At 44.7% G+C, this 122721-nt stretch overlaps 3 protein-coding genes and 1 long non-coding RNA gene across 4 annotated transcripts in view; 1 reads left to right on the top strand and 3 right to left on the bottom strand.

Annotated features, from left to right (window-relative positions):
• The window catches only part of LOC311195311 (hydrocephalus-inducing protein homolog), a gene marked incomplete at both ends in the record, with an annotated part of 67519 nt that extends 67317 nt beyond the window's left edge, over positions 1 to 202 (top strand). The window contains one exon of the mRNA XM_084268690.1: positions 171 to 202. Within this exon, the coding sequence (XP_084124816.1) occupies positions 171 to 202 (32 nt within the window). The remainder of the gene's footprint in view (positions 1 to 170) is intronic.
• A 10767-nt stretch (positions 203 to 10969) lies between these two features.
• On the bottom strand, positions 10970 to 52840 carry LOC311195310 (DNA mismatch repair protein Msh3-like; the record flags this gene model as incomplete). The annotated part of the gene is made up of 12 exons (XM_084268689.1): positions 10970 to 11241; positions 14295 to 14469; positions 16622 to 16751; positions 16955 to 17141; positions 36242 to 36399; positions 39705 to 39819; positions 43321 to 43428; positions 45095 to 45211; positions 46463 to 46527; positions 49849 to 50017; positions 52052 to 52239; positions 52823 to 52840. The coding sequence occupies 12 exons, from the start codon at positions 52838 to 52840 to the stop codon at positions 11133 to 11135; spliced, it is 1539 nt and encodes a 512-aa protein (XP_084124815.1). The 3' UTR covers positions 10970 to 11132.
• Positions 52841 to 61903: 9063 nt separating this feature from the next.
• Positions 61904 to 66217, bottom strand: LOC311195309 (ephrin-A4-like; the record flags this gene model as incomplete). Its single annotated transcript, XM_084268688.1, has 5 exons — positions 61904 to 61992; positions 62077 to 62136; positions 62329 to 62397; positions 62778 to 63070; positions 65994 to 66217. 5 exons carry the CDS (start codon positions 66215 to 66217, stop codon positions 61904 to 61906), a joined length of 735 nt encoding a protein of 244 aa, XP_084124814.1.
• A 332-nt stretch (positions 66218 to 66549) lies between these two features.
• On the bottom strand, positions 66550 to 68018 carry LOC311195461. Its single transcript, XR_014617505.1, has 4 exons — positions 67972 to 68018; positions 67688 to 67759; positions 67424 to 67545; positions 66550 to 66643 (listed from the first exon to the last, which is right to left on the bottom strand). It is a non-coding gene; the product is annotated as an uncharacterized lncRNA (long non-coding RNA).
• Positions 68019 to 122721: the final 54703 nt, after the last annotated feature.

Below are 122721 nucleotides of genomic sequence, written 5' to 3'. Positions count from 1 at the left end.
AGACTTAACTACGGGGGCTCTATTCTTACAATAAAATAACTATCCTAAAGAGTATTTAGTAAACGAAAAGACTGAGAAAAAGAACAGGTGCTGTGGAGTGCCCGTGGGGGCTGGTGTTTGCCCCAGCTGCTGGTCCAGGCCCGGCTTCGATGGCTCCGGGGTCTCCCTAGTCTTGCCGGTGGTGTGGCCTCTTGGGGTCTGAAGCGTCGTCTGAGGACCCACTCGCTCTCCTCTTCGGGGGCCGCCGTGGTGAAGAGGTGGAACTCCTGCCGGGTGATGACTCCCTGCCCTGGGCAGCCATGGAGGAAGCTGCCACCTCCTGTCCCAACTCCTCCAAGGACTCCTCCTCTGCGCTGGTGTTGGAAGACGGAGTCACCACCAGCGAGGGGGCAGGAGTGGGCTGTGAGGAGGTGGTAGGAGTCTCCTGCAGTGAAGGAACAGGACTTCCCTCTGGTGATGATGTAGGAGTCCCCCCAGGGATGAGGGCAGGCACAGGGCTGGTGGCAGGGCTGTACTCCTGATCTTCAGCAGCCTCGTAGAATGGGAAGCCCATGTGCAGGAGCATCTGCTCCCTGCAGCTCTCTGCAGCGACCTCAATGAGTTCATTGACAAAGTTGGCTGTCCGGTCGTGCAGAAAGGGCTGCAGGGTACGGACCATGGACACCTCGTCCAGTCCTTGGCTGCACAGAACGAAGATGACGGTGTTCTTCAGAAGATCTGCGTCCCACCACTCAGCCCCAGATGGCAGATGCTGGTTCAGCCAGGGGAGCAGGGGCTCCAGTGTCTCCTCAGACTGGCGGAAATAGTCTGCCCAGTCCTCAGGTGTAAAGCCAGCCACATCTCTGCTGGGTGCCGGCTCCTCAATCTCCTGCTCTTCTTGGTCATCATGGTCCTCCAGTGGATCTGATGGTGGTGGCAGATCCAACTCCAAGAAATCGTCCTCAGACCGCAGGGAGAAGCGGACGGTGTTGACCTGCTGCCGGCACAGGGCGCACGATGATTTGTGTTTTGCCCACCGCAGGACGCAGCCCAGGCAGAACTTGTGGCCACAGGGTGTCACGTAAGCCATGTCACCTGGAGCACCCTGGCAGATGGGGCAGCTCCACTGTTCCTCCTCTGTTGCCATGTTGACTTGTTGCAGCGGGCTGGGGAGACCTGCACCGCAGAAGGGAGAGGGGCCACAGTCACTGGCTGTCCCGGGAAGGGGAGAGGAGGAAGCAGGTCCCTGGCCCCTGGCTCCAGAAGGACACCCTCCCAGCTCCCCAAGCCCCACAGCCCACCCCATGGCCACCCCATAGCCACGATTCCTCACACGGCTCACCTCCAATGCCAAAAGCACACCACACAGTGTCCAGCTGCCTCAGCCAGGCAGGGCTGGGGAAACACACCGCACGGCTCTTGAACGGGCACCAAAGCTGCCAATGGCAGACACCAAAACACCCAGAGAAGCCTGGCTCGAGCCTCCACACCTCGCAGGCACGCTCAGTGGGAGTCCAGGCACGAGCCAGACTGAGCCAGGCTCTGCCGGTGCCCCAAGAGAACCACCCAGCGACGTGACGTCACATCCCACTGCTTGCTGGCATCACAGTGGGCCTCCTGCTCCTGGCGATCTTGCACAGGGTGGCACTGGCCCCTGTGCGGATTGAAAATGTCATTTCCACGCTCCTGGAACTTGGAATATGGCAACACGTTTGATCAGAAGCACAAATAGTCCAGGGCTGACCTAGCTGAGGCCAGACAGATGAGAAGAAGCCATCAGCAATCTTTGCTGCCTAAGAAGCCGCGTTGGGGGGAAACTCAAACAGAAGGCAGACTGTGCACTGGAAAAAGTCTTGGGTTTGGCATTTTTCCCTGCCTGAAGCTGATGCTCATACTGGGTTGGAAGGGACCTTTAAAGGTCCTCTAGTCCACCCGCCCTGCAGGAAGCAGGGACATCTTGCCTAGATCAGGTTGCTCAGAGACCTTGAGTATCTCCTGGGACTGAGCCTTCACTACCTCCCTGGGCAACCTGATCCAGTGATGTAACACCCTCATTCTAAAGAACATTTTCCTAATTTCCAACTTGTATCTACCTTGTCCTGGTAGTGCCCACCACACTCCCTCCTAAAGAACAATCGTCTGCGTGGGGCTCAGCTCTCAGCTGGGGCAAAACCAAGACAGCACCTCTTAGTGATTTCTGGCCTGCTGCTGGCTTTCATGAGCACCACTGAGAAGCTGTACAAGCCTCTAAGGAGACAGGACCATGCAAGATAGTTAAGCTCTCCTGTACCTATCAGCCAAGACAATTCCTGCTCTGCTAAATGCATGGTAGGAGGCTGGAGGCGTGAAGGAAGGAGATGTTGCATGTTTCCTCTTCAAGCACAGCTCTGAGGGAACACAGTTTAGCGTTCACACTGAGATTGTCTCCTCGGGGTTTTAGCAGCCTCAGGAATTTGCATTACACATCGCTGCCACAGGCACTTTCTCCTCTCCTCCAAGACCGTGGCTGTGTCCAAGCCTAGAGAAGAGCCCACCTGCTCAGTGCTTAATAGAAAGCTCTTGTAGGAGCAGCACCCCCCATTCACTAACACATGACATGGGTCTGCTCAGTCGCCTTCAGAGTTCCTCTGCTCCTTTCTCACAGCAACAGTGGGCCGATTCCCTCCTCAGTGCAGGGCAGTTACACTGGTATGTTAGCAGACAGTTTCACTGTGAGGTCTGTTAGGAAAGTGAGGAAGTGAGTGGGGTTTAAAAAAAAAAAAAAGAAAATGTACTTTCAGTAAGTGCTTGACAAAGCAGCTATCTGTGGTGCCAAAAGACAATGGACAGGAAATGGAAGGGAAATTTTTAAAATTATTAGTAGTGATCACAGAGATCTGTCAAACAAGCTAAGGGAAACTGATGTGCAGCACTGGGCCACTCACTATCAACGTGCCTCGAGGCTTAGTGGATATAAAACTGAAACACCAAGTGAAGTCGAGACTTGAAAAATCTAATTTCAGATATTCACAGAATCCTAGAAGAGTTCTGGTTGGAAGGACTCCAAAGCCTATCTAGTCCCAACCTCCTGTCACAGGCAGGGAGATCCTCCACTAGCCCAGGTTGCCCCAAAGCCCCATCCAACCTGGTCTTGAATACTGCCTGGGAGGAGACATCCATCCACAGCTTCTCTGGGCAGCCTGCGCCAGGGCCTCCCCTCACAGGGAGTTATTTCTGCCTCATATCTAATATAAATGCTCCCTCCTTCAGCTTAAGGCCGTTCTCCATTGTCCTCTCTACTACAGTCCCTCATAACCAGTCCCTCTCCAGCTTTCCTGTAGCCCATTCAGGTACTGGAAGGCTACAATTCCCTTGCTTTATCACCATGGTGTTGAAATGAAGTATTAAAGGATTACCATATAAAGGTGGAGGAGGAGTCAAAATGCCTCTCCCTATCATTCTCTTTCCTACATTCCAAAAATGCAGAAGGAAGAAATTATTAAATGTGTAAATTGAAAACAAAGCTATGCAGACAATGCTAGCTGGGATTTTGTAAAACACAGGGGAAATAAAACAATTCCTAACCTAGAATCTAAATCGACCCTCACTAGAGTGTCTGGGAACATTTTTAAAGGGCCCTGAAGATAAAGCTTTTAGAACTGAGGATGTGCTGAGAAACTGCAGGTAGCACTAAACCCACTCACCCTGGCAAGATGCAAGGAGATGTGTGGTCCAGCATTTCCCAGTCTGTAGGAAGAGATCCTTGCAGGCAAGCATCTTGTTTACTGTGTGCCTGGTCTCATCAAGCCTGCATCTGATTATGAGGCATGTGGACAGGTCTTCACAGAAATTGGGGTAGAGAGGAGAGACTGCAGGACACGCTGGCCTGAAGAACAGCACAATGAAGGAATGTATGGAAGCATTCTTACATTACAGCATTGGGAATATAAAATCCAGAGCAATGTCGTAGCCTCTGCTGAAATGCCTGGTTATCAGAGGGAGGAGGAATTAGCTGTAAGGTGCTGCTGTACAGAGGAAAGTTTAAATTCAGGGACAAGGGGCTATTTTATTTTTGTTGAACACCCTCTGTCTTCATCAGGAGGAAGGAAAATTATTGGCAATGATGGATGAGATCGTTGTAGCACATACCAGCTGAGAAACAACCGGTGAACATGAAGAACATACTGCAAAGCCTGTTAGAACTGTTACATGGAGTAAGACTGTGATTAAAGGAAATTGGGCAGCAATGGTGGTGAGGATGTTAGTATGCAAAGGTGCCTTGGAGAGACCCAAAGAGGAATTAAAACAGTCCTGTTTAGGATCATAGACTCACAGAATCATTTTGGCTGGAAAAGATCTTTGAGGTCAAGAATGAAAACTCCGTGGGAGTGGATAAAATGTGAGCATACCTGCTGCCTGTGTGCCACACATCACTTGGGAAACAGGTGGAGATTTTTTCCCAGCTGTTGGGTATAGATGGGAAGGAAAACTACAGCTGCTCATCCTGATGGCTTGTGGGACATAACACAGGCTCAAGCTGAACTTACCATTGGCCACAGGCTTGAACTTAATTGCTCCTGAAAACAGAGTGTCAAAGGCTTACACAGTTTTAGATTGCAAATTAATTAAAGGATTAGCAGGGCTTTATTTTTCTATGTGGAAGCTATTAAAAATATGAATTTGCATAGATGATCAGCTGGTTTAATATAGCTAATTATTGCATTAATGCAGTCTTTGCTTAAGTAAAGTACTGCAAATAGAGCGCAGTATACGGAGATGCCTTCAGTGAGCCAAAATTAAATGACATTAACTCAAAGTATGCACAAGACATAACTAAGGAGAACATAAACACCACAGATACCAACCAGCTGGGAAGAGGGGAAGTCTCCCTGGACACTATGCTTCTTGCAATGTGACAATCTTAATAGCTGGGAGCATTCCAGCTATTCCAGCTGGAAAAGCCAGCTCAACGTACCTTGGTGTTGTGTACTTGGCTTTCTTAAAACTTAGTTACTTTGGAGTTTTGAAAAAAAATCCCAAATTACAAGCCTTATCACTCCCTGGAGATATGCTTTTTGAATAGGCTGACTTAAACTCTGACAAAAACGCTGTTTCAAGGTCTTCTCCTTAAACATCCCCCCCACTTCCCTCTTTGCTTGCTCTCACTGAAGCACTTGTTTTTCCAGTGATTGCAATAGAGAAGTTTGAGGCACACAGGGGGGGCTGACAAGCTGCCTGTTAGCACATCCAAGTAGAGATCTAAGGAACGATCTTTAGCCTTTTCACTGCTAAATAAATATTTGCCCTGTGTGGTGTTGTCCCCTGTGGTGGATCAACTAGAGAACAGACCTTTTCCCTTCTCCTTTCCTCTACAGCAGTGGGAACCTCAGCTGACTAAACAACCCAGTCCTCCGAGGGCACAAGCCTGGTCCTCCTGTCCCGCTGGATCCCGCAGGGAAGGGACATTGGCATTCCCCCACCCACAGCCCCCCTACTCCCAAGTGATGTTGTCCAGCCAGAGGACCAGGGCCCTGGGGGAGGTTGAGCGTCCTACTCAGCCATGTAAAGGCAAACGCCAGTCCCCCACCCTGACAGACCTACCAGCAAAAGGAGGTCCCGTATGGCAAATTCAGTGGTACCTGCCTCTAGCCGTGAGCATCACGGTGCTGTCATTTCCCCTTCCCCAAACTGAGAACTAAAAACATGTGCTCACACAATACACGAGTCACTCTGAAATGCTCTAAGGTGACAGTCAATTTCTAATGCTTTACGCAGAGGGGAATATGCAAAGAGAAATATTTCAGTATGTAGGCAGAAGGAAAAGCTCAGCACTTGACTGAAACTTTTTATTTTTTTGTTACATAAGAGTGAGATAATTATATCTAGTAATCTTCCTGGTATTCAGGACACCGAGTTTTAAGTCACCCTGGATATTTGGATTATTGTAAGTAAAAAGCAATGTTGATTTCTACTTCTTCATTGCAGATTGTTTATTTAAATTTTGCTGTGTTTTCCAATCCCTTCTTTCCCAGGAATCACCGATTGCCACAAACAAAGACCCAAACATTAAAAATACATTTAAATCAGAAGTATTTTTCAGTTTTGTTACTAGGGGCATCTACCAGTATTTTAAATAAAAATTACCTCATTTTATAATACCCCCCAAAATATTGTTACTTAGAAGGAAACATCTGGAAGGAAGGCAGTCAAAATTTTAAAAATTCCTTGCAAGTTCAAAAAATATATTTGAAAACTCTGCCTTTTAATGAACATTATATAAATATATATTTAAAAGACAGGCAAAGCCCTGTATTTCAGGGCTGAACTTTATTCTGTGATGAACCTGTGCAGGGCTGAGGATGGAATAAAAACGCCTTCTCCATCATGAGTGATGAGAACACCTCTGTGTGTGACCCACAGAGAGGAGAGGGGCCATCAAACTTATCTCCCTGCCCTCCCTTGATGGCTTAGTTCATCCTCCACAAGCTGCGATGTCAATGACATGAATCCTATGACCAGGCACCACCTCCATCTCCCTGTGACTACTTTGGGCAAGATGCTCTTGATCACACCTCTGAAGGAAAGATACTGCTTGTAGTCTGAGTGCTGGCCATCCACAGCAACAGCACAAGAGCTCACTGCAGCACTCAGCCTTGGGCAAGCTCTCTTCACCTTATGTCTTCTACCTATAGCCAAAGCATCAAACCAGTGCCTGCTCACTCCGTTTCCTATTGCTGTTCTTAGAACAGTGAATTATTCCTAGATTTCTGTATTTGTCTTTATCTTGCTCACCCTTTATTTCCCCTGAATAGTATCTTAGGCCTTGCCATCCTTTTCTTTACAGCTCATTTATGACTTAATCCAGTTTAGTCTCGGACAAATAGATTATTTCACAATTAATAGCATGACCTGCAAGGACTCACATCTTACAAAACAAGATGTTTCAGAAATTCTTCTTTTTTTTTAATTAAGAGAACATCCTTTGCTTCCTACTTGTCTTTACGGCTAGGCAAGGAGAAAAATCTATAATGTAATTAAGGAAGTCATCAAGCTTGTGCATCAGTAGCTGAGGAAGAAACTAATATACGGTTCAAGGGAAGGATTTCCACACCAAGTGTGCTTAGCCATGTACAGTGACAAATGAAGCATTGTCAAAGTGAGCAGAGTTCTATAATTTTGGTAAGAGAATTTTTAGTACAGGACTGTACCAAGCTGGGTAAATCCAGAGCTTCTCCTAAGCAGAGCTACAAAACAAGGACCGTCAACAGCACTGGACTGATGTGGTTCTAAGACCCAAATAAGTGGTCTCACAGCTGAATCTTATGCTTACCTACCAGCTGGACTGGTAGGTCCCCCAGAACTGAATTGGGATTTAACAAACATTTGATTTGGGTTCAAGTGTCAAGGATTTTGCAGGGAGGTGTGAGGGAGGCTTTGAAAACAGATGGGAAAATGATGCTGTGATGGTAAATTTCCGCTTGCTGTGGCCTTTGCGTTTAGGAACAATTAAAAGGTGATGAGAAGCATCCAGTCCATTCATGGGCTGTAAAACTGGAGAGGGGGAAGAGGCAGAGGGCTCAGACTTACATTTCAGATTGCTGTCCAAGACTGGCAGTGCTGGTGCTAAGATTTTGAAGGAGACTGCAGTGGCCACCTGGGGTGAGAGTGGGGAGGAGGCCCTCCAACAGCCATTCTAGCAGTGTGATCCAGATTCTGGAGCAGCGTCCTACTTCTCTCAGTGCAATGCAATCTACCAAACTCTTATCTCCCTATGAAACATGCACTTATGTCAGACCTGCAAGAAATTCAAATAACTGAGTTAAATTCTCACTGAATTTTACATATAGTAGAAATATTTGGATGCTTTGCTTTCCCACAGATTTGAATAAATAATACTTTCATTGCAGTGAACAGACTTAACTGCAATACCTGACTCAGATGACATTTCAGTGATCTTTAAATTCATTTATACGGGTTGTAAACTTATGTGGTAGGTAAATTAATGTAATTTCTATAAATGCTTCTGGAAAACTTTGTGATACATGGGAAAATCCTCTTGAGAGTTACTTCAGTGAAAGGCACTGTATGCCAGTAAGAAAGGTAATTGCTACTGGTAATGTGTTTTACTTTGGGTATTCTATAATTACGTTCTTACATAACCAAACACAAAAAGGCAGTGACAAGTGTACCCAGCCCTCTCTCGCCTTCTCTTCCATCAAAACCATCTACCAGTTTTTGTTGCTAACCTGTGGCACTGCGGTTTCTAAAGGCAATAACATTCCAGACAAGATGCACAAAGGCATTAAAATTTATATTTCAAGAGCAGGGGAGAGGAAACAGTGGGAAAGCCTAAGGGAGTGATAAATACTTCAGGAAACCAGGTAAAAGCCATCAAGTGCTAAAGTCTTTCAGGGAGACCATACCTTTATGTATAGTACAAATCTGTATTTTTCACATCAGTATTACATCTTACTATCGTCAGTAACATGCTGGCACAGGCAGGAGGAGCCAACACTGTGCAGGTTCCCAAAAATATTCATATTTTGACAAAGATATTTAGACATTCTTTTCTTGAAGGCGACCTCCAGAAGAGCACGAATTCCCACTACAACCAAGCATGTTCTGTGTATGGATCACTCTTCTTTAGTCTTGCAGCTGTCAGCATGAAAGATCCAAACTTGCTGACTCAGCACTGGGACAAAAGGTTTATTTCTCTGGTTTAAAAACTGGGCACATGTTTAGGATTGTACCACCTACCAAAAACCGTACTTCAAACTGTCTTTATGATGAAACTTACTGCGCTGGAATTGAAAAGAAAAGAAGAAAGGAGAAAAAAAGGAAAACACAAAAGAGGCTTCTCATCTTTCCATCTCTTAGAACTCCTGCTATGACAGACACGCAAGTCCCAGCTTACAACAGCAAAAAAACATGGAAAAAAACCCCAAACCTCCTACAAAATTAATGCCTTTGCAGGTTTTCCAGCAAGCCTTTGTTTCTTTATATCCCTCTAGTGTTCTGTGCTAACAAAGGCCAAGGAATGTCTGTCTGGCTGCCTGTCTAGACTACACCTAATCTCATGCTCTGCAAATGTACCCAAGTGAGGTCTGAACTCGTCACATCCCAGAGTCATCACACTCACGTGGCACTCACCCTGCTAATGAGGGTGGCTGCTCCACGTCATCAGAAGAAGCTCTAGATGAAGTGGCACTGTACTGTGTGATTCATTACAGATGTATCCTAAAATCAGCAGCAAACACATGTAACAATAGTACGCCATCTCTTCATAGTGCATCCTCAAATGGTTGTAACTTTTTACCTATCTGCTAGGAATCAGCAGAGAATAAAACAGTGGCTTTAATAATTAGCCTGCACATCTAGAAATAAACCTTACTGGGATAGCAAGATAAACTCTGTTCTTGAACTGAGCAGGGCTAAATTCAGAAGTTATTTCTAATACGATCGCAGGCATTAAGAGAAAAGCCTGCTGTAATTGCTTTGCTCTTGATAGTATGAAGGGGCCAGTCCATTTCTCCATCCTTAATTGTATTTCTCAGTTCTTTTCAGACTTCATACAGGTGTAGTGGGTATTTTTTTCCTTGTCAGAGGCACAGTTTGAATGCTCCCCTGAGGGTAAAGAGAGTCTCACTAAAGGCACATTTAGCACATATGGGAATTCAGTAATGGCTTATTTATTCTCTTTGAAGACTGTGGTCACAAGTCCTGAGTTCCAATGCACCACAGCTGTGTGCATTAATAATGGAGTATTACACTCGTGCTTCACAACATGTGGCAAAGCTAAAAACACTTGGGCAGCAACACCTTAAAAAACTGCTTCCTTCTTCAGCTCTTCTGATTTACATCAATACACCACACACAGCAGAAGCAGATGCTTGTATTAAATAGATGCTGCTATTTGAAGCAGACAAACTATATATTTTTTTTAATTATGCTTTGTCATCTGAACTATCAGGAAAAAATATTTGGTGCAGGTTAGCAATTGTTTTTCACAGGTAAAAAAAATTACAAGCTTTTCTGCATGAAGTTCTCTATATTGGAAAGGCTAATTCAATCCCATGTGATATCACTACTTCATCTTCATCTGACATGCATTATTCAGAAAAAAAAATATAAACTGAAAAAAATTAGAAAGGTTCAGCTGTCTCCAAGATTACAAAACCTCATTTCATCAAGACTATAAAAAAGACTAAAATAAAGACTATATTTTATTTAATTTCTTTCCACTTTTTTTTTTTTTTTAAAACACAACAAAGTATTTACCAAGTTTTAAGTGTCTGGACATCACTGTCCACTTTCATAGCAAGTGGTTATGTTTATAAAGGAAAATCAATTGGATATCACACTCAAAATTTAAAAAACATCATTTCTGTTTTTAAACATGTTTCCCAGCTTTACTCTGCATTTGACAGAGCACAGGGGATGTCAGTTGCATAGTCTGAATTGCCTTTTTCATCTCATCTTATGGTACTCCAACATTATTTAGGGTATGTCAGTCTTCAGACCATGCCAATATCAGAAGCTGAAGCTGAAAAAGAAGCAGGTATGCATAAGAATGAAGAGGAAAACCAGTCAATGTGTGTTTTGTGCTGCTGCTTTGAGAACTACTAGTTGCACCATCTCTCCTATCCAGCCACACACTGTTCGTAATTCATGGTGCATGTTAGAGGGTGATCTACAAAACCAGTGATTTTTAAATGCATTAATACTAGAACAAACAAACCAGAAAAGTCTCTTTATGGCAGTCATTTACCAGTTGCACAGCAGTATAGCATAGTCAAGACTCAGCTACATTTTTGCAACACAGAGGGATTTTTATAGAAATTGAAATGTGATAAATTTAAAAGACATTTTATTTAAAAATATTTGCCAAATTATTTATCAACGTAATTTTTCTCTTGTTTTCTAAACATATTAGAAACCAAATCCAATGCCACTAGACATTTTGCATTAAAGGAAAAGGGTGAAAACACTTCAGGGAGGAAATGTGGAGTGAGAAAGATACAATCAGGAAGTGGGTGTGGAGCATCATATCACAATGCATCATCTCTTATCTCTCAAAAGGCAGAAAAGTCAGCTTAATGCACCTATAATCTGTTTGTCTTCAGATCTGTATTTTGCATCCCCAATATTTTCAATCTTTAAGCATGATTTGAAGACTAAAAACTGTCCTTTCTTTCATCTTCAGGTTCACACATACTTTTCCATTTCTGTAGTTCCTGAGAATCATTTATCTGCCATACTTCAGCAAAGCACTTTAGCCTTTTTCTGGAAAAAAGGGGGGTGGGGGGCAAACAAATGTCAGTCAGAATGTGGAAGTATTTTTAAATTAAACACATCAAACCTTGAAAGCCCTATAGTCTTATGCAAAATTTTATACACAGTCAAAACCAGCAGTTTGCACAGTTTAAAATGTTATGTGATCTTTAAACAATTAGTTAACATTTCCAAACATATTTATTCCAGCTCTGTCAGTCAACAATTTAATTTTATAGCTAACTTCAGAGCACTAGAAACACTGATGAGATGAAATAGAACACTGAGCAAGAGCAAAGGCAACAAACAGCATTGTAGTTTGCACTGTTTAATTTTCAGCATTCAATTCCAACAAATGTGCATTAGTAGAACCATAAAGAGATATTTTCAATATAAATGAGTAGACACATCCTTCTGTGTTCTTTTTTTAATACTTTTTGATTTAAAAAGAGCTGACACAAATAACAACAGGATGTTTAAAATAGGTTAATACATTCCTGATGACAAAGATGTCAAGACTGGATGGAATTACACAGTGGATTTTCTTAAATAAAATGAATGTGTTTTAAAAACTAAGACAAGACAGCTAGCCTGTGGGTATTGTTACACCACAAGTATACTGCTACGAAGAGATCTGAGTTTTATTCCCAAGTTCATGATAATTTTTATTTCCTACCACTGATATGTCATACCAAATTCTGAATTTGTTAATGCCTCTTTTGAGGAGAAGGTATAGGAAAATACTCTGGCATTTAGATGACATCATGGTAATAAGGGAAAATAAACAGGAATATACAAAAGCAAGTATTTCTATAATGACCTACACGGGAGAACTGGAAAAATTAATACAATCATTTATACTCTTTGAAGTCATTGGACATAATAGTTGTTTGTTGGGATTTTTTTTTACTTTGTCATTGACTTGAGCTCCAGGTTTATACAGCTGCATGAAGTTCCCTACAAAGTGTGTGCAAAAGGTCTCCAGGGAAGGAATAACCTGCTACAGGTCAAATCTGATGAATTACCAACTGATGTGCCTTGGATGTCCCTTGTCCCTCACCCCCTGTGTAGCTCACTGTCCTTAAAGGGAGAAGAGAAAGCGTCAAACATCACATGGTGTAAGCTAGTCTCAGAGGCAGCAGGTTACCCACATCTGATGGACTGACCCCAGCCCCCATCCTCTTGTGTTGCTGGGGGAAGAGGGAGAGAAATGGGGGGTGGAGTTGAGCCTGGGAAGATGGGAGGGGTGGGGTTTTAAGATTTGGTTTGATTTCTCATTACCCTGCCCTGTTTCAGTTGGGTAATAAATAGGTGCATTTTATTCCATGTGAGTCTGTTGTGCCCTTGGTGCTGATTGTGGAATGGTCTCTCCCTGTCCTCATCTCACTTCTGAGACTCTCATTATATCTCCTCTCCCCTGCCTAGCTGAGAAGGGGAGTGACAGAGCGACTTTGGTGGGTGTCTGGCCTCCAGCCAGGGCCAAACCACCACAAGTACAGAAGCAAATTCTATACCAAAATCTAAAATAGAGACAATCGCTTACCTACCTATTCAAAAGCTGAACAACTGGGCACAATTAAGTCCCTTAATTAAAACTGGCTGGTCAGCCCTCATGCTACCCCTCCATGGGCACTGTAAATCAATCTTCTAATGACATCACTGGATAGTAGTTTTACTGCCCACAGGTTGGAGACACACTAGAACTCTGTGCCCTGTCCAAGTAATATGCTAGCATGATTTTCACAGAACAAAGTAATACAAGCTAAATGTACATATAGTATTATTTTGCATCTTAATTTTATTACACAGTAACACTACCCTTCCAGCTCATACTCTCACCTTTCTGGAAAACATTTTTTTTCCTTGATTTTAGAACCCCACATAACAACAGAGTCAAGTCACTGCTAGTAATTTGTTGTTTTACTTTTGTCAATTATGGGCTATTATTTCCAATTAACAGAAGCCACCACATTATTTTTCCCACAAACTGTCATGTATCATCAAAAGAATTATTTTGCTTTTTGAAAAAGGGATAAAAACTGGTGTTAAGCACTAAGCACTGTTCAGTTTCAAAAGAACTGCTTGCACCTACAAATAATTAGTACTCAAAATTTTCTCATACAAAATTATTCTGTCAGGATTAGTTACAACCACCAGGCAACAAGGATGTTAATTTATTATATTCCTGAAGGTTTACTGATAGGACTGCCACTGAAAACAACAATAACAAAAAATTCAGTGGAAATTAAAATGAATGCTCGCACATACTTATATCTAAACTATATATATAATGTTACAGGTTTTATAGAGGTGATACTATTTGACACACATAAGAATTTTCATAACTAGTCTCTATATAAAGTGCATAAGCTCCTAAATGAAAAGTGGTTAGCAGAAAGATATTAAAACGCCCAAACTTTCAGTAAATTTTTGTGTGTTGTGTCGGGGAGTGGGAGGAGGAGGTAAACAAAATAAATTATAAATTATTAATACTTTAATTAAATCATAAATACTTAATTTTTTAAGTTAAACTGAAGAATATTCATCTATATTGTATTATGCAAATACAAGTTCCACGGAGAATAATATCCTTTCCAAATTAAATATATTAATATTTTCACTATCGCTGGTAGAACAGAAGAGATACTAGATGTGAGTTATATTCTAAATATTAAATATATGTTTAAATATTTTCTCTGAAAACAGAGAAAATACATACATGAAAGCATACATTACGTATTTAGCATAAGAAAAAGACCCCCCACAGTTTATTCCTAATGTTAGCTCAACATGCATTTAGTTTTTTCTAATCCTGTTTCAGAGAGCAGCAATTAACCTCTGACATAGTATCTACCTTTTAAATCTAAAGCTTTGATTGAAAGAGATAGCACGATTTCCCTAAGATTTTTTTTTTTTGAGGTTTGTTTCACTGTCTTCCCTGAAAAGTAGAGGAGGGTAGCTGAAGTAGTTCTTACTGTACATTTTTTAATGCATACTGTGTGAAATGTTCTTAAATTCATAGCTGAATATTCATTGAGGAGAGGGGAAATCACAATTGTTCTGACCTTTTCATATTCACTATCCTCTCCAACTCCTTTGATTTGTGAGCTGCCTTCTTCAAGATTTCTTCAGGAAGATCTGCCAGTTTGGCAACATTTAGCCCATAACTCCTTGCAGAGACTCCTTTAGTGATTTGATAAAGGAAAGTGATAAATTCAGGATTCTCTTCGTGTTCAAATCCTAAAAAATAAAACCAAAATGAGAAACTATTATGTTAATAAAACACAGCAGACCAAAGACTGAAATGACAAAGACTGTGGTCTCATTGCCATTCATGCTTCAGGTATGATTTATTCTGTTTTACCTACCCATTGTGAGAATGAAAAAACTCTTAAATAGATGTTTACCTGGTGTCTTTTTTAGCAGACTTATCTCTGTGTGTCAAAAACTGTACGTCAAACTGATTAATTATGTTGCAACTGGGACACTCCATCTCATGACTGCTAAGCAATGACAGTGTCAGTAACCTATCAGTCAAGAAGTCCATAACCACACCACATTAAAAAGCTTCCTGCCTACCAGGAGGCTGAAAGCCATAAAAAATGCTTAGAAAAAAATACAAGTTGGGATGGTGGATCCTCTGCTAGGGGGTTTTCTACAGGATGAAAAGGTACAAATGTAAAAGACATCATTATAGGTCCTATGACTCCTTCCTTTTCCTCCTAAGACATCCTTGTTGCAACTCTGCACAAGCCAGGCCTTGTGTAAAGACGAGAAACTCTACAACATCATTCACTACCATTCACTTTTCTGTTTTAAGATTGCAAGATTTTGGAACAATGGACATTTCCATAACTGATAATGACTCAAGGTGAATTGAGTTATCTAAGTCAAAGATTGGGAAAAAACATGCCATAAAACTCACCTTAAATGAAACAATTAAAATGTTAAGACAACAGAAGCTAAAGTTATAGAGTAAGAAACACAGATGCATTTTTGCTCACAGGCTATTGTGTCTCTGTAGCAAAACTGTAAAGACTACATATAACCTGAAGGTTCAGGTAAAATAACATTTAAGGTAGAAATGCTGAAGCAGGACATAAACGTGAAATAAGACAAAGTGAAACATAAATGATAGGGCTTTGTGGACACAGCTGTTAAGGACTAGTAAGTACTGAATGTTGGTAACATCTCAGTTGTATCATGGGATCAAAGATCAACACTCCAGTTAATGAACTTTGTGAGCAAAGGACATGCTGATGCTCATATCAATTCTTAAATATTCCTAAGAAGAATTCAGGCAAAGCAGGAAAACCAGAATACAAGCAGAATTGTCAAGCACCTGATTAAACCTGATACATCAAGAAAAAGAAAAAAAAGCAAAGGTATGGAGGGAATTCCTACATCACAAATCTGTTCTAAGTTTGGATGCCATGTGAGTAAGACACATGTAGTGGATAAACCCTGTGTGAATTTTCGAAAGGTATTTGACAAGAGCCCTGCATCAAGTGCTCCTCTGAAAACTAAGCAGCCATAATCTAAAAGGAATGCCTTTGCATTTGTATATAATTGGTTAAAAGATAGGAAACTTACAGTAACAGTCAGTTCTCACCATGAAGGGTGATCATCACTGCAGTTAGAGAGGCTCAAGGTACTTGTCAAACAAGGAAAAGGGCTAAGCAGAGAGCTGACAAACTTTACTGAAAATATTAATTCAGAGCAACAGTGACAAGCATAAATGCTGCAACTCTTCTGCCTGGCAAGAGCAGAACTGGATGCAATTATGATCAGCAATCTACAAAATTAGGCATGGCACAGACAGGAAGAACAAAGATTATTCCTCTGCCTCTTCCAATTCAAAGAACTGGGACCACCAGGTGAAGCTACATGTTGTTTCAAAAGAGTTTCAAAACAAACAAGAGGAAGTTGTTCTTCACACAATGCAGTGAAAACTGCTTACACAATAGGATGAAGATGCCAAAAGTACACATGCACACACAGAGAAACTAGACAACCTTGTTGAAAATAATAAAAATCAGAAAACCATCTAGCTCTTGAAGCCCCCAAAAGAGCAAATGTTTGCAGACAGTGAGATCTTCTAGAGAAAGAGTTAACACACATTTGATCCCTAATCCCTCCTCCCTAATCCTTTGTATTCATCTACTGTGAGTTACCAAGCTGTGTGACTCTTTTATCTGACCCAGGTTACTGATTCTTGTATTAAATGTGAAAGAGAAATGGTTGTACAGTTTTCAAGCCCTCCAAAATTTCTGTATAGGCTGATATTCTAGTGAATTTGAACATGTAACTTTCATGTTGAGGTTTAAATTACACTTCTACAGTTTCTGCCTACACCTGTTGTGTGAAAACCTCAGATGGATTTATACTGTACCTTTTTGTTCAGCACTTTCCTCCTCATTCACCAAGAAAGCCATGTGGTAATTACCAGCTTTGTCTGGATACATCTTCTCTAGCTCACAAACCGAAGGATAGTGAGTGACAAACAGTGTCAGTGACTCCACCTACAACAATGAGGTAAGGCATGTAAGAAGGTTTGGCTTAAAACAGTTATAAAACACAACACTGGTATCCTCTATCCATGCCCCTTTGCTCTGAGTCTAGACATGCTACATTTCTACAAGGAAACAGGCATCATGTCCAGTTCAGCCTAACATGGTACAGGCTGAAAAAGCATTCACAACCACATGTCAGATCAAACACTTACAACTCTAATGAAATGTTCCAGTGTAGCATAAGCAATAGCAATTCCATCATGTGTGCTAGTTCCTCTTCCCAATTCATCCAAAATTACTAGTGATCTTGAAGTTGCTTTTCTTATTATCTCAGCAGTATCTGTCAGTTCTTCCATAAAAGTACTTCGACCTTTGTAAATGTTGTCTGCTGCACCCATTCTGCATTGAGATTCAAAACAGATCAATTTATTAACTTCAAATAAATGCCAGATAATGTTGGGAAAAAAAAAAAAACAAACCTTCTTATAATGAAACCATTTTATTATAAATGTCATGTTGCTGATCCAAGCAGAGCAGTAAAACTAAGGCAGAACATTCACCTTCCAGAACAAGCTACTGCTTAGGAAGAAAAGCTGCAAGAGTACATGCTGCAGATGTGAGGTTACTCTAAAAGAGTGAAAGATCTATCCATGTACCATTAATAAAATATTCATGTACCATTAATAAAGGCTTGCCTGCATTCTCCAAGACTATACTGACCCTATGGGCCTCTGGGGAATGTCAGACTGTAGGAACAGCAGAGAATTTTTCTGGGCCATCAGTAATCTAAGTCCCAAGGTAAATCTGTAGACAGGAATCTCAGCATAACATGTCAACTATAGGAATTAGAGGAAAAAGATGAGGTAGACAAGGGGGTATTTCTTATCATGCAATTCTTCTACCTTCACAAACAGTAGCAGGCAGCCTGTTCTCCTAAAAAGGACCCTGGGAATTCATACCATTCAGCTCACTAGAACGGTAACAGCAAATGTAGCAGTGAAAACAAATTTTACTTCTTTGGTTTAGTGTGACCATGTAATTTGCATGTTTTATAAATGCCTACAAGACCTGAAAGTGTCAGATATTAGAATCTCCATGTAGTGATAAAGTGGACACTCAAGGTGACCGGGTATTTAAGCATCCAAACAGATACAGAAGCTAGTTTCTTCAGGCTGTAACAATATAACAATGATTTCCCCTACTTACACAGGTACACAATCTTACTATCATGTTTAAACATGTTTAAGAGAAACATTTCTCTCCTCATCCTTTTCCACAAATGTCCCTGAACTTAATGGTCTCCAAGCAGGTGAGCTTCTCTTACGCTCTGTACACATCCACATGCAAACTCAGACACACAAATTCCTTCACGTTTCATACAGGTCTTTTAGCACCATTTCAAGTCAGATTCTATCTCAAATCATGAAACAGTTTTCACCTCAGAAACCGACTGGTAATCCACCCTGTTCTTCTCTTCTGCAGCTTTCCTAACCTATTCAATTAATACGCTTTCTAACTGGCAGAAAGAATTTCCTTTTCCCACATATGCTTTTCAATTACATTAACCACATTACAATACCACTTCTGAGATAGGTTATCATTAGCAATCCACGGAGTACAGCTGCAATAACGGATTTGTTCGCTCTCATCAGCCAACAGTATAGTTACATACAAACCTCATTGATTTAAGGAAAGCTGACTCTTGGGCTTAACATATCACATTTTCAAATATAACAGCTGGCCACAACAGTATTTAAAGCCAATCAAAACCTTTAAAGAGAATCCCAAGACAGCCTTTTTTTCTCAATCTTTTGCTGCATCTCTCTAATGTAATCGCTTCTGTTGCCTACAGAAGCACTAACAAGATACTCATAATTTTATGGGGATCTCTGATTGCCAAGAGTAACTGGCTACAAATAGGCTGGACACATTAAAATTATGATTTCTGTAGGTCCTCTGGTTCCTGCCCTGGAAATTTTGTATGGTGTCATGTGTAACTCCATGACATGTGAATCTTGTGACGAACTGATCTTGGTTGGAGATGGGCAGGGCATTACCATACAACAAGCAAACAGCACTTCACTGAGTATGCACTTAAGATTGCACGAGTAGTAGGTATACTCCAACATTACTATGCTTATCACTATTAACTACAAATAAATTTACCAGAACAGCAAATACTTTTCATGTCCAAACAGTCTCTGGCTCCATAATGGGCAACTTCAACTTCATTTACAACCCTAGCATTATTACAATGTAATTTTTATTTGGCTTTTCATTACAGAGAGAACATCTAACAGGCTGTCTTTTCTGAACTTAGCATGATTACACTCAGAGTTCTCATTTCTATTTTTCTCTTGGATTGCATCAGATCCATAGAGCCCTCAAAATCATTTAGCCATTTTGCATCTTATCTGCATTCAGGAAAATAATTTTCAGAACTTCCTCACTAAATGCTCAAGATACAAACAGAAATTAGTATTATCGTTCTCTTGTTCTTAACAACAGCTGCAAAAGAAGATTTCTTTTCAGCATCTTGAAACATTCAAATCCAACTCAGGCTCATCTACAGATTTAAAAAAAAAAACAAAACAGTATGTTTCTCAATGATATAAAACCTCTGAAATATCTTCCTTTGAAAACGGATAAAATTGTTCTTTCTGCCTGTGCCCTTGACACTAGAAGGAAGAATCACACTTGTTTTTCAAATGTATCTCGTCAATAATTTTATCCAAAAAAAGTAAGAATAAATATTTTAATGTGGACGTCTGCATTTATCAAACTAACAGTTAATATGCAGCAAGGCATTGCTCCAACTGTGTGTTATTCCTGATCTAATGAAGTTTTTGATACAAAACACCTATTGCTTAAACATTTCTTCAGGTTTAAAACAGCCACTATAAATCCCACTACAGTGGGATTCAGTCGCTTTCAATTTACATTTAAATGTAGCTTGCCTCTTAAATGTTTTTATACGTCAAAACATTAAACTTTCTCCTGATGTTCAATAGAATGAAGATGATTTACCACTGTTAGCAGCTAATTTACAGTTAATACCTGGGTGCTATCCCAATGAACTTTTAGGGTAAAAATGCAAAGAGAAATGTTATAGATACTGAGCCTTAAAGCTGTCACCCCTTAAATCATCTTGTTTGTCTGCCTTTTTTCATTTGTTTTACATAGGGTCCTAAATGAAGTCTCCAAGCCTCACTTTTGCTGGCACCCTGCCTCCAATGGGGTCAGATATTTTTCTGACTTTTATATGTACACAAAAATAACTATTTGATTACATTTTAATACTGCGTTCACCCTAACAATATGTCTGGTGACAATACAGTGGGATATGAGAAGAGGTATGAGTCATCCCTGAGTGATGCAGTCATGTTATGCACTGCATAATATTTATTTTCTTCCTTCTCTTAACTGAACACCCCCCCTCCACCCAAAAGAAAAACCAACAAACCAACAAAACACAAACATGTACAGGAAAATGAAGTTTACAAGAGAGTAAGGCAATCACAACAGCAAACCATCAGAGCAGGAACAATACCACCCAGCCCCACCACCTCTGCTCTATTTGTCAGCACACCAGCTGCTGGAAGCAGTGACAGTTAATACGAAAACTTCAATTTCTGCTATGGAATTTCTACTGTCTACGTTCAGAAAAATTACTGCATTCTGCCCATGACAAGTGTGCAGATATCCAATGTGGAGAGTGCCTCTTTAGTGCTGGCAAGAGATTCATCACTCCTCAGCAAATGCAATTTGGCTAGAAACCACTTTTTATAATGTCTCTTTGACAGCCAACCAAATTTCATAAAATTAAAAGCTCTTCTTCTTACAATGTTCAACACATCTATTATGTAACAGGAAAAAAAAAAGGGAGGAAGCATTATCTCTTTTCATTGCTAGGTTTCAAGTGGTAAAGATTCTTGTCTATAAACTCAGAGAAAACAACAGGGAAGCAATGTTTCCAAAAATTAATTTTGGTGGGATAAGTTAGATGATATGCAGCAGCACCAGCCAGCTTTATACAAACCAGCTAGTACAACATGCTTAACCTGCATGTGACCCCTTAGAGAGAAAGACACAGATTTCCACATCCTACACTTGCAGCATTCAAAGGGTGCTTTTTCTAATCTGCTCTCCTGAGTCAGTGCCTGCACATAGTACTGACCTTCTCCAATGCCAGTGTTCATCATTCTAGGAAGTTATCCAGTGATATTTTGTTCAAGGAGGCTCTGGAGATGTAAGGAATCTTTTTAATGATACAAGCTATGATGTCACTAGAATGAAATAGTAACTTTGTACCTTTTTTCCTTGCAGCTGAAGAATTTTTATGCAGTTAGTATCCATTTAGACCTGCACTCAACAGGCAGGAACTAATATCCCTGAACTGCGTGGCCCTGAAAGTCACCTCCAAGTCTGGTGCTCTTAAGCTTTTGATCAGCTAGAAACATCTGAGGGCTTTGAGAGTCACCCCTAAAGAGCTGTTTAGAAGGAGAAAATGTAAATTGAGGCCATGGAGGCCTTCCTGTAGCTCCTTCTCACAGCATCCTGCTCTTAAAAAACCAAAGTGTCCTGGAGACAGGGAAGACTTGCAGGCTTGATGACTACCAGTGGCACAAACCAACAGAATAACACAAAACCTTATTTTGGAGCAGAGCAGAGAAGGCTCCCAGAGAACTGCAGCTGCCCTGTGCAGCAGTCCAGGGGTGAACGTGATGACTTGTAGCTTCAAACTGAGACTGCCCCAGGGTGAGAGAAGGAGGGGGCTGGGGGGGGGATGTGAGGGGGTGGGGTGGGAGGAATTCCCTAGCAGAAAAATTAATCTGAAATCCAGACACTTCCAGTTAAGTTTTTTTTCCATGCTGCCTTTCAGAAGAAGTTATCTAACATGCTATTGGTGGGGTTGATTATAAAATTAAGAGCACTGCATGGACCTCAGGTATCATATTATTCGTTTCTGTTGGGACAAATCCCTCACAGTGCTTGTGAAAACGACCACACAGCCCAAGAGCTCCCAATGGTAACAAAAAGCAACTACATAGCACTGAATAAATCCCAGAAAACAAGACTGCAAACCCGTTCCTAAAGCCTTATTTACATACCATTGACAAAATCCTGATACTATTTATTAACTATAAAATACTTAAAGCTGAAAAATAAACTTAAATGAGATGTAGAAATATGCATTTGACTTCAAAAGTTTATCTAAAATACTTACTGGAGAAAAGAAACCTAGTGCCTATTGCAGAAGAATAAACCTGATTGGTATAGAATCTCTACACAGTGCCTCTGTCATTTTCAGGTGAAAGTATTCTGGTTTCCAGCTATGGTTTACCTTCCCTGGGATCAGAACTGAAGCCAGGCTTCATCTCAGGATGCACTCAAAGTTAAATTATTTATTCAACCAGAACAATTAACATTAAAATTACTCTTTTCTCTGAGAATATCTTAAATGTAAAGTGTAGAATAGCACTCTCTCAACACCAAGAGAGAAACTCCTGTGATTCAAGAACATTGAGAAAAACAAATAAAATAAATCCTTAAGACGAATTTACAAAAAAACCCCTTCAAAATATAATTTCAAAGTTGACTGTATTTGAACAGGAATTATTAAAATAAGTAGCTTGCAGAAGAAAGGACAACCTTGTGTAGCTCCAGGCCTGGAGGTTGGTGGCCCTGCCTGTGGCAGGGGGGTTGGAGCTCTATGATCCTTGGGGTCCCTTCCAACCCAGACCAGTCTATGATTCTAGGATTAGATGGGGTCTTGCCTTAGAGGTTATCCTATTCCTTCTCTAGTTCTCTACAACATTAACACCCTACAGTTACTACTTTTCATTTTTTTTTGAAGATCTCATGAACACTGCTTGTATCCTTTCATCTTTTGCAGAAGACACTCTAACCAGCTGAAGTGTCTGCAGAAAACAAATGCCTGTGAAAGTGGGAGCACTATCTGAAGATGATGTTCATGAGAACAGAAACACTTGTTACTGGTCCTGACATGAACAGAGGAACACAACAGTAAGATAAATCCTCTGCCACTGAACCAGGTTATTGACTTTCTGCTAGGCACCTAGCAAACAACACTTACTGAGACTTCACTGGTTAGAAATTAAAAGTAAGTTTGCAAACAGGTCTGCCAAGAAAATGAAAACAGGCATCCGAATCAGAGGATTGGCAGGCTGACTACTCTGTGTCCTCTCCTACTGTGGTACCAAGAATCCCAAACACCTTTAACCAGAACAATTGTTCAGTTTTGCCCACAAAAGAAATTTGAAACCCTGAGTATTTTAGAAAGACTCCAACTGCTAACCAGAACTTAACAGTGTTTAGTATAAAAGTAGCCCAACTTGGATATCCTAACTTCTGGCTACTTGCCACATACAATGAAAATTTATCAAGTAATTCTTTAGAAGACAGCATCTGCAAATTTCTAACTGTTCACTGGCAAGAAACTAATGCTTCACACTCCCCCACAGGGTACTGGTAAATCATTCACTTCATTTCCATGAACCTCTTACTGATTCAAACTAAAACCTGACAATTAAGAACAGTAATTTACAGAGCTGTGATTACAGAATTTAAAATTATAAAAAAACCTCCTTATCCTAATCATTGTTATCAGGAGTTTTTATTTTTGTATTATTCATGGACAACTTCTAAGAAGCAAATGTGTGCAAAGTTGCGTGGATGGCAATGTAGGAAATCAGAAGATGTTACCTTATTTAGAACAGTTGTTGAAAAGCCTGACAGAACACATTATACATTTAATGTGAAATACATTTTTATTTTGTAAGTTATTATAGACACATGGTATTCTCAGTCTCTGACAAATTAGTGAAAGCCTAAGATCACTAGGGATACACACTTTGTACTATCCTGGAAAGAAAAGTAAGTCCAAAGTCATTTTAATACTCAGTTTCATAGCATTTTGTAACCTTTTCCTTTGTCCCCCATATCACTAGCTAATTGGAATAGTCAACACAAGTAATCACTTAAATCCTCATTACCTTATAGACCTGGCCAACAGAGGCATGCTGCACAGGCAAGCACCCCAGAATGTTAAAAGAGATGTATCTAACAGGACTGGCTTTCAAGATGTGAACTGCATTGCTTTACTTGCTGAAAACCGGAGGACAGAAAAACATCCCTGGATTGCATTTAATAATTTGAAAGCTGAATTCACCTCAACAGACTGAATGGGACTCAGGTGGGACTGAGTTCAAAAGACACAATGCTGCTCTAGTCAGTACAGTCATTGAATGAGAAGAAGTTACTAATATCCTCTCATTTCTAATGCTTTACAAGGCAATAGAAATTCAGTTGTTCTTAGAATCACAGCATCAGACTGGTTTGGGTTGGAAGGGACCTCAAAACACATTTATTTCTAATCCCCTGCTATGTGTAAGGACACCCTCCAGTAACCCAGGGTGCCCAAAGCCCCATCCAGCCTGGCCTTGAACCCTGCCAGGGATCCAGGGGCAGCCACAGCTTCTCTGGGCAGCCTGCGCCAGGCTCAGGCTCACAGGGAAGGATTTCTTACTTCTATCTAATCTAAATCTACTCTGTTTTAGTTTAAAACCATTACCCTTTGTGCTATCACTACTTGCCCTTGTAAGCTTCCTTCCAAAAGCTTACGTTACATTAATTAGTGAAGAACACCCAAGAAAGTTATTCTCCAAAATTCAGCAATGATACCCTCAATAATAAGAGAACTCCTTAAAAATACCTGTCACCTAAGGAACATAAATTACACACAGTTAATCTGGCAGATTTCTGCTTAATTCTAAATCTTTCCATTGTATTTTTAAAACTGGACTTGCTTGAGTGAGTTCACTTTGTCCATCCCACATTACACACAACCTTACAGGAGCTGGCTCTCAAGGCACAAGAGTCAAGCCCTCAGAGGAACAGGGAGTCTGGTAGCAGGAGGAGGATGCAATAGCTTAAATTCCACGCTCAAACATGCCAAACACATCAATGGACTGCTTTCCACAGGTCCATCAGCTTTTACATTTACTCAAACACAGAACTAAGCATTTCTTTTTCTTGCCCTGAGTGAGAAAGGTATGACTTGTTCCTGTACAGAGGCACCAAACTGAGGTTTCCCTACTGCAGTGTCTCCTGAGGGACAGATCTGCCAGCACTGACAGAGAGCACAGCAGAAGGCCAGTGCAAGGTGGAGAAGTTTATGAAAGCTGCATTAAGCAACTGAAGCTCCAAACAAGTTTACCCCAATTTTCCTACAGGAAACCATTAACACTGTATAAATGTTGTTGATGGTCACAAGGGAAAGAACAGATTAAGAGTACAATCATTTTGCTGAAGGTTAAATTACAAGCAGAGATATCCAAATTAGGGTGTTCACTTGTGAGCTGACAATATTAGCCCAAAGAAGCTGAAAAAATGGAGACAAAGAAAAACTCATCCCTAAAATATGCACAGGTTTACACTTGCTACTCTTGGATTCCAGGGAGGGAACTCGAGGTAATTAAGTTAATGTGCATATGTAGCTGAAGGATTGAGGCCAAGGGGGGATTAAAAGGCAGAAACTATAGTAACAGACTAGGGACAACAGCTGAAGTATTCAGTGCAAGTGAACTTTTCCCCTTTAAACCTGTGGACGCTATGGAAAATCCAATTCGAATTGTGACTAGGTTAAATCATATCAGGGGAGAGTTTTAGAAAGATAAATACCACTGTTCAGTGTCAGAGTTTCAACTTGACTGTTAAGAGAGCTGGTCAGCTTCACAGTCAAATTTTTGTTTGTCCCCCCTCCCCCTTGCCCACACAATACTATCACAGGGAAAGCCTTTCAATCCCTATCAGTAATACTGCAATAAGCAACAGAAGTTGTTTTATAAATCTCACTTTATGTTTAAATAACTGTCTTTTATTAACTTAAATGGATTTTCAAGCCTGATTTAAAATGCTGCCAACAAAACAGGTGTTTTTATTAATAATTTTATCAAATGAAAGTTACATAAGCCAAAGACTGTTTTGTTAAATATTATTACATGTATATGAAATATAATCCTAACATTGGAGATTTATGTTACTATGAAATGACCAGACATGAAGCTAAATTATCTACAAATATATGTACAGCACAGCTTAATGTATTTCTACTGAGCTACTTAACACTGTCAGAAATACAGTTCAGATGTACTGTGATATGTCCAACACACATTTTTAGAAAAAAACACAGCAAATAATGTTCAACTTATTTGAACACTCACTACAACTTTTACATATTATTGTCTTTTTCAAAAAGAACATCTCCATGTGACAGAAAACAGGTTCAATGAATATTATTACACCACCTTTTTTTCCCCTTGAAAGGTGGGCATAATCTACCCCAGAGGCATCGTTACAACACTGTAAATATAAATGAAAGGCCTAAGTAATTTTTGTTATCCTGGCAATAAACACAAACACAATTAAGCAAGAAACAAACAAAATAAATTACTCTGCCACAAAGCAGTAACATTTCTGGAAGTTACTTCTGGGTTCTTGACAACTAACAAGTTCTGTTTGTCTGACTGTCATTGTTGCTTTCCAGAGCAATAGGAACAATGCTTGTTTAGCATATAATTACACGTATGCAACTGCATTGTAATAACAGTTCCCTGCTTCCTGCACAATAGATAAATTAGTGTGTATGACAAAACCAGTAAGCACTGCTATACATATACAGATACACACATATGTAATAAACATGAAAAGGTACCTTTACTTTTTAATTTTCTAGCCTTTAAGAATCTAACTACACAGGCAAATTGAGAGAATCTAGTTTTTGCATGACTTTAAATTTAAATGTTTATTTTCAGGCATAAAAAAAACTAAAAATAAACTAAAAAAAAAAAAAAGCCAACACAACCACCACCACAGTTCTAGAGAAAACCCGGCAAGACACAGACAAGTTACTCTGCTGAGATAAACCCCTCCACAGTTTCTATTCAGCACTCAGTCTCACGGTGATTTCTGCATTACATAGGATGCCCAACACTGCTGTCACCTCAAGACTTGAATTTCATAGCCTAGATTTTTATGGTAAAGGTATGAAGAAACTGACTAGCTGAATTTCAATGCCAAGTTTTGTGATTTAACTGATATTTCTAGGACAGACAGGAAGACTAATCTTCGTAATCCCACCCTATAAGCCTCAAGTAAATCAATAAAGCAATATATGGAAGCAAGGAATTTTTTAGTTTAGAAACTAGTCTTTTGAGTTAAGAACAATAAAGACTGCATGTGATATGCCAGACACTATAAGCTATTCTGGCAAATTACTGAGGAGTTTACCAGAAAGGACAAGAATTTATTATGCTAAATATGTGAATGCTCAAAACCTGTCTCAGTCCAGCCCAATGATTCTGACTGATTCTGGAGGCTGTGGGCAGCACAACAATTCTGAGAAAGACGCAGAAACCTGTAAATGGTAGTGATGTAGTGATTTCAGGAAAAGGCTTTTCCATAGATTTAAAAAAAAAAGTCATGATTATGTAATCTCTAGTGCATAATAGAATATACTATAGGATATGTTGGTTAAGATTTCTTACAAAACAGAATTAATGCAGACCCCCTCAAGGGGTGAAAAACAGTACCATCATACTCCATCCAGAGAATAAAAGACTAACAAGAAGATAGGAAAGGCACATGTAAGACATAAAAGCCCCCCAAATCTCCTGTGGTCTGCTAACCATTTTAAAATGTCATCAGTGTGCTGCTCCCTCAGCAATCAAGATGAAACACACAGAGCAGCTTTGGGTGGATGATGTCCATTTCTTTATCGTGTTTAGTGAAATCACTCTGTAGGAAGAGATTTCTAATGAAGAACACTTCTAACCCACTTTCAAGCAAGCGTGTTCCTGGACAATCTCTATCCAAATACAGCTCATCTGTGAACCAAGCAATGCATAAAAATCTAACAAGCTGCATCCTGGTTACAAACTGTTCTTTTTGCCTACTGCTGTCCGAATAGCACCATCTCTGCAGTGGAGCTCTGAAAAAATGGAGCTTGTTACTTATTATTTTAAATACAAAAATCTTCCCTCTGCTCCTGTGCACCTCCCTCCAACTGACCAACTGGTAAAACTGGAATGAAATTAAGGGCAACATTATTTGTGTAGTTCGAAAAAGCTGGGAAGAATTTTTGCCACCAGCAGCTACATCAATGGAACATTCATTTCCATTAATATTTACAAGCACTACTTTGTTTTTATTCTTAAGTGATTTACCTCAGATTTCAATTTATTGTGAAAGGCACCTGGGAAACATCTTCCACTCAATTTCCACTCAAACAGAAACGTTCTCTTTTTCCTGCTTCACATACCACTCCATCCTGTGCTTTCTGATTTTTTCAAGATTTCTTATAAAAGGTAATCTTAAGCCTTGAAACATTTTAACCTGTGTAAAAGTAAATCATCCCCATTTAAATATCTGTAAAATTATTGAGACAGTGACAGTCCAGTGAAGCAAAGAAAAAAACAAATGCAAACATCTAAAACTGACTGCCCAAATGTTTGCTGGTTTTATGCACAGTATTTGCTTTGCATCACAGTTTTTAATTGTAATTAGATCTGTAATGATGCCATAAATATGTACATTTTATAGATTTTTTTAAAAGCTTGTCTAGAGTGAAAATAGTGAGGTTTGTCTAATAGTTTCTTTCAGCTCCACACACTCATGACAAAACTGTAGAATGAGTTTGTCAAGTTGTCAGAATTAAATAGCTGTTAAAGTACTTAGGGAGGTAACATACAAAATTTATCTATTGTGAGACCCAACCTTTTTGAAAGTCCAAAACTTAGAGAACAGACAGAATAAAACACAGAGAAGAAAGCATTATGGCATGTTTGATGGACAGCCTTTTAAGAAATGTGGATTTATAAGGGCTGAATTTTCCTGGGTTTTTTAGCTTACTTTGAAGAAATCCTTCATATCTACACCATCTTCTCAGCTTTAACAGCATTTCTTTCCAGAGTATCATCTCATCTTCTAGACAAGGTAAGGATTAAGGGCTTCAAAACAAATTCAGTTGTTTCTAAAGGTCCTTTGTATCATATGTAAGAAATTACTACAACTAGTCACAGTTCTGTCTTGTAATATACAACTATAGGTGGAATAAACATACTTCTCCTACATGGGAGAACAATGTGTCAGTCAGAAGCTGATCCCAGTTTGTTTTCTCACCTTGGCAGAGAATAGCCACACTCTGCTGTGCACAGTAGAAGACCTGACAGAAAGAATACATTATCTACACTCCCCTGAGTCTTATGCATCTCATGTTTGTGTGCTTCAGCTGATGATCATGCCACTGACAATACGTGAGATTTTTCTGGCACAAGGAAAACAACCCTCTCATCCCCAAAAGCTGGGCACACCAATGGGAAAAGATTTCTCTTCACACACCTTGCAGAAGCAGAGATACCTGCAGTCCTTGGAGGGATTATGTGAACAAGCCAACAGCTCCACACATTCTGCATTTGTGCTTGAGCCTACAGAGGTGCAGCCAGAAGCTTTCCCTTACTCTCTGGCCAGTAAATTCTCATTGTGCCACCAACTACCAAGGCTGAGAAATAAAATGGGTGAAGAGTCCATGACGGCTGTAGCACCTCATAGAAGAAATGTCACTTCAGGATGACATAAGTGCTCTTTCTTCCATCTTCATGAATCCCATTGCACGTGACTGACAAAGGTCTTTCTGCTCACAGGATGATGGAAATAAGTCACATCAGCAAGCATTGAGATGTTGCTTTTTTAGATCTAACATCAGCTCTCACTACCCATGCAAGCATGCAGTGTTCACAGGTAAAGTGTAATGGCCCACATGTCAGCTTTGTGCATTTCAGGACCAGTTAAAGGTGCTACCAGAGCAGTAGCAGAGCAAGCAATGACAAGCAGTAAGGGAAGTACAGCCACCAGCTGGCAGAACAGCACGATGCATTGAGGAACTTGGTGATGAAATGTCTTGGCCTCTAAAGCAGCTTCCTACTAACAAAGAGAGACTTAATCTCATCAGCGTCACCATGTGAAGCCAGGCATACATACAAATAATGCCATTTCTTCTTTACTCTGGAACACACAATGGAAGCTGACTGACTGACTTGTGAAGAGGACTGAAAACATGCACGGTCACTTTGTTCAAAGAGCTGAGAACACAAAAAGAGCTTTGTTTCCTTACACCTATTCTCTTTCATAGATGAGAAAGAAGGTGGGAACTACTAGGATGCCTCTAAAACAGAGTGCCACTCTGCCACAAGAAGGCTCAACTGGAATAAAAAATCCAGGCTGGAGTGATGTGCTGGTCTGTGACTGACTGGCTGTGTCTTGCTCAATGACACTGCAATGGCAAACCAAGCAATGCAGCCACCTGGGATGTCTTTTCAAGGGTAAAGCCTGCCTGTTCAGAGATGATTTCTTAGACTCGAAAAAGATCAATGAGGTGAGAGAGGCCCCTGAACTCTGTCACCACATCTAACAGCTGTGAGGACATAGCTGATGCTTACCATGGGTTGGGCCTGAAATGCAGTTTTCAATAGCAGGAGTTGATCTTCAGTTGGCAAATCTCAATAGCACTGTTGTTCCTTGTAGCAATCAAAACTCCTTCCCTTTACCAACCCCCTGATCAACTCAGAACCACCACTCCTGGCCGAGGTATGTGGCTGGAACTGGATCTTGGATGCTGGACTTGAAATAAACGACCCAACTAAGGCCAGCAGCCAGGAGGATGAATTTGCCTCATTATTTCAGTATTAAATGAGGCTGGCAGTTCTCAACCAATATAGAAAAACATCCTTTCCTTTCCTCTGCCTCCCCTCTCTCCTTATGAAAGCAAAGACCACAAATGTGTCCTGTGTGTGAAGGACAATGAGGTAGGTCTCTGAGCAGAGGTTTGAAGACTGCCTTCAAAGTCACCTTTCAGAAGCTCAGCCTGAACCTGATGCTTTCCCTTGGTTTCCATATCTGCAAACACAAGTAGGCTGTGTGCAAGCCAGGGACACACACAAGTACCTCAGCAGGAAACAGCTTCTGCTGCATCGATCAGAAGCATCAAGTTACTGTATGATGGCAACAGCTCAAAGTCAGAGGGCCTAATTTATATGGCTCTGCAACTTTGTTATGCCAAACAGACGTGTTAAAGATCAGCTGCCTGAAGATCTTTGCACTCCAGTTTTAGTTGAATGAGCAACTATTACACATGTTCAAAATCATTATACAAAGACAGACAGACAAGCCAGTGACACAGCTATGTCACTTAAGCCCAAGAACGGATTCAGGATTCCACTGTGGCCTTGTCTATAAGAAAGACCCTGTATACAGACACTCAATACAAGCCAGAAGAACAAAACCATTCCTCCCCAGCTGAGGTGAACAACTACCATCTGTTTTCACAGCATTTTCAGATACACAGGGGAATTTGAGCTGAGTATCTCCTAGCTATAGATTTAGCAATAAGGAGTGCCCTCCATGTTAAAAATACATTTAAATCATCTGTTACAAGGATAAAATGTAGGACAAAGTTCTGTAAACCTTCATACAGATCACGCAATGCACAGAGCCTCTACCAAGACAACTGCCTGGAAGTGCAGGCAACTGCATGTCTTACATGAAGCAAAAGCATTAAACTGCTGCTTACCCAGGCAACCCACCACTATCACTCACTAACCTGTACTGCCAACCTCCACCACCTCTCTCTCTTCTTAATACACCTCCATAGACAACTCAAACTCTATATTTCTTTGCTATCATGAAGATTAAAGACATGCTGAGAATCAGTAGACAGCAGGATAACTTTCAGAAGAGACAAAGTGCACAAAAGGATAATCTACATGGATCTTACTGATGCTTCTATTTATTCCTGCAACGTTTAAGCATGTGGCACGTAACCTGCAAGAGGCAATTTCCAAACTGAAGCACAACGCAATGTATTAGCTCAGTCAACTGAAGCTGCACCTTCAACAGTAAGCCCAATTTGACTGATGGTGTTAAATGTCCTTGGAAGATGCATGTCACCAAAGTGTGACTGTGCATCTGATCACTGAATATAAGTGAAACTGCTTTTAATTCAGCACACAGGGAGAGCCAGGCAGGTAGGCGCTCTAGGAAGGAAATTCTTCTTTGTCCCTTCACCATCATCTAGAGTTGGTAGGAGTTGGCCTCTTTCACAGTATTCTTTCTAATGGCAGCTTGTGATTTAATAAATTGAGTCAGAATCTTGAATACAAGGCACTCAGTAATTTGAATTATTAATTACCTTGTTTATTTGAACACATTTTACCTTGAAGTTGTTCTAGCATTCTTATTCTCGATTTTGAAAATTGACCCTCATGAAAAGCTACTGGTGACTTACAGGTACTTTTCTAGCTCTAAGAAACTGCATTAGTAATTAAGTGAGACCTCTTTTAAAGGTCAGATTTCTTCAGCAGCTAAACATCATCTCTTCTGACCACATGATTAGGTCAACAGAATTTCTCTCATTAGTTCCTCCATATGTACATCTCCACACTTGCTTTGTCTTTCTACACAAACACAAACATGTTAATTTCCATGTTTGAATAACTGTAGTAGAAGAACAAATTGAATGTTCAAATTTGAAGCAGAAATTCAACCCATTTACTGAACGGAGAAACTTGATTAGGAATTTTCAAACATCAGAGAACTAAGTACTCAAATCACACTGAAAGTCAATATAAATTGAGCACTGATCTTTCCAAAACTACGCTAAACACAGCTTTAAATACAGCAATATGAAGAATATTTCAGTGTTTTTTTTAGTCTGATGTTATGAAGCTCGGACCACCAAACAGTAATGCAAACTTTTTGCTTACTAACAACCACTATCACCCTCTTCTCAGGTTTAGGAACAAAATCCTATCAATGGAAACACTTAAGGCTATTTTTAAGCATAAAACATGGTGAGATTTGGGAGAGTCCATCAGAGCACTCAAGATACTTACGTGAATAACACGAGCTGAATACTTTTCACCCCCACCCCTCCAAATTTTCAATTCACAGACTTGTAACAGCATGTCATCTGGGCTTAGGGACATTTTGCAGTAGAAGATTTTCTCCTATTATACCTCTTTAGGATGGAATGCTCAACACTACTGTGAAATGTTCAGAGTAGCCTTAGCACTCTACTGTGTGTATACACCCAGTAATGAAGATTAATCACTTTTATTTTCACCGTACCTGTAACCAATATAATTCCTTTTGCATCTTTAAAAATGTTTAATATAATGCTGTATTTAAAGCCAGTTTAGAGAAGCTATCATACATAAATACTAGGCAGATCCAAAGGAATAACCATAGTAGCAACCTCTCCATTTCCATGGAAACCCTACTTACAACACATGATCAAATCTTACATGAATGTTAATCTCTTAAATCTATATAAATTCACACTTCAAAGATGCAGTCTACAAACAAAAGAGTCTGCAATATAAAGCACCAGTATCTCAAAAAATTTAGCAAGCAGCAGAACTGTTGGTGCTCCTTATGCACAGAACTCCTCAGAGTCAGCCTGTAAAGCATCCCTCACAGCAGGGGTGCTAGAAAACAACACACCATGGCAGTGATGAAAATAACTTGGAAACTGACATCTTCCCATGCAATGTTTTTTAAAGATTAAAAAGATACCAAAATCATCAACAACAACAAAAAAAAATCTCATTCTCCAGAAAGACATGTATGTGGTCTGGTGTGGCAGTGCAAAAAGGAGGTCAGCATAGATGTGCCCTTCTGACAACAAAACACAGAAGAAGAAAACAACTAAAAAAGCCAAACCAAAACTGGGGGCAAGTCAAGAGAAAAATCTAATAATTTCAAGCTCATTCCCTACTAGAGCAGAGTTCTTGGCAAAAGCAGAGAACTTTTTCTAAGGCTTTATACATGTCTGTTCAGTGAGAGCACTAAAGAAACAATGTAAGACATTTTGCATGGTAGCTGAATTTATTTGTTTTCTCTTCCAACCAGGCATTAAAAACTACTCATCAATTACTTCCTAGGGCTAAGAAATACTATGAGTGTAACACCACGTTAACCTAGACTTACATACTTTAAGGCCTTCCCAGAACACTGAAAAAAACCCCCAAAAAACCCTACCCCAAACTCTCAAACTAACCAAAACAGAGGTACCAACTTTCTGGACAGTCTCTGTACACGTTTTCCCTCTGAGTTGCAGAATCTGCTAAGTTTCTCCTTTTCTCATGGCAGAGAGCAAAGTTCACGATTTGGAGAAGATGTGGACAAAGCAGGAAGTAGGCATGCCCAGACTGGGGACAAAAGACCACTCTGTGGCTACTGACAATCCAACACAGCAGAAGAGAAAAGAGCACTGACAACTGACCTACAATCATCAGCATGGATGATGATCACTTGGATATGTACAGCAAGGAAGGGCTATACTCCATAGGCTGAAGCAAAATGATCCAAGTATTTTAAGCATTTTTACTGAAAGAAAAGCTACAACTGGGTCAAGATCCTGTAAGAACACCACAGTTAATGCCTGTCCCACCAGTACAATCAATTCCCTCAAAATACACTATACAGAAGAGAGAAGTTTAAAGAGATGCAGACAAGCAGATCCACTTACAGTCTTTTACAAACTGAAGTGACCACCCTGGATTTCTGAAGGAATGCATTACATAAGCTCAGCTTCTTTTCTATTTTTTTATCCTTCCTGTTAACCATTTAACTAATGCATGACTCTTCCTATCTCAATGTATGTTCAATTTCTTCTTGATTAATATTGAGCCAATTAGCTTACTCTTAATTGCCAGCACAATGACAAGATTTTAAGTAATTCTTTACTATATTCATCTGGTGTTTGACACATTTCACATTAAATGAAGAATGGCATATCTAGCTGAGCTTCCAAAGCTAATTTAGACAAGGGAAAAAAATAAATCAATCAATCCCCTGTGTTAGAATTTGTCTGGGCTCCAAATTAATGGTCTGAAACCTCAGTCAGTAAGTAACATGCTCTGTGTCTGCTTGGCTTGAAACCTGAAAGAATAAATTCTATCTTCAACCACACTACATTATCAGAACAGATCTGAACAATATCAATAATGTAGAGAAAAGCCAAGTAGAATCAGAGAAATGCAGTGCAGAACAGGTGGAACTCAGATACATACATTTCAAGGTACTGTAGAGGATAAGAACCAATTTATTCTCTTTCTAGAAGGTACAAAATGAAATGGCATGCCCAGTGACTCTGTCACATTTCTTAATTTTTCTGCAAAAATAAGCAATTACAGCCAAATAAAAATAGAGAAAAGGGGAGATTAAGCTTAAGAGTAACAGACCTTTGCAAGTATGGTTAGAAATTGTCAGTGTGAACACAAGATAAGTACTCTGTTCACTTACAAAGGAAAACAAAAATAATGTTCAAATTGTTAATAATGTTGTAATTTTTTTCTGTAAAGTAATTCAGATCTTGTGTGTCCTATATTCCCTTGAGAAAAGCTCATCCAATCAACCAGTCAATTACTTTCAACGCAGGACAGGGAAAAAGGTAACCATTTTGAATTTTCAGCTCCAATTAATTTTATAAAGATAATAGAAATTGTTTTCTAATTTATTCACCTGCTTAGCACCAAAGTGCATCAAAGCACAACTGCATTCATTTTTGTCATGACACAGTGAGGCCTAAGAACATATCATCATTATATGATGAAGCAATCCCAAATGACCAGTATTTAGATTCCTTGTAAAATTAAGAAATGCACTCTGCCATCACAGAACTAGAATTTCAGAAAAAATAATCCTACTACAGATATATAATTGTTGTGAAAATTAAAACCACAAATAAGTTTCCATCTCCAGTACCACCAGTAACACAGAACTTCTGCTGATTACAAAAACAGACTAAAAAAAGGGGGGGAAAACCAGCTGGATGATCCTTGGCAAACATTAGACAGTAAAATAGGGAAGTTTTGACTTCAAAAATTACTCAGCACTGTCCTGAAAATGAGACATGTTAAGTGAAATGAACTGCCATTATTAATTTTTTTAAAATACCTGAAGTGTGTTCAAGACTGATAGTACAGAAAGGACAAAACCCCAAAATTCTCAGTGTCAAATACTGTATGTACAACTGTGCTGCCCTGCAGAAACCGATCTGATTTTTAGAGGTGACAGTATTCATTTTAGGGGAAACATCATTTGGCTATCACCTGGCAGAATAAATTTGGCTGAGGTGTCCATTCAGACACATGATGTTCAATACCTGCATCTTAATCAAGAGAGACACATTAACATTTTTATCCTTTAGAGATTCAAAGACTCCAAAACAAGTACCATAGCTTAGCAGGAAATCAGAACCAAAACCCAACAACCAATGCACGTATTTAAAATGAAAAAGGGAAACATCAAATATAAATTCTAAAGCTCTAAGTGAAACATTAAATTATACTTGGATGTGCACACACATGCCCCACCACAGTAACATTTTCATAAACATACAGCAAAGTTTGAAAGATTACCTGGTAAAAATACCATCCACAATACCAATCGTCGACTCCTCTGCGGGAACATAAGAACCAATCTGTGCCATGACTGTGATCAATGCAACTTGCTTTATATATGAACTCTTTCCTCCCATGTTGGGTCCAGTTATTATCATGACCCTTTCACCATCTCCCTGGAAACATAAAACATTGGTGAAACATATTGTCCTGCACATGGTGCTGTTCTAAGAAAGGCTGCTGAGTGTACGTGCCTACAGGGATAAAGGACAAGCCCTCAGGACACAGTCTGTAGTTGAAAAAGCTTCCTTCACAGCATTCAGTTTTCAAGAGTTTATGATGCCACGTATCAAAAATCTTCCTAAGTCCTCTCCAGGCTCATAAGAGAGGAGCATCACTATCATCTTTCATTATTCTTGAGCAAAACAAAGTGAGGAGAACCTTCTTGGTCCATCAAGGAACCAAGAGAATCCATGAAGCATCTGTACAATTTCATTTGAAGGGGGAACTTCACCAGCTTTCAGCACAGCCAGTGCTGTCCTAATTTGGATTCTGCTCCAGTTAAGGAGTTCTCATTGCCAAATGGGGGGGAAATCTGTCAGCCAAAGATCAGACCTAGACCCCTTCATAACTGCTTGCCTTGGTACAACACACACACATTCAAACAGAAGGGCTACAAGAAGAAATCAAGACATTTTTGAGTTTGGCAATACTTGACTGCAACACAGATATTGTGAGCAGATTGTATCCAATCTCTGATTGACTGGTGCATCCAACCACTGAAATCTTACAGAAAAATGAATCAGATGCAAGAGCTTGTCTCAGCTGTAAAAGTCCCTACAGTACTGCTGTAGGTCTATGGCTCCAGAGTAAAACTGTCATCTTCTGGTGGAAGACAGTTGCTAATACAAAATTAAAACTCATCAATGAGTCTATAAAGCCTTATCACAGCCTGCATCAAAACTAGGAAATTAGATTATGCAAGGATGTTGAATAACTAGAGTTTTTACTTTCTACTACATACATACAATGAAATCCAACAACTGATGAACTAACCAAAAGTCAGCATATTTCACTGCTCCACAGGCGGGGCATGTCAGACAGGACAAGCATAATGAACATTAGACACACTACTTAGGGAAGTTGGAACTGACCAGGCACTGTGATGACAACAACATATCTCTGAGGAATAAACATGATTATCTTTACAGGGATTTCATTTTGTTAAGAGGGAGGCAAATAAGATTTATATGTCACATGTCATAATCCACATCATAGAAAAGATGGATGGAATCAGTCTTAGGTCAATGCAGAAAACTGTTTAGCTTTTGCTGGAAAAAAAAAAAAACCCTGTCCATAAGGAAGTCACAATAAAGTCAAAACCCAAAAAATGTCATTATCAGGAATAAAGAATGGAAGTAATAACATGCATATGACTACATGAGAACAAAACTCACAACATTCTAGTCTCTGAGGTGTAGTTTCAATGCAGCAACTGAAACTTCATCAGGACCACCATTTGGCTCAACACAACAGAATTACAGATACTTAAATCCAGGATGAGTTAATCTGTTAGAACCCACAAACTTCTTCCATGTGTTTGGTATCCCTCTGGGGTCCCTCCAGCCATGTTCTGACACTGGTGGCTGGCTTGCAAAGCCAGCTTTCAGAAAGAACATATGCTGTAACATCAGACCAGAGAGCCCATCTGCCCTTATAATTGCACAGAACCATAAGCTAACATCTTAGTGGAATTTATGGATGAAGTTAGAATTTCCATGAATATTTGGATGAGAGAGGGAGAACTGAAAAATAAGATGTTTATTTCAGGGCACTGCAAGAAAGCTTTTCCTAAAGTTAGTTATTTGACAACATTTCAGCTGAAAACATGACAGCAATTGCATTTTACTGTTGATTCAAATACATCAGCTTAAAACCAGACACGTTTTAATAAACTGGGTTCCCACCTACCTCTCTCAAAAAAGACAGAACTCTAACAGTAGAGGCAAAAACGATTCCACCACGATCAGCTGATTTTGTAATATTCAGTATTTAGAAAGCCAACATAAGAATGGGGCTAACAGGGGAAAGTGCATGATGATTACTGAATGAAATGATGAGTTTTCTGTAAATGCCATCTGTCGTTTGTTTGGAGTTGACAAATAATTTTGAAAACATTCCCTGATGTATTGCACAATATCTGTATCATTGTTCAGTATATAACATGGTTTAAAAATATCTCCAGAGAAATACATACACATTTGAATGGTATTTATCACAGCCCATGCTCCACACTGACATACCTTTTATATATCAACTGTATGAAAAAGCAGTTACGTGTACACAGTTCAGTGCATTTTTTGTATTAAGAACAAAAACACAGTATTTAAAAAAAGGTTCAGAAAGGTAAATATTTAATAAAAAACGCCAAAAGGGCATGCCACTTAAAAAAACAAATTTAGGTTTTGATAAAAAAAAAAGGAGGAAACAAAATAAAAGATGTTTATCAGAAACAGATTAAGTGAAGTAAAATATGACAATATTTCCTACCTGTGGTAATTGTGTATTTATAGCAATTTTAGGTAATGTAGGTCATGCAATTTAGGTAATGTTGCATAGAAAATGTCAGGAAATAACCTACCCACTTTCTTTGACGACTTGGCAACAATAACAAGCAAGAGTCTTACTACTTCTCAACATCACTCTCTATTGCAGAAAACAACAGCCAGAAGGAGACTTAGGGGCAACACACTGCCTGCAAGCTAAGCATGGGGGATCTTTAGCATATGTTAATATGAAAGGCTTCTTCCAACCAGTGTGCAATCTACAAAGAATGGACTTGCCACTACACAGTCAAGAGTCAGAGCTCCAAATCTGCTCTGTCAGATTAAAAAAGGCTGCATGAAATCAATACCTCCAGAAAGAAAGGAAAACACATAGTAAAGTAATACCACCAAAAATGATCTGAGCTATCTTAGAACTGTCTTGGAAAGTGAGCCTGTAAGACATGGAAACATTTGTTGTGCATTTGAACATTAAAAAGTTCCACTAATCTCACATAAAGTTATGACAAAATGTAGACTTCTTCTGATAACACTGGTAAAACCCCTGGAATTATTAATTTGTTTTTCAAAAAGAGCCACTTTAAACTTTTATTTTCCTAGTTTTGAGATCATCTGTTTTAGCTTAGGAAGGGATTGGTTGGACTTGATGATCTTCAAAGGTCTTTTGCAACCCTGTGATCCTGTGATCTTTCTTAATGCCGTGAAAAGCGAACAATGTTGTAAAGAGAGTGTCTGGCTGCTAGATAGCAGAAAAAGGACACAACAGATGTGATCACATCTAGCCATATCTCTCTGAAATGTAACCAAGCAGAAAGCTGTATGATTAAATTATTTATTTTAACTTCGTGGCCAGGATGCAGATGCCAAATTCCCCCCCTTGGATGATGCTGAAGCTCAAACCATTTCTCAGTACTTACTGAAAGGTTAGTGGTATTTGGAACATACTGATCCTGTTCTCCCAGTAGCACATCAATCACAGGGTGCCTCCCATTTTTTATAATTATTTCTCGACGATTATCTTGCACAGTTGGTCTGCAGAAAGGAAGAGACATTAATTTCAACATTCATTGTAACTGATTACTTAGAAGTACTGCAGCTAAAGCCTGAAGAAGGGTAGGAAAAAAATAGAAATGACAAAAATTAATTAATGCTGTCAAATATTTCTAAGGACTTCCCTGGTTTCATTCAGTGATAAAAAAGTATTAGCAGATTGGGTAACAAAATTTTAGAATTCTTCATTTTTCCACTCCCTAGGGAATGTTTTTGTTTGTTTAGTTGTATTCTAAAGGAATACTAGGAACTACAAAATGAACAAGCAGTAGCAAAAATACGCAAACTGGAGGGGACTGCTTTCTTCCCACCACTACAGTGGCTTCTGCAAGTGCCACCTTTTGCAGACACATTTCATACTCTCAGAATGATCTTGCTGAACTAGTCCAACCTGCTACTGCATTAAACCCTAACTAGTGTGGGGAGTGGAAAAATAATTGTCCAACTTTGTATATTATGACTGATAACACATTAAATGATATAAATCAAAGAGTACAGTATGACAGAGCTGTAACTCTCCTATAAACATTAGCAGCTCTCATAATGTGACAGCAACTCCCAAACATATGAGTCATCAAACCATAACAGTCTATAGAAAGAGCTTACTATTTAAGTTGACATACTGAAATGACAGTACCTTTTCAGAGATTAGTATGCAAACCAGATCAATACTACTTACTTTCTTCTCTCATCTCCAAACCATGTAAAAAGTTTTGCCTTTAATGCTTCCACCTTAGCTACAAATTTATCTATGTGTCTAGTCATACATGTGTAATTCCACGTTATACATCTTCACATCAACAAAGTTCTACCTCCAAGAGCTGTGTGCTCTTCACAGAGAGAAAAATGCAAAAGAAGCATGTTCCACTAAATTATGACTGTGATTTCCTTTTGTTCTCTTGCAACTTAAATTTACTTTTTCATTGCAAACTGAAGTGCAGCATTCAATGGAGAGGTAAATGTGGTGTCATGTCTCAGCAACATTTTGTTACACAAGAAGTATAATCACTCTGAAATAAGAGCAGTAATTTAGGAAAGTGACGACAGCTGAGTAAAAGAGTAATACTGGAATAAAGACACATATTTTTTTTACTGGAAATTAACTAACACTTTGGATGGACTTTAGAGGGGAGGGAAGAAAAGACGCGAGGAGCGTGATTTTTCCTGAGTGGAAGAATGATGATGCAATTTGAAAAGAACATGGAGATAAAATAAATGACATATTAGGAGCACAATGCACTGGAGAAAGAGGTGCAAGTTAAGAATGGTGTGGGTTGGTTTCTTTTTAGCACGAAGATATTTCCAGCAGTTGAATAGCTGAGATTAAACCAATATGGACAGAGTCTTAGGCCTTTGGGATAAAGAAAGGAAATGTCACCCTCCATCTGATGAACTGGTAAGCTGTTTGGAGCTGTAATATGATAGTCCTAAAAGGGAGAACATCCCTAGAAGCACTTCCTTCTGGATTTCTCCACTTTGCATTCAGAAGAGAGGCATAACAGCTGAATGATCCATTTGCCATTTTATAATTCTGCCCTCTACTTTGGGCATAATTGTCTTTATCCTAACTGCTCAAGCCTCCATACACGTAACTGTGAAATATGATGTGAGTTTCAGATGCCATGAGCCTTGCTGACTCTGCCTATTCTGGTTTCACACAATGGGGCTTGCAGAGGCAGGCCCTCAGCCACAGTCATTTAAAAGTTCTTCCCTGTCCCAGTTAGACAATCACATGTCATGCAGTAAGAGAGAACTGGGGGACGGGGGTGGAAATTGCTCTGGAATGTATAACGTCCTTTATTCATGCATCTTTTCAATGGTGCTCCTTAAACAAACTCACTGCTTGCAGAATGGATACTCAAACTTCAGATGATGATCTCTGGGCTACCTACACCAGTTAGGCATCTAACTTTGTGTCCTGGGAGCCCAATGCCTTACATTGTCCATGTCAGGGTTGAGTCTCCCAAAGCAGGGTTCCAGAGACAGGTTGAAACTCCAAGATATGCTTACTACTCTCCAACAACCATGTGGAGCACCAGTGCTCCCAACCTCACAACTTGTTTACCTGCCTCAGGTAGGATGATATGAAACAATCCTCAATCAAAAAAACATTCTCCCGAAATACTCGAGTTGGTTAATATGGATGTCCCGTCTTTCCTTCAGTAGTCCTCCAAAATTAATTATTGACACCTTCCCTGCAGCTGAAGTTTCACTGAGAAGTCTCCTTCCTGCCAGTTTATAAGCTCTAAGCCACTCTTTAAAATTCAGTGAATTATTTAAACACTGCACAGTGAATTAATAAAATTTCAGTTTGTTTTCTCATCTCAGTATACAGAATAAACGAGCAATTACTTTTAAAGAGATTTTGATTAGCAGCAGGCATGATCAAGAATCCAGAAGTGATCAATACTGTCTTTAATGCTGTATAAATGCAGAAGGATATCTAAGTGGATTTCCCTTTATCCACACACATTTAATACATGATTTGCTGTTATTTCCACGGGTCACAAATGTTACCAATTCATATGGTTATACATAAGCAATTGCCCAATTACTTGCAATGTAGCCCCACAATGACATTTAAAAACCACACAGCACTTTTCAAAAAAAGAGTATGTGGACTGTATGGAAGAAGGAATGGCTGAGGACTGGAAACAGATAGCCCTCACAAGGGTGTTCACAGTAAGCCTCAGAAACAGTAAATGCCAATCTCTAGGACAGCACTCAGCAAGCTGAAGCAGTGGTTCAGCGAGCGTCGAGTCTCTCTGGGGACACAGACCTCGTGATATAGAAGAAAACACACCAATAAGACTGACTATCTCTGTGTAGGTGCAAGGGATGTGGGTTTGCGAGGGGGAGGAAGACCCAAGTTGCAGATTGTACACACTCAGGAGCCAGCTCTGGACCAATCTCTGAGGCAGAAAGCCTTAAGGGTTCATGCTTCCTCATGGCAGAATGCAGCAGGCTGTGGTGCCTGGTGTGCACGTGTGGGTCTTGCACAGAGGGAAGGGCACAGCTCATCAGATTTAACACACATTCCTAGGTAAGGCACCATCCCTGCTCTGGAAGCTGGCTCTAATTACCTATTATTTACCTGAAATACATCTTTGAAACATACCTCATACACCTTAAAATCTTAGGTATTATACACTATAAAGTCAGACTTTGATGAGGAGAAAAGAAATAGGAGGAAAAAAATTTCCATGCAAAGTCCAACATATATTTATGTTTGTGAGATATCATCTACCAACCACACACAGTTTGAAAACCAGACAAACATGAGATGTCAAATTTAAACCGCAATGTTTACAGACTTGAATTAAGCCCAGAAGTGCCGCTTTGCAAAATCAGATTAAGTCGAAACTACTGCAAACAATTTCAATAATGCATTTTATCACGGTACACATATTAAAATCAAATTTATTTAAAAAGCTCTCTCATAATTCCCTATAAAATCTTACATAAAAATTAAACATTTATTACCTGCAGTAGTCTCCTTGTTTAGCCACCTGAGCCAATGAGAACAGACAGTCGATAGTTGCTAGGTGACCAAGTGCTTTAGACATGGGGTGATAATGTTCACTGAAATGGCTACACCAAAACAGGGGAAAATAACAGGAGGAAGAAAAGAGGAAAAAAAAAAATCATTTCATACAGATAGGAATGTACTGTCAAAATACACCTCGTGCATGCTTCTCACAGAGCTCTCTACAGTCTCTAAATTACTCTGAATTCAAATCTCCCAGCAGTGTATTAACTTACAGTGTGAGGACACAATCTTGCTCACAGCAGACTTCGTGCTTCCCTTGTAACAGGGCATTATTTTTAAGCACAAAAAGGTGGCAAAATGAAACTCATTTAATAGCATATAAAGGGTCCACAGTTGATCCCTGCTGCCTAAATAAGGTCTCTGAAAATGCCACTGTTTATCACAGTGGCAGCTGAATCGCAACTGCCAATTCACTTCAGCTGTAAGTTACAGTCAAATAACCCCCCCCTCCAAACAATAAAAAAAAACCCTCAAACCCCGAAGTGCCTGAATACAGGATTTGTCTACAATATCAATAAAATATGGTAAGTACAATAGAAAATTCAAGAATTCACCTTCCATTTATGGTACCGATGCCCCTAGTACAACAATAACATTACCAGGAGAAAGCAGAGTTCATTCTTTTAGTACTGTAGAATTTATTTCTCTCCACTCCTAGCCTCAAAGATACAATTGGGGAATATAAAGCAAGTAAGGGAGCAAAAATGAATAAATAAATAAATGGAGGGCTGGGGAAGATCACTCTCTACACATCTTTCCTTGCTGTACGCTGCTATCATATGACACTATTGAAATCATCAAAGTGAACATGAAAAGCAGCAGATCTAAGTAAAGAAAGGTCTACTAAAACTTATATGGCTAATATAGTAACAAAAAAAATAATGTAACTATTTTTATGGTATTGCAAAGGCAATACATCTGGAAGAGTGAATTGGAATTTCAGTTTCTAATAAAGTTTACAGAACCTCTGGGTTCCTACCAAGAGGCAAAACTTGGCATCAGTTACATCCAGTGAGGCAATTTCAGAAGGAAGTTTTTGTGGTATGGAAAAAAGCACAAGTGAGTTAATTATTATTGCAAGAATTGAGGGATAATTTCAGTGTGCTAGTAATTCCTGGAAGTAAAGCAGTGATTTATAACCTGACACCTGAAAATTAAAGGTGTTCAGAAGTTTGAGAAATATATTTTAAACTTAACATACACAGGTCTATGGGGCCAGATGGGATCCATCCCAGGGTGCTGAAGGAGCTAGCAGAAGTGCTCACCAGGCCGCTTTCCATACAGGGGTAGGGAGAATCACACTCACACAAGCAACTGCCCAAACACCCTGAACATTCCTAACTGAAAAACTGTAACACTGCAATTGTTGTATAATAAATTCTATTCTCATCTCAGTTACACTGTACTAGATTCCGTTTCACTCAATTTTCAAATTTTGAGAGCCACTGTATATATTTAATAGTGTGCTGTCATCAGAATTTTAAAATCTAGAGACATCACTGCTGCCTTCAGGACTTAGTGTGTAAAGGTCTCGCTTTCAAATGCTTTATGTTGAAGAACAGTATTTTACCATGGGCAGCATAGCTGAGTTATCAACTGCGTTTTTTCCTTTGGTTGTTTTTTTTTTGTTAAGATAAAACTCTTTCTTCTTCTGTTCTTACAGCAATAAATAAAATAATAAAAAATGAGTCTATTTTGTCAACTCACTCTAAAAAGTTTAGCCATTCAGCGTTGCAGTCAAGGACTAGCTGCTCCCGGAGCTGATTCAGATGTTTGTCATTTTCTATAACAAACGGCGAGTGGAAACGGCTGACAGCTTTTGTGCTGGAAAACAGAGAGAAGCCAAATAGGAAATCAAGGTTACTAAGCAATCAGTTACACCATCTACATGCAAAATTGGACTAGTTTTCTAACTCACTCTGAGCCTTGAAAATGCACGGTAAAAAAGCCAGTTCTTTTATTGTGGTACCAAACTCTATTGATACCAGTGATCTTCACTGTGAATAAAGTGATTGGCTACTGTACTGCTGCCCATTCTGAAGGCTGCATTTTTCACAATGTATTATGTATCACTGAAGCTTATATATCTCACAAAATTCTCTTCAGCAACAGGCTTCACAAAGATGATTTTTCTTTGACTGGCTGCATATACAACAACCTCCAACAAAAAAATTTCTACTTTAAAGCTGAAACTTCACAATAAACCTGGAATAAACTTAGTAAATACAGACTGTATTGCATGGATACTAGTTTCCATTTAAGGCACTTGCTCTTTATTTATGTATTTCCATTAAGGACTCATGTTGGCATTCCCAGGCATTCTTTTACAATATCCAGAATAGCTGTATTTTTCCTTCATCGCCTTAATTCTGTCTACTCTGTGCACTTCAATATCGAATTCTTGCATAAGTGAATAGAACATCGCTTCAGAGTTCACCTTTATTATGCCTACTTCTGATGAGACATGGCTCTGTGTACACATCATAACATAAGGTATTCTACCTGTTTAAATAATAAATGATCTTCCAGTTCACCTCTGTTTCATGTACTGGAAAAAGTATCTAAACTATCTAAAATCATGCTTACACAACACTAAGTAACAAAGCAAGCAAAGCTTGTTTGTATGAACAAATAAAATTAAAACATTTTTAATACACTAAGTCTTAGATACTGAGATATTTTGCACAGCTACTTTTACCTTTCTGAATAAAGTAAGAACAACTAAAATTTTATGAAAAATGTATATCTACAATCTACAGGCACAACTGAATCAAAACCGTAATTTTCATGCCAATACATCTGCTTTGAAACATTAAGTACTATTTAAAAATAAACACTTTTAAAAGTTCCGGTTTTTCAGCTTGGTCTTGTTTGGTTTTAAGCAAAACTTACTATGGCAATAAATCAATGTAACCATTTTCATTGGTTGCTTTTAGTTTAAAGAAACCCCAAACCACAAACACACATGGAGCTGTGACAATGTGTATCTAATTAACTGTAAAACCAAAATGGCCCGTACTATATTTTTTTCCTTATATATTAAAATACAGCAAACTTTAAAGACATTTTACATACCTACTAACCATAACCCAGTCAGATGGAACGGATGATTTATTGGAATTCTTGACTTGTATCATAAACTAAACAAACAGAAATATAATATTACACATCATGGGAAGTTAAGAAGACTACAGAAGCATAACCATAATGAAATCAAGAAATCTGCAAGCATCAGACGAAACCCATACTCATCCTGAAGAGACTGAGCAGACCAGAAGCTAATGTTCTTTCTTCCCTAAAAATGAGGGTAATCACGTACATTTGCTGCCAATAGAGCAACTTCTACCCTGAGCTGTTCTTTTGCTCTGCCATGTTCCTGCCTCATCTTTGCCCTTTTGCTCCTCCATCTACTAAAATGTTCTGCTCACCTCCCTCTTACCAAGCCAAACCCAGACTAAAGCTAGTTAAGACTTACCTGATCCTGACTGGGCCTCGCAGAGAATTCAGCATTTACACAGACTCTACACTATACACAAGCTGTACTCAGGCTGTTTCACAGAATCACATAATGATCAGGGTTGGAAGGGGCCTTTGAAGATCATCTAGTCCAACCCCCCTGCCAGAGCAGGGTCACCTTGAGCAGGTTGCACAGGACACAGTCCAGGCAGGTTTTGAATGTCTCCAGAGATGGAGACTCCACAACCTCTCTAGGCAGCCCTGGCCCTGAGCTCTGCCACCCCCACAGTAAAGAAGTTCCTCCTCATGTTTAGCTGGAACTTCCTATATTTCACTTTGTACCCATTGCCTCTGTCCTGTTGCAGGGCATCACTGTCAAAAGACTGACCCTGTTCTCCTGACACCCAGCCTACAAGTATTTAAAAGGACTGGTAAGATCCTCCCTCAGTCTCACCTAGGCTAAAGAGTCCCAAGTCCCTCAGCCTTACGAGTAAGATGTGCTTTCCTGCCCAGGGATCAGTGATTCCTATTGAGCCATATTTACCTACAGTATTTCACAGACAAGAGCTCAAAACCTCAAATGCTAGCACTGCATGTACAGTACCTTCCTTCACGTTTGGATCAATTGGAGTTCAGAAATGGAAAGAACAGAGGAAACCAGCAGTAATGGCAAGAAGCTTAGTCCAGTGAAATTTACATTACGTCTTTCCTGCAGTATTTTATACAATTCATGTCAGTTATTTTTATAACACCAGCCTGAGGTTCTAGACGTCAAAGAATAAAAAACACAGATGGAAAATTAATTTCCAGCAGAGATTAGATTAGCCCAGTATCTGATCACCTTTACAGAAATGCCCAAGACTCATCTGACAAAGCTCTTACATTACAGTTAGTATGATTTAGATAAAACCTTCCACACCTCACCAGAATACCCAGCAATCACCTTAGACTACAAACAAGAAGAATAACCCTAACATGAGCACACTCCAGAATGGACAGACTACACTAGTTCTTAATTTACCTAAAACACCTTGAAAATAATCGGTACCTCTGAAACCCTGAAGTTGCATAATACACAAGACAAAGATTTGAAAATGAATCAACTGCTGCTGCTACTAGTAGTGTTGCTGATGTGCTAGTATTGCATTTTTTTCTTGAATTTTAGCTCAAAACAATTAAGCAAGCTGTGTTCATGAAGAGTAGTCAGAAAACAAGACCATATTTGTGTCTATGCTAGACGACTAACTGAACTCAGAACAGTTACACAGCCAGTTCAATTGCCTGGTGTGTTTGTGTGGCTAGCAAGAAATAAGTAGAGAGGTTGCAATCTTCTTCAAAACAACAAAAACATTTCCTTTTTTACCCTTTAATTCTTAGGCCTATTATATAAATATGTGCAGTATTAAATAAACTGGGCCTGAAGCACTGCTTATCAGGAAGCAAACTTTTCCCAAATGTAGCAATTTCTCTCTAAATCCTGCCTGAAAAGAATAGCAATGCTATCACTATCTGGACAGCTTTCTGTCCTGTTTAGTGATGCTATTAGTTACATCAGAGGTCTGGAAATGAAAGATAAGATAGATATGGATGTAACCTCATATTTTTGAAAAGGTGTATGTCAAGTGGATCTTCACAAATTTAAGTTAATAAACTGTGGGCTGACTGCATTCATAAGAGTGTGTTTGGAGGGCACACATGCAGGAGCAAAGAATCTGAGTGCCTCCCTGACAGAACGTCTGTTCTCTGAATGTGTTCAGAGTGGGAAGATAAAGAGAACAGATTTCCTGGCAGCTTCTTTTTCTTCCAGAACCAGCAAACCATAAACCTACTTCTGACCAGTCCTGTTGCAAAGAAGTGCTTGAACACAACATCTATCAGAGTGCTAGAGTGCTACAACAGCACAAGTTCTGAGGAAGGCTGAGCTTAACTCAGACTCGTGTCTATGCTTTGCTCCTCCCCTTCAATTCCCTTTCCTCACTGACCCTCTTCTCTAACCCTTCCTCTTTTGTGTCTTTTGATGTCTGCAATACACTCATACCAGATGTAATTAAATGACAGATAGCTTTAACTTGTGCAGCTCCATTAATGAATTTCCCAAGATAGAGCTCTTTGCCTGCAATGGTTTCTGAGCTGTCTGCTGCTACAAGGGGCCCCTCTAAAACAGGCATAGTTAACTGGTGGTTTCTGAAACTCTCCAGTTCAGACCTGGCTACTTTCTTGATACTCTCCTCTTTCATCAACTCTTCCCTCTTTCACACACATGTCATCATCCAACTCTTAAGCCAGTATTTCAGAGAAATCCTTCAAATCCTGGCTCTTTCCTTCCTCATGCAATACCGAAATGCACTCTTCCACATTTCCTCTTGGACTTAGCATCTTAGCTGACATCCTCCCCGACTCTCCTGCCACATGTTTGTTCTTCTGAACCTCAGTAGCAAAAGAAATATCCACCCAAGGTCTTTATCAAGTGATACTCTAACTCATCCCTTCTCCCATCCCCTCTCAGCATTGTCTATTTGCTCCCTGCTGCATCTCTTGGGTCTTTCTCAGCGTCCCAGGTCCTCAGTGCGACGGTGATCTGCTTCCAGCTTCATACCACACTGTCCTCACTGATTCATCTCTTTTACTCTCAACCCTCATTCAGTTGCCAAGCTAATTTCTTTTCCCAACTTTCTGTGGAGTTTTCCCCAGGTCTCCCACTCTCAGTTCCAGCGCAATGCTGAACAGTGGTATCTCACTGATACTTTCAATTCAATACACAAAAAAGCAAAGCATTACTGAAACAAATTTGACTGCAGTAATGTGGTTTTATTATTTAAATCACCAAAGAAATTGACTTAAATAAAGTGACACTGTCAAAAACCTGTTTTTTGAAGTTGTGCAAATATAGGCAAATGACCTGATCAAGTACCATACTAAATGAAGAGAGTTCTAGTTAAGCCTAGCTTTTAAGCTATTTTCTAGACAAGCAAGGGAACAGCCATCCATAATAGACACCATATTACCTCTTGACCAGAAACTGTAACATACTCGGCAGAAGGATTCTTGATCTGTTTACGAATGTCTACCAGATGCAACTGGATTTTAGAAAGCACATCCGAGATCTCCTCTTTTTTCTTTCTGATGACAGGGAAGTCTGTAAGGTCCCTGAACAATTGGGTTTTATCTCCAGTCCTATCCATAAGAAGCAAAAGATATAGTAATGGTAAAACCAAAAGACACACTCCCCAATTCTACTGGCTGTGTCCATATTTTTATTTGTTATTCTCACTTAATACTAGCTTCATTCCTCTCTCAGTAAGTTTTTTCTGTTATTTGTTCATAGTACAGCACATTTACCAAAAGCTGCTATGCACAGTATATAAACACAAAGGCATTTAAACACTGATAGTCCTTTCCCCATTGTATTAAAAAACCCATCTATTGCTATTGCTTTCTACTCGTCTACATTATATTTGCCCTTCTATGCCAAACCCTGCTGACTTGGATTTCTGTCATCTCTCAGTGTGCATCCTGCGGCTTTATGCTTGTTTTCCCTTAGTCAAGTAAAGCAAGAAAAGGAATCACAAGACAGATCATTCCCTTCTGGCTCAATCCAGAATTTCAGAATACAACTGTTGTCCCAACATGGAGGATCCCAAGTACAGACAACCCCTTTTACCATGATCAAAAGTGAAGCTCTAGATAATTTCTGCATAACAGGAACACAGATTTTTTTGCATATTTAGAATTTGTCCAAATTTGGACAGATTTTAATGAGGATTACAAAGAAAAAAAACATCCTATAAAGTTCTCATCAAAGCAGAATATCACCAGGAGTTTTTCAGAGTACCTTGCTTCTTTTCTAAAGAAATGATTAACCAGAGCAGTTTTTAATACATGCAAAAAATCTGCTCTTTTCTAGTCTTAATGTCAGAAAATGACAAAATAGTTTTGGCTGCAATATCTCAGCTCAGGATTGAAACCTGAAATAACATCATTCAAATATTTAAAACTGGAAGCCGAACAAACTATTAAAAATATTGTTGTCATCAAAAGTAACAAAAATTTAAGTTGTCCTAATAACTATCAGGCAAACAACAAAAAGTAGTACAAACAGGCCTAAATGAACTGAAGTATACATTTGTACTTTAGAGCAAATACAAAACTGTACCATTTAATTAGATAATTACCTTGAAATCTAATATTTGGAGAACAAATAGTTAGCAAACTGAAAGTACTAAAACACAAAAATAATAGAAAGTCTCATTTTCTACTTATATCAATACCCCTTTTGCTTGAGAATGAAACTACAGATGGAGCCAGTGACCATACAGGTAACGCAAAGCTGGACTTTGATTTTGCATTACACAGGATTATTATATAAGTGACAGTAAAGATGCCATTTGTAAATACAGTACTAATTTTTAGAAATGATTTTGTGCTAATTAGACTTGTTTCCATGGGAATGGAAAGGATAAAATGATCGGTAGTAGCCAGCAGCTGATTGTGAAGACTGTCACTATGTGATGTACACCAAAAATTCAAAAACTGACAGTTTAAAAACCCCAACATAAAACCCAACATCTCAAACTCCCCTTAACCCTTAATCTCAAACTCCTCCCTGGAGCAAAGGGCCACTTTTGAAAACTATTACAGGATTTACCTGCACTATACAACTAACACAATGCAATATACACATGCACGTGCAAGCATGCATGTAGCTGTCAACTGCATATTCTCTGTTGTTAGTGAGCATATAAATGTATTTTTAAGAAGGATGGTGGGACATGCAAAGCTTTGAAAAATTTTCACAAACAATAGTAGAAGCCACATTCCTGACTGCAAAGCAGCCACTTTGCTAAAGGTCAAGTCTCACTTCAAAAGGAATAGCTTAAAAACAAAGTATTTCATACATTGTTAAACAATTTAACATGAGCAAAACACATTTTGCTATAAATTCATTCCCCCAAAGAGCCAAGAAACTAAAAAACTCTTCAACCTGAGGCAGATATCCACTAGGCAAAATATTTGCTTGCCTGGTTTAGGGGAAGGGTATGAGCTGTAGAAAAGCACAATCTCTGCTTAACTATAAGCAACCTGTACATATATAAAATCAAAAATATAAACCTAGGGTATATTAAAATAAGATGTGTAATTCACATAACTGAATACATGTAGTCAGCAAGCCCACAAGGCACAGAAGACTAATCTATTTTCTCTACTTACTTGGCTGCTTCTTCATTAAGGATCTTTAAATAATGTTTTACTGGGGAGAGAAGTTCTGGGATTTCCAAAAGCACATTTTGTAATAGTGGAGTTTTCACTTGAGAATGTATGACTGGAACAAGAGCTTGAATTTCCAAATCCAGACGGGACAGGGTGCTGAGTATCAAGAAAAACTCTTGGGTTGAGCACTGAGAAAGAAGGCAATATGTAAACCATTACAGTGTATTTTCATTTAATCCTACATAGTTGGGGTTTTTTTGCATTCAGAAAATGACATAAAATACAGTTTAAATGAATTAACTGTAACACAGTTGCATAATCATCACATTCAAAAGGTTAATAAAGCATACTAATTGTTTTAACCATTGTTGTCAACAAACAGTTGAGAGCTGATGTACATTACACTTTTTGCTGGATGGTGGTCTGTAGCACATATGCAGTACACAAATAGCTGAAAAATGGACTAATTATGTCCAAGAATCAAAAACGCAGGCTGAGAAACTTTATGAGTACCACAACTTCTCCATATGGATTTCTGCATCTATGTGCTGTTATCTGAATCCCCAGGCTGCTGTTTTGGCAAGAGGGGGTTTGGAAAGACAAGGTCAGGCACTAAGAGGCAGAGTCTTGGAATAAGAACACAGAAAATAAAAGAAAAAAAAACCCACAGAAAGAGAAAACCAGCAGTCATTGCTTAAAGTGCTTGTAGCTATTGCCAGTTTCAGCCTCTGTCAGGTCACTCCTAGGTCTATGTAATAAGAACACACTAACCTGGACTTTGCCTTTCATCCTCTCCTCAATTGGTAGAAAGAGATTGTTCTACCTATGTCAGACAGTTAGCCAGGTACCACAGAAGAGGAATCTTCCAGATTTCAGCCAATACCACACAGCACTTTCAGAGCTTGCTTCATGATATCCACAGAGCAGGAGCATATTGGTTCCCTGTCCTGGTTTTGGTCAGGATGGAGTTCATTTCATTTGTAACAGCAGATGAATGCTGTGTTTGAGAGTAAGATGGGAGTAGTGCTGATAACACCCTGATGTTTCTAGTTGCTGTCAGACAGTCAAGGACTTTCTCAGCTCTTCATGAGAAAGGAGGGGCGAAGCCAGGACAGGTGACCCAACTGGCCAAAGAGAGTATTCCACGCCAGTTACGTCCTGCCCAGGATATCGGGGGCTGACGGGAGGAAGAACGGGGGCGGCTCCGGGATGCGCGGTTCTTGGGGGACGGTCGGGTTCTGGGACGGCTCTGGGTGGCACGGCCTGAGCTGTGGGTTCGGTGAGACACTGCATTGTGTATCAACAGCTTCATATATTTTTGCTCTTTTATTACATTGTTACATTGTATCTTTCTGTTATCTTAGTAAACTATCCTTATCCCAACCCACGGGCCTCTTAATTTCTTGATCTTGGGGTTATTTGCCCCTTCCTCTTCCTTTTCCCTTCCCTTACTTCTCACCCCCCCCCCTCCCCTTCCCTTTCACCTGCTCTTTTCCTTTAAGGAGCAGGCAGCTGCGTGGATCTTGGCCCTCAGCTGGGTGAAACCACGACACAGGTCTATTAATTGGAAAAATTCACTCTGGGATTCGCTTGTGTTCTTTGTTTTGATGGGTAAACACCCAGTTCCACTGCCTTTTTTTGTGCTCCCATGAAACACAGGCACTGCTTTCACAAGACCTATCAAAAATAAGGTATTGTTTTCATGCAGGTTTTTCAATAGTCCTCTTTAGAATAAAGATAAATGGGTAGATTAGGCAGATTGAAGAAGATGACAAAAGACCAAGGCATCAGTCTGGTGCAGTATATATGCTACAGCTTGATATGGACTGATTCTGAAGTGGTGTTCATCACAAAGCTCTTCAAGTCTGCTCAAGTTGTGGATGCTTAATCAATCCTTTTGATTAAGCCTACAAATAGCTCCCAACTTACATTTTGCCTTATTTTCCAAAGCACTTGATATTTCCCTATTGCTCTGATGTCACGGAGTGGAACAGCAGTCTCTGGTTGCTCTGTTGACGTAAAAGGAGGGATCAACAACACTTGAGAAAGTGTCTTGGAAGTCAAAATCCTGAACATTACAAATTCTTCTTTAGAGCGCCAGACCTTACCTCTTCAGTTAGGACTCCTCTAGGACTGTTTGAGCCCTGTTTCTCTCTTCCTTAGTTCTCCAAGGAAATTTCCTGCCCAACCAGAAAACCTAATCTTAATATTCCCAGGATTGACAGGGGTGGAAGAGAAATGTAGGGGGGGGGGGGGGGGCAACCTGCAGAGGTGGCTTCTGCAAGAAGCTGCTAGAAGCTTCCCCTAGGCCCAAGAGTGTCAACACCAGCTGGGCTCAAGGACAGACCCACCACTGAACAAGGGAGAGCTTTCCCTGCAGTCCATGGTGGACCATGGTGAGACAGGCTGCCCCCCCCTGCAGCCCGTGGAAGATGATGGGGAGTAAAGATTCCACCTCAAGCCTGTGGAGGACCCTATGCGGAGACATATGAAGGAGGCTGTGACCCCATGAGAAGCCCGTGCTGGAGCAAGATCCTGGCAGGACCTGCAGCCCACGGAGAGAGGCGACCACACTGGACCAGGTTTTCTGGCAGGACTTGTGACCCTGTTGGGGTCTGACCCTGGAGCAGTCTGGTGCTGAAGGTCTGTACCCCATGACAACCATGCTGAAGCAATTTGTGAAGAACTGTAGCCCATGGGAAGGGCTCACATTAAAGAAGTTCATGGAGGACTGTCTCCTGCGAGAGGGATCCCTTGCTAGAGCCAGGGAAGACCGTGAGGAGTCCTCCCCTTGAGGAGGAAGGAGCAACTGAGACAAGGTGTGATGAACTGACTGAACCCCCATTCCTCGCCTCCATGCCACTCAGGGGGAGGAGAGAAAAGAAATGAGGAATAAAGTTGAGCCCGGCAAGAAGGGAGGCATGGGAGGAGGTGTTTGGAATTATTTCTCCTTATCCTACTCTGTTTTCATTGGATAATAATTTTTTCCTAGTTGTCTCTGTTTTGCCTGTGACTGTAACTGCCCAACGATCTCTCCCTGTCCCTATGGTGACCCACAAGCCTTTCGTCATCTGTTCTCTCTCCTGTCCAGCTAAGGAGAGGGAGTGATAGAGCAGCTTTGGTGGGTACCTGGTCTTCAGCCAGCATCAGGCCACCACAGACAGACAGAAGGATGTCAGTGACCCCCCTTATAAGAGATTTGTCTGCTGACCTGCTTAGAGCAGCACACTGTGCCTGCATAGAGCTGGTCCCACTGACATGTTAACAGCTACAAAGGTTGATGGGGTTGAGATGAAGGAAGAAAGGAATACATGTTTTCTGGGATGTATCTCTACAGTGGGGTCGTGGTTTAAAGAATACTACGGTAAACAGAAGCCAAACACTAACCCTCTTATTTCTCATCTCTGTAACATGAGAAGCTGGCTCCATGCAGCAGAAGTGTTCACTTGTGAGAAGCAGGCAACAGGGCTGAGAGCCCTCAGCTGTATTTGTGCATCCCAGGCAGGGAGCCAGGGCACTCACACCGAGTCAAGGTGGCAACTAACAGATCTACTGCTCTAGGCTGGAAAGACCTAGTCCTCTTCTGCAGAAACCTCACTTGCAGCTGCTATGGCAACAGGATAAGAAAGGCTGTGGAAGGGGACATATTTTTTTCCACCTGTACCGAGTCACCTGCTCCGCCACGACAAGAAAGTGAGATTGTTTCATCCTGAAGCGGGTGGGTTGTTTCTGTAGTTCGAAACAAAGCATCACAAAGCAGTTGGTGCCTATTCCAGCTGGAATCCCAGTACTCGATTTGAAATAGGGTCTGCTCACCACACCCACCGCTGCAGCACAGCCACAGCACAGAGGAACAGCGCTGCAGAAGATGATAACCGGTAATCAAGAAGCATTGCAGGCAGGCAGAGCACAGTCCACACTATTACAGTTACAGGGCTCACAGGCTTTGCGTTAGAAAGCCTGACACTTCCTAATTAACTCCTACAAACAATCAGGCTTCATCTTGTGCTCAAGCTAAATGGCAGTTATTAAGGAGGCATCGTGCATCCTGACATCAGTGTGTACTTTTGGCGAGGCCAGTGAGAGAAATCTCCAGTTCGGTGGCCTACAGCATCCTGGGCTTCCCTTGCAGCCTTCATCTCCAAGTTCTGGCCAGCTTCTGAAGAGTGATGAGCTCAGCATCCCTGGAGTGTTGGCGCCCTGGGTGCATGCTGATATAATCACAGACACTGGGTTCCACCCTCAGCTGACTCCATCAGCTGTCACAGGAGGAAGCATGGCTGTGCCATACTATACAGGGAAGGCCTGACTATCGCTGCCTAGCAGAAAATGACGCTCCTGAGAAGATCAACACTGTTATTTTGGGAGGAGCTTTTGCTAATTACTGTAGCAGCCCAAAGAACTCAGCCATCCTCACTGAGCAAAGCACGCTCCAGAAAGCATACTGCCCCAAGGAACCAGCTCCCACAAAAGCCAAGACGAAGAGCAAGACATACAGTCACTTCGCTTTCACTGCTAAAAGTCCTATTTCTTTACCCCTCTGAGATGCCGTGGCAATTAACATGGGTAACACTTTCTAGGAAGCTACAGAAATGGAAGGCACTGTAGAAGTTCAAAGCAATATTACTATATGGCTCAGAAAATAGTGCAGTATGCTGACAGAAATTACGCAGTGTAGTGCTTAATAAACTTACAGCCAGCATCATAAAAATTCTGCCAGTCATGAACTCCTTTCACACTTGCAGACTTGTGTTGCCAAAAATTATCACCCCCCCTTGCAGATCTTACAGTACTCTACCTTCACACTCTGTAAAATGGCACCTCAGTGACATTTGGAGCCATTTTATTTATTATCTACAGTAATGAAAAATACAAATAATTGACCTTAGAATTCTTGAACTTAGTCCTGAATTAACACATTAGAAAAGCAGTAAGACATTATGCACACTCAGGTGAACGTGCTGACATCCAAGTGAGTAAGCCATCCATCAGTGGACTTCCCTGGCTCTAATATGTTAGAGGCAGCCTTTATTCCCCTGTACAGTTCTCTCCCTTGCTGCCTGACATCTCGCTTACACGCTGTCTTCTTGCAGAACCTGCTCTGGCAGGGGGGTTGGACACAATGATCTCTCGAGGTCCCTTCTAATCCCTACAATTCTGTGATGATCATCTGGACAATCCATCCTTACATCCCTTGTCTGGAGTGCAAAGCGACCAACACATGCCCAGGAGCTTTAAAAATAATACAGAACAGCACTAAAGCATTAGTGGACATTTGTTCCCTTGTAGCGTGGTATCAGCTCTTCCTGTTTAACAAGTAACAAGTGATGGATTTGTGCACACAACTGACTGTGGAGAATAAACATGCCACCATAACTGCCAATGGCCAGTAACGTCCAGTGGACCATTCTGAGTGGGTTGTGATTTACTTCTTGTTAGGCATAAACGATCTGTCATTGATTATCTGACCGAAACCAACATCTTGTCCACTCTGCTGTCAGCACTTTCCAAAACGAGAGCAACAGGGTCAGAAAATGATTTGTAAATAACAGAGCGAAAGCTGTTTATGTCAACAGGTCGATGGACAAATGCATAGAGACAACAGGGCCTATTGACAGATGAGTCCTAAAGAGAAGTGATTAGAATTCGTTACATGAGAGTTCCTAGTTTACTGGCTTTAACTATCTGAGACACCAGATCTCAGAAGACATTCCTCAGTAGTGTGAGCAGCACAATGTGTTTGAAGTATTGGAATGCCCATGAGCTACTGGTTTGAATCCAGGCATCAGCAAAACCTGTTGTCCCTGTACGGATGACAGGCCACATGTCAGGATGTTTACTGAACACAGAGAAGACTTGGAAAGCAGCCTCCCCTGCCAGGATGAGAACAATCTCATCTTAGCTTTTAATTTCAGGAAAAGAATTAGTCAGCAGTATGCTTAGCCAAACATCATCGTCTCAAGTCCAAACCTACCCGGATGCAATCCTGTGCAACCTGCTCTAGGAGAGCCTGCTTTGGCAGAGGGGTTAGACCAGATGATCTGCAGAGATCCCTTCCAACGCCTACCATTATGTGATGCTGTGTGTTGCCAAGCTGTGGACAAGGGTTTTTCATCCTGTGCACACCACAGATCTCTGTTCCCGTGCAATCCTTTGCCTTGCCACACCAATCTGAAAGATTGGTGCAGGCCACAAAAGCGACAGGTTCTGTCTTTCCAATTCCTTTCCCAGGCAATACCACCACTGAGAAGATCAACAGAGAGAGTGTTAGTTTTTAGTTCCCGATTCAATTGGAATACGGAGCCATAAGGCAAATTCAGCTAAGCTGTGAAATACAGGCCATGGTCAAAACAAGGGGAATAGGGGTGGGGGAGCCCCTGGTACTGCCTGACACCAAGATTGGGTTCTCTAGTCTCTACAGGTAATTTCTAATCCAAAGGCTGTTGAAACTGTGTGGCTTTCAGAGAGACCACAGTGTGTCTTCAGAGTGTGATCACAGTGTGGCTTCAGAGAGGTCACTGTGTGGCTTTCAGAGAGATCACAGCAGGGCATGGCAAGAGAGTGCTTGGCATATCCACGGGTGGGACACCCAGATTGAAAAGAGAGCTGTTGTCTGCACTGTCTTATTCAAACACCATGGGTAGATGGTGCTGACCCTACCTGAAACTAGCCAGAAGTTGAGTGACAGAGTATGAATGGTCAAACAGCATCAGTGGGGAGTACAATTCATTAGAGAGCACTAATGATGCAATTAGAGAGACACAGTAGCTATCATGATACAGACATAAAGCTTTACCTGAATCCTACTGAAGGACTTAAGCATCATCCTGATGGGATTCTTCTCTTTGTGTGTGTTATAACAGAGCACTCAAGCCTTGGAACTGACTCAGAGAAAAATCATCATATGAAATCCACAAAGTCTAAGACCAGCCTCGTTCTTTCTTGCACTAAACATCCTTGCTTAAGGATCCTTTAAAAACACACACACAGGCACAAAGAGCTGAAAAAGTAATTTGGCAAAGGAAAGGATGAAAAGTGCTTTTTCTACACAATAATGTCTCAAGAACAAGACAGATTGATCATAATATGGGAAACATCAAAATTCTTTTGATCTATGTACAGTGCTCTTAGTCTGTGTTATGTCTTCTAAAGATGTACTGACCAAATGCCACAAGGCCTTCTCAGAAACACAGCATAGACCTAACAAATACATAAATAATCCAACATTTCTTTGACATTTATGGACTTCCCAGGGGCTCATGGAATAGGAAAGACAGGCCTCTGGAATTTTAAGCAGTGTTGCCTCGCATCCTTGAAAGTCAAAAGATGGAAGAACTTTCCGTACCCATAGTCTGAGATGTGAAAAGAATACAAGAAGCTGAAGGTGGGAAGAGAGGAAGTAGTTACTGAGCACATTCTGAAGCCAGAGATCATACAGGTACCAATCTCTCATCCAGAGAGCCCATCAGATAAACCTCATCTGCCAGAGCGGACAGGGAGTGGTGTTCCACACAAGAAAACAGAAATTAGGGTTGGACACAGTTCAAGATGCCTTCTCATGTCCCAGTGCCTTTGCTGGGGTTTCTCCCTTGTCCACACCACTGGGATGTGGCTGCTGCTGGAATCCTTCAGTGCAGCACCAAGAAAAGGAATTTTTCCCCCTACTTCTTCCCCCCCTCAGACAGTGGTACCGGGAAACCGATTTTGTCATGATTCGGCTATTTCCTCTTCCTGTGAGATACTTCAAAATGCGGTTTGTGAAGATCCTCAGTTTGGACAGGAAGGAATGAACCCAGGAGGATTCCAGGAGGCAAACCCGGCGTTACCGGGGATACCTGGTTCAGTGTTGTGAAGAGCCCAAAATCTGTGCTGTCTTCTTAAAAAATGTCTTGTAGCTGTAAGAAACACATGGAATGGCAAAGCTGTAAATGCAAATAGTTTCTATGTCTGTGTGTGTACATATCAGGGAAGAAGCAGAATATAAAGACAATGGAATAGCTCAGACTCCAATTCAGCTGCCATGCTTGCATAGCCTGATGTACTGTTTTTAATAGGGTGTCATCTTGATGTTGGAGCTGTCTTAAGCATCATGAAATGACTAAAATTTGTTGCAAGCCGAGAACATACATGTGGTTTTACAATGGCTCAGCTCAAAGACCATAAGTCGTCTGACAGCAATTGCAAACCACCACAAGGTGAGGCTGAGTCCAGAGTGAACCCTCTTGTACCCCCCAAAATCGCAAACAAGATCAACATGGGGGAAAAACGAACTGCCAGTTTAATTTCCAGGGCCAAGTCAGAGAGAACGAGGGTCTGAGTCTTTTTGTCCCAAATACAGACCCGCCAACCTGGCTGCCAGGCTGTGTGTTGGTCTGAATTGTGAACTCTTTTCTCCACTATCTGAAAAATCCTAATCTGTTCTGGAATGGGAGGAAACCCTTTTAAATCAGCTGTCCATATCAACTATAAGCCATGTCATCTGCATAGGAAGCACTAAAAATCAAGCCTGAAATCATTTTTTTGGTACTCTTGGTTAAATCAAGGAGGAGACAGATGCATCGAGTAGATTCACAAAAGGACCATCCTGGGAAAGACATCTCTTTTGCAATGCTCATGCTCCTCAAGCAATAAATCCAGGGAAGTTACCAGACCTCTTAACTTACTCTTGCCAAATGTTCAAGAGGATGCTGCAGTCATGAGATGGCTTTGAGCGTTGGCCCTTGGCGGGTCTTTCTCTGCTCTTGCAGAAGTCATTTTGAAAAGAGGACACGTTTTGAACACACAGAACACGTTGCTACCCCTTCCCATCTCACGTCAAGAGGTTGTGTCTGATGTGTGCCCGACAGAGGCCATCGTGCTGAGCCACAAGGTTCAGAAAGGACCCCCTTGCTTTCCAAACTCCTCCGGAGAGAGGAGCCAAGGTGCAGCTAGGTCCAGTCTTAGTTCCAGACTTGGTCAACAATTTATGTCTGAAGGATTAGATATAAAACTACATGTCAGAGTCAATGTTTGCCAGCCAGAGCCCCCAGAGGACTTTCACTGAAACAGCTTCACAGAGCGGAAACCAGTAGAAAGTTTATTAAAGGGACAGATATAAAAGTTCCCGATTGCTGTTGATAAATGCACTTACTGATATAGGACTAGAATGCCAATGACAATGCTATGATTCTAACAAAATGCTGAGACTATAACCAAATGTTAGCGAAATACCACCCTGGGTATTCTCACCACAAAAACAAAGGGGTGAAATCGCAACCGCGCGGCGTAACTGTGTCTTGGGTGGAGGAGAAGCAGCACAGCCCAGCAACTGCCTCTTCAGGGGTCTTCAGTTTCTTCTCTCCCCCCTCCAGGTGGTCGCTTTCTCAATACCCTTAATACCCTCAATACCCTCATCTTGAAGACGCTTTCCTGGTGGTGATGCTCAACGTGACTTGGGTGGAGATTCAAGTCCTATAGTCACCCACGTTTAGCACGCACAGCTTTCTGCTCATTGGCATATTGAGGGCTGCCAACTTTCATGTTTATTTTGATTAATTTAATTAATTAGTTTATTAACTGACTAATGCGCTTAACGAAGCAAAAGGTCTCATTCTAGGCCCATCAGGGGATGCTGTGGCAAGGGGGGGCGAAGCCCCCAGGGACACCCGCTGCCTGGGAGCCCACTGCATCCCCCCCCCTCACCTTCCAGCCTGCAGCTCCTGGCCCCAGCTCGGCTCCTTGAGGAGGGGGTCCGGTGGGTGAGGGGTGGCCCGGGCTGCCCCATGGGCTCGGGGGTTGAAGGCAGCAGAGGAAGAGTCCAGAAGGGGCAGTGGGGCAGCAGGACCTGTGTCCCCTCCGTGGGCGATGCCGGGGTCAGATCCGGAGCAGGGTGAGGAGCGCGAGCACCAGGCATGGGGCGCGGGGCTGCAGCGGGGCCGCCCTGTCCCGGGCGGGCACCGGCTCTGCCAGGACAGGGTGAGAGGTGAGGGCAAACCTCGCAGCCCCCCAGTGCCCCCCTCACCCCCCACCCCCACCCCAACACTCACCCTCTGGCCCCCCACGCCCGTGGGGCTGCGAATTGGGAACCTCTGTCACCGGCTCCGGCGCTGGAACAAACCCACCCGAGTCAGGATGGGTGGAATGGGGGGGTCTGTGCCCCCCCCCCCCAGTGCTCCAGAGCAAACCAGGGTCCCCAGCAAGGACCAGGCTGCCCCAGATTCAGGAGAAGGGGGAACCCCTAGACTTTTTGGGGGTGCAGACCACCCCACCCCACCCACCCCACCCCGGACTGGACTCACTGGTGTGTCTGCAGCAGACGGAGACTTGCAGCTTCAGGCAGCGCCCGGCGCTCCCGGGGTTGGGGACAGCTGGGAGTGGGGACAGATCAGCGTGGGGGGGGGGGGGGGTCCCCCCCAGAGCTCCAGCCCGAGACGGGACCCCCCCCCCACCGCCACGGGCCAGAACCGGGCCTGGGGCTCCCCCTCCCGGCCAACAGCGGCCGCACCCCGGGCCACGCAGACCCCCGACCCACCCCACCTCCATCACCCCCCCTCCATGTGCAACCGGACACCCCCCTCCCCACATACACCCCCTCCCTGTGCACACCCCCACCGCCCACCTCCTCCCTCAAAGACCCCTCCCCCTCCTTTTTCAGGACACAACCCAACCCCGCTGAGACCCATCCCCAGGTAACCCCATCCCTCAGGACCACCCCCTTTGCCCGCCCCCCCCCCCCTCCCCATCTCACAGATGTAGTAATAGGTCTCCCCAGGCTGGAACTCGACGCCCAGAGGAAAGGGGGTGAAGCGCTGGATCTTCTCCGGAAAGCGGACGGGGCCGAAGGGCGCCCGGGGCCGGTTGCACTCCCAGCGCTTGAAGGCGCCGGGGGTCTTGTTGCAGCCGCGGTGACCCTCCAGATCCACCATGAAGAGCGTGAAGGTCTCTGCCCGCCCGCCGGGCGCGGCCCCCTCGTAGTGCGGGCAGTAGATGTCCAGGTAGTCATTGATGGCCACCTGGATGGTGTAGTCGTCCCGTAGGAACCTGATGGAGGGGGAGAGACGGCGGGTCCTGTGGGCCATGGGGTGGGATGCCCTGCTGGGGGGTCCTGTGGGCCATGGGGTGGGATGCCCCACAGGGCGGGTCCTGTGGGCCATGGGGTGGGATGCCCTGCTGGGGGGGGGGTCCTGTGGGCCATGGGGTGGGATGCCCCACTGGGGGGGGAGGTCCTGTGAACCATGGGGTGGGATGCCCTGCTGGGGGGGGGGCCTGTGGGCTATGGGGTGGGATGCCCCATTGGGGGGGGGGGGGTCCTGTGGGCCATGGGGTGGGATGCCCCATTGGGGGGGGGGGTCCTGTGGGCCATGGGGTGGGATGCCCCACTGGGGGGGGGAGTCCTGTGGGCCATGGGGTGGGATGCCCCACTGGGGGGGGGGTCCTGTGGGCCATGGGGTGGGATGCCCCACTGGGGGGGGGGTCCTGTGGGCCATGGGGTGGGATGCCCCACTGGGGGGGGGGGGGTCCTGTGGGCCATGGGGTGGGATGTCCCACTGGGGGGGGGGGTCCTGTGGGCCATGGGGTGGGATGCCCTGCTGGGGGGTCCTGTGGGCCATGGGGTAGGATGCCCCACAGGGGGGGTCCTGTGGGCCATGGGGTGGGATGCCCCACTGGGGGGGTCCTGTGGGCCATGGGGTGGGATGCCCCGCTGGGGGGTCCTGTGGGCCATGGGGTGGGATGCCCCACGGGGGGGGTCCTGTGGGCCATGGGGTGGGATGCCCTGCTGGGGGGTCCTGTGGGCCATGGGGTGGGATGCCCCACAGGGGGGGTGCTGTGGGCCATGGGGTGGGATGCCCTGCTGGGGGGGGGGGGGCCTGTGGGCCATGGGGTGGGATGCCCCACTGGGGGGGTCCTGTGGGCCATGGGGTGGGATGCCCTGCTGGGGGGGGGGTCCTGTGGGCCATGGGGTGGGATGCCCTGCTGGGGGGGGGGGTCCTGTGAACCATGGGGTGGGATGCCCTGCTGGGGGAGGGGGCCTGTGGGCTATGGGGCGGGATGCCCTGCTGGGGGGGGGGGTCCTGTGGGCCATGGGGTGGGATGCCCTGCTGGGGGGGGGGTCCTGTGGGCCATGGGGTGGGATGCCCTGCTGGGGGGGGGGGTCCTGTGAACCATGGGGTGGGATGCCCTGCTGGGGGAGGGGGCCTGTGGGCTATGGGGTGGGATGCCCTGCTGGGGGGGGGGGTCCTGTGGGCCATGGGGTGGGATGCCCTGCTGGGGGGGGGGGTCCTGTGAACCATGGGGTGGGATGCCCTGCTGGGGGAGGGGGCCTGTGGGCTATGGGGTGGGATGCCCTGCTGGGGGGGGGGGTCCTGTGGGCCATGGGGTGGGATGTCCCACTGGGGGGGGGGTCCTGTGGGCCATGGGGTGGGATGCCCCACTGCGCCCCTGTCCCATGGAGCAGGTGGATGGGGGGGTTGAGTTGGAACCACTGCATCATCAGCAACCAGCTGTGGTTGCTGGAGCTGAATGGGTTTGGCTGGGGGGTTGGAGGGGGGGGAAGGCGACGAAGCCCCCTGCCCCAGGCACCCACCTCATGGCCATCACCCCCAACCTGACTGGGGGCTGCCCCCTGTGACACCCCTGCGCTGGCTGGCGTGGGGGGCACGGGGGCTCCGAGGGTGGGGTGGTGAGCAGGGGAGGGGGCCCAGCCGGGTAGTGGGGGGTGGGTGAGCAGGGGAGGGGGCCCAGCCGGGTAGGGGGGGGGTGGGTGAGCAGGGGGGGGGCCCCAGCCCCGGTCCGGGCGCTGCCATGGCGTGAGCTCACTCCCGCCTGTGCAAACAGAGCAGCCAGCCAGGCCGGGGTGGAGCAGCCGCTGCCACGGGCACCCACACGCGTGTGCTCCCGTGCACATGTGTGTGCACACGCCTGGGCCCTGCCTGCCCGGGGGGGCGGGGGGGGACGGAGCAGCAGCCCCCCAGCCCCCTGCCCAGGCTGCGGCCTGCGCCCGCCTCTCCCAGCCGGGCCCGTCCTCGGCACTGCTGCACCCCCCCCGCCTCACCCAGCTGCTGCGGGGCCCGCAGGGTCACCCCGTCCCACGGGCTGGGGCGGGGGGACACCCCAACACTGGCTGCAGCCCCCTCGTGCCCCCAGCACGGGCACCGGCAGCGCTGACACCAGCGCCGGTTCCGGCGGCCTGGGCGGAGGCCGCAGCGTCGCTCCCCAGGCTGGCGGTGCTGGGAGGTTTGGGGGTCCCCCCCTTGCCCCCCCCCACCCCCACCCCCCAAAGCCGGGGGCTCTCAGCGGCCAGGACGGGGCGCAGGCTCCCTGCTGACTCACAGCATCCCCACGCCGGCCGGGACGGGCCCGGGCACGGCCAAGAGCTGCCGGGGGGCTGGGGCGCTGCCCTGACCCCGTGAAGGCCCAAAAGCCCCCCCCACACCCCCCCCACACCTCCCCATCCCCAGGGCACCCATGGGTGGTGGGTTCCCACAGCTCCCATCCCTGTCACCCCACCCCAGCGTCGCTGCCCGGGGAGCACCTGCCCACCCCAGCCGGGTTTGGTGGGGTGATGAGACCCCTTCTGTGTGTGGGGGGGTGCAGCCCCCTCACTCCCACCCCCAAACCCACCCCCCTGGTCCCACCCAGCCCGGAGCTCGGGAGTGCCTGAAGAGGAGAGGGCAGGAGGAGGGATGGGGCTGGACCCCAGCCCGGACACCACGGCACAGCCCGTGGGCAGCCCCCCCAATCCGGGGCGGGGGGGCAGTTTGGGGGGCTGCGGTGCCCGGTACCACCCCCCCCCCGCAGCAGCCCCACCTGACCCCAGGCTCGGTGCTGTGCCGGGTGCCACCGGCCCCACACCGCCGGTACCGGGGCCAGGTGCAGGTTGGTACCAGGGACTCGAACCCCCCCCCACACCCCACCCAAAACACCCACCGGCCTGGGTGCCCCCCCCAACCCCCGGGTGCTTCACCTGCCGGTGCCGCCCGGTGCCGCCCCGGGGCTCGGGCTCACGGGGGGATGCCCGGTGCTGCTACGGGCTCGGTACCGCCCCGGGGGTACCCACCGGCTCGGTAACGCCCAGAAGCGCTCGGTGGCTCGGTACCCCCCCCCCCCGGGATGCGGTGTCGCTCGGTGATGTTGGTTGGGTACCAGCCCCGGTACCAACCCACCGGGCATCACCGAGCGACACCGCATCCCGGAGGGGGGGGGGGGGGTACCACCCCACCTCGGTCTCACCTGGGGGGCACCCGGTAACCCGCTGCTCCCCCCGGGGGGGGCACCACCCCCTCCTCCCCTCAACCTCCTGCCTTCCCGACCCTCCCGGTAGCGCGGGGCCCCCCGGATAGGGGGGAGAGGGGGGGGGGGCTGCCTCGGCGGGGCCCGGGGGGCTCACCAAGGGGGCGGGGAGGGCTACCTGGGGTTGCTGCGCCCAGGGCGGTACTTCCGGTGGGCGCCGCGGGGGCTGCTGGGAGATGTAGTCCCGGCCCCTGTGTGGTGGTTCCCCCCCCCCCAACTCCTCCCCGTTACCCCCCGGCGCGGCCCTTCCCTCCCCACCCCCCGGAGTCCGGCGCTGCGACGGTCCCGGGCCGCGCTCAGGCCTCAGGCGGGGGGGGCGCGGGCCTGGGGAGAGAAGGGGAGGGGGAGAGAGGGGGGAGAAGGGGGGGCCATGGGGCGCAGCCCGGCTCCCCCGCCCCGCCCCCCCTCGCTGCAGCCCTCTGCCCCCATCCCTCCCGCCTCCCTGTCCGACCCCCCAGCCCCCCATCCCTCCTGCCTGCCCCCCCGAGCACCCCACAACCCCTTCTGCCCCCCCATAGCCCCCCCCAACCCCTTCAGCCCCACATCCCTCCTGTCTGTCCCCCCATAGCCCCCCCAACCCCTTCTGCCCCCCCCATAGCCCCCCCAACCCCTTCTGCCCCCCCATAGCCCCCCCAACCCCTTCAGCCCCACATCCCTCCTGCCTGCCCCCTCACAGCCCCCCCACAACCCCTTCTGCCCCCCCCATAGCCCCCCCAACCCCTTCTGCCCCCCCATAGCCCCCCCAACCCCTTCAGCCCCACATCCCTCCTGTCTGTCCCCCCATAGCCCCCCCAACCCCTTCTGCCCCCCCCATAGTCCCCCCCAACCCCTTCTGTCCCCCCCATAGTCCCCCCCAACCCCTTCTGCCCCCCCATAGCCCCCCCCAACCCCTTCAGCCCCACATCCCTCCTGTCTGTCCCCCCATAGCCCCCCCAACCCCTTCTGCCCCCCCCATAGTCCCCCCCAACCCCTTCTGCCCCCATCCCTCCTGTCTCCCCCGCAGAGACCCCTCTGCTCCTCCTTCCCCCCCATATCTCGTGTCTGCCCCCCCATCCCTCCTCTGCCCCCCCCCCATCCCAGCCGTGCCTGTGTCCCCCCCCTCACCTGGAGGGAATCACCGTGACATAGGGGTGATCCGGGGGGGTCTCGCTGGGGGGCAGCGAAGGCACAGGGGGCCCTGAAGGCAGCGGGCGCTGGGGCGGGGGCGGCTTGCTGGGCCCTGGGGGCTGTGTGGAAAGCGGGGGGGTCAGAGCTCCAATGGGGGGGAGGGGGGGGGGGTCCCCTAACCCCCATCCCTTGCCCGGGGGGGCCCAGCCCGGGCAGACGCCGTCCTGCCCCACACGCCGGCGCCGCCGGTGCCGCCGTTACCTGAGCGCCGGGTGCCGCGGGGTCTGCGGGCAGCGGGCGTGTGGGGGGGGGCGGCCTGTCCGAAGGGGGGGCCTGGGGCGGACAGAGCGGGGACACTGAGGCAGCTCCGGGCACGGAGGGGGAGGAGGAGGAGGAGGAGGAGGAAGAGGAGGAGGAGTGGGGGTGGGGGGGTGCCCCCAGGGGCTGCAGCCCGGACCCCCCCGCATGCAGAGCCAGCCATGCAGCAGCGGCTGGGCCGGGGCAGCCAGGACCGCCCCCCCCCAGCCCCCCAGCCCGGGCTTTACCTTGGGAGGAGGGTCCGGCGGGAGGGGCCGGGAGGGCGGGTCGGGCCGTGCCGAGCCGGGGGCAGCCGGCTGCAGAGAGAGGGAGAGGGGGGTGTGGAGGAGTGGCTCCGTGAGATGCCAGGCCATGGCTCTATGGAGCCATTGTTCGAGCAGTCTCCTGTGTAACTTACTAGTAGGAGTAGGCGTTGCCCCATCCCGACGCAAACGATGGAGAGGAAGGTCGGTGTTTTTGAGAGCGAATGTTACACAGGGACAAGAAGGAGAAGCAAGAGGTTTGTTTCAAGGATCTGCTGTTCCTGAGAAAGGGAAAGAAACGCTGTTCCCAGGGTTACCGACAAGCGAGACGCTCACGCGGGGAGTGTGCTTAGCAGCAGTTTATTCAGAGAGAAAGACACAGCGCTGGGCGGGAGGAGACCTGAGTCTCACCACTCCACGCTGTGGAGAGGTAGGATACAAGGATTTATACTCTTTAATAAACAAAGCAATCTATTTTCCAGTTATTCATTCATTTTTGTGATTAGCCAAGCAAAGTTCATATATTCGTTTTTCTTCGTCTTCTTGTCCAATCATTAAACAGACTTTTTCATTCCTCCTTATCGATGACCCTGGTGTCAGATGTATTTCGCACATGGTTTCCTTTCACACTAGTGTGGTCACAGACTCTTTTTATAGGATGTTTTCCAAATCCGCTTCGTCTTCTTTCTCTTCCTCTGATCGCTCGTTCCATTCCATAAGCAAAGCATAATACAAAATAAGCTTAATATTAACTTCAAAATACTTTACCTTTGTTTTAACTCGTACAAGCATAAAAAGAATCATTCCCTCCTCCTGCAGTTTATTTTGATCGAGTCTAGGCAAGCAGAAAAGCTTCTAAAGCATTTCGTTGATGATCATTCATCCAAACCTCGTACTATTTCAACTATTATCGGAGGAATCAGCAAACGTTCACTTGTCCCTTAGTTGGCCCCTCTCCCATATTTGCTCATCTTTAACAGCAAGCTCATCCATTGGCTACTTAATTTCTGTGGTTTCCACTTCTAAGTGACCTATAACTCAATTCCATGTCTCGTTAGCGACTCACAATGTACGTTACACAATCATTCTTACAAAATCAGAACGTTACAACCTGTTTCAAGGTACATGTGGTTTACTGAACCAAAGGCTCATCTATCACACCCAGATTGCAAGGTGAGGGATGTAACCTTTAACCAAGAACCAATCAAGTGGTGACAATTCTAATAGGCATGAGTAACAGTTATAATATGCATTAAGGATAGGATAAAAGAAAGCCGTTGGCCATCATCAACCCATCACTTTGCTTACATGAAGCGGTGTCCCGTCTCTCAGCTGCGGCAGAAACTATGTCCTCAGGTAGTGGGAAAACTCTGAAATCGTGGGGGAGAGGCGTGCAGGCCCTCCGGAAGGTGACCCAAGAGCAGGACACTTGGAGGGTGGTGAAAGAATGTTTGTGGGTCACCCCACAACTGGGAATCGGGGCGGCCACACAAACTTTGCAGCCCCCAGACGGTGACGAGCCTGCTGAGCCCAAAGATCGAGAGGGCGATACGCCTCGTAAAAGTTCGTGTAAAGTATCATTGGTTGGTTTTCCCCCAGCCCCTGAGCTACAAGGGGCAGCAATAGGACGTGATTGGGATTTTTGCAATGGGACAAATTCAAATCGTTAATTAATGTCTGTCGAATGTTCACAGTTCTTACTGACTATTGCAAATGCAATTGGAAAACTGTTTATTGTTTGAATGTTTTGATTGTCGCTGTTGAGCTGTTGTGCACACATTTTACTTTTCCTTCCTCCTTACTTTATCTCCATCCTCTATCCATCACGGAGTAGGTACCATCAATAAGATGGCAATGTTGAGCCACGGGGTGGTGTGACATACCATGTCCCTCAACGAATGCCTGTACCAGAGGACTTATGTCTCAACATTGCTGAAATATTACATTAAGATGCTTGTAAAGGGTTAAGGAAGACTTGCTACCAGGATGGCTTGAAGTGCCCTAGCAGTGACCTCCCATGAACAATGCCTGGCTTGAACGACTCTGCCTCACTGATAAAGAAGAAACATCAAAAGGGATGTAAGTTTGGGTCTAACACCATGTCTTAAGTAAATTGCACACTCAAGGACTATGTGCTCTGTGGAAATAAAATGACTTCTTTAATGAGTTCCAGTACCCCCCTCCTCCTTATTTGTTCATGAATTCCTTGCTTGTCTCTAATTGGTCACAAATGCAGGCAAAGCATCTCACTTTAACTAGTTCAAGCTCCCCTTGTCCTTCAAGGTACACAAAACCTGCTAAATCCAACTTGTAGTTGGGATCAGAGTCAAGGGGTAACTGAGTCTGCGCAAGACAGAAGGTTACTTGCGGTGAGGAAGAGGAGCCATCCGACTTCATCCCCACGACCCTCCACGACCACCCCCAAACAGCAGTGCGCAGGCACAATGGGGAGGAGTTGATGGAAATCACTTCTTGGGGCACATTTTAATATGAAGCGGGACGAGTTAGGAATATGTACAGGGGTATGAGGTCACCTAATGAGTAAGTATCATTGTTAGTGTGCGCATGTTGCAGGCTGAATAAAGTAACTTAAACCTTGACTCAGTTTTGAGTCTTAATTCTGTTCCCGAGAATTGTGGAGACCTCCTCACGATAAAGCACCTCATTGGACATCACTCAGGGGTTCAGCCCAGCCGCCCCCAGCCCCCCAGAGCAACCTGAGGTCGGTTGGAATGCGAGGGGGTTTAACCTCTGCCAAAGCCGCTGATCTGGGTGTGGATCGTGACATTTTAATAGTGTAGGTTGGCAGGATTCTCGGAGAACAGAAAGGTGTGAGGTCCTGAGAGTGAATAGGGGAACTTTGATGCTTAAGTTGGACCCTCTCAGGATGTATTGCCCCTTTGAGTTGTATAGGATGGCTGCCCCTATGGCAGTCGGTAGAAGTGAACCAACAGTTGCTGCTAAGAGAGAGAACTCCTGCCTGTCACGCAGGAGACCGGGGTTCCATTCCCCAACAGGGAGTCCTTTCCTGGTGACATTGATTTATTGGTATCGACTTCAGATATTGCCAAAAGGAACTGAGTTTTGGAAATCGATTTAAATGTGATGAACTCTTTGTGTGAGTGAAACGAGTTGACTCTGGTGTGAGTGGTGAGTGACTGAGCTGCAGCGTATCTGTGAGAGAGAGAAAAACCTTTTCATACCCATTGTCGTGCTTTGCACATGCAAGAAATCCTTGTACCTGGTACCGTGTGTTGTTTGAATGATTTAAGTGTTTGACTGAGATGCAGTCTGACTGTGAAGCGAGTGTGAGTGCTGATCGGTGGTTCTGTGTCTCCGCAAGGAGAGCAGCTGGAGACAGACAAAGCAAGTGGCAAATTTAAGCTGTTTGTGTGGACAGGAGTCAGACTATGTGTTGAGAGTGTCCCTGTCAGTAGGAGATGGAATTTTGTTATCAGAAAGAGAAGAAAAAGGGAAATAATTACGGAAGCAATGGGATGGCAAAAAGGCATTCCCTGAGAACTCATGATGGGGTGCCGACAGATAAATTGGTAAAGTTAGTACTAAGACAACCCAAAAATCCACAAATCAAGGTCGAAAATCCTGTTCCTAGTGCTCTTTTATTGCATTTAACCGTGTCCCCCAAGCTGCCGGGAGGCTAGCTCCTTCGTCCCCTTGTAAGTGAGTGGGGGGCAAAGGGTGTATATATATATCAGAAAACTCACTGAAAAACCACTGAGGTGATTTACTGATTACTTGTTTTGTAGAACCTAAGTTAATACCTGTAACATTTTTGGTAGACACTACAGTTTATCTCCACACTTAGAAAAGAAGATGCTATCTGCATAGTTTTATAAGAAATTGCCTTGTTGCTGCCTTTAACATTAAGGGCTCACTTTCCCCTTTTCCCCCCTTGCTGTTTTTTCCTCTTCTCACCAAGAAGCGAATTTGTTTATTTTTCCAGGGAGAAGAAAGAAGTCACAGTGAGGATGCCTGCCTTATCAGCTGTGTTTATCCCTGCCCTCATTTATGGGGGTAGAGGGAAGCCAATGGAATGTAGCAACTTGCATCTTGCAATATTGCTTATGTGGTGGGTCGGTTTGCAGCGTTCACGAATTAGCTAACTGAGAGCAAGGCTGGTTACGTAGCAAAGAAAATGGAAAATAACAGGAACTGGTATTAGAGGAAATACAAGCCTCAACTCAGCAGCTGGAGTTACAAGGCAGTTGTAAAAGATCTGTCGAGATTGAAATAGGTAGAACACAAAATTAGGGGGAAAAATGAGTGGCCTCCCAAAAGAACAAAGCATTACAGGCTGGCCACGTGGAAGCCTAATGAATTGATAACAGGGGCATGGGAACCAATTTACAACCTGAACTGCATAATTCGCTTGCAAGCAGTTTTGGAAATAATTTCCAACAAAACTGCCAATGCTACAGACCTCCTGAATCAACAATCTCGAGAGAGTATATGGCAAATTCAGTATTTCTACCGTGTCTGATCCTATGGATCCAACACGTGGTGAACCGCATGCAAGCAGTTACCGTGACAGAATAAAATATCAGGTTTCTAAAACCCACAAAACAAGTAACTGTTAGGATCATATAACCCTATCCCTTCTATGCTTGCTATAAACTTATTAGTCACGTGGTGTAGCAACTTTCTCCCCCTGAGGTCTAATAGAGACACAGATGGAAACTCTTGATTAACTGAACAAAGCTAAACTTTATTGGTGCACATAACTGAACAAAAACTAAACTTTATTGCTGTGCACAACTATAACAACAATAGAACCAGCCGCAACAAGAAAAAGAATCAAAATAATAATAAGTCCTGACAATATATAACATTCAATTTTAAAGCGTCGCTCCCACATCTCCAGATCATTTTCATGAGAAGCCTGGGTCATCTGCCTAGAATTAAAACAATTAACAGAAAAGGAAAATCTTGATTCTTTCTAAATTATCTGAGCTGGAAGAGACCTTTCAGTCTCAGTAACACCCACCTGTCCGGTTGCTCCGGTGGGTAAAGCCGCACTCGTTCGGAAGGCGACAACCTGAAAGTCTAATGGCAAGGGAACAATATACCACTACAGCCATAGCAAGGACATTGTCCCTACTGCCTGGCTATAGTGCTGTAGAAAGGAACATTTACCACTCGTGGAGTTGCATACGAATCCTGCGATTCAGGCGGGGGAATTGGGGTCTCGTCTTCTCTAACGCCGGCCATTTTGTACGGCTCTGCTACTCAGCTGCGTGTTCAGCTACCCGTGTGCTTTCGGAAACGCGCATGCGCAGTTTTCCCTCACCACCTCCCCACAGAAAGTACTGGAAAAGGAATGTTTGTTTGTTATAGGAAGGTTATAGGAATGTTTGTTATAGGAGTAAATGGTTGAGGGTCTGGCAAGTAGAAATGTCATAGGGATGTTTGCTATAGGATTAAATGGTTGAGGGTCTGGCCAGTAGGAGTGTCACACTCTTTATTCCATGGATGGCCTGCTTAAGATATGTAAACGACCAGAGAGATATGGACTAGATAACGGGAAGCTCCCGAGGACTGGTGGTGCCTGGTGTTACCCCTTGCTCAGATAAGAGCCCAGCTTGCCTAGTACGCATGCGTCAAGGAGAAAGGTGAAAAGTTTATTTCTGAGGAAGACTTTGAGCCTTCATCTTGGGACCCCCGACGACCACCCTCAAAAGACACTGCGCCTGCGCCACTAGGAGGAGACTATGGAAATGCTCATTTTAATACGAAGCGGGGCAGGCCATGCATATGTATAGGCGGGTGGGGCGACCTTATGAATTTTGTAACAATTTGCGGTATAAATATGAGTGTGTTACTGTACTGGGCACGCACGTCTTTGGAGGAGCTATCCCCCGTGCGTCCGCCGGCGATTAAACATACCTTCTTTATAACTTTCTAAGTTGTAAAGTGTGTTTTCCGCGTGTCAGTTTTGGCGACCCAGATGGGACCTCCTCTGCCTGGCTGCAGGACCGCCTGAGGCGCGGACGCCCTAGCTGCAGCCCGAAACACTTTTTTCGGAGGGACTCCGCTCTCAGCTGGTCACTACAGGGGTAGACAAGGACCATCTTCTTTGCGGACAAGGTATGTGAAATAATATTTCTGGGATCGTGCACCCGTATCGTGCACCCGTATCGTGCACCCGTATCATGCACCCGTATCGTGCACCTCTATTAACTGAGTGTGATCGCGATCGGGGCGGTCTATAAGTCGCGGAGAGACGTCTCGCGCACGACGGAGTCCCCTTGTCCTGGACCTGGAAGTGCTAGAGTAGTGGGGGGGTCACTGAACTGTGACTTATGGCCCATGCGTCTAGTACCTGGTAACTGGTTGACTCGAGTCATCTGTGTACTGTTTTGTCTTGTTCTATTGCACGTGCGTCCTTTTGCTATAACTGAGTGTAACTGTTTATTGTGTGAGTGACCTGAGTGAATGAATGAATGAATGAATGAGAAGTGGTCTGACTGTGAAGTTTGTAACGTAACTGTGTAACTACAGTGTGACCTCCTGAGAGTGAATAGGGGAAATTTGGATACTAAGGTGTGGCCCTCTCAGGATGTATTGCCCCTGTGAAGTTTGTAACATAACTGTGTAGCTACAGTGTGACCTCCTGAGAGTGAATAGGGGAAATTTGGATACTAAGGTGTGGCCCTCTCAGGATGTATTGCCCCTGTGAAGTTTGTACCTAATTATAGGATGGCCGCCCCTAAGGCAGTCAATATCTAATGATGTCTCTTCCCTGGCCCAGGGGATAGATAAGACAATCTTGAGATGCACTGATCTCGTCCCTTACACCAGGGACAGGATTGGGTGAACAACTGCTAGCTCCTTTAAATCATCTGGGCTGGCTGAATCAGTGCCAAAAGGCTGTGTGTATACAAGCCATGTATGAGCGTGGGAGACAGGGTGTTCCCCTTGCTGCTCCAATTGACCCCACCCGCCTTAAACCATTGATTAGGGGTCTCCCGCATGCCTTGAAAATCTATATGCAAACCCTAAAGGAAAAGATTGCACAGACAATTGACTGTAATGCTCACAACCCAAACCAGCTACAGCCTGTTTTAACGTGGGGGGAGCTATTACAAGAAATGGTGATTTATGGCAGAGAGATAGGCTGGTTAGAAGAGGGTCCAAATTTGCAGCGCCGGGTCCGCCAAGCACGGTTTTTCGAGAGAAATAATCCCCACCCTCCTCGACAAACCAATCTCCATTTCAAATCTCAGCGCAATGAGCTGTGAAAAAAAGGCGCTAGCATTAGGGATACCGCTAGCATTAGGGATACCGCTAGCATTAGGGATACCGCAGGCGGCCCTAGATGGGCAATCCACAGAGATTATTCGCACACTGATAAATTTATCGGAACGGCCGATCAGCAAGGCCTTAGAATCTGTGATACCACCAAAATGCAGGAGAAGGTCAAATACTACAATATGCGGATGACATCCTAATCGCTACCAAAACAAAGGAGGTATGCATTTCTTGGACTGTAAGCTTACTGAACTTTTTAGGGCTACAGGGATACCGGGTGTCACGGAAGAAGATAGCTGAAGTCACGCATGAGCTGCAAGAACAAATAGAGGACACTTGGTTGGGAAATATTTTTGGTAGAATAGGATGGGTATTTTCAGAGTGGGTTACTAACCTGCTGCAGACCTTAATTGTTATTATAATTTGCATTATTATAGTAAGTATTGCTATCAGTTGTATCAAAAGAATCATGGTAAAATCCATCTCTCACATAAGGGTTCACTTAAAAACCAAGGAATATGTAGCTCTGCTAAAGTATGCAGATGAAACCCATGCATCTGCCAATAGTAATATATAAGTGGTTGAATTGTGACTCAGATCACGGTGTGGAATGTAAGGCTGAGCTACACACACAGGTTTCAATAGTGCCTAGGCAGAGCATGCGGCCTACGGGGAGTTGTAATACACAACTCAGTCTTGGGCTGCTTTTAAGCTCTTTATCTGCAGAGACACCTCATGGGGAGCTGTGTAGATGGCTCCGACTTGAGTTGTGTGTAAACAGACTGAAGCCAGCACTTCACAGAACCTGAAAAACCTGCATGGAACCTTGCTAAGCCTTGGCTTCCTTCCACAGACATATGTCCTGAGTCCCAGTCAAACCACTACTCAAACTGTTTGACAAGCCCTAAGGGTCCGCATTTGGTTTCGATGGGCCAAGACAATGGGAATATGCAAGAGACAGGGCCGGAGGTGTCAGGCCCAGCCCTGCATCCTGTCACACATCAGCAAAATGAACCAAATGAAAGCCCTGGCATTCGAGCTCGTATTGGGAGCCGTTCCTCCAACCTTAGGAGGAGACCCTTCCCCCTTAGCCGGGTGGCTGGCTGAGATAACGTATTGGGAACCCTTACCTGAGAGACGGGATAAGTGACTATTTGATATGTTTTAAGGTTTTAAGTGTGTCGTTCTGAGTGACTAATGTATGGGTAATATTTTGTGTGCTTGAGAGCTGTGATCCTATGTTTTAGGGAAGCCACAGTGATTGTAATAAGAGTATTTTGTGGATCTTTTGTGATTGTAATCAGTGTGGTCATACTTCCAAACTGCAATAGTGAATTCCCCATTGTATCCAACAATAACCTGCAAGTGACGTACTGAATCAAACACCAAAATTGAGAATGGGTCAAACTGGACGAGGAAAGGGGCCGGGACAACATTGGCAAATTGATTTCTCGGAACTTCCAAGAAAAGGGGGGTACAGATATCTATTGGTATTAACAGAAAGAAGGCCCCAGGAAGGTGGAGAAGTGAGCCTGCTGGACCCTTGAAGATCCGACTACAGAGGCAACTCCAACAATGATAACTCATGTGACTGTGTTTGTAAGTATGTACCTGGTATACATTGGTGCCGGATTCGAAGTATGGGCCCCACATAAACAATATGAAGTTGCCGAAGGGGAGTCAGTGCTCTTGCAATGTGCTTTTACCAAACCCCAATCAGCAGGATATGAAGTATTATCTGTAAGTTGGAATAGGAATAAATAAAGATGATACTTCTTGGAGGTTTGCTGAGGTTTGGGGATAACTGACATCTTGGATATCAGTACCATGGATATGGGTAAGACACCTCATTATGATAATTATCATCATTATTGGATTTTGTATTGTGGTTGAGACCAGCATACAATGTCTCCAATGCATTATACAAAAGAGCTTTTAGAAAAAGGGCAATCTACAAGGGAATGAATGAATCGTGGCACCATGTAACCAATTGCATACTTTATGACATTGAGCGCATATCAACTAAAGTCTCATGACATTGGAGGGATATGTAGTAAAAGAATTTACTAACTTTGTAGAAAAGGGGGGAATTGAAACGGGGAATGTTATAGGAATGTTATGTTATATATGGGAATGTTAGGTTATAGGAAGGTTATAGGAATGTTTGTTATAGAATTAAATGGTTGAGGGTCTGGCCAGTAAGAATGTCACACCCTTTATTCCATGGATGGCCTGCTTAGATAACGGGAAACTCCCAAGGACTGGTGTTACCCCCTGCTTAGATAACGGGCGCCTGGTGTTACCCCCTGCTTAGATAAAAGCCCAGCTTGCCTAGTACGCATGCGTCAAGAAGAAAGGTGAAAAGTTTATTTCTGAGGAAGACTTTGAGCCTTCATCTTGGGACCCCCCGACGACCACCCTCAAAAGACACTGCGCCTGCGCCACTAGGAGGAGACTATGGAAATGCTCATTTTAATACGAAGCGGGACAGGCCATGCATATGTATAGGCGGGTTGGGCGACCTTATGAATTTTGTAACAATTTGCGGTATAAATATGAGTGCGTTACTGTACCGGGTGCGCACGTCTTTGGAGGAGCTATCCCCCGTGCGTCCGCCGGCGATTAAACATACCTTCTTTATAACTTTCTAAGTTGTAAAGTGTGTTTTCCGCGTGTCACAGGATCTCCGCCTGGTTCACACAGGCTTGCTTTTTTCTGGATCCATGGCATCTGTAATGACACAGCCAGATCTCCTTTCCCCAAATTACTACCTGTAATTTAATTTTTTACTAACACTTGACATTGACTTTTTTTCTTTTCATCTTTTCTTTTTTTTTTTTTAAACCTCCTGCATATTTCACATTGGAGGTACCAAGCTGTTCTGTGGCAGACATAAACAACTCAAAACATACAGAGCTTTGTTTAATTGATCAGCTGGAGAGATGTCCTTCTCTCCCCCTTTTTGTTTGTGAAGCAAAAACACTTGAGAGTTTGATTCATACGTTCCACCATGGCCTGACCTGCAGGCCAATGTGGTGTCCCTGTAACATAGGTAATGTCCCACAATTGGAAAGAGGTTTGTATTGTTTGTGCTGTATATCCTGGGCTGTTGTCCATTTTGATTTCACGGGGTACATGGCATTGGACACGGTTACCAGATTCCCGCGTTTGTGCCGTCCAAAACCTCCCGTGTGCCTGTGCCACAAGGTTTCAGGCCAGGGGCAAGGCCGCTGGGGAATTGCTGACAGTCCAGGTGACTGTGCAACCCCTTTAGCCTCAGTAAACAAAGAAGTGGTATTGTAGCTAAAGCACCTTAGCAGACTGATGAAACAATTCATGCAACTTTTGAACATCCAAATATTTTCACACTGGCTTCCTTGGAATTTTCCCTGGAACCCCTTGCTTCTCAAATGCAGTTCACTCATCAATCAAACTTTCAACGTCTAAGTCTTTTCCCGCAATCAGTATTTCAACCAAGTAATGATACTGTGGTGAATGGGTTAATATTTTGTTCATTGAAACAAGGTATGAATGACAGGAAACCACTTAGCTTCTAATATTAGTTCTAATATCAGGGAGGTTGCTGACTTATATCTCGAAACCCGTCACAACATCTGCTGACACATTTCGAAATCGGTCACCACATCTTATTTTGTAAAAATAACTGTGAGGAACTATGGACCAGAGTATTTTTTATTAAGGCTTATGCTAAGCTTAATATGAAATCACTTATGCCAGCAGCTACCAAAAATGTGCAATTGCTTATGCAAGCTACCAGACACCGCTTGTCCAGGATAAGATAACCACAATTGCTTACACAAACTAAACCAGATACCGCTTGTGCAAGATAACCGCCAGATGTCCAGGAACCACAGATAGGACAAAGGAGGAAGACTTCTTACTCCGGCCTCAAAGACCACCAAGAGGCAGAAAACGACCCCCTAACAACAACTGAAGCATGCGCAGAGTACCTCCACTACTTCATGAACACGGAAGTAAAAAATATATAAAAAGGGACTGTTTGAACTGATCAGCACGGCAGTTGGCGGAGCGCAGACTCTCCTGCCGTCCAGCACTGTCTTTGCTCATATTCTACTTGCTATAATTAATAAAATTCTAATTGGATTATGATCCATTGTAGTCTCAATTTATAACACTTTCCTTCTAGGCAGAGGCCCCATGCTTCTCCTCGCAGGGTAGCAGATGCCGTCTGATAGAATTCTATGCACTGTTAGGAGCTGTTGCTATTTTGGTTTTGGTTTTGGTTTTGGTGGTGGCTGGTTTCTATTGTTGTTACAGCTCTGTACACCAATAAAGTTTAGTTTGGTTCAGTTAATCAAGAGTTTCTATATATAAATTCTTCTACAGAAAATACAATAACCCTTTTCAATTTGCAAAAGCAACATTTCCCAGCATTTTCCACAGTGCTACAAACTCTGACCAAAGCTGTGCCTACTTAGTTAGGTCACACGCTCTTGCAGGAATGTATAATAAATTACTGTTTCACTAATGTTTCTAGCTCAAGTCCTTTCTTTAGGACCATTGGCATTTCTAACACATTGAAATGGAACAGTGAGTTGGAAATGCTGAATGACTGCAGCCATGGGGGTGCCAGAAAACCTGCCATCCAACTGCTTTAGGTGTGTCGGCCCTGGCCATGGGGTCTCTGGCCCTGGCCATGGGGTCTCCGGCAGAGCCAGCACTTGACAGCAGTCCAGTGACCGCATTAGGCTTCGTGCCACCACCCCCACTCACTGAAACTTCAAAGCAATATTTAAGGGCAACTTTCCCTCCCTGGAGATTCCTGGCTCCGTGTTACGCTGCAGCCAGCGACAGGTATCTGCAGCCTCAAAGCTCTGCTGCATTTAACAGCCTCGAGGTGAACTTCTGCTCTTGGACTGCAGCATGTTTAGATGCTCCAGCTGGTACAATTGCTTCCCTAGTGTGATATATGTCCATCTGATTCGTGTTAATATGGAATCATGTTGGGGGTGCATCATGACCTACCCTTGTATGGCCAGGGGCCTGGGAGGGACAGTTTAAGATTCTTGCATGTGCTGAATGAAGGATGTTGAAGCAGCAACAAACTAGATAAAGGATGTGCAAAGCTTTGCCTAAAGGACCACAGTGTTAGCACATTGTGTGCATTGTGATACCTGAGGAGAAACAACTTGTCTCTGAGGAGGAGGTGATGAAGAGGAACAGAAGAATAGGAAGGCTCCTGAAATCTGCCTCAAGTCTGCAGAACCAGCTGCCTGACTTTGTTAGCAAGACAAAAGCTAAAGCTGCCCTAAAGGATGCCTGGTGGGGGTGTCCTGGCGGGCGCTCCAGCCTGTCAGTGGGGCCTGCGGGCGGTGCTGGCCCTGGAAGAGATCTAAGCCAGGGGCTGGGGCTGTACGGGGTGCGGCCTGGCGGAGCGGAGCCTGGCGGAGCGGAGCCTCCCGCAGCAGCCGGCGCTGCGCCTGCAGCCCGGTGCCGTCTGCTCGCCTTTGTTCGTTTAATAAATCGTTCCGTTTGTTTCTAATCCTGTTTGGGACCGAGTCACTTGTAACAGCTGGGGGCTCGTCCGGGATGGCTCTAGTACTGAACGCTGAGGTGATCTAGGAGGGGCGCCGCGCCATTCGGTGGCTCCTGCTCGGGTCGGGACTAACGCCATCCTGAACCTGAGAATCGGATTTTTACGAGCTCCCTTGCCAGCTGCAGCAGGTTTTTGTGCCCGGAATTGTGCGCGCAGAGACCCAAAGGAGACGCCAGTCGTGCAGCGTGAGGCGGGTTCCGTTCGGCTGCCCGAGCGAGGCCGGCAGGAGCCGTGTCCGTCGGCCCGGCCCATGGGGTTGGGGCCGAGTGAAGACGACAGAGTCGTAAGTATTTTGCGTGTAGCGTTGGGTTGGGTGGGATTCGGTTGCCTGTGTGTGTGAGAGTGCGACTGAGACGGAACGTGGTTCCGAAGCGAGTGCGGAGGTTCTTCTGACCGCGGCTCCGATCTCCCGCCAGGGACTCGTCAGGGAAGGGCCGAAGCGAGTCCTATAGGACTCGGGGGGGTGACAGGTCCCCAGCCCCCTGCAAGACACTCTTACGGGTAACCGAGGGCTGTAGGAATTGCCGGAGTGAAATTCCGAGGTGGGTCAGACGACAGACCCCGGGACCAGAAGAAAAGGGAGCAAATTACCCAACGTCCATTAGAAATGCTGATTAAAAATTGGAATGATCGGGGCCCTAGAGAAGGAAAAAGTAAATGAAACTGAGTTCAGTGTTGTGTGTGGGATGGCCAGAGGGGCTTGTGAGGCTGCCTGTCCTTTGGGCTGGTTTTGGCTCCTTTGAAACCCCCAGCTGGACAAACAGGCGTGTAAATTCACAAAGGCCTTTTAGTCAGGAGGAGAGGGATTGTGCAGTCAGGACTTGACGTCCTTTTCCAGCTTCAATGTTTGCACTAAAAGCAGGAGAAGGGCTTGAAGATCCGTGGGAGCCGTTGCCAAGCCCGGCGGCGGCTGCCCCTCCGGGAGTCGTGGCATTTCCAGCGGTACCAGCGCTGCCCCTGCGCCTCCACCATCAGCAGCACCGGCACTAGACCGACCTCCGGCTGCAGGTGTAAGAAGTGGGGACCCTGTTAGATGATCCCCTCGGAGTAGCCGAAAAACTGGACCAATTCCTAGGTCCTAGTGCTTCTACCTTGGAAGAAATACAGTCTATTTTAGGGATTTTGTTCACTGCTGAGGAGAAGGGAATGATTAGACAAGCTGGACCAAGAATTTGGGAAAGACAGAACCAGGCAGGACCCCCGGGAGACTGAAAATGGACAATTTGTAGCTAAATCCGGGGGCTGGGGGAACATAAGAAGAAAGTTAGAGAAGCTGGAGTTTCAACCAAAGTAAAAGGTGAAGCTAAAGGCATTTATTGCAGCTAAATTTCTTCCACCAATTGAGGTTTATGTTGCCTGGTATAATATTCAATTATGTGATGTCCATGTTTAGCTTGTGAGCCTTATCAGAAGTTATAAACTTAAATGGTTTTAAAGGGTGAGACTGTTACATATGATATCCTATATAGTAAATGTATGCATATAAATATATTGAAAGTTATATATATTTATGTATATCTCATGTGCCACATATATTCTATACATGTTATATTCGGTATAGCTATATGTACACTGTGGATTATATAGTATAATTGCACACTTGATATTCTATATTATTTATTATACATTCTAAATTTTATACATTATATCATAAAGTACATCTGTGAAGTTTTCTAGATTCCTCAGTCTATGCAATAAAGCACAAAATTGTTGGAAAAGGTGAACAGTGGCCTTAGTCAGGACATGATGTGAGGCAGAGCTGATTTATTGGAGCATTCAGGGTCCAGGATTTTAATTCTGGACTAGGTGTTTCCTTTGGAAGCATAGCTTCTTTCCTCTACTGTTTTTTTCTGTAGCAGGTAACACAAAGCAGTCTTCTAATTGTCATGAACATTGATAATGAGTGGTATTTACATTCATATATCAAAGGATGAGTTACTGGAAATCCCAAATACTAGTTTAATGACAATTCTGATTTCAGTCAATATGTTACTAGAAAACTGAATGGACATTTTATTTTTAAATATCTGAAAATGTTTTTCCTAAGTTGCTAATAAATGCAGTATTTAAATATTTTGGTTAAACTCAATTAATACTGCAGAAGAGAGAATGGTAAAATACACAAAACTTTTATAGGACTTTGGAGTTGAAGTTCTGGTTTTAAAAGTGTTTTTAAAATGTAGAAGCTTGAATTCTGTTTACTTTCAACATTTAGACTCATAAACTTCATGTCTACTCTTGAAATGTCTAAGAATTGAATAATAAAAAAGACAAACAATAAAAAAAACCCTACTTTGCCAGATGAAATATACTTCTTGGTTTTACCCCTGTTCTCCCACAGTTAAAAAAAAAAATCCCAAAGTTAAAAAGTAATCCCAGAATTACTGACTATGAAAACAAATAAATTGTCATCATATTTGTCTTGTTATATGAATAGAAAAGGCAAGACATAAGAGAAAGGCAAGATAAAAAGCCACTATGGAAAAAAAAAGTTTATGTTGCTTATGTTATGCATCTGTTCTTTTTTCCTTGTAATCCTGTCTTCTTTTCTTAAAAAAAAAAAAGAGTATATACTATTTTTCATGCAAATTATGGTGAAGTGAGACCTTGTGATTTGAAGAAACATAGGTCATTGCACTTATTTTGAGCTGGGTAGTTATATTATGGTGCCAAAAAAAGCTAAAAATAAGTGACATACAGATTGACCTCAAACACTGTTTCTGCTGGTTTGTAGTTAATGATATATAACTTACAGACATGGGATCAAACAGCTGGAACAGAGTCAGAAGGAAGAAGAAACAGCTTTCAAGTACTTCACTTCCATCGGAATCATAGAATGTGTGAGGTTGGAAGGGTCATTTAAAGGTCATCTAGTCCAATCCCCCTGCAGTAGGCAGAGACACCTTTAACTAGATTGGATTGCTCAGAGCTTCATCAAGCCTGACCTTGAAGTCTCCAGGGATGAGGCCTCCCCTAACTCTCTGGGAAACCTGTTTTAGTGTCTCATCACCCTCCTAATAAAGAACTTATAATGAACAACCTAAACCTACCCTGCTCTAGTTTAAAACCATTGCCCCTGTTGCTACATGCCCTTATAAACAGTTCATCCCCAGCTTTCCTGCAGGTCCCCTTCAGGTACTGGACGGCTGCTATAAGGTCTTCCCAGAGCTTTCTTTTCTCCATTGTAGAAACCCACTAGGTTGGTCAAGCCGGGCTTGTCCTTGGTGAAGCCACCCTGGCTGTCTTGAATTGCCTCCCTGTCCTCCATGTGCCTTAGCATAGCTTCTAGAAGAACCTATTCCATAATCTTCCCAGGCACAGAGGTGAGGCTGACAGGGCAATAGTTCCCAGGATTGTCCTTTGTACCCTTTTAAAAAAACTGGCTGTAATTATTCCCTTCTTCCAGTCATGAGGGACTTCAGCTGACTGCCATGACTTTTCAAGTATCATAGAGAGTGGCTTGGCAACTACATCAGCCAATTCCTTTGGGATTCTTGGGTGCATCTCATCATGTCCTATGCACTTGGGGATACTCAAGTTTCAAGGTCACGAACCTTGTCTTCACTTACAGTGTGATGGACTTTGTCCCCCAAGTTCCCATCTTGCATTCAAGAAAAGGCACTATACTTTTTTTTTTTTTCTGAAAATACAGTGTGTGTGAGCCTTGGCAGAGGAAATCTTAATGACAGAAATATGCAGTGGTGACTCCTGCTTACAGTCTGTGCCAAAGTTAGAGGGCTGGTCTCTAAGAGATTATCAACAATTACAGGAGAATTACAGATAAGGTAATCATAGATACAGAGACACAGTAATGAAGAAAGGCCATATTCAGAAAGCTGTCTCTAGTGTCTGTAGCAATGAATATTCTTGGTTATTAGTCATAAGCACTCTATTTAGAATCTCAGAATCACAGAATGGTTTGCGTTTGAAGGGACCTCAAAGATCATCTAGTTCCAGCCCCCACTGCCATGGACAGGGACACCCTCCACTAGATCAGGTTGTCCAAAGGCCTATCCACCCTGGCCTTGAACACTGCCATGGACATCCACAACATCCATTTGAAGAGGAACATTTATCTCATTCTGAAATAATGTCCTGGCTTTCATTAATTTTGCAAGCTATCTTAGGCCAAAATTAATCTCTAAGAGTTGCAAATTTATTCCTCAGAAGTCCAGAAGTTAATTCAGGGTCCAGTCGTAAGGACTAAGCTCAACCTCTATCTGGCTAAAACAGCGCTTCAGCTATTCCAAAGACCTCTGAGTGAACCTTTGAGTATGAGAAAGCAAACGAAGAAGATTTGAGCACTGTGTATATCATGGGAGGGATGGGGAGAAGCATATTTTTCTGATAAAAACATACTTGCCATGAAGAGGTTCCACAGAATGACAAGAATCCTTTTGTATTAAAACCATCACAAAAATAATGGTTATACTAAAGGCATCATTGACTTTTTATTCCTTGACATGTTAAAAAAAGCTCTGTAAAGAAAAACCTAGCAATATTTGACTGGTAGAGTTTGATGTTCTCTGCTCAGTTCTGTTGGTTCCTGGTTTTCTGGGACCAAAACTAATGTATGCAGTGAAACACAGATGTTTGGCTCTGCTCCACTAGTAAATCCATCTTCTAATGTACCAACACTACACCTCCTTCATGAAAGCACAGATCCTAATATTACTAATGGATTCTCTGTCCTTTGTAAATTACAAACAATGATTTTATGTGTATGTAATGTATCTAAAGTACTTCTTAACATGGTGAAACCTGAGATTTAGGCTTAACAAAGTCATTCTGCTTTGTGAGGACTGGGTGCAACTTGTTCAGAATATTTGAAATTAAAAAGAAATAATTAAAATTATGTGTCAGAATCAAGCCATATTAAAAAAAAAAAAACCAACCTAATTCTTTACTTAATTTGATTTGCTCACTATTTTGACAAGGTTTCTGCTTCAAAATTTTTCAGAGTATCAAACTTTCCCAGAGTTCTCCAAAGTCTGATGAGCTTGCCTCTCTCATAGGAAGAGCTCAGTGATCAGGCTTAAATTTGAAAGAAAGTTATTCCACATACTGCTTCTATCTTCTGGAGATATGGTCTTGTGCCACAGATGTGCATTTTTCATTAGCTTTAATAGAATTTCTTTCTGCCCACCCAGAGAACAATTTGCTGCAACACATCAGTTAATTTCAGAGAGGATATTTTAAGCTACATGATGACATAGTTATATAGGACTAACATGAAAATGGTTTCAGACTTTTTCCTTTAAGTATAACATTTTAACTTTACATTTACACTATATAGATAAAGCCCAGAATGGGGAATTTCAGAAGGAGAGAGCTAATGTAAGATGCTGCAATACAGATCTCAAAAGATGTGTGTAAATTATTATGAATCCACAATTCAAAACAAAAAGGAGAAAAACCATTAGGTTAACCGAGATAACACAGTGGTAAGCATTTATGTATGAGTTAACTACTTGACTCATCTATAGGAATCCTACAATATTCAGTAGGTCTAATTTCACAAAGTGATTTTTCCATCTGACTCAAGCCTTGCTGCAAATTCCTTCTTTCTCATGCCCATGAATATGAAACTGGCTACCTTCACAGGGATGGAGATACTGAATCAGGCCAAAGATGAAAAGATTTTTGTGTTCCACCATGCTTGTCTTTTCCAAAACTCTGGTGAATGCTTTCCTGAACTGCAACATCAAGTCTCTGAACAAATCAGAAATCAAAAGCTAATAATTATTTCTGAAAGAAATATTAGGCTTATTCTGACTCCTTGCATCATCACATTGGCCATTCTTGTCCCCAGCAGACAGAATCTCCTATTTGAAGTAGTGTTACTGTTGAAAGTGCTGTGACTAGTGTAGTCAGAACATGGAATTAGATTTGGCTTTTGTTTTTTTAAATCCCATACTGTATTTCTATGATATTTTTGTAAAACTGTCATTTGTTGACCCCACGTTCCCTTGTAAGTATCTAACATATTATTCCATTCAAAGGTGGATAGAGTGGTAAAAGAACTGAAACCTTATTTTGGAAGACATACTAACATATAATCTCTGGAAAGCAGGTACTATATGACTTCTATAGCAATCTCCAGCAGTTTAATATTGCTTCAATATTGTTAGGCAATATAGGATTGGTCACGGACAGAATTGAACTTTAACATATTTAGAAACAAAAATATTTTAACTCTTCTTTCAGTGAGTCCTTCCATATTATCTTGATGAATAAACTAATTTTGTATATCGTTTCAGGATTTTACCTGTGAAAGCCTGGACAAATCTTGTGTACTTCTTTCCTACAATACAGGAAATAATACACAGATTGTCCCTAAAACTACATAAACTTCACAGAATCACAGAATCACAGGGGTTGGAAGGGATCTCGAGAGATCATCGAGTCCAACCCCCCATACCAAAGCAGGTTCTTTAGGACAGGTTGCACAGGGAGGCATCCAGATGGGTCTTGAATATCACCAGACATGGAGATTCCACAACCCCTCTGGGCAGCCTGTCCCAGGGCTCTGTCACCCTCAACGGGAAGAAGTTCTTCTGCATATTGGTGCAGAACTTCCCATGTTCCTACTTGAGGCCATTGCCCCTGGTTCTGTCTCCACAGACAACTGAAAAGGGGCTGTCCATTTCCCCCTGTGTCCCATACTTCAGATACTTACTTAGAATTTCTAATTGACCTAATGGAAACACTCTAAAAAGAAAAAAAAAAAAAAGAAAAAATCTTTTCTGAGAATATTACTGATTTCTTTTGGTTTTCATATAAGAAACAAAAAAATGCTGTCTTTTGGAATTATAATGCAGTAGGGATAATAAAAGAAAACTGTAGCTTAGTCTACTAATACTCAAAGTGTTACCCTCCTTATTTTATTTGGTTTGTTAGTTCAATGTGACATTAATTTAGAAGATTATGCAACTTTAATATTTTTACACATCTCTTTTTTTCAGTCACTGTTAAAGACATTGAGTCAGCATTTCTGTTTTCAGTTCTGTTATTCAAGGATCAAAATGGCAAAAAAATTGAAATAAAATACCCCTAAGTCCATAATTTTAAACAATAAATAGTGGGAAAAAAACCCAAACCCAACAGTACCAATATCTCAATAATGGATTGAGGAAGATATTGGTACAGTAGACATTTTTCCTGTCTGACAGACAAAAAATTTCATCATGATCATTTGGTGGTGGGAGGACGTATGTTCTCAAAAGTCCTAAATTAGTTAATTGCCAAATGTTTCTGACTTCCCAAGATCATAATTTTCCCATGTTTTCCCATTTCAATTCTTATTCAGCTGTTAATATTTGTCAATGGGAAGTGATGTTATGTGGTTTGAAAGAGACTTGCAGGTGCCATGAATAAAATTTGGATCATCCAGATGATTGACATTTCCCCTTTCAATGGTTTTGGTCTCTGGTAAAAGCATCCTGAGTTTAGCAACACAAGTCAGCTTTTATCCTGGAAACTAACAGCCACTGCAGTTCTTAGTAAGACATCTTGAGTACAGGGCATTACTATATGCACGTGGCTTCCAAAAGGGATCTTGCATACATCTGGCTGAGTAGAGGCTTGGTGTTTGTGACTAGGCATTCTAGACTCCAGTAGAGTTAGATCATGGTACCTTGGTACAACAAGGTGCTTTGAGTAAAAGGATAAGATCACTTTATCTGACAAATAGGAAAATATTTTCATTAGGCTTTGAAATTGCTGATGTTGAATCTTATCATGGTTCTCTTTCAATTCTCTCTTTCTGAAGTTACTCTGCTCTTACACAAGTTCTTCATGTTTCCGAATGGTTTATCAAGATGAGAACCATCCCCCAGAACCATATTATGACCTTTAACATATACAGAAATTTACCATTTATCACAGGTTTTGTTTTCCCTCCCTTAGTCAATTTTTTCATGAGATTGCGTCGTGAAATTCTCACAAAGGTCTCAATTAGTTTAAATGGAAAAAAAAAGAAATTGTTTCCATGAAATAGATTTTGAGCACAGAAACAGTCACAGTCCTCCTGTTAGAGATCCTCCTACTATATTGTCAGATGTTTACAGGCAGAGGGAAGCTTCAGAAATACCCCCCCTGAAAAACAAGTTGCACAGGTATGACTAAGGAGCACCCAGTAATTGTATAAAGAAGGCTTTTGTTTTTTAAAATACAGTAATTGCCCATTCACGGGTGATGATTAGTCAGGAGAGACAGGTGCTGGGGAATTAGAGGAGATGCATGACTTTTGAGGCATGACAACTGTATGGAGGGACTAAGATCTCTAATATCTTAAAAAACCACTAAGTACTAGTCAGTGTTGTTGACTTATAGAAAATACATTTTAGGACCTTTACCAAAAAAACCCCATATATCTTTTCTTTACAATCCTGCAAAAACAAAAAATCTGTAACTGTGGGTGCATGGTGATTTTATCTTGAAGTCTTTCAACTGATGAAGAAAGAATTACAAGTACAATTAAAATAAACATTACTATCTGAAAAACTATGATATTTTAGGAAAAACTAAAATTTCCTAGAACCTCTTACAATTACAATATGGTCAGCTGATACAATCCACAAAACATTTCATTTTCATCTACACTCAAATATTTTCGATAATGCCCTGTGATTAAAATGATAAAAAACACCCCCAGACAGTCTGAAGACTGTCTGAGTGACAGCAGGTCAAGTCGGTGGCCACAATCAGAAGCAACATGGCAAAGACAGATTATGAAACAGTAAAGAAATCTTGACTCCAATATAATTTAAGTTAACTTTTTGGAGGTCTCATGGTTGTTTGTATATTTTATCTTATAAATTTGAGGCATGAAGTTCAAAGTCATTTATATAATATTGAGGCCTGAGTTGAATATTGGATATTAGCGGAATTATATGGTTAATAAAACACTAAATACTATGTGGTCTTCTAACCAAAACATCAAATAAGGTCTTGCTCATTATTTTATTTTCAAATTAGTGAAAACATTTCCTTCATTGCTGCCTACTGCAAGCATCACTGGGGTTTGTGTAATTTTTGTCCTTGCCATTGCTAGATTCAGGGACAAAGAAATACATTTTTTTATCTGGGGATAAAAAAATGGATAAAACCCAAAAAATATTTCAAAGTAATTACTCTGAGCTAATCAGATTTGATCTGTAATCTGGAATACTGTCTACTTGTTACAGATATTCTCCTCTCATTGAGCTAACTCTACCACAGTGAAAAAATTATGAAAACTAGGTTAACACTAAGGACAAAATGGCTTCAACCCTGAATAGCAGCTAAACTTTCAGCCATACATCAGATTGGATACTATCAGCAAAATAATTATTTAATTAAAAGAATTTGTGTAGCTTTTAACAGCAACTCAAAACCCCAAGTTTCACACTGCCTGAAATAAAGGCAACAAAATAAAGTGCCTAGTTTCTAGTAACGAGAGTATTCTGTCACTGACACAATGCATTTCAGTAACTTTTAGGGCTTAACCTTCACCCTATACTGTACCACAGCGTAGTGAAACACATAGATACAGAGAAATGTGGCTAGCTGAGAAAAAACAAACCCTTTTCCAGAAAACTAAGCTTTAAATAGCTTCTTACCCTAGAAGCTACAGAAATGCATGAATCAGACTAATATATGCATAATGGACTAAAATTCATGTGAATTCATTCTGCAGAGTTACATTGTGTGTACCTAAACAGTCTTTGAGACAGAAGTATCAATGTAATTTAAGGAAGTTTTCCATTTACTGTTTTGTTTTGCATTGTGAAGACTTCCTAGAAAGTTTAAACTGGATTTTTGTAACAGGGGTTTTTTATATTAAACTGAAGTAGAAGATGGAATCACGTAATGCACTCCAGCTGCAAACAGGCATTGGGTCTTTGGAACCAGGCTACAGGGAGTCTGAATTTAAACAAAATAAAATTTTATGTGTATTGTGTGAAGACCATACGTGTAAGTATGAATTTTAGGAACATCTTGAGAAACCTAAAAAAAGTTAGCGATACTGTCGTATTAAGGTCTAATATTTGAACTAGTCTGAAGCCAAGTGTAACTACTGCATTCCCAATGTCATAAAACAATTTTTGAAGTTGATAGTTCACAAAATGTCAGATCTTGAGGTTTTTTATTAACCTATGGGTAAATGTTCTCTCCTGTATCCCTGCCCTATGTCATTGAGAGCAGAGGATTCCAGTTAGGGAAGGAATATGCCAAGGTGATGGCTTAATCAAATTATAATTATTTAAAAACTGCTCAGAAGCTTGAAATTGTAGGAAACATTTCTATGGAATTACTGAACATAATTCATATAAGACAAAATGAGTGATAAATACTTCTCAATTAACTAAAAGAACAAGTCCTTATCATTTGTGCAACAAATATATATGTAAATATATTTACATTTAAAGATACCAAACTGGATACATTAAAATGGTTAAAAGATTTGATTCCGTCTCAGTTCTTACCTATGTGGGTATTTGTTTTTCTTAATGGCTATGAAAGAAAATATTGGAACAGAGTTCATATATGATAAATTAGATTCTAAATAAATAAGAACTGGGTTTAAACTTCTATCTGATTTCCTGAATTCTTGAGGAACATGAAACATTAATTGTGCATTATTGATTCAACAAGGAAGTGCAATCATTCAAAATCTATAGACCTGCATATATCCAGTGAAGTATCTTGCTCACTACCTTCAAAAGGAAATGAATGAATATAGAGTAGTTTCTAAACCTCAGACTAATTCTATGAATGAATGTCCAGAAGTTAAGCCAGTCTTCACCGGAGAGTCTAAACATCTTCCTACAAACACACAAGAGCGCATGAATGTTCATGAAGCAAACACTCAAATAAGAAAGGGATATTTAACAGTGCTTGAGATTCTTCTGAGATTCATGCATTCACTTCCAGATCTCCCTGTGTTTTCTCTGGAAGTCTCTTTATGTTGGAGAAACATGTAGTTGATAGCTAAGGGAAGGTCTTACTGCAGGCATGTCTTTCATGTCTGAGAATGAAATGAGTACAGAGACTGGAAAATATGTAATCTCTCTAGATAGTGCAAAAGAAGGGGGGGAAAAAAAGTCCTTGACTTCAAGAGCCTTAGTAAATGATCACTTGCAAAGCAAGATATGCGTACAAGATAGCTCAAAAGAAATTGGTTATTGGTAAGTAACTTTCCCTTTCTTTGTTATCAGTGCACTTTTCAACTGGGAATAACCACGACGAGATGCTGACTCTAGCTATATTGCTTTAGCATTCTTTTAGTACTGATGTAGTGTCACTTTTTAAATCATTCCAGGCTAAAATAAGCACCCAACTTCTCTGGCTTGGAAAAACTGGCTCCACCATCTTCATCTTGTACCTGAGCTGGGATTTATGTAGCTTTTGGCAAGCACAAACGAGGCTTCTCACCCAAATACCTGAACATATATTTAAGCCAATCACATGCACACATACACACATATTTGCCAAATACCATTGATTTTACTGGCTCATTGTACAACAAGATATATAAAATCTGGTTTCATACCATTTTACTTCTTTTCATGCTGTGTGTATAAAAATCCACTATTTAAAAATATTTCTCACTTCAGAATATATTCTTCATGACATTTATGCTTGTCCACCTCTCCTCAGATATAATATAAACATGATAAATTTCCCATATCCATTATTTGCAAACCTGTATAACTTGTACTAATCTTATACACTTAGCTAAAAAGTTCTGATTTAGAAAGTTGAGGTTTCTTGGGAATTGTTTTACTGCTGACCTATTGCCTAGTGAGAATCTATGCTAAGGGGTACCAGAGTGACCATCCATTTTTTGTTCATGCTGATTCAAACACTTTAATGTGCATTATTTTACTTCTGGAGCTCACTGGGGTTCAACTACCACTGTTGAACATCTAATCTGCACACTTGATGATTTCATTATCACTAATTTGTACACAACTATGACCTTCAGTTTTACATCAGTATTTTCTAATGATTAATTTTTAAAATACATTTTGTAGTTTCTAGAAGATTCTGGGAAGCAGTGATCAAAAAGGGAGTGTAAATGCTCCCATAGAAAGGCTCATCTGCTACAGCCTTTCAAAACAGTATCTCCTCCAAGTCCACAGTGTACCTACAACAGGTGCTACACTTTGAAACTGGGAAAACATAGGTAAAATTCAGTGTATAATACATGATATTTTAAAATATTAAGCAAATCTATACTTCTTTAAGATTAAGATTTGAACATAAATGATGTCTGCAATACATTACGCATATTTGTGAGTTCTAAATGACATGTTAACAAGGCCTGAAGAACATATATATACTTATATGTGTTGGTGTAAACTATTTTGAGCAAGCAGAAATCTCTACATTGTTGACGATAACCAATCAAAACTGATCAATTCAGAGCAGAAACTGTGGTTCTGATGAAGGGATTGTCGTGGTTTCACCCCGGCTGAGAGCTGAGATCCACGCAGCTGCCTGCTCTTTAAAGGAAAAGAGGAGGGGGAGAGGTGTGTGGCGGGGGTGAGGAAAGGGAAGGGAGAAGGAAGGGGCAAATAACAACCCAAAACCAAGAAACCAAAAGCCCGTGGGTTGGGATAAGGAGAGTTTACTAGAATAGCAGAAAGGTACAATATTAGAAAGCTAACAGGACTTTAGAGCAAAATTATATGAAGCTGTTGATACCCAATGCAGTGTCTCACTGAACCCACAGCTCAGGCCGTGCCACCCAGAGCCGTCCCGGAACCTGATCATCCCCCCAAAACCGCGCATCCTGGAGCCGCCCCGCTCCTCCTCCCATCAGCCCCCCTTTATACTGAGCAGGACGTAATTGTCATGGAATACTCTCTTTGGCCAATTTGGGGCACCTGTCCTGGCTTTGTCCCCTCCTTCCTCATTAATAGAGAAATATGAAGAGCTGAGAAAGTCCTTGACTGCTTGACCACAACTAAAAACATCAGGGTGTTATCAGCACTGTTTTCATTTTAACTCTCAAACACAGCATTCCATCCGCTGCTACAAATGAAGTGAACTCCATCCTGACTGAAACCAGGACAGGGATTTGAAAAATGGGAAATTTAACTACAGAACTGTAGAATTTTTATATCACAGATTGTACCAGGAAAATGAAGGTTATCAACTGCTGTTCCAATTAATACTGTACTCCCTATGGGATGAACATGTGCAGAGGACCCAAAAGTTCTCTGTGGTACAGCATTAATCTTCTACATGCAGTACAGCTAATGTTGACAGAGCTGTGGCTGTTGTCAGGCCTACTGATGACTTTTGAGTTTTTGACTTCATCTGCCTTCTAGTGATTTGCTCTCTGAAGATAAGTTTGATGAGGAAAAGATAAAAAGTCATCAGCACCTTTAGTTTACAGAGACAGAAACAATGCTGAGTAATTACAGATTATTTTTCTCTAAGAATGTTTTGAGAAATCATATTCCTAAATAATTTCAGAAAATTAGGTAGAAATTTAAAGTTTCTTCAATAATTAGGAATTAGGAGAAGAAAACACTACAAAAGCTGATAGAAAGAAATCCAAAGTAGGATCACAACTGATGAATCATAGAATAGTTCGGGTTGGAAGTGACCTCTGAATATCATCTGGTCTAATCCCTCTGCAATGAGCAGGGACATCTCAAGTCAATCAGGTTGATTAGAGCCCTGTTCAATTATTCAGCCGTGGTTTGTTTCAGATTTAAGGAGAGGAGAATAAACCAGAAGAGATTCACACTGTTAGGCCAAAAACATTGAATAGTGCAGGTCATGAGTTCATTCAAAATGTGTTTTTTAGGAAGACACATATCAGACCACAATAAATACAGAAAATCTTCTATGCCATAAAAAGAACTGCTCAATCATTTTGATATTCTGGACAACTTCTTTTTCCATGGTTCTAATGAACCATGGAATTCTGATTCTATTATTAGCAAGAAATTGGTAACAATCGTTTGTACCCTTACATCTGAAATTTTATTTTGTGGATAAAAGCTGAACTACTTTTTTCTACATAGCTAAAAAAGGAAGGAATGAATAAACAAGCAACTAAAACAAGAAAGAGCAAAGAGAGAGATAAAAGAAGGGAAGCATTGGGACAATCCAAAGGACCTGAATTTCCCTGCATGGAAATCATAAATGTCTTAAAGAATTGGATAAAACTTGGATAGAAAAAAGGTAAAGATAAATTAATGAAGTTTAGGTGATGTCCATGTGGACATTTAGGATGGGTGACAGGTTTCTCAGACCAAACACCTCGCTTAGTATACATGAAAGCATTCCCCAAAATCTATTCTGCATTTATTCTCATTATTCCTTTATTCAAATGCCTGAGTTGGAAACAGACACTCCACAGCTCTGTGCAGTAATCACTTGAAACCACCATCGTCAGAATTGCAAGAAAATGCATTTCTCCTCCAGTAACAGCTGTGGGAGAGATCAAGGATTATCCTCCTAGATTTAGACCACGTCCACACCAGCACTAGTGTGTTACTAGTTACCCAGCCCCAGCTAGGCAAGCGTTTGTGCATCTGGAGATGGCAGACTAACGCAGAGCTCAGAGTGTCAATTTATCCTGTGTGAAATGACCGGGGGAGGGAGACATAATGAACAGCTGCATTGAGCTGAGAAGCGTAGGAGAAGGTGAATGAGAAATAGGAAGATAAGGAATAAAGTGAGAAATAAGAAAGGATAGAAAATGAAAGGACTGTATTCATATGTAGAAAATGTGTGCAAGGTCACTTGCCATTAAACACAGTAAAAATGAGAAGGGACATCATTGTCCATCTGACTCCATTTATCTGATAATCAACACTTTTTATACTCGTAATCCTGAACTCTCGTTTTAAACCCACATTAATGAGATGATCAGGCATTTTTACAACTGCCTTATGAACCTTGCCAAAGAGAACTCATTTTCTCAGATCATTTGCTGCAGTATCAGTCCATCGTCTCATCCTGGCCAGACTGTCTCACCTGTTAGTATAAAATTATGCAGACAAATAAATTAAAGTGCTTTGACATTCCACTACTCTTTTTCTTTTTTTTTTTTTTTTTTGGCTGAGGAATCTTTGGTCAGTAACCAAATCAGCAGTTTCAAAATATTAGCATTTACCCATTTTAACACACCTAAATTTTCTTTAACCAATCACATAGTTTCATATGTACCCAGGTGTGACTTGTTATGCTCTTCAACATCTTCTCATTCTGAAAATTTTTATTTGTATCTGCAAATCAATACATTTCCTGTTACCATCTACTTTTTAAACAAGCACAATGAGGTTCATTTTGACCTTTTAACTCAATGAGAGTTATGCCAGGAGCAGCAGTCTTGCATGACATTTTCGGGGAGGCTTGTGTTTCAGGCATACAGGGTTTGCTACTGTTAAGCCTCAGACTTCTGGTCTCCATCTCAAGTTTTAAAGCACATTACAGTATGTTATGTGTGCCGACCCTAGCTAAAACTATGCCAGCATTTCCATAATAAAAGCTCTTATTTCCAGAGGTCCCAGCTGTACATTCAGCTGTAAAAATGCGCTAGGCTAAAATTGGATGTACAGGATTCAATGTGGAATTAATACAAATTAAAAAAACATTCCACTTGACTATTTCTGAGCTATAGCTTCTGAAAAAGTAACGGTTTGTGAGATTCCTTTTTGGCCTCTCATCTTGTAAATCAAAAAGTAATTTAACTTTTTCAAAATATTGATGTTATTACGTGATGAGACCAGTTCTGCTTCCACAGGAAGGATTCCTCTATACCTTAGACACGGGGATTTATTTTCATGTATACAAGAGGGCAGCATCTGTAGTTGTTTACCAAGAATTCAAAAATGACACACTGTCATCCTGCCTACACAGTTCACTGCTACTGATGTTTTATGCTCATCAGAATCCTACTCCTACAAAAGCAAGGATGTGTACATCAATATATAATTTTGGTTTCTTGGCAGGGGGCAGAACTCATAACGCACTCTGTCTTAAACTAGCTGTGGAAACCTTGTTGCTTTTACTTTATTCCTTGTGCTTTGTGCTGTTCTTTTACTTCATTTAGAATAAAGGTAGAAATAATACTAAATAATAGATTAAATTCTGACAGGTCTTCCTATTTCTCCCTAGTTTTATCTCTTTAATTCCATGAAGCTCTCCTAGGCCCATCCTTAACGATCCCATGTAACATGCCTTGCCTGTGTCTTCTACAACCTTGAAGCATACAGTTCTCTTCCAGTCAAGCATATTGTAAGGGCTCAGAGGATGTGTCTGTGTGCTCTTTTGCAGACTGGCATGATTGATCTGTCTCAAACACAAGCTGTGTGACAGCACCCCAGTAGTACTTACCAGCTTGAGCCTACTGATTTGTGGCTGATTCAGGGAGCCTCTCACCTCTATCTACCAAGTATCTCATCATCATAACCAGATTGGCATGGAGATGGATGTTCCTTTTGCATCTTTAAAGCCTCCAGTTATGAGGACTCTGACACGTCCCTGGGAAGGTTGGTCAAGTAAATCACTGTAAAGAAATGTATTTCTTGCATTGAACTAAAACATCTCTTGGTGTAACTTCCACCCCCATGTGACTGCTTGTGAAGAGAGAGCCTGCATCCTATTTTCAGTCACCTGTTAAGTACTTTCCTGAGAAAGAAAGGTCCATCAAGCTAAAGTATGATATCTAAGCTCTGGATCAGCGCAACACTGACAGGAAGGAACCTCAACTTTCACCCATGGCAGTGTGCACTTAGAGCCCAGAAAGCCAACTGTCCCCTGGGCTGCTTCACAAGAAGTGTGACCAGCAGGTCAAGGGAGGGGATTCTGCCCCTCTGATCTGGAGTGACGCCCCCTGCAATGCTGCATCCAGCTCAGTGGTCCCCAGCACAAGACAGGCGTGGAGCCCTTGGAGCAAGGCCAGAGAAGGCTGGAGCACCTCTGCTATGGAGGCAGGCTGAGAGAGTTGGGCTGGTTCAGCCTGCAGAAGAGAAGGCTCTGGGGAGACCTTATAGCGGCCTTCCAGTCCCTGAAGGGGCTACAGGGAAGCTGGAGAGGGACTGGTGACAAGGGCAGGGAGGGACAGGACAAGGGAGAATGTTCTTAAGCTGGAGGAGGGGAGAGTTAAATTGGGTATTATGGGAAAAAAATCATCTTCCCAGGGACAGTGATGAGGCCCTGGCACAGGGTGCCCAGAGAAGCTGGGGCTGCCCCTGGATCCCTGGCAGGGTTCAAGGCCGGGTTGGATGGGGCTTTGGGCACCCTGGGCTGGTGGGGGGTTTCCCTGCCCACAGCAAGGGGTTAGAACCAGATGGGCTTTAAGGTCCTTTCCAGCCCAAAGCTGCCTGGGATTCTGTGATTATTTTTTTTCTTGTCTATTCTTATTTGTAGCATTTCCAGTAGGGATTATTTAATCTTATTCCCTAGGTTAATGGAACTAAACTGGTGTAGAAATAACCACAGTAAATACACTACAAGTGCTTTGCAGCCTTTGTGTTCCAGGGGAAAGCTGTGTCTGGCTTGGCAAAGAGCAGCAGTTGGATGTGACAGCAGTGTACAACCTTATTGTTGCTTTGGTGTTGAACAGGGGTGTGCAGTGATATGGGGGTGCTTACTTCCTTGCAGTGTCTTATACTTTGTCATCTTAGATTTGGTTTCTTAACTTCCAGATAGAAGCTTTTAAAAGAAAATAATTGAGTACCCAGAAGCTGCTGTTCAGAGACACCTGCAAACAATGGATTTCTGTGGGATTGGTGCATATAAGAGAGCGAAGACAGAGGCCTCTTGTAGGTCTGACAGAGGACTAGAGCTCCTTTTCTGTGGGCTACAATATTCCACGTCATGACCTTGTTTCGATTATAAAGGTAGGAAAATTCTGCTGTGTCCCCCAGATGATGAAGGGAACACAGAGCCTGGGTTTCAGTCAGATCTCTGCATGCCAGGTGAGTGTAACTGGCTTTATCCAATAACAGAACTGTTGAATTTTGTTCGGAATGCAGCTTCAAGCTGCTTCTCCAAACTGTTCATCCTCAGTGAGTGGGGTTTCAGGTATACTAAGAATGTGCTTGTCTGAAATGTTTGCCTCATCAGATGAGCTGAACTGTGCTGCAGATGGCCCATGGATTTATTTCCTTGTCATGAATCATGAGGGGTTTGTCAGTGAAGTAAACTCATCAAATACTCATTTCATGATGATCTGTAATGCCTGTTTGTCCTTTGCAGCTACCTTAAAATGAGATGTGTGTGCCTAAACTATCACAGATAGTTTTTTGTTCTTCTTGTGAGCCTTAGAGAGAGCTCTTGGAAGAGCTCAGAACTATTTCTGGACTTCTACAGAGCATTTGCCTTTTGTGAAGTATGGGAAATACCTGTACCGACCTTTGTGCTCCTTTAGATTGAAAAATAACAAATTCCCACAGGGAGAATTTTCCAGACTTTTTCTTTTCCTCCTGGAGCTGTCAGTGTGTAGAAAGGGGGTTGAGCACTGTGTAGGTCCAGAAGGGCAGAGAAGATAGAGGATGGTGAACAGGGACTCTCCACAAAGGTAAAGAACCTGCAAGAATTTAACTGGGGATGGTTCCCTCCATGTGCATGCATGTGTATACCTATGAGATTTAATCTCCAGACCATGAGATCTGAGCCTTTCACATCAGACCGAGACTTGTTCTTCCTCTTCACCTGTTTCTTGCTGTTTGTGCTTTGATCCAAGCTGTATTTGAGGAGGAACTGTCACAGAAGCACAGCTGCTTTTGGAAATAAATCAGAAATTGATGAATTCCTTGGTATGTTTTAGTGCAACCAGTCAGGAAGTTTGTGTCATTTCAGTGAGCCTTGATAGAGTGTGTTGAATGCATCACTTCACCTGTCTTAATGTTGTTCTTCCAGAATTCAGGAAACATGAGACCTTCTGGTCAGTTAATGAAAGGATGTGCTTTTCTGAGGCTGACAGCTGACAATGAAATGCACTACTGCAACATCTCTAAGTGGCTCACCAGGAGCAGGAGGCGTGTGAAATGATTAACCCATGCTGGCTTTGTTTTGAGGGACAGGAGGCTGAATGCTGTGCTGTGATTCTGGCTGGCTGAGGTGATAGGTGAAGCGTGGTTCAGATTGTTCTGGCACAAAATTAACTTTAGGTGAAGCCACTTCAGAGGGGGCACTCAGCAAATTGTGGAACACTTTAAGGAAGGTCCTGAAGAACTGTTCCCTGACTCTGTAGTGCCTGTAGCCTCACTAGTGCCAAAATCATTGATGTCTGACCGCTGTATGTGAGTGGAACCTTGTGGTGATGTGCAGCTGGACTCTGGGACTTGCTCCCACTGAAGCCAAAGGGAGTTTTAGTCTTTGGAGAACTCTGCTTATCAGGAAAGCCGATGCTCTCCTGTCTGTCAGGTCAAACTGGTGTCCTTAAAAGGAAGAGGAGGAAGATGTTAATTCCACGTGTGCATGTATTCTGACTGCTGTAATCCACATTTGCTCTTGGGATGCTGTCAGAGGAGGCTTTTGGATGCTGTTTCCTAGTGTTCCTGGAAAGAAATGGGATTGTAAAAATGTTGCCAGATAATGCATTTCCTGCCCTGGGAGCTTGCTCTGGTGGTAGTGTGGTGAAAGTCCTCAGACTGTCCAAGAAAATGCTGCAGCTTTGCACATCAGCAGCTTAGCAAAGGATGTCAGGTTTGTCTGTTAGATGGTAGGTGCTGCTTTTTCTGGTTAGAATAAGTCTGAGCTGCTATTGAACTTAGGGATATCTCAAAGTTTAGCAATTTCTATGTTGTATAAATGAACTTTGGTTCCAGCCCTGTTAAGAGGGAAATTTGCCATTAGTTGCGTTGGGAGCTTAAGGCTTGAATGCAGAGAGTGCCTGTTTGAACACTTGGATTATTCTGGTGTTAAAGAAAATTTATCTGAATTCAGTGCTTCTAGTTTAGAAGCAAAAAGGACATTGTTTTGGTGCCTTAATCATGAGCTTAGAATATAAATGACAGAGATGAAATCGCTGACATTAGGTTTTGCAGGTACCATTTGCTCTTTGGTAACTGGGGCAGCGTTGTGTTCGATACCATCATCCTGTGTTTTTCAGGAGAGCAGCTCTGAATGGCTGGAGAAGTCTTCAACATCAGACCCTTGCAGCCATATGCTGTCACTCAACAGTTGCTGCAGGGGAAGCCTACGTGTGCTAATGGAGATGCCAAAACTGATCTAGGTCATATTCTAGATTTTACCTGTCGACTCCAGTATTTCAAGGTGAGCCATGTTTGCACAAGTACTGGCGGTGTTTCTGCCAGAGTGATGGGATTCTTGGCATGCTTCTGGAGCCTAGTTAGAATGCACAAGATCTTTACTGGCAGTAAACACCTGTAAGCATTTAGAGCTGGGTGTTAAACAGGTGCTTATTCTACCAACCTTCAACATAGTTCTCTAAGGAAGACGTTGATTCTGCCATGTGATGACATCTCTTCAGCGGTGCCCTCTAGGGTTTCTGGGACAGAGCCTTACTGGGTGCTGATAGGCAGGAAGGAGGCAGGAAATATTCATTTCAGCCTTGCATTCTTTGACAACACTATGGCTAGGCCAGTGCATACAGATGCATACATGCATGTGTGTGTAAGTCCTGTCCCCTTTCTCACCTTTAACTGTATTGGAAAGTTTAAAAAACCCCAAACCAAACTAACAAAACCATCAGTTTTAGAGATGAGTGGCCCAGAATTTCCAGGAAAAATGCCATTACAGAACAAATGTAAAATGGCCTCAGATAACTTTTGTCTGGAACCAGTTTGATGTTTTGTTCTTCTACCAAATCAGTGAATTACAAAGACTTGTGCTGAGTAGCTTTTTTAACACTGCTTGCTACAGGTCAGTGTCTTTTCAGCCCTTTTATTACATGAAGAATTTCCTTGTAACTGTGTGGTATGTTCAAAGATGAAACGAAGCAGTGGTTTGGGTAAGGTGCACTGGAGGGCTTGGAAAGTTTAGAAAGCAAAACCACAGCTCTACTGTTATTCCTGTGGATCTTCAGTTGCCTTTGCCATCCTCTGTGTGTAGAACCTGTTGTTCAGAGGATTCTCTGGGTGGAGAAGAACATATGATTTAGAAAAATATTATATACAGCATATTATTTAGAAAAATACTTGAGAGTTTCTGGCCCTTCTGAAAGCTTGTGTGTGGGAGCCTTCAGAGTTTATAAGATATATGTAAGACCAAAAAAAAAACCCCAAACCTTAAGAGATTTCTCCCAAAATTTTATTCACAGCAACCAGAACTGCAACCACCTGCCTTTTGCACTGGTGCCATGTGCTCTGGCCAGAATGCTATGGGCACATGGGAAAACTAGATGCCTTTTTATGAGATGGTCTAATGCTTTCTTCAAATCCATCTTGTCAGTGCCTTGGACTTCATCCCCTGGGCTGGAATTGAAGACAGTTCTGTCCTGGAGGATCCAGGTGTTTCAGGGAAGCTGGTTTAGTGAGTGCCACTCTGGCTTGATCAGCTGTGGATGAAGCCTTGCTCAGTCTTGTCTGTGGGATTTGAGTGCCCCATGTGCTACAAAATACAAGCACCAGGTGGCAGCTTAAGTTCAGTGCCTCAAGTTCAGAGCACTTAGCTGGAGTGTAACTGATGGTTTGGGTTTTCTCTGCTGAAGAGTTAATCTGCGAGTTTCCTGTATCATCCCGTGTTTGACAAAGGGGTTGGAGCTGTGGCTGTCCCAGCTGCTGTACTTGTGCTCTTGCCCGTGCACAGCTGTCTGAAGTGAGCACAGGTTGGGTTGTGTACACTGACTGTTCTTCCTTGTTGATGACCAGGTCACTGGAACAGGGGGACCTTTTGGAACCAGTAAGATTCAGGAGCATCTGTTGCCATTTGACCTGTCAATTTTCAAATCTCTTCATCAAACAGAGGTACAACTGAGCTACTGCCTGTAATTTGAGGGGCTCTGTAAATGCCAGGTCTGGTGCATGTCTCTCAGGCTTGGTAATTGCTTTGCTTTGGTGCTGGGGTTGGGGCATGCAGTGTTCAGGAGGAGTGTTTTATTTGGGAAACAGTGTGGGGTTTTTCTCAGGACTTGGCAATACGGATGCCAGATGTAAATATTCAGAAGAGCTTGTGCATGTCTTCCCAAAGGATGTGTGTCATTTCCAGTGTATGCAGAAGCTACCCCAGGGTGGCTTTCTGTCCCTGTGAAGCTCCAACAGATGGGTTCTAATGGGAGCTCTTATTACAAAGTACTTCTTGTTTGGGAAGCAGCAGGGATTTCTGAAGTGATGTGAATTTGCTTGAGAAGGTTCACTTGAGTGCAGCGCTTCTGGCTTGAGAATTTGTGGCATTTTTTCGTTGCTCTGCTCTCAGTGTGGATCACGGGGCTTCCACTGGGAGTGTTCAAAACCTCTTTCATCCCTTTCAGATCTTTCCAGAGTGGGAATGCCTGGTTGTGTCACACAGCCCTTACCCTGTGTTCCCTTCTGTTGGGTTCAGGACCTTTTGTTGGACATGCCTGCTGTCTCACTGATAGGAGAGGCTGTGCTGGTTCAGAGCTGCAGTGCAGTCCCCAAGTCAGGGACTTGCTGACATCTTAGCGTGGGAAGGAAACTTCAGTGGGCTGGTGCTGGGAGTGTGTCTAGCATGGATAATTTCAGGAGTAGCTTTGCTTAGTGTGGGGAGAATAAAAAAGGTTTTTGTTTTGAAGACTTTTGTGCCTGTGGGTTCCTGAAAAGGTCTGGATGGGCTGGCAGCAGACCTGCATTTTCATCTCATCGTAACTGCTGCCCAAAACCAAACAGTGGTGATCTGGAGAGGTGCTTCCAGGGGCAGCAGGAGTTCTCTGGGAACTGGTTGTTGTTGCACAATGTGCCCAGAGAAGGACCCATTTGCTGGACAGAGGTTGAGTCACATTAAACTGCCGAAAAGACTTTTATAATGTCAAACTTAGTCTGTGTAATGAGCTCATTGGTGTATGAACTGCTGAGCTGGGCATCTCCCCTCCCCCGGACAGTTGTTGTTTATTCTTTGCAGTAAAGAAGGTGGGATACAGCAGTAACTGTGTTTGCAGGTCGAGCTGCACAGCTTGAGGTACCCACCTCTGCGGTTGGTGACAGTCAAACACTGCGCCCTGTTCAACTGCCTGGGCGGTTGAACCTGGGGGAATGCCCAGGGAGGGTAGAAAGTGCCTAGAGAAGATGTTTTGTGCAAAGAAATATTTGGGAATTAGTTTTTCTGTAGTTGTGCCCCTAATTTCTTGCTGTAGCTTTACCAAATGTTGGGCTGTCTGACCTGATAGTCCCAGATTTGAAGGCAGTGCTGTAACTACTTTCCGGACCGGGAGGGAATCCGTCCTTGAAGCTTTCAGTTGCCTCTGCTGTGTCCCGTGTTTGTTCTGCCATTTCTGACTGTCATGTTTTTCCAATAGCTCAGTCATTGTGGGGGGAAGCTTCTCAAAGGGCTGACCTCATCCAAACATGCTCTGGCCACAATGAGTGTTCGGTTTTCGGCAACATCGATGAAGGTGAGAGGGAGTTTCTGATGGGCGTTCGAAGCGTGTGCAAGAATCACGCCTGTGCTGGGGGAATCCCCATGTGGAGCCCTGGTACTTTTCTGTCCTGCCTGTTGCAGGTTCTGCTCTTAAAGCTGGGAAGCAGAAAGGGTTTGCTGGCCTCTCAGAACAGACTTGAAGTGATGAGATGTGTCCCTTCACAGGGATGTTTCTGATGCTTTGATTGGAATGTGCTTCTGTTACTCCTCGAGAGCTGAATGCGTGTGGCTTCTTCTCTGGGCTGTGATTTGGCAAGGCTGTGAGGAGCGTATCTTTCACAGTCCCTCTCTTCCTTCCCATTCTCCAGCCTGGGTTGGCTGCCAGTGTTTGGGACTCCCTCCCTGTGGATCTAAAATAATTCTGACACACTCAGCTCCTGCTTTAAGACCTTTAATCTGGGTGATGATAAGGCTTAGGGATCTTTCTTTCATAAGGTCATTTGGATTGCTTGTGAAACAATGGGCTTTCACCGAAGATGCAGGTACCATATTTTTAGGGTGCTTGTCTTTAACAGGAAATCCTGGTGCCAGAGGCCTCTGAGTTTGATCAGTGGGAGCCAGAGGATGCAACTTCAAGCTGTCCAGTGACAGCAGTTATCCCAACTTGGAGAACATTAACAACCTTGGATATGAGTCACAACAGCATCTCTCAAATTGATGATTCAGTGGTAAGAAATCTTTCTTCATTTGTGTGTGGGGGGAAAGGATGGCTGGTCTTCTGTGGCACATGACTCAGCAGGGATTTTGCAATTTCTTCATGTATCTCTCTTCTGAAAGATTTCCCCTTGCACTGTCCGTGCTTGAGCTCCACAAGGTAATGATGTGGAGATCAATGCACTGCTCAACTTACTCTGATTTTTAGTTCTGTAATCTTTATCCAGGGTTCTGTGTAATACAGACAGGCCTGTTTGAGCTGGAAAGGCCTCTTAATGAGTTTGATCTGTAGTTAGTGGGGCTAAACTGGGGGCAACTTGCTTGTCTTCAGTGAGAACCCAGGTTTCAAATGCAAACGTGACCGTGCTCATCAGAGTATTCTGGTTCTCTCACGAGCAGGTGTCTGCACTCTGGCTGCACTAGAATGGGTGCAGAACGCTTTTTACTGCTGAAAGCTGAGAAGAGGGTCTGTGCCTTGGAAAGTTCCTGCCCTTTGCCTGTTAGTTGTTAGATGGTTGGTGAAGGAAGTACAGCCAGGTTTCTAAGCTAAAACGCATTTAACATGTGCACCTTTTCCCTTCTAGAAATTAATTCCCAAGATCGAGTTCCTGGACCTGAGTCACAATGGGGTGTCTCTGGTAGAAAACTTACAGGTAAGGGATGCTTTTGAAGGTGATGTTTGCCAGCCTGCCCAGGATCTTCCAACACAGAATCCTTTTGCTAAAGGATTTTGCCACTCATCTAGCAGAGAAGAGTTTAAGCCCAAATAGCTTCCTAGCATCAAGCCCTCGTAAGGGTGCATTTCTTACTTGCCAACACCGACATGCAACACGTAGTTCTTCACTAAATTCAGTCGTTGCTGGCTGTGTCAATGGCTTGGGAAAAATAGAGTGGAGGAAGTTCCCTTTCCTGCAGGCTTAATCCTGTGTAATGAGCAAGTTCATGTTGTGTTTGTCAGCTGGGCAGCATCCAGCATGAGCAAATGGACAAGCCTTTGATATGGTTCAATTTTAGCAAATTGGTGTGTGACCTGGATTTTCTGTGCTCTCGTAGCATCTTTACAACCTTGTTCACCTGGACTTATCCTACAACAAGCTGACATCGCTGGAAGGTGTTCACACAAGACTGGGAAACATCAAAACTCTGAATCTAGCAGGAAATCAGCTGGAAAGGCTGTGTGGTCTTAACAAACTGTACTTTTTCTTTAGTCAACTTGGATCTGAGCAACAACAAAGTCAAACAGGTAACTACTGATTTTAGTGTCAGATTGCTTTAGAACACAAGTGATTTCTGTTAGAGGGTGAAAGTGCAAATAAAGTGGCTGGAGAGAATTTTTTTTCCTGGTTACTGTTTGTATGTAATTTAGTCAAGAAATGCTTAGACTGTGGTGGTGTTCTCATTTAGCCAATCTGTGTATTCATCCTTTTACTGAAAAACTTTCAGATTGATGAAGTAAAAAATACAGGAAACCTCCCGTGCTTAGAGAAGGTGGTGTTATCCAGCAACCCACTGAGCATCATCCCTGACTATGGGACCAAAGTACTGGCTCAGTTTGGGACAGGGCTTCAGAGGTATGTAAGAACAGCTTTTTCTTTCTAAAGCCTGGTAAGGAAAGTTGTGTGAATGCTCTACAAGCCTGAGGAGTTTTTAGTGGGGGTTGGAGTACATCTGTAGGGAATGGAACCATGTATACGCTGCTGGGTGTGCTCCTCAGATCTAAGGGAGAGCTTGCCCTGCTTTCACTGGGTAACAGGGTGTTCCTGTTGGAAGGTGCTTGTGCCAGTGGGGTGTGGAGCTTCCCAAGCCCTTCTGAGTTTGCATTCAAGTCATGAGGTCTGACGTGGTCATTACCTTGTTTACAGGGTTACAGACATGCACAGCATCTGCATCAAACTATTTATTTATGACATAAGTAACAATAAGTTACAGAGCTGCCTTGTTTTCTGTATTTCTGGATGTTTTTAACATTTTTAGGTCTGTCTGGATAACACTATCACCACAGAAAAGGAACCAGACACAGTGGAAGTGCTGAAAGCCATTCAGAAAGCCAAGGAGGTGAAACACAAACTGAGCAGCTCTGATAAAAAGGTGAGTTGGGTGCTGTGAGAGCAGAACGTGCTGGGTACAAAAGAAGCCTGTGAGTCCTCTCCAGATTGGCTTTGAGCAGAATTCCTTAAACTCACTTCTCATGGAAGTGTGTGCAGTGTTTGTGCTTTACTGCAGTGTGAGGTTTGAACATCACCTCTTTCTCCTATTTAGATTTCAATGCAGTTTCAGGATGTTCCTTTTTCTGCTGGCTTGGGCTAGAGGAAGTGGGAGGAAAAGAGAAAATGGCCTAATGGTACTCCTGCTAAAGGAGCTGCTTGCAGTGCACGGTGGGGCAGGCAGGAGGCACTTGAGGCTCTGACATCGCTCGGAGGGTGCTGGAACTGGTAGGAAGCAGAAAGTGGGGAGCGCCGAGTGTCAGAGCCTGTGGCTTGCGGTTTGCATGTGGGTGCCAGGCTGTGCGGAGAGCCGGGCCGGGGGTCAGGAGACGCCGGCAAGGCAGTGAGCTGGTTGAACTGGGCTCTGAGCTGTCACCAAGCGGCATCTCCCCCACGCCCGTGCCGCCCGTTTCCCCGGTCCCGGGGCAGGAGTGAGCGGGTAGTAACTCCCCGGCGAGGTGCGGCGCTTGGTCAGCTCTGCCCGGGGCTGGCCGGGCCCGCAGGCCGGGCTGGCCGGGCGCTGCCGCAGGGGCCTCGCTCGCGTCCCGCCGTTGCCACGGGAACGTGTGTGTCCGGTGCTTCATTGCCAACGGCAGCAGCCCGGCTGGCAGCCACGCTCCGGCGTGTGAGTATCCCCACGCCCCCCGGGAGCGGGAGGGGGGAGATTCCGGTGCCAAGGCCGTGTTTTTGGGGCGGTGGCCGCGTTCCGGAGGTGCGGCCTCGGGAGGGGCGGGGGCGGGCGGAGCGCCGGGGCTGGGGGCGCTGACGTCGGGAGCTGTGGCTGTAAATTCACAGCACTGTGAAGCTCTGGCAGGCCCTTGGAAGGGAGCCTGGTCCTCCTTGCCCGCCTCGCCGTCAGCTGAGAGCTTGAGTTTATGAAAAGCAGGAAGGGGAAGGTGTAACACGAGGCTCCTGTTAATTATCTCTGCCGTGGTGGAGCTTTTACAATAAATTGTGGGATGGCAGTACCGAAGCGATAAAAAGACAAGAGGGGCTGGAGTATAAAGGTGCCAGGTGAGGCTTCCTGGGGAGCAAGGCTTGATTTAGAAAGCTCTCAGCCACTTAGTGGTGGGCTGCAGGGGCAAGAGATTAGTCCTGGAAATTCTGCTTCTCCTTTCCTGGCTCCCGTGAGATGCTGTTTATATGGTAATTACAGCTAAGCAGGTGATTTCTAAGCAAGAAACGTGGTCCTGCTACTTAAGCCTGAACAGGGCAAGATGATTTAGGTGAAGAAAAGTGTTCAGGAGCATCCTGGTTCTCCCAGCAAAGTGTAATAGAAAGGCAAATGAACCGGTTACTCTGGAGAGAGGTGCCTTATTGCTGCTGAAGGGGGAGCATTTAGTGTGTTCAGTGAAGCACGATTCAGCCACCCGTCTGCGCTCCTGCAAGAGGAGCTGCTTGCAGTGTAGGGTGGGGCAGGCAGGAGGCACTTGAGGCTCTGACATCGCTTGGAGGGTGCTGGAGCTGCTGGGAAGCAGAACGTGGGGACTGCTGAGTGTCAGAGCCCGTTGCTTGCGGTTTGCATGTGGGTGCCAGGCTGTGCGGAGAGCCGGGCTGGGGGTCAGGAGATGCCGGCCAGGCAACGAGCTGGTTGAACTGGGCTCTGAGCTGTCACCAAGCGGCATCTCCCCCGCGCCCGTGCCGCCGGTTTCCCCGGTCCCGGGGCAGGAGCGAGCGGGTAGTAACTCCCCGGCGAGGTGCGGCGCTGGGTCAGCTCTGCCCGGGGCTGGCCGGGCGCTGCCGCACGGGCCTCGCTCGCGTCCCGCCGTTGCCACGGGAACGTGTGTGTCCGGTGCTTCCTTGCCAGCGGCAGCAGCCCGGCTGGTGGCCGCGCTCCGGCGTGTGAGTGTCCCCGCGCCCCCCGGGAGCGGGAGGGGGGGATAGCGGTGCCCAAGGCCGTGTTTTTGGGGCGGTGGCCGCGTTCCGGAGGTGCGGCCTCGGGAGGGGCGGGGGCGGGCGGAGCGCCGGGGCTGGGGGCTGGAGCGGTTCGGGTGCCTGGCACAGCGTGCCCGGTGGGGGTGTGGGGTGTGAGCTGGGTCCCGCCCGAACTGTGTCAGGCCGTGGTGCTCACCCTGCTGCCGGGTAGGCTTCCCTGCAAGGAGAGGCTCTGTTTGGGAGGGAGGGAGGGCGGGATTTCAGGGGGGAGGCTGCCTAAGGAGCCAAGGGGGGGCTCTGGTGCCGGGCTAGAGGAGGCGGCAGCGTTTTGTGTCGGGGCCTGTCCCCTCCTGCTGCACCCCCCCCTCCAGCTGCCCCGCTGTGCTCCCCATCAGAGCAGACTTCCCAGGCCAAGGTCTGCCCCCCCATGGGATGCAGCTGTGGCCGCATCCAGGCCCTGGGGCAGGAGTGGAGGGGATGGAGGCTGCTGGTGCTGCCCTCCTCTTCTTGTTCACGGGCTTTTGGGTGTTTGGACCTTAAACCTCAGTGTTGCAACGTGTAAATGAGGGTGTCAGTGCCTGAAGGGTGGGAAGGAAGTGGGTGAAGTGTCTTTGACACCTCAGGGTTACTGCAGTCCTGGAGGAGGACAGCAGTAAGCCAGGAAATAGGGCCCGTTGTCTGTTCTGGCAGCCAGGAATGTGTGTGTGTGCTGGGTAAGTGGGTATGAGGCTGGAGCCTGCCGAGGTGAGGCTGGGGGTGATGCTCCTGCCGCTGCTTTTGGCTGTTTGCCTGTCTCCAGTTTGGCATCTTTTAAATTCAACTGCTGTTGGTTTTGCCAGAGATTCAAACCCCCTTGTGAGAACTGGGCAGGGATGCGCAGAACTCTTGTTGAGAAGGTGTTTGCAGGTTGAGATTAAAAGATTTTGACTTGGATTGGGGTTTGTGGGAGCATTTTGGGTGAGCTGGGTGATAGCAGAGCTCTGTGGGTGACAGCAGTGGTCAGGATGTGGACACAGCACAGCTGTGCACCGTGAATTGATGCCACAGAAGCTGGGATGTGGTTCAGAAAGGGAGAGAGGATGGCTTTCAGGGATGCTGGCAGTGCCCCATGTTCCAGCTTGGGTGTGTGGTTCAAGGGTAGATGACCAAATCCTTGTGTGGCAGCAGAGCCGTGGCTGCTGTGCACATGCCTGAAGCCCCTGGGCAGCGCGGACTTGTTCGCCTCGTGCTTTTAGCTGCAGGCTGCTGTGGGTCCAAGCGTTTGCTTTGGGTAGGGTAAGATACTGCCCGTGGAAACAGCCTGATAGCCTGTGTCTGCCTATGAGTTCCATGAGCTTTGGCTCAGATCTTGACAGGAGCCACTACAGAATGGCAGCGCTTCGCTGTGTGTGATGGAGATGGAGAGGTGGTTGTCAGGCTGGTGACTGGGCCATGGACCTAAAAGCCGGCCATGGACTGGTCAACCCGCATTCCTTGTGGGGTGGGGGTGCTGGAGAAGAACTGCCGTTAGGATCAAGTCTTTAGCAGCCCTGCTTGCATAGACGTGGTGTTCATGTTTGAGCTCATTGCTGTTGTTCCTTTAATGGCTTCGTGGTTTTCTTTCTGCTGTTACAGCCTCGAATGCCTGTAGAGAGCCTCGAGTGTGAGTGTTAATAAGTGAAAATTAGGGCCCTTGTTCTCCCGGGAGAAATGCTCTTGGGGGCTGTGGGAATGTCATGCCTGGAAGGAGTCATATTTGCTGGATAATTTCTGTAGCTCAAACCAACCGACTGAGCCTGGAGACTCTAGTTCTTCATCAGAGCATTGAACTCCGTGCTGCGTTAGTTAGAAACAGGACAAAGCTCCTGGCATGGGGGGTGGGCATTGGGCTGGCGAAGTGGGAAGGGGTCTGGTCTGATCTTGTTCACGCTCGGGGCAGCCGCGGTCCCCGGGCTGGAGGTTGGTGTAATAACCCTGAGCAGGTGATAAGGTCGGGCACAAAGTCGCCTGGGGTCAGCTCCTCTTCCTGGATTTTCAAAGTCCCATTGTTGCTCCTTCCAGATTAGCTGAGACATGGCTACCAAAAACGTTCGTCGATCTAGTGAGCTTTCTACAATATTACAACGGAGAGTAGTAACAGCTCCAAAGAAGAAGTATGTCACTGTAAGTACCTGCTGTGGCCAGATAGGAGCTGTGGTGAGGCTGGAAACCTGCCCTGCATCCCTCCTCTGCCTGCCCCTCCTGTTTAGCCACACTGTGAAGGTACACACCACCACCCCATCTCTTTGCTGCCATACTTGTGTTGGAGGTGGCCATCAAGGTGCGGTGGGAGATGGAGTGTGGGCTGAAAGTCCCGAGTCTTGTCTGAATGTGCTGCTGGAACCCAGTTAACGGGATGTCCTGGGCAGTGCACTGGAGTAGCTGAAGCATTGGGGTGCTTCTACCCATCCTCTTGGTGAGGGCAGCAGTATCTTCTGTCATGGAAGCATCCTTGCAGGCGCTGCTCTGACCATCCCTGTCCTCCCAGCAGCTGGGGATGTGGTGGGGCTGCTCAGACTCTGCCTGAAGACTTGAGAGATGTGTCCAGTCCCAGCTAGAATGGGGTCCAAACCAGTTTTGTCATGTGTGTCATCCTGGGTTGAGTGCAGATCCAGCCCTTGAAACAGCTGTGGAGTTGGGGCAGTTCCTCCTCCCCATCCATGAACGTGGGGCAGTTCCTCCTCCCCATCCATGAATGTGCCTTTTGCTGGCCAAGGTTCCCTTTCCTGGAGGTAACCTCATGGAGGTGGTATCTCTGTATGCTTCTGTGGAGGGGGCTGTGAGGCCAGAACAGAGAGAAAACAAGGGCTAATTAAAAAGATAACTAAAACTTGGACCCAGCCAGCTCCACCTCGGTCTTGGCACAGCGCTGCTTTTCTGCTCTCCTGTGATTCAGCCGGCAGTGACATCTCCACACGCCGGCTGGTTGTGAGCATTGTGCGAGGATGGAGTTAGGGGGTTTCTGATGACTCCTCCCCACTCCTTTCAAAGGTCACTGCCTGAATCCTGCAAAGCTAAAGGGGAAACAAATGCCCAAAGAGCAGAAATCCTCAAACGTGTCACATCAGAGGACGAAGGAGAAGCGCAGGGGACAGAGCCGCTTGGTTAGAGCGCGTGTTCCGCTCTCCATCATTCATTGACTGATGTTAAATATTTCAGCGGGGAACTTTGGGGACTTCCAGGACTATCCTAGTGGCTGTGGTGACAAATGGTTTATCAGTGGCGCTTGAACAAGAAAAGCCTTTCTGAAGAGAGGTGTTTCTGCAGCTCTTGTTGGTGTTTTGTGTTTCAGTGGACACCCTCTGCCTTCCTGGAGAAGTCTGTCACCAAGGCGCAGAGGATGGCCAGCACCCAGGAGCTGAGGCGGTCCCGGATTCTCCCGCCTCTAGATGTGAGTGAAAGCTCCTGTGATGAGGTAGACCTTTTCCTGCCCTTTTCCTTGCCCTTTGATGTGATGTTTGAAGGAGGTGTGTGCTGGTGGCAGGCTTTCCCCCAGCTTCTCTAAATACCTCGGTGACAAGGTCCTGCTGTCCTTTGAAACCACTGCTGCTGGACGAGTTCCTTCTGTTGGGGAAAAGGGAAAACATATTTCCCCCCGGGATGATGTTGAAGCAACATCTGGTGCTAAGCCAGGATCAATAACCCCCGACCGAGTTCTGCTGGAGTTGAGTTGCTGTCACCAAAGGGATGGTACTGGGGGAAGGCTGGGGTGGGACACAAGGGCAGGAGCTTGCCATTTTCCATCCTCCCTCTGAACTAACCTCCTCCTTCCTTGCTTTGGTGTAGTCACAGCAAACCCTCAGGGCCGTGACACCCTCAGCAGTGGCAGAGTGGACCTTGGAAGGCCGTAGACCCTGCGGTACCTGCTCAGGGCTTAATGAAGCCGATTTGTTAATGCTTTGGCTTGGAAGGAGGAGCGTGAGCCTTCAGAAGGGTGTGAGGGTTGCAGGCTTCAGGGTCTTGCCAGGGAAGTCCCCCTGGGCAGAGTGGGGGGGATGTGTTTTATCTGGAGTAACACTTGCTTGGATGGGTGCTTAAAGCTGCTGCTTCCACAGGACCAGTGGGTATGACACCACCCAGACAGGGGGTTACTGGGGGGGACAGTGAGAGACCCGTAAGGAACGGGTGAGGGATTGCCTGGGACAGCACGGGAGGTTGGGAACGTGTCAGATGAGTGCAGGCAGAACTGGCAGCGAGCTGCAGCTACTGGCTGCAGTGTCACCATGGTGTCTGGGGACAAGTGGGAGACCTGCCTCTGTCTTTCGGGTGGGCACAGTGCAGCTGGAAGAGGGGAGACGAGGCTGGGAGGACTTATCTCTGAGGAATGCCTCTGCCTGGGGGACAGGGCAATGGCTGTCTGGCTCCTTGCTGAACCAGCCCAGGGCTGAGAATAGCATGCTTGGCTCTGGTAGGGCTGTCCCCGTGCCTCCCGCCTGTGGGCCTGAGAGCACCAGCTTCAGGAAGGCACCCAGTCCCTTCTGGAAACTTCAGAGGCGTTAGCAAGGCATCGGCTGTGCCACAGTGTGCAGCAGAGAGAGCAGAGCTGTCCCCTGCCTCCCCCAGGGCTGGGCTGAGGTGAAAGGGAAGTCAGAGGTTAGATGTGCAGCGAGAGCTCTCAGGGCCTGGGAGGAGCTGGAAGAGGCTGCGCCGAGGGCAGGGCTGGAATTGTTGGTGCCCTTCAGTACCTGTCAGGAATCTCTCAGGAATAGCTTGGGTATGGAGCAGAGCCGGCTCGGGGCTGGGGAGGTGGATCAGCTTTGGGAGGATGGGTGTCCCCAGCCTTGTCCTTGCGATGCTGTGGAAAGGGGTGGGAAATCTCTGCCTCCCTTGATGTTAAAACAGTCATCTCGGTAAGGAGTTGTGAGGGCCTGGGACAGGCTGCCAGGGAGGGGGTTGAGTCACCGTCCCTGGGTGTGTTTGAAAAAAGGGCAGATCAGGTACTATGGGATATGGTTTAGCACAGGACAGGATCAGTTGGACTCGATGATCTTAAAGGTCTTCTCCAACCTTGTGATTCTGTGATTTCACCAATGGCTGGTGGCAAAGTCCATCCAACAGTGTACCTGAGCATCCCCCACCAAGCTTCAAGTGGGGTCACTGGGATGGAGTTGGTGCCGCGGCATAACCGGGTGCGGAGCGGTGCTGGAAGCAGGTCCTTGATCTGCTGCAATCCCTTCCGTGGGATTACTCTGTTGTGGTGCTTCGGCATCAAGCTATCAGGTGACTTGGTCTGGTTCTGCCAGCTCACTGAGGAGGCAGCTGGATCAGCAGGGCGGTTTCCTCTCTGCAGGGTACCAGCCCTGTCCCAGTGGTGCTGCTGGAGGGAAAGGTCGTTACAGAAAGAAGTGCTGTTCCATTCCCAAAGGCTCCTGTTAGTGGTGGGAAGCAGCGGTTTTCCTTCCGCCGGGGACTGAACGTACCGTGATTTGTTCCTTCCCCTCAGGATTACTCCCAGCCGATCACCTGTGTCACAGACAGGGGACACTTCATTGTGCGGATCCGAGGTATTGGTGCCCGGGCGGTCCTGGGCTTCCCCCTCCACCTGGACTTCTCTACCTGTCCAGTCAAGTACAGCAGCCAGAAGACTCTTCTGGTTCGCAACATTGGTAACCGGGAGGCCCGCTACTCCATCAGCACTCAGAGGTAAGGGACCTCACTTCATTTGCCCAACAAAAGGTGTGTGGGGGTGTTTTTCTTCTCGAGCTCTAGAGCAGCAAGTTTTACTGCCAGGAGCTTGCTCCGACACGGGCTTCCCCCAGAGTCACAGTGTCCTTCAGGTGTCCCCAGGCACTGCAGCGTGGGATCCTCCACAGCTATAGATGGGATCTCTGCTCCCTGCCATCCATGAGCTGCAGGGGGACAGCCTGCTTCACCATGGTCTTCCCCACAGACTGCAGGGGAATCTTTCTCTGTGGTGCCTGAAACACCTCATCATCCCTCCCTGCTCCTTCTTCCCTGGCCTTGGTGTCTGCACAGTTCCTCACATCATCTCACTCCTGTCTCTGGGGGCAAAAAGCAGCTTCTTGGTGGTTTTTTTCCCTCTAACTGTGATTCTGAGGCACTGTGACCATCCCTGATGGGCTCGGCCTTGGTCAGCAGCAACTCCAGCCTTGAGTTGGCTGGGGTTTGCTCCGTGGGGCTTCAGAGAGCTTCTGGTTGCTTCTTGCAGAAGCCACCCCTGCAGATCTCCCCCTTCTCCAGCAGAACCCAGCCATGCAAAGCCACAACACAGGTACAGGCACATGTGAGAGAGGAGGAGGACAGCAGTGGGGTAGAAGGGAATGAGAGATTCATCTGAGCATGTAGAGGCCAGCTGATGGGCCTGTATCCTCTATGTTTTATCTGTGCAGGTTGAACTTCTGGTTTAGTTGATGCAACTTCTCTTTTCTGGCCTGAGCAAACTCAGGCTCTTGCCCATTCACAAACCAGCTCAGGTGCCACCATTCCCCAATCTGCTGTCCTGCTTGTGCCACTTGTCTTTGCCTCCCCTCTCTGGGTTCCCTTCCCTGGCACCAAGCGTAGAACTTTCTGCTCTCCCCATTAGGGTGCTTTTGCAGCCCGTCTCCCATCCTTAACTGTTCCTCACAGTACTGAGAGCTCAGCTCGTGCATCTGGTCACATCCTGGTGATGTTCCCTGCCCGGTCATCGTTTGTCCGAGGACTTGGCTGTTTTCTGTTCTGCTTTTTGCTCCAGAGAGGAGCTTGTCAGTGAATGTGTGGGGCCAATTTAGCATCTTCGATAGCTTCCAGAAAACGTGGTCGCATTTTGGCCATGATTTGACTGCTTTTTCATGAAAAAACCCCAGCCAGCCCCCCCAGCACTGCCCATTCTTCAGTGTGCTCTGTGCCTGCCCTCCCTGCGCAGCAGGGCCGTGCCCAGCCCCTAACCGCAGCGCTTGGGAATAAAAATCCCAGGAGGCTAAATCCAGTAAGTCTCTTCCCATTGCTCTTGTGGTTCAGGCAGGAGAATGAGTTTCTTCTCCGTGACATTGGCAGAGAGAAATGTCATTCCAATAGGTTTAAGATGAAAATGGTGTCTGGGAGCAGACAAGGCGCAGCGCTGCCTTTTCCTGCGGCGATGGACGTTGTGCTCTGCCGTGCTCCAGGGACAGAGAGGGTCGGTCTGGGATTAGATCCCTCTAGGAGTGTCCCCACCCAGCTCGGAAAGCTCGGGAGATGATCCTCCAAGGCAGAGCGCTCAGGGATCCCCTGTGGTACCCATACACTACAGGGAGGTGTGGGGATGCACAAAGACCACCCGAGGTTATGAAATTAGGGCTGAGGTGCAGGAAAAGGGGGGAAGGGAAGGTTGGGCTTGGGAGGTGCTGAGTGTACCTGGGATTTTTCAGTGCAGTCTCGGATGCTTTGTCCTGAGGGACTGGGTTTGCTGGGATGGTTATGCTGCTTGACTTTGGCTGTTACACTGCTGCCAAAAAGTAGCATGTGCAAACATTAAGCCTTTGGGGCTGGAGGTAGCTTTTAATGAACTAGGTTCTCCCAAACTCAACTGGTTTTAGGATGCCAATTAAGGCAGCAGTAGACCAAAGAAAGCTTGGCTGTTAGAAGATGAAGGTAGCCCGGGACTCGCAGTATAGTGCAGCCTCCTTGCACGCTGCGTTTACTGAGCATGTGGCTGCAGGAGAGAAGCCAACGTGGTGCTTTGAGGGCCTGTGTCACAGACTTGCCAGCTTCTTTCACTTGTCAGCTGCCTTTCTGCATTATGTCAGGAGTATGATGGCCCTTGGTATCCTCGTGGGACATAATTTGAGCCCACCTCTGTCAAGATGGGGAAGCTTGACCCCTGGTGAGAGTAAGCAAGCCCTAAATACCAAGGTAGAGAATTATCAGAGTGCTTTCAGGTCTAGTGTTGCTCTCTTGCTGAAGGGCCGTAATGGGCAAGATCTCAGCAGGTCCTGGTGTGAAGGGGTCTCCTGGGTTGGTGTGCCTAGATGAGGGTATAGGAGCTGGGGACTGCAAGGTGCCGCTGGGAGATCAGGACCTGCGAAACTTCAGACATTGTGCAACAAAGCAAGCGTACAGCTGGATGTAGTAAAAGCATGCCAGAAGAAAAGGAGCTATTAACCCCCCCTCCAAACCTTCTCTCCTGTCTTTCAGGAGTAGCAGGTTTCTAGGTGGCAGAAAAAACCCTGATTCCCAGGGACATCAGGGTCAAGCTGTGCATGCAAACACCTCTTACCTGCTCTGGGCTCTTCAAAACCCATTCTCTGATGGTATGGTCCGGACTGGAGCCTGGATGCAGAATCTGGGGAGGATGAAGTCATTTCATACCCTCGGGACTTTGGAGAGCGAGGGTAGCCAGCCGTGTTTCTGACCCCCTGTGTTCTGGGTTGCTGCTGCCAGCTGCTTGTTTGCTCCTCACACAAGCGAGCTGCCGGGAACTAGAGTGCAAAAGAGCCCCCAGAGCTCCCACCACAGTCCTGATGAGTGTGTGTGTCTCTGTTGCAGCCCTTTCTCTGTCGATCGCTCCATCGGTACGCTCGGCATCGGTGAGGCCATGCAAGTAAGAGTGGACTTCCACCCGCTGAAGTCTGGGGATTATTGCGGTTCCCTGATAGTTCACTACGACACAGGTGAGTGTCCTATCTGCAGGTCTGCGTCCTTCAAAGCAGAACAAGGCTGAACTTCCTTTGCAATCTACTTGTAAACCCTTCTGTTTCAAAACCTCTGTGTATTTTGGTGCTTAGAAGGGCAAAGGCTGAGTCTGTCCTTATTCTGTCTGTCTGGTGTCCTGGCCCATCCCTGGGCGTTCCCTGCTGTCAGCACGGTGGCCACCACCCCACACCCCTGTGACAGTCATCTGCCATCATTGCCTATTGTCCCAAGCACCCAAATTCCCTTGCTGGGTGCTATCCCCCAGCTTTACCTCCAAGAAAAGTGAAAACCAGCTGGTGTTTTGGGGCTGTTAGAGTGCATCCCCCTCAACAGGAAGGATAATGCTTTGGGAATCTGTTTTCCTGGGAGCTGCTGGGTGGAGGAAGGATGAACCTCGAATCTGGGTGACCGCGTGCGTACGCGCGTGTGATGTTCCATTCCGAACCAGTGCTGGATTTGGTCCTGTAAGCGTAACGTGTCTGTGGGGGGTGTGTCTCTATGGGATGCTGTCACATGCCCACTGTCCCTTACACACCTCTGTCCCATATGCCGCTTCCCCGTGGTCTTGCTCCAGCCCCTTTTTCTACGCCGCCCTCTAAATCCCACTCTTGACAACATCAGGACTAAAGCAGCCAGGACGTGGGGTTCCTGGGATTTGTCAGGAAGAGACAGGTAGGAAATCTTTACGAGGGTCCGAGGTGCCACCGAAGTGCCATCAGCTTCATAAGTGGCTTTAAGAACAAGTTGAGGGGGGGAAAACTCAAGGAGAACGTGAGATGTTAAACAGCTTCTGTCAGGATCTTCGTGGCTTGCTTGGAAAACCTGAGTCTTGTTCTCACTGAAGCAGCTGGTTCCTCCACAGCTTACATGGGGTTGGGTTTCTGCAGTGATGCTTAATGTTTGCTGCAACTGGGACAAGCCTGTCCCTGTCCCTGCTTGAGCAAATGTAGAGGAAGTCACAGTTCTCCCTCTGCCCGATACTGGGTGGATTGAAGTGGCAGCTCTTCAGACTGTCGTGATCCAGGAGTACGGGCACTGCTTCTACAACACAGGGAAGCTCTTGTCTGCATCCCATCCTGCCATGGGCTGTCGCTTTGCTCCTTCCTCTGCCACCTTCTTTTCTGGCCCACACCCTGCAGGCATCTTTGGGGGGGGATCAGTGAGAGACTGGGAGAGACTTGACACTTGTGGTGGGCCTGGAGGAGATGCCGTGTGAGCTGTGGCTGAGGTGGGACTCCCCTGGGAATGAGGGGTAATAAAAGCTGTAGCCCTTTCTTCTGTGACCTGAGGCTCGCTGCGTTCCTCGTACTTCCATCGGCAAGTGAGAGGAGTAAAGAGTCCCCTTTGCTTTCTTCCAGGTGAAGACATGAACACACACCTTCATGGAGTGGCTGTAGACGTCAACATCTGTCTGGATGAGGAGCCTGTGAGCATTGAGAAGACCTACCTCACGCTGTCGAAGCGCAGATGCGTGGCCATCCACAACCGCAGTGACATCATCGCCCGCTTCCAGTGGAAGGCTTGTGGCACGCAGGAGGAGGAGGATCAGCGGGAGAGAAGGTCCGTTTCAAAGATGCCTTTGGTTAGGTACCCTGCCCAAGGGGAACGCTACCGTATGGCCTCAAGGGGGGTTGGTGCTTTTAGGACAAGTCAGCCATCCACAGCATCAGGGTGGGTGTCCCTGGGCTTTAGGGTAATGGAGCTGGGTGCTTCCCATCCCAGTTCCATCCACCCTGTGGCTGAGGGTGATGTTTTGGGGAGGAAAGCTTGATTGCAGTGAGTGGATTTCCTCTGAGAGCGAGCTCTGGTGTTTGTGGGAGCTGCAGACTGCTGAGAGCCAGTGGCTCCCGGGCTGCAGAGAGTCTGTGAAGCTTCATTGGCCCAGGAGGATGAGGCCATCTCCTGAATAGGTTTGGGCTGTCCAGGTTTCCAGCACGGGGTGTTTCTGCCTTTCCTTCAAGCCTGGGGAGAGTTTGTAGGTGGAAGGGTCTGCAGGGAAGGAAGGTAGGGCAGCATGGGCCTTGGAAGTGCATTTGGGCTTCAGAACCCCCTGTCTTCATGGTGGTGAGAGATGGGGCTGGATCTTCAAAGGACGTCTTTGGGGAAGCTTTGAAAGGCCTCTCTCAGGTGGCAGAGACACACTCTGGTGGAGGCGGGGTGGGGAGCAGAGGGGATGTGGTTGTTCCTTACACCTGCGGGTCTGAAAGGGAAGAGAAGACAGTGATGCTGGGAACCTGCAGCCCAGAGCAGGGGTCTGATGCCCTGCCTGGTGATACGCTGCCCTGGTGCTCCTCATCCTCCTCTGCCTCCCCTGAGCATCCTGGGGGTAGGAGAAGCCAGTTTGAGGATGGAGGTGGATTCCCCATTGGTTGTGGCAGCAGCTTTGAGCTAGGTCGCTCTCCTGAGGGCTGCTCACTTGTGTAAGACCCCAGGACGCAAGATCACCTTTCCCGCCTCCTCTTCTGCAGCATCCCCGACCAGAGTGCCAAGGTGCAAGGAGAATCCCTGCTTTCCTCCAACGGGATCTTCAGCATTGAGCCAGCGGTAAGTGAGAGCTTTGAAAGCTCCCTTTCTCTTCTTCCTCCTCCTCTTCCTTCCTGAATGAGGTCACTCAGCAGATCCCTGCTTGATGTGCTGGGAGGAAACATTGGGTTTCTGGTGGGGCCGGGAGAGCTGGCGGCAAAAAGCGTTTCCCAACTCGTGATGGGCACCGGGAGCCTAAAGCTGGGCTTTGCTCCCAGGGCTATAAATGAAGAGCTGCCCAAGTGTCCTGACCACGTTCAGAGGGATGGAGCCTTACATGTAAAGGCACACCTTGCACAGGGCTAACGCAGGGTGTGGGACCATGTCAGTTGAGATGCTGACCTGAAGAGCGAAGCGCTCCTCTGGGGGAAGGAGGGCAAATTCAGCCCCCGGAACTTTGTCACTGTGAGGGTGATGGAGCCCTGGAACAGGCTGCCCAGAGAGGCTGGGGAGTCTCCTTCTCTGGAGACATTGAAGCCCCCCTGGATGCGTTCCTGTGGGATTTAGTCTGAGTGACCCTGCTCTGGCAGGGGGTGGGACTGGATGAGCTTTCGAGGTCCCTTTCAGCTCCTAACGGTCTGTGAGTCCGTGACTGGCCGGCACCTCTGAAGCGATCCTGCTGGACTCGCTGGAGTGTGAGCTGGGCTGGTTGCTCCGCTATAGCCCTAATTTAAGAAAATGCCTCTCCCAGGTGCCAGTAAAGGTCAGGGACTTGGAAAGTTTTTCGCAGCTGCTTCCAAACTCCCTTATAAATATTGTTGATCAGTGTCACTGGCTCTTTGCTCTGCCCTGGTGCTCTAAATATCGGCTCATGGGGCCACGGTTGGAACGAAGGGATGTGACGTTTGAAGATAAATGGTTTGCTGTCTGCTTCTGTTTTAGGAGGGAGAGATTTGGCCAAATTGTTCAGCTGAAATTAGTGTGACCTTTAAGCCTGAAGAAGCCAGAGTGTATCAACAAAAGTTCTACTGCGACATCTCAGGTACGGCTCCTGTCCCCTCCTGCTCTTGCCCGTGGTGGGGAGGAGCCTGGCTGAGGTATTATGGTGGGAATTTGGGGAGTTGCTTCTCCCTAGACATCCTAAAGCCCTGTGGTGGTTAGATGCTGCTGCAGGTGGCGAGCCCTGGAGCACCCAGGTGTGGAGCTGAGCTGTATGTTGGGTGCAGGTGGTGCTGAGCTGCATCAGTATAAACAGCAGATTTTTGTCTTGGGTTGTGTTTTCCTGAGCTTTACACCTTCCTTGAGTGGATTTCAAAGCTCATCTTAGCACATGGGAAGAGATTCAGAGGTGGCGTTGGAAACTCAGCATCACCCCAAATCCTGTGTTCAGTTTGGGCACCTGACTCCAAGAAGGACATGGAGGTCCTGGAGCGTGTCTAGAGAAGGGCAGTGGGGCTGGGGAAGGGGCTGGAGGGCAAATCCTCTGAGGAGCGGCTGAGGGAGCTGGGGGTGTTCAGCCTGGAGAAGAGGAGGCGGAGGGGAGACGTTATTGCTCTCTCTAGCTCCCTGAAAGGAGGCTGTGGGGAGCTGGGGCTCAGCCTCTTCTCACAGCTAAGTAGCGAGAGGACGAGAGGGAATGGCTGCAAGTTGTGCCAGGGGAGGTTCGGGTTAGAAAGGAGGAGAAATTTCTTCTCCGAAAGAGCCATTGGGCATTGGAAGGGGCTGCCCAGGGAGGTGGTGGAGTCACCGTCCCTCAGGAAAGGTTGGATGAGGTACTTAGGGACATGGTTTAGTGAGTAATAGAGGTGGTGGGGGGATGGTTGGGCTGGATGATCTTGGAGGTGTTTTCCAGCCTTAATGATTGTGTGATTGTTTCAGGGTGCAAAGTGATGGCTCAATTAGAAAGCAGCCCAAGGGTTTGGTCAGAAAGGAGAAAGCAGCCCAAAGGCATATCTGCCAAGGGAAGGGTCCTGTACCTTTCCCTGGATCTTCCTGGGCTGATCTCTGCCAGCCCCAAGTCGGAGGCTAGAGCCTGGAAAATGCGGGATCAGAGGGAATTGCTGTTCTGACATTGAATTCTCTCCCCAGGCCGTGAGACCAGGCTGCCCCTGTGCATCCAAGGGGAAGGCATAGGGCCTCAGCTGCGCTCCAGCTTTGAGCGTCTGGACATCGGGGATGTCTTCATGGGAGCAGCACACAAGTACGAGGTGAGCTGTGAGAGCTAGCAGGGCTTGGGCTGGAGCCTGGTGGCTCCTTGTGGGATTTCTGGCAGCTCAGGAGTTGTGAGCAGGGCAGTTCTGTGCCAGCTGGACAAAGGCAGAGGTTCTATGGAGTTATCACTGCTGGAAAAAACCCAAAGGCAGAACTTGTCCTGTTGTATTTCCTTTGCCTTCTGCCTTGCAGGTGTTCATTGTTGAATTAGAAAGCAAATGGGTCTTCTCTAAAGGAAATGTCCTTCTGTGTTTTCATTCTGCCTTCGTGCTGCAGGTGGTGCTGTTTAACAAAGGACTCATCCAAGCTGCCTTCAGCTTGGTTCCTCCAGCTACA

Source organism: Gallinula chloropus (genome assembly GCF_964237585.1).
Source record: "Gallinula chloropus genome assembly, chromosome: 10".
NCBI classification, from domain to species: domain Eukaryota; kingdom Metazoa; phylum Chordata; class Aves; order Gruiformes; family Rallidae; genus Gallinula; species Gallinula chloropus.
The sequence above is the reverse complement of the archived record's forward strand: the minus strand, read 5'-3'. Positions and strand labels throughout refer to the sequence as shown.